This window comes from Somniosus microcephalus, chromosome 9 (genome assembly GCF_052327205.1).
Source record: "Somniosus microcephalus isolate GS21.2 chromosome 9, FLI_Smic_1.0, whole genome shotgun sequence".
NCBI classification, from domain to species: Eukaryota; Metazoa; Chordata; class Chondrichthyes; order Squaliformes; family Somniosidae; genus Somniosus; species Somniosus microcephalus.
In genome coordinates, this window is record NC_140995.1 from 188,531,369 (window position 1) to 188,675,547 (window position 144,179).

General features: G+C 47.2%; 1 protein-coding gene across 1 annotated transcript; it reads left to right on the forward strand.

Annotated features, from left to right (window-relative positions):
- Positions 1–30,182: 30,182 nt before the first annotated feature.
- On the forward strand, positions 30,183–104,594 carry LOC147112920 (uncharacterized). Its single transcript, XM_085996250.1, has 10 exons — positions 30,183–30,434; positions 52,562–52,854; positions 67,030–67,085; positions 68,601–68,733; positions 86,678–86,805; positions 87,872–88,007; positions 95,584–95,761; positions 95,905–95,997; positions 99,072–99,306; positions 103,187–104,594. The coding sequence occupies exons 1-10, from the start codon at positions 30,183–30,185 to the stop codon at positions 103,933–103,935; spliced, it is 2,253 nt and encodes a 750-aa protein (XP_085852376.1). The 3' UTR covers positions 103,936–104,594.
- The last annotated feature ends 39,585 nt before the right edge of the window (positions 104,595–144,179 follow it).

A 144,179-nucleotide genomic window follows, 5' to 3' on the forward strand; every position in this document is an offset into this window, starting at 1 on the left:
CTCGATTTCACACTCCCAGCCACCAGCCCCTCAATGTTGATCAGCAAGGCCATTTGCAGTGTCCCCCACTGAAAGCTAGCAGTCTTCCACCAGCCATGCTGCAGCCACTGGGCTAGCAACGCGTGACATCATAGAATCATAGAATCATTGAAATTTATGTAAAGTCTGTAGGTTGTGCAGTAAATAACTTTAGAGACTTTAGAAGTACAAACAAAACAGGTCTTTACTATTCAGAGGTCTGGGCGATTTCTGCCCTAGTTAACGTATCACAACCCTTATATACTGGTGTGGTCACTATCGGTATTACAGTATACATGAGCCAATAAATAGTGCCACCCTGAAGTAGTGCTCTTAAAGGCGAACGGTCACATTCTATAGTTCCCTTAAAGGTAAACGGTTACATACACAACACTCCTCCCTTCCTAGCTTATTACTTACAGAATCCCGTTAAACATACAATCTTCAATTTTATATAAACAGGTTGCAGATATACTCTCGATGGAGTCAACGTCATATAACAATTTACAGATATACTCTCGATGGAGTCAACGTCATATAACTTCATGTTTAACATAACATAATAACATATATAACTTCATGTCAAAACAGATCACAGATTCAGTCTCTGTGGAAAACAGTTCATAGATTCAGTCTCTGTGGTGTAGTCGGTTCACATTGCTGGAGTGACTCATTCAATAGTCCTTCCATGGGTTTAACAGTTTGAACTTCCGAACTGAATTGGCTCCGTTCGGAGGGACCACGTGTGTGATCTGGTAGAGGTAATCATGGTTCAGATGGGTCATCTTCTGTTTCGACTTTTCCTTTTCTGCTTCTTGGAGACTCTCTGGGCTCCACTGTCAGCTGCCAGCTGCATGCGCAGTTCCTCCTTCTCTTCCTCCTTTTCCCGTAGTAGAGCCACCTTCTCCCGATGTTCCGTAGACTTTCGGTGCTCCTCCATGATTTCTGTATGGTGGGAGTCGAAGTTACAAGTTGGGCAGGACAGGACATAGTAATATTCGGAGTCGTCCTGAGCTAGGCCAGCGAGAGGGTCTTCTATGTCCTCCCTACCCAGCTGGACGTCAGCCAGCTTTTGTTCCAAATCCAGACATCTTTCCTGAAGAGACTTCTTCACGTGTTCCGCTTCCTCTAACTTTTTCTGGGCTTTCAGCAAGTTGTTTACTAATGACCTCATTTGTGATTTTAATACTTCAACTTCCTTTGGAGATTGATTGATCGGACTATTCAATCCCTCTACCGGAGCAGTTGTTTCAGCGTTCTGTTGTTCAACCTTGACATGAGTCAGCGTACTTTTGGTATCTAAGGGTTGCTCTGCTGCCATCTTCTCAGTCTGTGTTGCAACCTCGGCTATTTCAATAACTTTTGAGAGCTCCAAACCCTTCTCCTCTGACGATTTAAGCTCATGTTCATGGCCCATTCTTACGGTCTCTGTGTTTCTTACAGTTCCCTTTTCTTCCACTGAAAAGATTTCCAGTTGCATCTGTTCTTCAAGTCGTTGGACCTCGGCCATTGCCGCTTCATATTTATTTTGTGTTTCCTTTAATAATTTAACGAGTTCTTGGACATCCTGTATTCCCTGTTCTGGTATGTCTTCCACCACTAATTTTTTTCCTATGGATTGAATCCCTAACGATGAGTCAGCCTTGGCCTGAAGCTCATCAAACATTTCCTGCAGACTTTGTAATTCTTGCTTATGGTCAACCTTTAGTCGTTCATGTTCTTTCACTAACACGAGCTTTTCGGAAGTTGCCAAGTTAACCCCTTCCAGGATTGTAGTCCGAGCCTGTTCATACTGTTCTTTCAACTCGTTACACTCTGCTTGCAACAAGTCGTAGAGGTGAACTGGAATACCATCCTGACTTCCTGAAGATTCCTCTTCCTTTGGATCGTTCTGTGTATATTCTAGTTCCTGAACAGCCTCAGGGAGATGTGATTGGTACTTGGCCACGATGGCTCTATGGTCGCTCTCTGCTTGAGCGAGCTGTCTCTGTTGTCTTTCCAGGGACTCCCATTCGGTGTCCCAGAACTTTTTCACCTTTTCCATCTCTTGTAGGAGACGGGCACTCAACTGTTCTAATTGTCGTTGTACTTTGACATAATGTTGAGTTCTAGCCCGGTGTTCCTCCGTAATGCATCTGTCTGTAGCTTGAACAGACTCAGAATTCTCTGTCTTTATGCACGCCATCGATTTCCCAACCTTAGTCCATGAGTTCATGTTAATCTTGTTTTTCATACATAAGCTGGACTTATCGTCTTCCGGCTCGGAGTCTGAGCTGCTTGTCTGCACCGAGTCCTCACTCGTCATTGCTTGTCGGTAGTGCCATTCTATGTCTATTTTCTTGATCCACTCCCGTCCCAGAAGTGGTGGTCCTCCCTCAGGTAGTACGTACAGATACATTCGTGGGTGTTCTTTACCCCTATCTCTCACCTTGACTCGTATTTTTCCCAGGGGGTATACATGATGCCCTGTGTATGTCTGTAATACGAATTTGGTATTTCTTAAGGGTATGTGAGAGAATAGCCGGTGATAGTCCTTTTGGTTGATGACGGATACAGCTGATCCCGTGTCCAGCTCCATTCGTACTTGGACTCCCGCTATTTTTAGTGTGACCCAGATCAACTGTAGATCAGTTACTTTACCCACATGGTGGATTCTCAGACTATCCAGCTCCTGGCTGTTTGGGTCTGAGTCTGAATTTTGTTCGTCTGAACTCTTTTCAGCCACCTGATGCACCTTGTTGTACTTTCCTTGTGGTGGTGGCTTCCTTTGCTTGTTGGTCTTCTTTCCGGACCTGCATACCTTCGCGATGTGACCCAGTTTGCCACATTTCCTGCACTCTTGGTTCTTAAACCAGCACTGATTCTGGTCGTGCGTTGTCTTTCCACAACGGTAGCATTTGGGAGTGCTTGTTGTAATTTGGTCCACCCCGAGTGCCGCCGCCTTTAGCTGCATTTCCGCCGTCCCTTTCGCTGCGGCTTCGTGCGATGAAGCTATGAGGACAGCCCTGTCCAGTGTGAGGTCGTTTTCTTCCAGAAGTCGCTTCTGCGTTCCTTCTTTGGCCAAGCCGCATACGAACTTGTCCCGCAGCGCCTCTGTCAAATTCCCTCCAAACTGGCAGTATTTCGCTAGCTTACGCAGTTCGACTAAGTATTCCGCATTGCTTTCATCTTGCCTCTGGGTTCTGGCGTAAAATTTAAATCGTTCAGCCAGCATCAACGGTGTGGGGTTCAAGTGATCCTTCAGCACTGTTACGATCTCTTCGAAGGTCTGGTCCACTGGTTTAACTGGTGCTATTAGATGTTTCAAAAGCCCGTATGTTTTTGCTCCCATCGAATTTAACAAAGTTATTGCCTTGTTGTCATCCTCAATTTCGTTGGCTACGCAATATATTTCTATGCGTTCCACATACGTGGCCCAGTCTTCTATTTCTGCATTAAAATCATTAATATTTCCTCGCTTAGGCATCTTCTTCTCTTTTTGAGAACAGTACAAGTATTACTTTACTTATTATTAATTTCCTTCTCTCTTCTTGAGAACACACCAGCCTTTCTGAAAAATCTTATTACTTTTCTGAAATTCTTAATAATTTCCAAGATGGCGGTTTCCCGCTTCTTCCTTCTTCTTCAGCGGTTTTCCCCGAAAAATGGCGGCTTTCCCGCGCTTCTCGCTCTCCCCGCCCACTTCAATGGCGGTTTTCCCGCGTTTGGCGGTCTTCACCCGGTCCCCCGACGCCGTCTGTCAGCCCGAGTGCGGTCCTTATCTATAATGCGATCGCTGGATCGCGAAGCGGCTGCCGGCCCTTATCTGTAGATCCGATCGCTCTCGCGGCTCTCGGCCCTTATCTGGAGATGCGATCGCTGGCTTGCAACGCCTCCCGCTCGGCTCTGGCTCCCCCGCTCGCACGGCTCTCGGCTCTGACACTCCCGCGCCTACTCGCAGGCTCAGCGCTTCGTGGCAGCGGTTGCTGCACGGCTTCTCACATTGCCCGCGGTCCGGCTGTCACCCGACGCCGTTGGACCCGAATGCTTTGCCCTTCTCCTCCAAATACTTCTACCCCGTTTTTTTTTTAAATTTATTTGTTTTAACTACTCACAGTCTCTTCGGCCGCCTTGTTTTAGGCTGATTGGCTCGCTCAAGTTGTGGTAGCAGGGTAATCTGTGCCTGTTGCTGCCGCAGCTTTGCTGTTAATCTTCCAGCTTCCAGTAAGTACTATACTTTTAGTAGACGGAGCCTCGTGTTTTCTTTTTGAAGCTCTCTGCTACTGGTTAGTCTTGCCGCAGGGTACGATCGGACTCGTCGCCACTGTAAAGTCTGTAGGTTGTGCAGTAAATAACTTTAGAGACTTTAGAAGTACAAACAAAACAGGTCTTTACTATTCAGAGGTCTGGGCGATTTCTGCCCTAGTTAACGTATCACAACCCTTATATACTGGTGTGGTCACTATCGGTATTACAGTATACATGAGCCAATAAATAGTGCCACCCTGAAGTAGTGCTCTTAAAGGCGAACGGTCACATTCTATAGTTCCCTTAAAGGTAAACGGTTACATACACAACAATTTACAGCACAGAAGGAGGCCATTCCACCCATCTTGTCCGAGCCGGACGACAAAGAGCTATCCAGCCTAATCCCACTTTCCAGCACTGGGTCTGTAGCCTTGCAGGTTATGGCACGTCAAGTGCATAGCCAAGTACTTTTTAAATGTGATGAGGGTCTCTGCCTCTACCACCTTTTCAGGCAGTGAGTTCCAGACCCCCACCACTCTCTGGGTGAAAAATTTCTTCTCAAATCCCCACTAAACCTCCTACCAATTACTTTAAATCTATGCCTCCTGGTTATTGATCCTTCTGCTAAGGGAAATAGGTCCTTCCTATCCACTCTATCTGGGCCCCTCATAATTTTATACATCTCAATTAGGTCTACCCTCAGCCTCCTCTGTTCCAAAGAAAACAACCCCAGCCTATCCAATCTTTCCTCATAACTAAAATTCCCCAACCCAGGCAACGTCCTCGTAAATCTCCTCTGCACCCCCTCTAGTGCAATCAATCCTTCTTGTAATGTGATGACCAGAAGTGCACACAGTATTCTAGCTGTGGCCTAGCTAGTATTTTATACAACAGAAAATGCTGGAAGCACTCAGCAAGCCAGGCAGCATCCGTGGAGAGAGAAACAGAGTTAATGTTTCAGGTCTGGGACCCTTCATCAGAACTGGAAAAGGTTCGAGATGTAACAGATTTTAAGCAGGTGCAGAGACAGGGAAAGGTTGGGGGAGAAGGCGAGGAAGGAATTGAAGGAACAGTCTGTGCTAGGGTAGGAGGCAGGGGTGGTTAAATGTTACAAATGGGGATGGCAGAATCATCAACAGCTGCCTGACAAATGGGGGCAGGGGTTATGGTCTGAAATTGTTGAACTCAATGTTGAGTCCAGAAGGCTGTAAAGTGCCTAATCGAAAGATGAGGTGCTGTTCCTCGAGCTTCATTGGAACAGTGTAAGAGGCCGAGGACAGAGAGGTCAGAGTGGGAGTAGAGCGGAGAATTAAAGTGACAGGCGATCGGAAGCTCGGGGTCACTCTTACAGACTGAATGGAGGTGTTCTGCAAAGTGGTCGCCCAATCTGCGTTTGGTCTGCCCCAATGTAGAGGAGACTGCATCGTGAGCAGCGAATACAGTGTACTAAATTGCAAGAAGTACAAGTAAATCGCTGTTTCACCTGGAAAGGGTTTTTGGGGCCCTGTACAGTGGGAAGGGAAGAGGTAAAAGGGCAGGTGTTGCATCTCCTGCGCTTGCACGGGAAGGTGCCGGGTGAAGGGGAAGGGCTGTCGGGGGTGATTAAGGAGTGGACCAGGATGTTGCGGAGGGAGCGGTCCCTTCGGAATGCTGAAAGGGGAGGTGAGGGGAAGATGTGTTTCGTGGTGGGATCACGTTGGAGGTGGCGGAAATAGCGGAGGATGATCCATTGAATGTGGAGGCTGGTGGGGTGAAAGGTGAGGACAAGGGGAACACTATCATGGTTCTGGGAGGGAGGGGAAGGGGTGAGAGCAGAAGTGCAGGAAATGGAACGGACACGGTCAAGGACCATGTCACCATGGTAGAGGGGAATCCTCGGTTGAGGAAAAAGGAAGACATATTGGAAGCACTGGTATGGAAGATGGCATCGTCAGAACAGATGCGGCAGAGACGGAGAAACTGGGAGAATGGAATAGAGTCCTTACAGGAAGCGTGGTGGGAAGAAGTGTAGTCCAGGTAGCTGTGGGAGTCAGTGGGCTTGTAGTGGATGTTTGTCGATAGCCTATCGCCAGAAATGGAGACAGAGAAGTCAAGCAAGGGAAGGGAAGAGTCGGAGATGGACCATGTGAAGGTGAGGGAAGGGTGGAAATTGGAAGCAAAGTGAATGAAATTTTCTAGTTGAGGGCGAGAGCAGGAAACGGCACTGATACAGTCATCGATGTACTGGAAAAAGAGGTGAGGAAGGGGACCTGAGTAGGACTGGAACAAAGAATGTTACATATATATCCCACGAAAAGGCAGGCATAGCTAGGGCCCATGCGGTTTCCCATAGCAACACCTTTAGTTCAAGCATAACCTCCCTGCTCTTATATTCTATGCCTCAGCTAATAAAGGCAAGTATTCCGTATACCTTCTTAACCACCTTATCTACCTGTCCTGCTACCTTTAGGGATCTGTGGACATGCACTCCAAGGTCCCTCTGATCTTCTGCACTTCTCAGTGTCCTACCATTTAATGCGTATTCCCTTGCCTTGTTAGCCCTCCCCAAATGCATTACCTCACACTTCTCCAGATTGAATTCCATTTGCCCCTGTTCTGCCCACCTGACCAGTCCATTGATATCTTCCTGCAGTCTGCAGCTTTCTTCTTCATTATCCACCACACAGCCAATTTTTGTATCACCTGCAAACTTCTTAATCATACTTCTTACATTCAAGTCCAAATCATTGATATATACCACAAAAAGCAAAGGACCCAGTACTGAGCCCTGTGAAACCCCACTGAAAACAGCCTTCCAGTCACAAAAACACCCTTCAACTATTACCTTTTGTTTCCTGCCTCTGAGCCAATTTTGGATCCAACTTACCACTTTGCCTTGGATCCGATGGGCTTTTACTTTCATGATCAGTCTGCCATGTGGGATCTTATCAAAAGCTTTGCTAAAATCCATATAGACTACATCAAATGCACTACCCTCATCGACCCTACTTGTTATCTTCTCAAAAAATTCAATCAAGTTAGTCAGACATGACCTTCCCTTAACAAATCCATGCTGACTGTCCCTGATTAATCCATGTCTTTCTAAATGAAGATTTATCCTGGCCCTCAGAAATGTTTCCAATAATTTTCCCACCACTGAGGTTAGGCTGACTGGTCTGTAATTACTCAGTCTATCCCTTTCTCCTTTTTTAAACAATGGTACCATGTTAGCAGTTCTCCAGTCCTCTGGCACCACACCTGCAGCCAGAGAGGATTGGAAAATGATGGTCAGAGCCTCTGCTATTTCCTCTCTTATTTCTCTTAACAGTCTGAGATACATTTAACCTGGGCCTGGGGATTTATCCACTTTCAAAGATGCTAAACCCCTTAATACATCAGTAGATAGACAAAGGCACACACAAGACAGTCACTAAGGGAATGCACAAGGTTGATTAGTTGATTTCTTGATGTCATATTGGATGCATATATGGATAAAGTTGGATTGGAAAGTTTGTTTTGTGATGGCTTTTATTTCAGCAGTATGGCCAAGTACCACTGTGATGGTAAGTAACAGAGGGAAGATAAGGTGTGGGACAAATGTTGAAAGGGGAATTGGGGTTGTGGTCACTGGTACTGCAGGCAAATGATTCTATCCCGGATATTCCGGCCAGAAAGGGGCTGTCTGTGTTGCATCCTTCCTTCTGCTTTCTCCTCTTCTGCTTGTTCCTTTTCTGTGTCTTCCTCTTCCCTCTGTGAGTGGATGCTGTAAATCTGAAATAAAAGCATAAAATGCTGGAAATACTCAGCAGGTCAGGCAGCATCTCGACCTGAGATGTGAACTCTGTTTCTCTCTCCACTGATGCTGCCTGACCTGCTGAGTATTGCCAGCATTTTTGCCTTCTCAGAGGCCTTCCTTTACCATCCGAGGCCTTGCAAGCATCCAGCAGCACTCCCTGCACTCCTTGCACACTTAAAAAACGTTTAATATGCATTGCACCAAGCCATTAATTCAATAAAATATAAAAAATCCAGACCAAGAGCTTAAATGCAAACTTGCCTGAAAAATGTGTCCCTTTAAGAAATGCTGACAGCATCCCTGTCAGTCTGCTGCATGCTCGCTTTTCAAAGTGAGCTTAGGACCCAATGCTAAACTCAGCGCAAAAGTCCAATTTTGCAGAGTGTGAAGTTAAGTCAGTGTTGCACGCCGACTGACGTCAAGTTCTCCATATTTGCATCTCCAGGGCCAGTGCTGCTATCGGCAATGCTAAGGTCCTCACCAAAACGATGGCCACTGAGTCCTGTACCAGAGAAGGGCATTAGAGTGGCAGCCGCCATTTCTTTCCAGGATTGCAGTGGTAACTCGTGGCAGTAAGTAGCCCAATTTCTGGGCCCTTGAGTTTAACTTAGGGCAGGAATCAGGCAGGGGGTGGGGTTGGGGGTGGGGTTGGGGGGGGAGCCTTGGCAGGCGACAAACCGCTCTGACCTCAGCAGCTGGAATGATTTTAACTCCTGGGCCTCATCTGGATGGCTAGTTGGCGGGAGGGAGCGCAATCTCTGGTGGCAAGAGGCTGCCGCCAAGGACTGAATGGACGGTCCCCGGTACTCAGGTAAACCAGTCGGGCAGCGGAGGATATTGAGACCACATTATAAAGCTAGAAACTCATTAAAAAAAATTAGGCCATATCCTAGTACATGCCTGGAGCATAGGTCTTCAGTGCGCTTTGTACAATAAATAAACAGGCTTCAGAAAGAAAGAAAGCAAGAAAGAAAGAAAGATTTTCATGACCACTGGACGTTCCAAAGCGCTTTACAGCCAATGAAGTATTTTTTGAAGTGTAGTCACTGTTGTAATGTTGGCCCCATACCTGATAATATTCATCAGCTATGCCTTATTATCGACCCCCAGATGATATAAACAATACTTGATGTCTGCTAGAGGATCTCAGGGCTCTGAGCTGGAGCTTTGCTATCACATTTTATGTTGCTATCTGAATCCCTTGATTGGATTACTGTCTCCTAGTCCACTGCCATGGTCTCGTGGTTTTGACCTCCCGCAGGAGGATCCTCCGATCTCCCACTGTAACTTTGGTGGGAGATCATCAGAACCCACGGAGAAATGACATAAACCGCTGGAAATGACAGTTTACACCTTTTCTCCAGGGCTTCTGCAAATCTCCCGCTGAATTTACGGTGGAAGCTCAGAACAATCTCCATGGAAAATCAGGGCCTGTATCTTCTCCTTGATGTAATCACTCCTAAGCATCCATTGCTTTCTAATTATGATGGATTAATAACAAAAGTGATGTGTATCTTTTATTCACACCTTTGTCACTTCCAGACTGAATTACTCCAACAATCCTTTCTGGTCTCCCATGTTCTGTCCTTCACAAGTGACAACTGGTCTAAAACTCTGCCATTAGTATCCTATCGCACACAAAATCCTGCTCCCCAATCACCCCTGTGCTTCCCATCTTCATTCACTTCTCATCCCCCGAAGCATCGATTACAAAATTTTTGTCTTTATTACATAGAAATTACAACATGAAAACAGGTCATTAGGCCCAACTAGTCCATGCTGGTGTTTATCCTCCACACACACAGTAGTCCTATTCCCCTTTGGTTGCCCTGTTTCCATAACCCTTTATTCCCTTATTTACAAGTCCCTCCATGGTCTCACCCCTTCTTATCTCTGCAGCCTCATTCAGTCCTATGTTCCAGCACACACCCTCTGCTCTCCAATTTTGGTTTCCATTGCATTTCATTCCAACCCCACTCCAACTCTGTTCCGCCTTCAGTGGCAGAGCATTCACTAGTTTCAGCCCCATGCTCTAGAAACCTCACCCTAACCCTTTCTGTCTTGCTGCCTCTCCCTGTCTTTCAAAAACCTCCTTAAAACTTACCTCTTTGATCTTGCCTTCGATCCCCATTGCTAGCCCTTCTCCCACCACTGCTCAGTTCTCATTGGCCCGGATTTTGCTCACAGTGGCAAAGGAATGCCGCTCGCTGTTCACCTCACTGACAGTTGCCTACAAACTTTCTGTGGCCTTGTCAGCGGAGATTTCCACTAATCCGGCATCTGTTTCAGTTGCAGCACCCTCGACAGGAGATCTGTGGTGGCTGTGAGCAGGAAATTAAACAGCGAGGCACTTCAACCAATCAGATTGAAGAATCCTCACTAAGACATGCAGACTGCAAACCAGGAAGTATAAAACAGGAAATATAAATTAGATTTAAATCATGTACAGAAAGCAAAATAAAGATTGGGAAATATAGATGGGATTAAGGGAGAGAGATAAAAGAGACAGACAGAAAAACATTTTTAAATGTATTTTATTTTTTTTAAATCTCCAACATTAATTTTCTTCTGAGGAAATGAGACCCTACACTTGTAAAATTATTTTTTTGGACCAGAGCGGTTGTTCAGCAATAATTATCACTTATTATGTGATTAAAAACTCACTTACTCCCAAATGCACCAGCCCTAACTTTTTCAGCTGTCTTTAGTGCGGAACTAGTGGGCAAGTACAGCAAATTCACGCCGTTGCAGTCACTTCAATGCTGAGGCTATCAGTGAGGACTGCAACAGCGCATCCTGTGGAGGAGCGGGGTATCTCTGACAGCAACTTCTAGATTTCCGTGTTTAATTGTGCATGTGCAGACACCAGAAGTTGCTGTCAGATTTATTCCATAATAACGATGAGCGCTGACACCCTCGCCGTTATTATTACAGCAAAATCTGGGGGAAATGTTTTCACATCTGTGAAGGACTTTGGGATGTTTTTACTTCTTTAAATTTGCCGTTGGCTGTTGCTGCTGTTGTTTTTTTAATAATGGAGAAATGCTACTTTTAAAATGCAGTGTTAGGTAATACTGACACAGTCAGCAGCAAGTGAATTAGGAATGATCACTTGTTCCGCCTTTTGGCTCGAACTTCCAATTTCTCAAGTGGTGTAAGGGCGCTGCTCATATTTCACTGAATGGCATTTACTTCTCTGTGTAAACACTTCCAGCCACAAAAAGCTCCTTTGATGAGTACTGGAACTGACTTACCGATCTCCTGGGTAACAGTAAATGATTCGACCTTTTCATAGTGCAAATATAGGGAAGGAGCTCAAAGCAGTAAATGAGAATTAAAAGAGCACATTGTAAACCCTGTCAGAAATTGACTTATCTTTAGACGTGAAACTCAGATAAAATAGGAAGTACTTTTTGGATTTTATCTTTTTCAAAACATCAATTATTAAGGGCCAAGTTCAATGGCAAAATCAGGTTGCAGTTAAAGTGAGTGCTGTCAGACTGACAGCTCTGCACAATAATGGGTTTAATTACACCTCTCTGCTATTTTAGTGCACCACTTAACGTTCTTGCAGATCCCTATCGGCACTATTTTAACACTGTTGTTAACCTGTTTATTTCTAATGGGTTAATAATGGCTGTGTTATGTCAATGCGGACAGGGATTTACACAGTGTTATCAGTGCCCTTGGAATAATCCATTGAGGTAATTCAATCCACTGCACTCGAGAGCTGTTTCCTGTTGAAATTAACTTTTAATAACCTCTCAGATATTGAGTAAAGCCGGTCTTGAGTACCAGTGGGTTGAAATAATTCTGTGGAATGCCTGTGCATATTACCGCGCAATTCAGTCAAGTGTTAAATCTCTAATTTAATCAGAATAATGTTAACTTGTTCTGATCAAGGTTTGCCCCTGAAAAGCATGAGCCTACATTTCATTTTCAGAAATTGATTTATCTGCTGCACATTTCCAGGATGTTTTCATTTTTATTTCAGATTTACGGAGTTCACATTTTTTTTTTGCCACAGTGAGAAATGGAAAGGACACTAAATGAATTGTAAAACAAAAATATATGCACTAATGGCAAATGCTATATTAGCTATAATCTTTGACTCAATGAACGATGCATTAAACGGAGCTAATGCGGAGAATCTGCAGGCTTAAGACAAGACAGCATTGTACTGTCCGTGTGTAATTGAGACACGGACTGCAGAAGTTGGTTATAACAGGTGTTAACTGAATGGAGACAAAACTGGAACTACTATACAAAGTTACTGCACAGGCTTATATACGGGGGTGGTCACTACTGGTACTGCAGTATACAGGGGCTGCAGAATATAGTTCCTTCTTCAAGGTACATACACTACAATTCCTCCCCTTTTAGCTAAACAGTACATAACATTCGATTAATAATTAAATAACTTATTTACAATCACAGTTGCTATATACATTAGCTGAAGTTAATCAATTATAAATTCAGTCTTTGAGGAGGCTTCCTGATTCTGTCCAGATAATGCCTCTTTGGGGTATCAGGGTCTTCTGGCAAAGTTGATTCGGGATCAACGTCGTTATTTGGTTCGTCTGCTTCCAATATCACCGATTCTGAGGTAGATGCAATTGGTACTTCGGTTTCATCACCAGGTGTATAGGATCGTGGTGTAGATTTGACGTTTTCCAGTGACTCTAGAATCTGGTCAGCATGGCGTCTTACAATGCTCTCTCCAACGTCCACGGTATACATTAGAGGTCCTTGCCATGTGCAGATCGTTCCTGGCTGCCATTTCTCTGTGCGGTAGTCTCGGGCCAAAACTGGTTGACCTATCTTGAAACTCCTGGTTGGCCTTTCATTCATATTCTGAAACTGCCTGTTCTCCGCATCTCTTCTGATGTTTGGCTTAACCAAATCCAAGCGGCATCTTAGTCTTCGATTGAAGAACATCATGGCTGGAGTTTGGTTGGTAACCGCATGTGTCGCATTCCGGTAGGCAAACAAGAAGTTATCCACCTTGTGTTGTAGGGGTATGTCTTCATTACACATTGCCTTGACAGCCTTCTTGAATGTTTGAACGAACCTCTCAGCCAATCCATTGGTGGCTGGATGATATGGGGCGGATGTGTAATGCTTAACACCATTGTTCTTTAAGAAACTCCGGAACTCTTCAGACACAAACTGTGGTCCATTGTCGGAGCAAATCTGTTCAGGCAGCCCATTTCTGGCGAATATGGTCCGTAAGACTGTGATCGTTTTTTCTGTGGTGGTTGAGGACATTTTTATTACCTCTGGCCACTTTGAATGTGCATCCACCGCAATTAAAAACATCGAGTCCATAAATGGACCAGCAAAATCAATGTGTACCCTTTGCCATGGAGATGAGGGCCACTCCCATGGATGTAGAGGGGCTTGTGGTGGGGCGTTTTGGACCTTCTGGCATCCTGTACAGCTCTTGGTCATCTCTTCGATTTCTCTATCAATTCCCGGCCACCACACAAACACTCTGGCTAAGTTCTTCATTTTTACCCCTCCCAGATGACCCTCATGAAGCTCATTGAGCACTCTATCCTTCAATTTGGGTGGAATTACGACTCTGGATCCACACATCAAGGTTCCTCGGCACACTGACAGCTGTTCTCTTCTCGGCGAGAATGCTGGCAACAGTGGTTCGCCATGTGCTGGCCATCCCGTCACCGTTAAATCATAGACCCTGGAGAGTGTCGGGTCATTTCGTGTTTCCTTTTCTATGTTTGCATTCGTCACAGGTAGACATTCGACTATGGTCGAGTGGAATATCTCCACAGGATCCACTGTAGGTGCTTCTTCCACCGTCGGCAACGGTAGGCGCGACAATCCATCAGCATTCCCATGCTGTTTCGTTCCTTTGTACTCGATGTCATATTGTTGTGCCCCTAGGAAAAGGGACCACCTCTGTAGCCGTTGTGCTGTCATTATCGGGACGCCCTTCTTAGGGTTGAAAATGGAGACAAGAGGTTGATGATCAGTTAGTAGAGTAAATTTCTGTCCGTGCAGGTAGTGATTGAACTTCTTCACCTCCCACACCAGGCTGAGGGCCTCTCTGTCAATCTGGGCGTAGTTACGCTCGGCTGCAGTTAACGAGCGTGACGCAAAAGCTATCGGCCTCTCTGAACCATCAAGGGATTTATGTGACAGTACCGCTCCAACGCCGTAGGGAGACGCATCACACGCCAGTCTTATCGGTAGTGATGGGTTGTAGTGAGCCAATACTTCTCTTGAAGTGATCAGGCCTTTACAATCCTGAAAGGCCCGCTTGCATTCATCGCTCCATTTCCATGCTGCTCCAGTTTGTAGCAGGGCGTTCAGTGGGTGCAGAATTGTGGACAAATTCGGCAAAAACTTATGGTAGTAATTCACCAATCCGAGGAATGACCTCAGTTGCGACACATTTTCAGGCGCTGGAGCCTTAGCTACCGCTTCAATTTTGTCAGGGGACTTATGTAACCCCTCTTCATCAATCACGTGGCCACAATACGATATTTGTTTCTTAAAAAACTCGCACTTGGGGCGATTGGCTCGTAGCCTATCTTCTCTTAGTCTAGTGAGCACCTGCTCTAGGTTGGCAAGGTGTTCACTGTCATTTTCACCTGTCACTAGGATGTCGTCCAAGTAACACTGAGTCCCCGGAATCCCTTGCAGGACTTGCTCTTTGCCATATAGCCGGAGCTGATGCTACTCTGAATACCAGTCGATTATACTGGTAAAGACCTTTGTGAGTGTTTATCGTGAGATATTTCCTAGAGGATTCTCCAACCTCCATCTGCAAATATGCTTGCGCTAGGTCAATTTTTGTAAAACGTTTCACTCCAGATAGTGAGGCGAAAATATCTTCTATCCTCCGAAGAGGATACTGTACTGTGTGAAGGACTGGGTTCACAGTCACCTTGAAGTCCCCACAGATGCGAACCTTCCTTGGCTCCTCAGACTTATTGTTTAACGTTTTCTTCATGACAGGAACTTGCTCCAGTCTACCTTAGATAACACGCCTGCATTCTCCAGATTCTCCAGCTCTGCCTCGACGGCTGGGCGAATTGCATACGGTACCGGTCTTGCTTTGAAAAACTTGGGAATTGCATTCTCTTCTATTTTTATCGAGGCAGTTACGCCTTTAAGAGTTCCCAGTCCTTGTTGAAATACCTATTTAGCGTTAGCTAAGATTTTTGTCAATCGTCCAGGTGTGACGTTGTCATCCTTTTTACCAGCCACAGTCAGTGCCTGAATAGAGTGCCTGTCTAAACTTATCTTTCTGATCCATTCACGTCCCAATAACGGTGGTCCACCATCTTGCAGTATGTACAGATACAATTTCTGTATTTCCTTGCCGTTGTATTCGACAGGCACCCTTATTTTCCCTCTGGGGTATACTTTCTGCCCCGTATATGTCTTCAAGACAATGGATGTGTCTTTCAAGGGTATGTGTGAGAATAGCCGCTCGTAGTCTCATCGATTCATGACAGTCAGGGCTGATCCTGTATCCAATTCCATTTTGACTTGGGACCCTGCTATCATGTGGGTGACCCAAATGGTTCGGTGATCCTCTTTTGCGATTACATTGTGTAGTTTGAGACAGCTTAGTCTCTTGTTCCCGGATTCACTATCGCTCTTCTGGTCTTCGGAACTACTGTCCGTCATCTTTTGTACTTTCCTGTACTTTTCCTTAGTAGTCTTTTTGTTGTCGTTAGTCTTCTTCCCGGACCTGCAAACTCGTGCAATGTGTCCCATCTTTCCGCATTGCCTGCATATTTTGTCCTTGGACCAGCAGTCCTTCTGGTCATGGGTTGTTCTGCCGCAGCGATAACATTTTTCAAATCCCCGTGTCATTTCATGGGTGCCGTATTCCTGTGGCTTTTGCTGTATTTCCGCAGCTCCCCTTGCTGCTGCTTCGTACAATACTGCCACGCTGAAAGCCTTATCTAGCATCAGCTCTTTCTCCGAGAGTAACTTCTTCTGAGTTTCTTCACTCAGGAGTCCACAGACAAATTTGTCCCGTAGGGTATCTGCCAGTCCTGCTCCGAACTGGCAGTGCTTTGATAGCTTGCGTAGTTCTGTAAGGTAATCAGCATTGCTCTCATCTTTATGCTGATTTCTCTTGTGGAATTTAAATCTTTCTGCTATCAGCAGCGGTGTAAGATTTAGGTGTTCCTGTAGGATATCAACAATTTCGTTAAAACTCTTCCCCATCGGTTTGACTGGAGTGATCAGGTTCCGCAATAGGCCGTACGTTCTTGCGCCCATTAAGTTTAGTAGTACCGATGCCTTTTTCTCATCGGCTACTTCATTTGCCTTGCAATATACTTCGACACTTTCCACATATGTGGTCCAGTCTTCTATTTCATTATCGAAGGCAGTGATATTGCCAGTCTTCGGCATCTTGGCGATCTAAGATGGCGCCTCCCGCGCTTTGCCTTCTTCCCCAATTGAACAAAATGGCGCCTCCCGCGCTTTGCCTTCTTCCCCACTGGATTAAGATGGCGCCTCCCGCGCTTTCTGTCTTTTCCGCTGCTGTCAGCGCTGTTGCTGGCGTTTTTATGCCTTGATGCCGACGCCCTATGGTCTTCGCGCGCTTCCCCCCGTGCTGCTGCCAACGCCGCTCTCCGCGGTCCCTGTGGCAAACTGCAGCACCTCGCGGATTTCTGCGCTTCTATCTTCTTTTTCCTTTATTTTAATTACTGTTCCCGTCGTCAGAGCAGACCCTATGGGACACGTTCCTCCCTCTTCTCGGGTCTGTACGCTGCCCGGCTTCGTAGCACCGGCCGCACCCTGTGTGCTCCACCCTCTCTCTCTCTCTCCTCTTTCCTGACAACGCTGCTCGGCCCCGTTGAAAAGCCACCCGATCGAGCTCTATCCCGCCGCAGCCCAGGAAGGATCAGTGTACTACCTGCCACCAGCCCGATTAGCTGGAACACCATAGACTGGAGAACCAAGCCCAGCTTTCGACAGCCTCCCCTGCAAATCTTCGAATTCGATGAATCAGAGGGCGGTTGCCCACAGTCGACGCCCGTTTCCTCTGTCTGTTTTTTTTTTCTTTTTTTGGGATTTCTTCCTTCTGGCTTCGACCTCCAATAACTTTGCTTCAGGGATGGATCCCCGTGAGGTGGTGCAGAACTGTAGGTAAGTTCGGATCTGTTCGTCGCCAATGTAATATCCGTGTGTAATTGAGACATGGACTGCAGAAGTTGGTTATAACAGGTGTTTACTGAATGGAGACAAAACTGGAACTACTATACAAAGTTACTACATAGGCTTATATACGGGGGTGGTCACTACTGGTACTGCAGTATACAGGGGCTGCAGAATATAGTTCCTTCTTCAAGGTACATACACTACGAGCATCCCTCAACGCATTATTGTCTGTCCACCACTCTTCGGCGGCACATTGAATGAAAGAAAGACTTGCATTTATATAGCGCCTTTCATGACCACCGGACATCTCAATGTGCTTTACGGCCAATTAAGGTCTTTTTGAAGTGTTGTCACTGTTGTAATGTGGGAAACGTGGCAGCCAATTGCAAGCTCCCAACAAGCTCTCACTAACAGCAATGTGCTAATGACCAGATAATCTGTTTTTGATATGTTGGTTGAGGGCTAAGTATTGGCCAGGACACCGGGGAGAACTCCCCTGCGACAATAAAACACATCACACAGATATGTAGTGTATCTTTCATGTTATCTTCTGATGTAATTTGTGAATAAATCAGCGTGCAGTTATGCTGCCACTTTCAAGCCTCTGCAAAGTGATTTTGTGTGAGTGTCCAAGTGAAAAGTAGCAGTGTCACCAACGCACACTAAAGCCAAGCCATGTAAAATCCCCACCAGAAGGCCATCTCACACCACTTCAACTCCTCATCACTGACAGTATAATTTCGATCCTGAGCGAAGCCGCATTTCGAAAGTATCCAGGCAATCCTTTGGGAACTTTTAAAAGTCTAAATGGAATGGTTTTTATATTAGGAGAAAGCAGCACTCCACTTAACAGACTCAAGCCAGTTTGCAGTATGATGTCAGTATGCTAACTGAACATCACCGTCAGGAGGTCCTGGCTCCATGCTGATGGCTCCTGTTTAACTGCAGTCCTCCCTAAACCCTTTGCTTTTCCACTTCTCTCGCCAGCTTTGAAAACCTTCTCAAAACACAACTTTTTGACCAGATCTTTGGTCACTCCTCCTAACCTCCTCCTCCATGGCTCAGTTCCCTACCTATTTGAATTTGTGATGTGCCTTAGAACAATTTTTAAGTTAAACATATTTTAATGTAAGTTGTTGTTGTTATTTGCTGAGAACTGATTGAATATATTTTAAACATTCACTAAACAGTATTTAGGTATTAGGTTTAACATAACAAAATATTTCAAGGCACTTTGTTGAGGAAAGGACAGACAACAAGCAGGAGGAAATTAAAAGATTATTATTTACACAGATTGTCCTATAAAATGTTGATTATTTTGAAATAAATTGATTTAAGCAATCTCTGATGATTGCAATGCAGTCCTGAGCTTTAACTTGTTTTTATTTCTGACACTATAAGAATATATTTTGTTCTCATCAAGAGAACTTGGTGGAAATGTTTGAAGTTTTCATCTTATTTTAGTGGTTTTAATTGTATTCATATACAGTATGTAGCTAAAGTCTTCATTGTGTCACCATTCGCGGCTGACTCCCTTCAGCTGTATAGGCTTTGCGCCTCTCCGTTAGCAGCGCTAATGGGGCACTAAGCAACTAGCGCCCGGGCGCAGCGATGTTTGCGCCACTTGCGAAATTGACCAGACATTTTGCGGCGGTGCTAAACACTACCGTCGTGATCTCCTGTGCCCACAGATCGTGACGCCCTGGTAATGCCCTGGACCGGATATTGAGTGACGCCCCCTGCCTTTCTGCCTGCCGCTAGCAACGACAGGTTGAGGGGAACGTTTTGCAGTCGGGGAGGGACTGGGGGAGCACTATTTAAAGCCGACCGCTTCCTGCCTTTTTTTGTCGGCGACATTTTTGTGCCACGCATTCTGAGAGAGAAACTTCTGGAGAGATTCAATGCTGTGTGAAGGAGTTTTGGGTACTGAGCAGCACTTTGCAGGTTCATTTTGATTTGACCTTCCTTGCATTGATTTAGAAGAGACTATGGGGGCTGCACTCTGAGCTCTTTCCCTGGGCCTCTCCATTGTTCTTTCCAACAGATTTGATGTACAGGTCTCTCCAGGCCGAGATTCAAGGCTGCAATGAGCAGGGTGTGGATGGAGAGCAAGATCGACCCTCTGCTTTAAGAACTGACCGGCGCCAGTGTGTCTGTGTTCCATTGCTGACTGACATCACATTAGCTTCACCAGCGCTCTGAGGTAGCGCCTCGCTCCTCTGCGTTAGCGCCTTAAGAGAGGTGTGTAGTGCCTGATTTATCGCTCCAATCGCCTCCAAGGGCGATAGAAGCCAAGTTTGCAGTCAGAGGCGATAATTAGCGCTAGGCGCTAAACTTTGTGCCCGGCCGATAATTGCGCCCCAAACGGGGCAATACCGAATTTCTCCCCCCTAGAATTTCCTCCCTAAACACCTCCACCTCTCTACCTCTCTCTCCTTCTTTTAGACACTCCTTAAAACCTACCTCTTTGATCAAGCTTTTGGTCACCTGCCCTAATATCTGTTTTGGTCACCTGCCATAATGTCTGTTTTGGTCACCTGCCATAATGCCTGTTTTGGTCACCTGCCATAATGTCTGTTTTGGTCACCTGCCATAATGTCTGTTTTGGTCACCTGCCATAATGTCTGTTTTGGTCACCTGCCCTAATATCTGTTTTGGTCACCTGTCCTAATGTCTGTTTTGGTCATCTTCCCTAATACCTGTTTTGGTAACCTGTCCTAATATCTGTTTTGGTTACCTGTCCTAATATCTGTTTTGGTCACCTGCCCTAATATCTGTTTTGGTCACCTGCCCTAATATCTGTTTTGGTCACCTGCCCTAATATCTGTTTTGGTCACCTGCCCTAATGTCTGTTTTGGTCACCTGCCCTAATATCTGTTTTGGTCACCTGCCCTAATGTCTGTTTTGGTCACCTGTCCTAATATCTGTTTTGGTAACCTGTCCTAATATCTGTTTTGGTCACCTGCCCTAATGTCTGTTTTGGTAACCTGTCCTAATGTCTGTTTTGGTCACCTGTCCTAATATCTGTTTTGGTAACCTGTCCTAATATCTGTTTTGGTCACCTGCCCTAATATCTGTTTTGGTCACCTGCCCTAATATCTGTTTTGGTCACCTGCCCTAATATCTGTTTTGGTCACCTGCCCTAATGTCTGTTTTGGTAACCTGTCCTAATGTCTGTTTTGGTCACCTGCCCTAATATCTGTTTTGGTCACCTGCCCTAATATCTGTTTTGGTCACCTGCCCTAATATCTGTTTTGGTCACCTGCCCTAATATCTGTTTTGGTCACCTGCCCTAATATCTGTTTTGGTCACCTGTCCTAATATCTGTTTTGGTAACCTGTCCTAATGTCTGTTTTGGTCATCTTCCCTAATATCTGTTTTGGTCACCTGTCCTAATATCTATTTTGGTCACTTGTCCTAGGGAATCAAGGGACATGGGGATTGAGCAGGAAAGTGGCGATGAGGTAGAAGATCAGCCATGATCCTATGGAATGACGGAACAGTCTTGAGGGGCCATATGGCCCACACTGCTCCTATTTTGTGTATTCTTGTATCTTCTTATGCGGGTTAGTGTCAATTTTTGTCTGATTATGCAGTGCCCTGGGATGTTTTATTATGCTAAAGGTAGTATAGAAATGCAAGTTGATGTTGTTATGAGGATACTTTTTCTTAACATCATGAATTCTGCCATCACCTCTGGTTGTACGACTCATTTAACTGGTTAAAGTCTCCAAACTGAAATAATTCAACACTTCACAGACACTTCAACAACTCATTGGACACCTACCCCAGCCTCCATGAGGATCAGTAGGGTGTCACTTAGAGTTTTGACCTATTAAACTCAGGGCTTCTTGAAGAAATGATTCTGCACCACACATTTTACTAAAGGTAGGGGCCTCATTAGCCAAGAAAATGCACCAGCCACGTTTTAGGAAACTGTAGTAACCATGCAGTGTGATGACGTTTAAAAAAAATCATATTTAAAATATCATATTTTTTCTTGCCACAATGACAATGACTCAATATTTCTGAGCTCTTTCCCCTCCTAGGGGTGATCCCACTTTAAAGCTTCTGTTTCTGTTATCAGGGACTTGTTTTTGCACTTGAATCAGGATTCTAAATTTATATTTTCCAGCATTCTGCATTTTATCCTGGCTATACATCAGTAAAATCTTATTCATATTTTAGAAAACCAGTCACATTCACCTATAGCTAAATATGACTATTATGAATTTGAGCTGACGCTGACATAGATTTTTAAAAGGACATTTTAGTTTTGTAAAGTTATATATTCTGATGATTTGATTAGTTTTGACCATAAATTAAAAATGTAACCATAAAATAAAAAGGGGATGCTGGAAATACTCAGCAGGTCAGGCAGCATCTGTAGAAAGAAACGCAGGGTTAACGTTTCAGGTCGATGACCTTTCATCAAAATTGGAGATCGAGCTGAACCGTTAACTCTGGATCTGAGAGAATGGAGTGCTGCAAGTTCAGAGGGAGGTAGGTTGGAGTGAGTGAGGGGAGCAGAGAAATGGAGACAGCTGATGTCATGGCGGCAGTTAGCAATGAAAAGATCTAGAGAGGGTAAGAGGCCAGGGGGAGGGGTCCAGGTAGAACGGGAATTCGGAAAGCGGGAGAAAGGGTCAGCCGTGTGGGGGGAAGACTCCTGGCCAGCGAAGTGGGCAGAGAGACGAAGGCGGTGGAAAAAGTGCTCAACATCGTGCCGAGCTCGAAATTCATTGAGGTGGGGGCGTAAGGGGATGAAGCTCAGGCCTTTGCTGAGGACTGATCGTTCAGGGTCAAAGAGGGGAAGGTCAGAGGGGATAGTGAAACCGCGGCAGGGGGTGAGATTGGGAGAAGGGGGATCAGAGGAAAGTGCCCTTATACCTCCCTCCTTCCCACTGTCCAGGGCCCCAAACACCCCTTCCAGGTGAAACAGCGATTTACTTGTACTTCTTGCAATCTAGTATACTGTATTCGCTGCTCACGATGTGGTCTCCTCTACATTGGGAAGACCAAACGCAGATTGGGTGACCGCTTTGCGGAACACCTCCGTTCAGTCCGTAAGGGTGACCCGGAGCTTCCGGTCGCCTGTCATTTTAATTCACCGCCCCATTCCCACTCAGACCTCACCGTCCGCGGCCTCTTGCCTTGTTCCACGGAAACCCAGCGTAAGCTCGAGGAACAGCACCTCATCTTCCGATTAGACACTTTACAGCCTTCCGGACTCAATATCGAGTTCAACAATTTCAGATCATAACCTCGGCCCCAATTACATTTTTACATATACTTTTTATCCACACCTTTGTTTTGGCCCTTCCCCCTTTTTTTCTCTCCCACATGGCAGCTGTCTCTCATTCTGCCAGCGCATTTCACACCTAATCTAGAGCCGTCTTTTGTCTCTCCACTAGTCCTATCACCATCTCGTCTCGTTCTAAATACCTCTTAATATCTCTTCACTTCTCTTTTGTTTTCTCATCCCCATTTCCCAGCCCCCAAACTGGCCTTTTAATCTGTTTCATTTCCTGTGATTTTTCAGTCCTGACGAAGGGTTTCGACCTGAAACGTTGACTCTATTTCTCTCTCCATGGATGTTGCCTGGCCTGCTGAGTTTTTCCAGCATTTTCTGTTGTTATTTGTGAGGTTATTCACTTTGGTAGGAAGAATAGAAAAACAGAATATTTTTTAAATGGTGAGAAACTTTTAAATGTTGGCGTTCAGAGAGATTTAGGTGTCCTCACGCAAGAAACACAGAAAGCTAACAAGCAAGTACAGCAAGCAATAAGGAAGGCAAATGGCATGTTGGCCTCTATTGCGAGGGGGTTGGAGTATAAGCGTAAGGAAGTCTTGCTACAATTGTACAGGACCTTGGTGAGACCACGCCTGGAGTACTGTGCACAGTTTTGGTCTCCTTATCTAAGGAAGGATATACTTGCCTTGGAGGCGGTGCAACGAAGGTTCACTAGATTGATTCCTGGGATGAGAGGGCTGTCCTATAATGAGAGATTGTGTAGAATGGGCCTATACTCTCTGGAGTTTAGAAGAATGAGAGGTGATCTCATTGAAACATACGAGATTCTGAAGGGGATTGACAGGGTAGATGCTGAGAGGTTGTTTCCCCTGGCTGGAGTGTCTAGAACTAGGGGGCATAGTCTCAGGATAAGGGCTAGGCCATTTAAGACCGAGATGAGGAGGAATTTCTTCACTCAGAGGGTTGTGAATCTTTGGAATTCTCTGCCCCAGAGGGCTGTGGATGCTGAGACATTGAGTATATTCAAGGCTGAGATAGATAGATTGTTGGACTCTAGGGGAATCATGGGATATGGGATCAGGCGGGAAAGTGGAGTTGAGGTCAATGATCAACCATGATCTTATTAAATGGCGGAGCAGGCTCGAGGGGCCGTATGGCCTACTCCTGCTCCTATTTCTTATGTTCTTATGTTCTTAGGTCAGGCAGCATCTGAGGAGAGAGAATCAGAGTTAACGTTTCAGGTCGATGACCTTTCGCCAGAAGCGGAAAAAGTTAGAGGTGTAAAATGTTTTAAGCAAGTGCAGAGGCAGAGAAAGAGGCGGGAAGAACAAAAGAGAGCGATTGTGATAGGGTGGAAGGCAGGAGAGATTAAATGACAAAAGGGATGATGGTGCAAGGCAAAAGGGGGTGACAATGGGACAAGTAACGAAACAAAAGATTGGTCTAGAGGAGCTATAGCTAACAACAATATAATTACCAGCAGCTGCTGTCTGTAAAAATGGGAGCAGTGGTTATGATCTGAAATTGTTGAACTCAGTGTTGAGTCCAGAAGGCTGGAAAGTGCCTAATCAAAAGATGAGGTGCTGTTCCTCGAGCTTCCGTTGAGCTTAATAAGGACAGTGTAAGAGGCCGAGGACAGACAGGTCAGAGTGGGACTCGGGCGGAGAATGATCACTTTTACTGCATTGCAGTCTATAATATTGAGTTACAGCTACCAGTTTATTTTGCTGATGTACTTGATTGATGTGAAAATTAAAACTAAACACACACAGATTCTGCACACTGTATCCACAGTAGTTACAAAAAAATACTGCTGATTTTCTTACATTTCGCTGTATTTTTTTGAAGTGAAAAGATGTACGGGCTAGAAATTCGGTGCCTTAGCGCCTCCCGTTATTGCCTCTGGGGTGGGGGGGATAATGGAGACTAAGGTCTTACCGCCCGGGCGTGGCGATGTTACCGGCACACGCAAAATTCACCTGTCAGTTTGCGGCGGCGGTAACCCCTATCGCCGTGGCCAGAGATCATGACGTCATCCGATTGCACATCACCCTGGTAGTGCCCCAGACCCAAAATTCATTTCCGCCCCCTGAAGCATCGACAGGCGAAAACAACGCCAGTTTCAAAGGATGTGCATCGGGCGACCGGTCGCTTCGGGGGCGATGCTTAAAGGCGAGGTGGCCGAGGTAAGTAAACAAAAATTTACCTTTTTAATCCAGTTTTTTTTGCGCGTTTCTGCCGCAATCGATCAGCTCGGCACTCTGGGTGAGTGCTTGGCTCAGCGCGCGGGTTCACCGCTCCCTTGGTGGTCCAGGTAGGTGCCCTTACTTTTGCAGAGCCTGCAGCGATGGCCCTTCCCTTTAAAGGAGGGAAGGAGCCATCCAACACGGCAGCGCTGCACGGCCCAGTGTGCAGCGCTGCAGAACTCACCGCCCCACCTGCTGCCGATCGCGCTCCAAAAGGGAGGTGGAGTGCTTGATTTAATGCTCCACCTCCCTCTTGGGGCGAGAAATATGAATTTTTTTAAAGTTAGATAAACATAGCATCTGGCGCTAATATTCCAATCTTTTAAAAGTTATCGCCCCAAACCCAATTTCACCCCCGTAAAGTATAACAGACTATTGTAGGAATTGACAAATTCCTATAAATAACTGAGATTGACACCAGGGAACAAGCAAACAGGTCTTTACTGATCAGAGACTCCACGAGGACTGCCTGTGCAACCCCGTGGCTTGCGACGTGACATCATCACGTTTGCCCACGTTTTCTCGCGCTCTTAAAGGGGCCACGCCCCGTACATGCAAACTCTATATACAAAACACAGTACTGCCTAACACAATGGTACAGGTTTAGGCTGGTGTTAGAACATCATTAAAGGGAATTATATACAGTCAGCCAGAGTCATTCAGTGGTTCTGCCACATGCGCCCCCCCAGAATTCGCTTTAACGGACAAAATCAAATGGTGAGGGGGTCTGATGAGCCTGTCAGAATGACTCCTGTACTCTCGTGGCGGAGGCTGCTGGGCGGCTGGCAGTCTGGCGGGCGGGTGCATTTGGTCTGTGGTGACGACGATGGGTGGCCGACCCCATCTCGGTGGCTGTGCTGTCTCGATGGGGCGGTCGAGGTCCAAATGCGCTGGCTTTAAGCATTCGACTGAAATGTGGTCCGGTTTACCGCCGACATCTACTGTGAAGGTTTTGTCCCCTGCCTCCAACACGCGGAAGGGATCGGTATATGGGGCCTTGAGCGGATCCCTATGTGCGTCATGGCGAATAAAAACATATTCAGCCTTGTGCAGCCCCGTGGGAACGTGTGACCTCTGGAGCCCGTGGTGCGAAGTGGGTACCGGTGTGAAACATCTGGCCGCCTCTCGGTGACTAGCAAGCTGAGCAGACGCGGACCATGGCTCTGTCGATGTTGGTAGGAAGTCCCCTGGGACTCGCAGCAGTTGACCAGACACCAGCTCTGCTGATGAAGAGTGAAGGTCTTCTTTGGGGGCCGTGCGAAGGCCCAACAGGACCCACGGTAGCTTGTCTGCCCATCCAGCGTCCTGGAGACTGGCCCTCAGGGCGGCTTTCATTGACTGGTGGAAGCGTTTGCAGAGGCCATTCGCCTGTGGGTGGTAGGCTGTGGTGCGGTGTAATTTGACATCGAGTCCATGGGCCACTGCATTCCAGAGTTCGGAGGAAAACTGCGGTCCCCTGTCTGATGAAATATCTGCAGGTACTCCGAAACGGGCGATCCAGGAGGAAATGAACGCCCTGGCCACGTCCGCCGAAGTAGTAGATGACAGGGGGACCGCCTCCGGCCATCTGGTGGTGTGGTCCACCATGGTCAGGATGTGTGAAAAACCATGGGAGGGTGGAAGTGGTTCTACCAGGTTGACGTTGACATGGTCAAAACGTCGCTCCGGAACTGTGAAGGTGGCCAAAGGAGCTTTGATATGGCGCTGTACCTTGGCCCTTTGGCAGACCACGCAGGTGTTGGCCCAGTCGCGGACATCCTTATGCATACCATGCCATACAAATTTCGCTGACATCAGTTTCTGAGAGGCCTTCATTCCTGGGTGTGACAACCCATGTATGGCTTCGAACACTTTGCGGCACCAGGCGACCGGCACAGCAGGGCGAGGATCCTGTACGGAGACGTCACACAACAGCATGGTACCTGCCACATGGAACATGACGTCGGCCAACTGGAGGCCAGTGATGGTCGTTCTGTAAGCTTGGACTTCCATGTCTGAGGCTTGGTCCGCTGCCATGAGGGCGTAGTCGATGCCCAAATGAACCGTATTGACGATCGCGCGGGAGAGGCAGTCTGCCACCAGGTTGTCCTTACCAGACACGTGCTGTATATCCGTGGTGAATTCAGATATGTTGGTCAGTTGATGCTGCTGTCGGGCTGACCACGGTTCGGCGACCTTGGCCATTGCAAAGGTTAACGGCTTATGGTCCACAAAGGCATTGAAAGGACGTCCTTCTAGCAGGAACCGAAAATGGCGGATGGCCAGAAAAAGGGCGAGCAACTCCCGGTTGAACGTGCTATATGCTCTCTCGTTCTACCGTAGTTGACGGCTGAAGAATGCCAACGGCTGCCACGTCCCGTTCACCCACTGCTGTTGCACGGCACCGACTGCGTAGTCCGACGCGTCGGTGGTGAGGGCGATGGTGGCTCCTGGCAGCGGGTGCGCCAGCATAGTCGCGTTGGCTAAGGCGCGTTTGGTGTCGGCGAACGCTCGGGCCATGTCATCCCTCCAGTCTACCGGGTTCTTGCCAGTCTTGCCCTTGAGGGCCTCGTACAGGGGCTGCATGAGCAGTGTCGCCTTAGGCACGAAGCGGTGGTAAAAGTTTACCATGCCTAGGAATTCTTGCAGGGGCTTTATGTTCTGCGGGCGTGGAAAAGATGTCACCGCCTCCACTTTTGAAGGTAAAGGAACCGCTCCCCCTGAGGTGATGCGATGCCCCAGGAAATCGATTTGGTGCAGGCCAAACTGACACTTGGCCGGGTTGATAATCAGGCTGTGTTGACTGAGGCGTCGAAAAAGGGTGCGTAGGTGACAGGTATGTTGTTCCTTAGTAGGACTGGCAATTAGAATATCGTCCAGGTAGACGAAGAGGAATTTGAGGTCCTGCAGCACGGAGTCCATCAGGCGTTGGAAAGCCTGGGCGGCGTTCTTTAACCCAAACAGCATTCGTAGAAACTCGAAGAGGCCGAATGGGGTGATGACTGCGGTCTTCTGGACGTCTTGTGGATGCACCGGGACCTGGTGGTAGCCCCGGACAAGGTTGACTTTTGAAAACACGGTGTTCCCTGCCAAATGGGCAGAGAAATCCTGAATGTGGGAGATCGGGTACCGATCAGGAGTGGTGGCATCGTTAAGGCGTTGATAGTTGCCGCATGGCCGCCATCCACCGCCAGGCTTCGGGACAATATGGAGGGGTAAAGACCAGGGACTATTTGACCGGCGAATAATCCCTAACCGTTCCATGGTTGCGAACTCCGCCTTTGCGACCGCCAGCTTGCCAGGTTCCAGGCGCCGGGCCCGCGCGTAGACCAGGGGGCCGTTGGTGGTGATGTGGTGTTCCACACCATGTTTCGTGGCCGAGGAGGAGAAAGTGGGTCTTGTCAGGTTGGGGAATTCGCCGAGCAGGCGGGCGAACTCATCAGGAGTCGGGAACGCACAGGAGACAGTGCGTGACGTAGTGTTACTGCGGTAACACGGAAGAGAATTAAAAGTTGCTGCGTTGATCAGCCGACAGTTCCTGACGTCGACCAGGAGGCTGTTGGCGCACAGGAAATCCGCGCCGAGGAGGGGCTGGGAAACTTTGGCCGAAACAAACTCCCAGTGAAAGCGTTGCCCCCTGAAGCACACCTCAACTCGCCGTCTGCCGAAGGTCTGAATTGCTCTGCCATTGGCCGCTTCAAGGGTGGGGCCGTGATTCCCCGTCTGCACATCGAGGGCGGACGCGGGTAAAATGCTGCACTGCGCTCCGGTGTCGCACAGAAAACGGCGACCGGCGAGAGTGTTGGTGATGAAGAGCAACTTTCCCGCGTTGCCGATCGCCATCGCGGCCGCGGGGTGTCCGTTAGACCCGTTCCTCGGTGGACGCAGTTGTTGGTTGTTTTTTTTGGGAAAACTGCAGGGAAGGCGGCAACGCTTCGCCTTCGCGCCGAACTGCGCGTGGCAGAAACACAGCCCAGCCGACTGACGAGCTGGCGCGGCGTCTGCGGGGGATGGGTGCCTCGTGGCAGCGCAGTACTGCCGAGTTACAGCAAAAATTTTGTCAGCCTCCGCAGCGAGTGTTGTATCGTCCACGATTTCAGATCTGGCCAGGGCAGCTTGCACCTGTTCAGGCAGTTGGCTGAGGAAAATTTCTCGGAACAGGAAGCATTCCGGCTCTGAGCCCAGGAGTGTGAGCATTTGGCTCATCAACTCTGAAGGCTTGGAGTCCCCGAGGCCAGGCATCGCGAATAATCGACGGGCGTGCTCTGATTTTGTGAGCCCGAAAACCTGCAGTAACTGCGCTTTGAGGGTTTCATACTTGCGCTCCGTTGGGGGGTTTTCAAGGAGGCTGACGATCCGAGAGGCGGTAGAGCTGTCGAGTGCGGAGACCACATACAGGTATTTGGTCTGATCCGCATCGATGTTCCTCAGGGCGAACTGGGCCTCGACCTGAATAAACCACGAGGTCGCTTGCTGCTCCCAGAACTGTGGCAGCTTCAGTGACACAGCATTTGCTTCCATGCTGTGCTCTTCTTTTGTGAAAACGTTCACAAAAGTGGGGTCACCAATGTAGGAATTGACAAATTCCTATAAATAACTGAGATTGACACCAGGGAACAGGCAAACAGGTCTTTACTGATCAGAGGCTCCACGGGGACTGCCTGTGCAGCCCCGTGGCTTGCGACGTGACGTCATCACATTTGCCCGCGTTTTCCCGCGCTCTTAAAGGGGCCACGCCCCGTACATGCAAACTCTATATACAAAACACAAAAGTAATGCCTAACACAATGGTACAGGTTTAGGCTGGTGTTAGAACATCGTTAAAGGGAATTATATACAGTCAGCCAGAGTCATTCAGTGGCTCTGCCACACTATGTTGATTTAGGCAAAGACTACTGGTGTATTACACGTCTAACTGTACTGCTGAAAAGAGCCTCAGGTTTCACTGAAAACAGATAATGCTGCAGTGCTTGTCAAATCTCAAAAAACATTCAACTGAGCCTTGCTCAATCTCTCTTTCATATGTGTCGTACTCTTTGGAAATAAATACTATTGCAATCATCCCATTCTCTTTCCTTCTCAAGTTCACTCTCGCAGACCTCTCTACCAGATCTACTGGTATTTCTTGAAGAGTGCTCATTATTATAATGAATGGCTGATTCAGTCCCATCCTCTGCAAATCTGCTCCACTACAAACTAGACCATCAGTTTCGACCACACGACACTCAGTGCCTAAGTCTGCCTGTGTCAAAGCTTTTTGTTTAAACTCCACGCTGGGATTGAATATCCTTTGTTGATGACCTGGGAGGATGACTGACAACAGTGGATATCAGTTTGGTTAATTATCTATGCCATCGTTGTGCTTGAGCGGACCAGTATGCCTTGAGGAAAATCATTAACTGGGAGGTAATCCTTCAGCGAGGACTCCCGTCATAATGGGCTCTGTGCTCATTCCCCCACGGTGATGTGCACAAAGCACAGTTGACTCCAGCCTTGTGGGAGCTGCTCTGTTCATCCTCCCTGCCCAGCAATGCCTGCAGAAGTTAGATCAGCTTTGGAAGACATCCTCGTAGAAGCCGGCGACGTGAAGCGTGTGCTGCCAGTATGGGATGAAGCGAACAAGGACTCTGAAGTGCCGGAGTGTTTTATTACATTACCTCAGGATCTGGTGAAAAGTTTCTCTCACACAAAGCGGGTTGGAAATTACCTGGTGGGTAAGATGATCAACAAAGGCTCCTTTGCCAAGGTGATGGAAGGCCTGCACGTTCCAACAGGGGAAAAGGTAAAGGCGGATCCATGAGCTGCGCTGGGCTCCTGATTAATAGATGGCAAACAAAAAGTACACTAAAGAACTGGAGGAATCCAACAAGTATTATATTGATTAATGGTCACAAATTATAATTGATTTAGGCAATTTAAAAAAATAGAAAACAGGATTAAAGCAAACCGAATCCAACATGGACCAAAAAATTAATGAACTTTATGAAAATGTATTATTACCACAAAACTGAATCTGAATTCTTGAGTGAGACTAAAGTAGAACCTGCTTGAGTTTAATATTTTCACTCCTATGTGCTAAAATTCATGTGTACACGTTCGCTTTTCTCGTGTTATTTCCACTTTCTTATATTCTATTTATACTGTAGTCTTTTCCCAGAACCAACTCCAATGAAATTTGCGGACTGCCAATGATTGTGGCTCTGTGAAAGTCCAGTCTGCTTCATTCTGGGCCAGTCTGTGGATCGCCCTGTTTACTGTCTAACATTACCGAGGGAGGGGGCGCTAGACTGTTTACTGTCTAACATTACCCGGGGGGGGGCGTTAGACTGTTTACTGTCTAACATTACCGGGGGCGGGGGGTGGCGTTAGACTGTTTACTGTCCAACATTACCCGGGGGGGCATTAGACTGTTTACTGCCTAACATTACCCGGGGTGGGGGGGCGGTGGGGGTGGCGTTGGACTGTTTACTGTCTAACATTACCCGGAGGGGCATTAGACTGTTTGCTGTCTAACATTACCCGGGGGGGGGGGGGGGCGTTAGACTGTTTACTGTCTAACATTACCCGGGGGGGGGGGCGTTAGACTGTTTACTGTCTAACATTACCCGGGGGGGGGGGGCGTTAGACTGTTTACTGTCTAACATTACCCGGTGGGGGGCGTTAGACTGTTTACTGTCTAACATTACCCGGTGGGGGGCGTTAGACTGTTTACTGTCTAACATTACCCGGGGGGGCGTTAGACTGTTTACTGTCTAACATTACCCGGGGGGGCGTTAGACTGTTTACTGTCTAACATTACCCGGGGGGGGGGGGCATTAGACTGTTTACTGTCTAACATTACCCGGGGGGGGGGGCGCGTTATACTGTTTACTGTCTAACATTACCCGGTGGGGGGCGTTAGACTGTTTACTGTCTAACATTACCCGGGGGGGCGTTAGACTGTTTACTGTCTAACATTACCCGGGGGGGCGTTAGACTGTTTACTGTCTAACATTACCCGGGGGGGCGTTAGACTGTTTACTGTCTAACATTACCCGGGGGGGGGGCGCGTTATACTGTTTACTGTCTAACATTACCCGGTGGGGGGCGTTAGACTGTTTACTGTCTAACATTACCCGGGGGGGGGGGGCATTAGACTGTTTACTGTCTAACATTACCCGGGGGGAGGGGCGCGTTATACTGTTTACTGTCTAACATTACCCGGGGGGAGGGGCGTTAGACTGTTTACTGTCTAACATTACCCGGGGGGGCGTTAGACTGTTTACTGTCTAACATTACCCGGGGGGGCGTTAGACTGTTTACTGTCTAACATTACCCGGGGGGGGGGGGCATTAGACTGTTTACTGTCTAACATTACCGGGGGGGGGGCGCGTTATACTGTTTACTGTCTAACATTACCCGGGGGGGGGGGGGCATTAGACTGTTTACTGTCTAACATTACCCGGGGGGGGGCGCGTTATACTGTTTACTGTCTAACATTACCCGGGGGGGCGTTAGACTGTTTACTGTCTAACATTACCCGGGGGGGGGGGGGGCATTAGACTGTTTACTGTCTAACATTACCCGGGGGGAGGGGCGTTAGACTGTTTACTGTCTAACATTACCCGGGGGGAGGGGCGTTAGACTGTTTACTGTCTAACATTACCGGGGGGCCTTAGACTGTTTACTGTCTAACATTACCCGGGGGGGGGCGCGTTATACTGTTTACTGTCTAACATTACCCGGGGGGGGGCGCGTTATACTGTTTACTGTCTAACATTACCGGGGGCGGGGGGTGGCGTTAGACTGTTTACTGTCTAACATTACCCGGGGGGGCATTAGACTGTTTACTGCCTAACATTACCCGGGGTGGGGGGGCGGTGGGGGTGGCGTTGGACTGTTTACTGTCTAACATTACCCGGAGGGGCATTAGACTGTTTGCTGTCTAACATTACCCGGGGGGGGGGGGGGCGTTAGACTGTTTACTGTCTAACATTACCCGGGGGGGGGGGGGGCGTTAGACTGTTTACTGTCTAACATTACCCGGGGGGTGGGGTTAGACTGTTTACTGTCTAACATTACCCGGTGGGGGGCGTTAGACTGTTTACTGTCTAACATTACCCGGGGGGGCGTTAGACTGTTTACTGTCTAACATTACCCGGGGGGGGGGGGCATTAGACTGTTTACTGTCTAACATTACCCGGGGGGGGGGGCGTTAGACTGTTTACTGTCTAACATTACCCGGGGGGGGGGTTAGACTGTTTACTGTCTAACATTACCCGGTGGGGGGCGTTAGACTGTTTACTGTCTAACATTACCCGGGGGGGCGTTAGACTGTTTACTGTCTAACATTACCCGGGGGGGGGGCGCGTTATACTGTTTACTGTCTAACATTACCCGGGGGGGCGTTAGACTGTTTACTGTCTAACATTACCCGGGGGGGGGGCGCGTTATACTGTTTACTGTCTAACATTACCCGGGGGGGGGGCGCGTTATACTGTTTACTCTCTAACATTACCGGGGGGCCTTAGACTGTTTACTGTCTAACATTACCCGGGGGGGGCGTTAGACTGTTTACTGTCTAACATTACCCGGGGGGGGCCTTAGACTGTTTACTGTCTAACATTACCCGGGGCGGGGGGGGGGGGGGCGTTAGACTGTTTACTGTCTAACATTACCCGGGGCGGGGGGGGGGGGGGGCGTTAGACTGTTTACTGTCTAACATTACCCGGGGCGGGGGGGGGGGGGGGGCGTTAGACTGTTTACTGTCTAACATTACCCGGGGCGGGGGGGGGGGGGGCGTTAGTCTGTTTACTGTCTAACATTACCCGGGGCGGGGGGGGGGGGGGGCGTTAGACTGTTTACTGTCTAACATTACTCGGGGGGGGCGTTAGACTGTTTACTGTCTAACATTACCTGGGGGGGGGGGGCGCGTTAGACTGCTTCCTGTTCAGGTTCGCTCTTATTTTGCATTTTTCCTCCGTGCATTTCTCCCTGGATAACAAGTGACACCACCCCGGCCTCCATATTTAAAATGAACAAAAGGTTCACATTTTCTGTGAGCGTTTCCTTCCTAAATTGGTGATGGTCATTTTTTGAAACGTTTCGCTACTCCTGTTTCTTTCTGTTATTGTTGCTCTTCACTCGATCCCCTCTTTATCTTGTTTCTTTTCCCCTGCTCTCTCCCCTGTTGCATTATTTCTTTTTTAATAGGCTGCGGGGTAGAAATTAGCACCGGGCTTCACCGGTATTTCAGGTGTAAAAATGAGAGCAGCGTGCCTGGGTGTGAGGTCCTGTGCCCAATATGCGGTGTCTGAAAGTAGTGCAGACCCATTTAAAATATGCAAAGTAGAGTCATGCGCCTGATGCCCTAGTCGGCAAAAACCTGGCGGAGCTTACGCTGTGCAAACCCCGACAGTTTTTTTTGTCTCTACAGCGACCTAACGAGCACTTCTTAAATGGGCTGCTGGCCACGGGCTCAGCGATGGCCACTCCAATGAGGGCAACCACCACCTCCTCCATTGGAGTAAGGTCATACAGCCATGCCTGTCCCCCGCCGGGTAACTCCTGCTGCCGTCGGTTATGCACCAACTTGTCCTGCAAGAGAGACGAAAGTGACTCAGTGACTGTGGTGCAATGAGTTTGGGTGATGTGCCTGTCATGGTTGACTAGCTGACAGTGTGTGCAAGCTGTGAGATGGTTGTGTGGTGCATTCAGCAATGTGTGAGGCTAGTGGTGCAATTGGTGGGATATGGAATTTGAAGATGAATTCACTGGCCTTGACCACTCGTGTGAGGTCATTGAACCTTTTGCGGCACGACATCCAGGTCCTCGGTGTTGTGTATTTTGAATGTTGTATTTGAATTGTCCCACATAGCTTACAGTAGTTGTGATGAGCAATGCACTATGGGAAATAGAGTGCTTTGAGTGGAGAAGACTCTCTTGAAAGTGATGGCTGTAACACTGGTTTCCGTAGCAATGGTGGAATAACCACTCTCCTCCCCCACAGCAAACATCCAGACTGCACCGACAGTTCGTTTCTCCTTAAGAGATATGGTTTCAGGTTTGAGTCATCGCTGTCAAGCTTGCCCCTGACGATAATGTCCAGCACTGCAGACAACACTGTGTCATTTCTGGTGTTTCGTCGGACCTGTGTCGAAGTAACAGCCGCGTTCTCCACCTGCCTAAAATAGCAGATGTCCATGCTACGCGTCATAGGCTTGGTGACAGGCAGCGGCAACCTGGAAAGACCGTCAGCATTGCCGTGCAGGTCAGACTTACGATATCTAATGTCAAATGTGTGTGCAGACAACAGCAGCGTCCACCTTTGCATTCTGCTCGCAGCAAGTGACGGAATCCCTGTATGTGGCCCGAAGATGGTCGTGAGAGAGCGATGATCTGTTAGTAGGGTGAACTGTCTCCCGTACAAATATTGGTGAAACTAACTACGCCCAAATAGAACGAGAAGCACTGAGCATTGTTTTTGGCGTTCGCAAGTTTCACCAATATTTGTACGGGAGACAGTTCACCCTACTAACAGATCACCGCCCTCTCACAACCATCTTCGGGCCACATACAGGGATTCCATCACTTGCTGCGAGCAGAATGCAAAGATGGGCGCTGCTGTTGTCTGCACACACATTTGACATTAGATATCGCAAGTCTGACCTGCACGGCAATGCCGACAGTCTTTCCAGGTTGCCGCTGCCTGTCACCAAGCCTATGACATGTAGCATGGACATCTGCTATTTTAGTCAGGTGGAGAACGCGCCTGTTACTTTGACAAAGGTCTGACGAAACACCAGAAACGACCCAGTGTTGTCTGCAGTGCTGGACATTATCATCAGGGGCAAGCTTGACAGCGATGACCCAAACCTGAAACCATAACTCTTAAGGAGAAACGAACTGTCGGTGCAGTCTGGATGTTTGCTGTGGGGGAGGAGAGTGGTTATTCCACCATCGCTACGGAAACCAGTGTTACAGCAACTACACTCCGGACACTGCGGAATGGTTCATATGAAAGAAATAGTGAGGAGCTACTTCTGGTGGCCGGGTATGGATGGACAGATTGAGGACAAAACTAAAACCTGTTCCTCATGTCAGAGAGTTCGTAATGTGCCACAGCTTGTACCTCTTCACCCCTGGGACTTTCCGGAGGAAGCATGACACCGCATTCATGTATCTTATGTTCATTAATAACTAAACATTCTTATTATGAACAGAGCTAGCTTCTAGCTAGTCATTTATTCAGTACACGTTCTCTAGGTACAGTATCTGTAGAGATGCAGCATGTGTGCTCCTGTGTGCAAGCTGCCATCTTGACTGTTGCCTTGTGGGTAGCCTAGTGCCTCATGGGTAATGTAGGCTTAATATATATACAGCTGGGTAGCGTAGTCTTATATACAGCTCTACACAGCTCTACGGCTCCACCTAGTGTCCACTATAGAATGACATGTTATTGATCATTACATCCCCCTTTCTTTGAGGTTTAACAAAATCAATATCAATCAACTTTCAATATAAACATAAACATTTTCAAAACAGTCAACACATTTTCAAAGCTTTACATTGTACTCAAAGATTAAGTCTATCAGGCTTTTTTACTTCACATGTGGATCTTCTCAACACGGGTAAGTCTGATGTGTCTTCATGAGATTGTTCTGGCGGTGAATGACAAGATGCAGTTGCGGTGAATGACAAGATGCAGTTGCGGCATTGTCATCAATCTGGTCTTGAATAGTTCGAGGTCTCCTTGCGATCTTTGCTTGGAGAGGGTTTCAGTGTTTCCTTTACTCTTCATGCCATAACTCTCAATGTAGTCAATGCACTCTCGAAAAACTGCTGGCAGCTGGATCCCATCATACAGCATAGTCCTCTCAGCAGCCTCGGCTAATGGAACACCAAAGATTGGCCTGAGGGAAGAAGGAGTATCCACCGGAACTGCTTCCTGCTCTGGTGCAGGCTTCTTCTTTTTCTTTTTCTCTTTCCACTTCTTAACAACATCTGCTGCGGTTATATCTTTGGACTTTTTCTCCTTGTGTTTTTCCTCTTTGTGCTTTTCTTCCTTTGGCTTCTCTTTGACCTTAAAGTCTTTTTCTTTCTTCTTGGAGAAACTAGGCTTTTTGAAGACATGGATACCCTTTGGCCTTTTCATCCTTGATGGGCTCTCTGCTTCATCACCTGAGTCATCTGGTCTGCTTATGGCACAGTTTATCCGGAAGACTCTCTTGACCAGTTCTAAGTCTTCACAAGCTTTGTCACCTTGTATCGAATGAAGTCTTTCAGCCACAACAGAAAACATGAGATGATGCACTTTGTCTTTGACTGTCACTTTAAGTCTGCATACACCTAAGCTATCTATTTTCTGTCCATTATAGTCCTTCAGTAGTACTGACTTTTTCTGTATTTTGGGCTTTTCTTTCATGTTTTTAATGTCACTCATACTGATTAAGTTTGCTTTTGCCCCAGTGTCCAGTTTCAATGTGACTAATGCTCCATTTATCTGCAGTGGGATCATCCATTTGTCCTCTTTTACTGCATTGACTTTATGTTCAGCATTGTCCATTTCTGAGGGCTGCACATTTTCTGTATCCTTTTTGATATCGTCACATGACACCATTCGTACAAAAAATGTCTCACTTAAATCAGTGTCCTCAATCACATTAACTCGTTGCCCTTTCTTTGTTTTTACTTTTGAAAAGAATTGTTTGGCAAAGTGATTCTTTCCATTACACTTTGTGCATATTTTTCCAAATGCTGGGCATTGTCTTGACTGGTGTTTGTAACCACAGCGTTTACAATTAAAAATTTCATCCTCCGATTGCTTTTCATTTCTGTTCGGCCCATGTTTCTTCCCCTTATAGGAGACAGCACCGGCAGCAGCATTATCACTCATTACAATCGCATCATTATAGATTTCACTGAAAGTCTTCGCGTGCTTTCGAGCTAGCTCGCTGGCTTGGCATATTTTCACCGCATTTTCCAAATTTAGTTCAGTTTCTCTCAACAGACGTTCCCTAACTTTTTTATCATGAATACCAAACACAATCTGGTCACGAATCATGGATGCTTTGAGCTCAGAGAAATTACATGTCTGTGCTTTCAGTTTCAGATCAGTTATAAAGCTATCAAAAGTCTCATTTTGCCGCTGTGTCCGAGAACAGAACATGTATCTTTCATACATCTCATTCTTTTTGGGAGAGCAATGTGCATCAAATTTTTTTAGCACATCTTCTAATCTTTCTCTGTTCTCCTCTGGATTAAACACTTCTATCGCCTGTGGGCCTGCAACCGTAAGCAGCAATGCTATTTTTCTTGCATCTGGCTTCGTACCGAATCCGATGGCAGCAATGTAGAGTTCGAATTGTTGTTTAAAAATCCGTCAATTTTAGTCGACATTTTCCTCGAGATTCAAACGCTCTGGTGGCTTCAAATTCTCCATGTCGCTTTTCACAATTTTTTAGCAGATATTTACAACTCTTGGTATCCTGGTACCATCTTATGTTCATTAATAAATAGACATTCTTATTATGAACACAGCTAGCTTTTGCTAGTTACTTTATTGAGCACATGTGGACTAGGTACAGTATCTGTAGAGGCTTCCATCTTGACTGTTGCCTTGTGGGTAGCCTAGTGCCTCATGGGTAATGTAGTCTTAATATATATACAGCTGGGTAGTGTAGTCTTATATACAGCTCTACACAGCTCTACGGCTCCACCTAGTGTCCACTATAGAATGATCATTACAATGTAGACTTTGCAGGTCCATTCGAGGAGAGAATGTTCCTGGTGGCTGTTGACACGCACAGTAAGTGGCCAGAGGTTGTTATAATGAGGTCCACCACCGCTGAGAAGACCATCGAGAAGTTAGGTGAGGTGTTCAGCCGATTTGGATCTCCGATGCAACTTGTCTCAGACAACGGTCCACAGTGGGTGTCACAAGAAGTGGCTACATTCCTGCAGGTGAATGGCGTACAACATATCAGGGCTGCACCATACCACCCTGCGACCAATGGTCTAGCTGAGAGGTTTGTTCAGACCATGAAACACTCTCTAAAGGCATCGCAAGGCCAGGGAACGCTTCATCAGTGCCTGAATAGTTTCCTGTTGAGTTACAGGAACACACCACATGCGACCACAAAAGCATCACCTGCCACTCTATGGCTCAAAAGAGAGCTACGAACCAACTTCGACCTGCTGAAACCGCCAAAGGTGAAAGACGTGGTACAGTATCAGCAGGACAAGCAGATCAAGCGACGTGAACAACGCTCCAAAGACAGAGTTCAGTTCACAGCCATCACTTTCAAGAGAGTCTTCTCCACTCAATGCATTCTATTTCCCATAGTGCATTGCACATCACAACTACGGTAAGCTATGTGGGACAATTCAAATACAACATTCAAAATACACAACATCTCCTCCCCTCTTACATTAAATGTTCCAATAGAACCACAAAATTTCAACGATCGTCACAGCCATCTGCTCCCACTGCCTTTGCAGAGTTTGTCTGGAGGGCTTCCTGGCCCCCTGCGAATAGAGGACCTCTCTCCTCCTGCCCACCTCCTCCACCAAGGCCTCTAGTGCAGAGTCTGAGTACCTTGGAGCACACTCTCTCCCCTGTTGTGCCTTTAGTCAGTGTTCTTGCAGGTCAGATTCTCTTCCCCAGCTACCGCCAGCACCTGCTCCAGCCAGAATGCACCTCCCCTTTAAAAGGTATAGGTTGGCTTTAAGTGGTGCAGGCTAGCATTAAGTGGTGCTAGCCTTGCACGAACTTGGGCCCCCTGTTGAGCCATTCAGCCATTCAACAGCGTGTTTAGCACTGTCTCAATGCTGCAATCATTTAAAGTCTGCGTGCTGCCTGCGTCAGATGCAACGGGTGTGGGATCATCGCGCATTGCAATCCCCGCGCCTGTTTTCGGGGGCGATTGAATTTAGGCCCTATCGAATTTTAAATCATCATCCACAGCCCAGGGGTGCAAGAGTGTTCCTCCTGGGCCCACAATAAAACTGTGGACGTCTGCCGGCCCACCCTCTGGGATTACCCTCCAGGCCAGCTCCAGCTGTCGGCTGGCTCACAGTGGACGTCAGCTGCTTTCCCACCCTTCCCAGAATTGCCGAGCTGCAGTGGAGCACTCGCTTGGCAACCACAGCTTGCTGGCAGAACAGCAATGAGGCCCAGGCCTGTAACTAGCTTGGGCCTCCAATAGGCAGTACGGGCAGCTTTCATCCGCCGCCTGCGCATTCTCTGCAAGTAGTTAAAATCAGCCCTGTGAATTGGACACTACTCCATTTTCCACAGCAGGGTTTCTGTGATCATAACCGGCTGCTGCCGTTATGTCATGCCTTGGGTGACTGGCCTCTCACCACCTGCCCATCTCCCTTCCTCTCCCACTTTTTTGTCCCAGCTGGTCTCTGGCCTGCCCCTTCAAATCGTCATGTTTATTCCTGGATAGAGTCGACACTTGCGCTGGCAGAGTTTTGGGCCACCCACCAATAGCCCCTGTTTAATCCGGATTTGATTTGATTCCGGAGATGAAGGGGTTGTCTTATGAAGAAAGGTTGAGCAGGTTGAGTCTATACTCATTGGAGTTTAGAAGAATGAGAGGGGTTTATTGAAACATATAAGATTCTGAAGGAACTTGACAGGGTAGGTGCAGAGAGGATGTTTCCCCTCGTGGGGAAATCTAGATCTAGGGGGTATAATTTCAGAATAAGGGGGCACCCTTTTAAATCGGAAATGAGGAGGAATTTCTTTTCTCAGAGGGTCGTGAATCTTTGGAATTCTCTACCCCAGAGAGTTGTGGAGGCTGGATCATTGAATATATTTAAGATGGAGATAGACAGTTTTTTGAACGATAAGGGAGTCAAGGGTTATGGGGAGCGGGTGGAAAATTGGAGTTGAGGCCAAGATCAGATCAGCCATGATCTTATTGAATGGTGGAGCAGGCTCGAAGGGCCAAATGGCCTACTCCTGTTCCTATGTCTTATGTCCTTATGTTCTTAATCGCTGGTCTTCTGGTCTCTCCGATGCTGCCCTTTCAAATCTTCATGCCTGTTCTGAGCAGGGACCAGCACACATGCTGGCACTTTGTTGGACTTGAAACACTAGGCCTCAGGTCATCTAACCACCTCCCCATCTCTTTTAAATCTTCGTATCATCTCCCAGAGGACCGGCACTAGTCACAGGCCTCTGTCATTGGGCCTCAGGACAACAACCTGATTCCGCTCCAGAAGGCATCTTGCTCCTTTTCTGCTTGGCCCTTTTCTGTTTTAAAGGGCTTAAAGTACTTATATTTACAATTTACAGTATAAACATGTTAAGTGATTTTTAAAGTGTGCTCCTCTAATTGTGGCTTCTTGAGCATCCCTGATTGGTGGCCGTGCTTTCAGCTGCCTAGGTCCTAAGCTCTGGAATTCCCTCCCTAAACCTTTCCGCTTCTCTACCTTTCTTTCCTCCTTTAAGACGCTCCTTAAAACCTTCCCCTTTGACCAAGCTTTTGGTCATCTGCCCTAATTTCTCCTTATGTGGCTTGGTGTCAAATGTTTTGTCTTATAATACTTCTGCAAAGCGCCTTGGGACGTTTTACTATGTTAAAGGTGCTATATAAATACAAGTTGTTGTTGTTGTTGTTAAAAAGCAAAACCTGGTTCTCTACACAAGACAAGCTTTTAATTTGTTACGGTTTTGTTGAGTTAACTGAAGAGAGCAATTACAGTGACCCCAGAACTGGTTAAATTGGTGCAACAATTTATATGATGATGCTCAGATAAAAAAACATGTCAAAGCACGTCACAAGCTGGAGAGGTGAACACTCAGCAGGAAAATAAAAAATGTTGAAGACCTCTGGCTTTTTATGAGAATTTTGAAAGCAAAGAGGAAAGTAGCATGACAAGGTAGTTTTATTAATAATAATACTAATACAATGGGCTGGATCTTGCTGGCAAAATAATGGCGTGTGAACGAAGCACGGCATTTTTTAATGCGCAAATCGGCAAGCAAGTTCAAGGACTGAAGGGTGCCGGAAAAAGTCTAACTAATGGCCCACATAGCGAGATGCCCCACTCCAGCAAGATCCGGCCCAATACTGCTGCATCAAAACATCTTCACTTCACGCAATGAATTACTTTTTGCAGTGCAGTGACAATATTATGTTGAGATGGATGACCAATGAATCTGCTTTTAGGCAATATTAAGTGAAGGAGAAATGCTGACCAGGTGAGCTCATTGCTCTTCTTTGGATAGAGCCATGGATTTGTGAATGCCTGCTCAAACAGGCATCTCGGTCCGTTATATCGTCCAAAGGATGGCACCTGGCTTCAACAATGCAACACTTCCTCAGAGCTATATTGCTTTGAAGTGTCAGCTTAGATTATGAGTTCAAACTCTGGGGGAAAATTGCAGAAGGCAGTGTTCTAGAAACAGCCAACCGTTACAAACAAAACCAAGTCCAGGTCCGTAAGCTCAGCAGAAGAGCCCCAGAAACCCCAGGAAAGTGGCGCAAATGTCATTGATGGTGTCTCTCTGAGGTTCCTGCAGCTTTTCCACTGAAGTTACAATGCCTGAGTGGGAGAACCACCCCCCTCCCGTGGAAATTCATCCCCATTGTGTCCAGTTTGGGCACCTTACTTTAGGAAAGACATCGGGGGTGATTTTAACTCACATGCGGGATGTTGTTGTGTTATCCGAATTTCGTGTTTCCCACACGATTCTAAATGGATGTGGGAGATTGATGCAATTTTAACTCAATTGGCCAATTGATTTCCAATGTGTGGGAAGCCTTTGCAAGGGGGTTTTTCATGACTGAAAGTCCCCTCCGATGACATCATCATTGCTGCTGCATTTAAGGTCCACAGCAAGTCTTGCTTCTTCTGCAGGCTTCCAAGCTTCCTCCATTTGGTGTCAGAGGGACCTGCAGGAGAGATGAAAAGCGGGAGGGCAAGAGCAGCTCCTCGCTTTGACGAGGCGGCACTTCAGGCATTGGTGGATGGGGCTAGGGCCAACATGGAGGTGCTGTTCCCTTCATCAGGGAGGAAGAGGCCTCCCACTCAGACCAAGGCAGTGTGGATGCAGGTGGCTGAGGAGGTCAACTCCTTGGGAGTCACCCGCAGAACCTGGACACAGTGCAGGAAAAGATTTCATGACCTTCAGCGCACTGGAAAAGTGAGTATGAATTTCCCATCACCCTCAATCTGATCCCCATTGCCTTTCCTCACCAGCACTCAGCTTCAGCAATCTCTTCCTCCACATCCCACTTGACACTGACATCGATGCACCCATACCCATTCCCTCTCTCGCTATGCTCACATTCACATAACTATTCCACCATGCAGCCCTCACACTCCCTCTCACTTTGATGCTTTGAACACAACTGACAACACACAGGGAGGGCCCTTGGTCTTGCAGCCCCACTCCATCTTTGTCTCCTTCTAAGTATCTATGCTACGCAATCTCTACACTCACTCCTTCATTCTCACTCAACCTCCACTTGTCTCCCCCATTGCAGGAAAAGAGAGCTCACAACAAAAGAGAGCGAGCCAGGACAGGAGGAGGGCCACCCTCAATAGCCCACCTGACCCCCTGGGAGGAGGCCGTCCTGGAAATCATTGGCATTGAGGATGATTCGCGCATGGGGGACGGAGAGATGGGTGCAACACAGCAAGCTGGTGACAGAAAAGTTTCCCATCTCTCTCTTTGACATTGCATGAGTCGCTGATAATGATTGTCAAGCTGTGACAGATGGACTTATGAGCATCTGCAAAAAGCTTTGTGCATGTAGCCTTGGCATCACATCTGTAACTCTTTCCTTTACTCCCCCACAGGACCATCACAAGCATCCGTCCCCCCTAGCCAGGAAGAAGAGGCTGAGCCGCAAGACTCCTCAGAGGAAGCTGCAACATCTGAGGGCGCAGCGTCAGCAGAATTCTGCACACCCAGCACCAGCGCAGACACTCACACCTCGGTGGGACCTTCGGGACATAAAGTAGTGTTGTCACTTGGTGTATCACAGCACACAAGTGAGCATCAGCAGATTGTGGAGACAGGGACAGCAGTGGAGAGTCGTAGTCAGAGGGCGCAGGACTCTGTCAGCTCGGATCAGCAGCATGTCGACCCTCTGCCTCTGGGTCCATCCATGAGATCAGCGGTGATGGAACTCCAGGCACAGATGCAGGAGTATCTGGCAAGTTTTGTCTCTAGGGTCGCTGCAAGTGTGGAGCGAATGGAGGAGTCCATAGCGACCATGAGCAGAGCCTTTGTGGAGTCATTGGCGCATGAACGCATCAACACGGAAAGGATGGCTACCTCCGTGTTAAGGCTGGCTACCGTGCAGGAGAGGATGGCTACGGTAGAGGAGAGGAGGGCTATGGCCATGGAGGAGCTTAGTCACCAGGGTATGGAAAACATGGCCATTGTTCAGACTAGAATGACATCTCTTGAGGAGCGATGGGCATCTATTGAACAGAGAAACCAGACCTTCATGGAGCCCTCACAGGCTCGCAACCCCAGAGGACACCCGGCAAGGGTGTCGAGACAGGAGCAGCAGGAAAGTGAGCAAGGGGCCTCCACATCTGCTGAAGCCACAGGGAAAGCACTACATAGGAGCACACGTAAGAGGAAGATAAAGCACAAGTAGTCACAAGGGTAGTCACTTGGGTGAAATGTTGTGTTTATTGTAAAAATGCCATCAGTTGATACTTGTACATAAAAATTCTGATGGCTACTGCTGTATTTGTGGCGTGTGTCATTTGGCGAATGAGACTTTCACATTGAGGGCTTAGGATTACTTGCAGTTGTCAGTATGCTGATCAAATAGCTAGGAATCCGCAGGGTCTTGGTCATTGTCGATGCTTAGGTAAGAAGCTGCGAAGCAAAAGTGTTTGATTGACTAGGCTAAGCAAATCTGGCCAGGATGAGTGCGTTCCTTGCACCCCGGGCAGCAATGTTCTCACGTAATGCTGCCGCTGGTTGATGGGCCTCTGCAGTGTCTTCATTTTTGCCCTCCTCCTCCTCCTCCACCTCCTCCTCCTCCTCTGAGGAGGATATGTGAGGAGCCACTTGGTCCTCAGGAATCTGCAAGCCATGACGCTGTGCCATGTTGTGAAGTACACAGCAAACCACGACAATTCTGGAGACCCTGGCTGCTGAGCACTGTAGGGCTCCACCTGATCTATCCAGGCATCTGAAGCACATCTTCAGCAAACCGATGGTTTGCTCGATAGTGGATCTGGTGGAAATGTGGCTGGAGTTGTAGCGCTCCTCAGCTTCGTTGGCTATCCTCCTCAACGACGTCATTAGCCACGTCCTCAGGGGATAGCCCTTGTCTCCAAGTAGCCATCCGTTAAGTTGGTCTGGCGGACTGAATAGCAGAGGCACACTAGACTGGCACAGTATGAAGGAGTCATGGCAACTGCCAGGATACATGACACAAACATGCAATAATTTCCTTCTTGTGGTCACACACCAGCTGAACGTTGAGGGAGTGGAAGCCCTTACGGTTGACAAAAACACCTGGATTGCGATGGGGTGCCTTAAGGGCCACATGTGTGCAGTCAACAATGTCCTGCAACCTTGGAAAGCCTGCCAGATGAGCTAATCCAACCACTCGCGCCGTGACACTTGCTCGATCCTTGGTGAAATGGATGTGATTGTGCGCGAGGGCAAAGAGGGCATCGGTTACCTGCGTGATGCAAGTGTGTGCAGCCGCCTGGGAGATGCCGCTGATGTCTGCTGCTGATCCCTGGAATGAGCCTGAGGCAAAAAGTTGAGTGCGGTGGTGACTTTGATGGCCACTGGTAATGGTTGCCCACCTGGTCCTCTGGGCAGCAGGTCTTGCTGTAGCATTGCGCAGATGTCAGTCACTACCTCTCGCGAAAGTCGGAGCCACCTTTGGCACTGCTGCTCAGACATGTTGAGGTAGCTGACACTGCGTCTGTAGACCCTGTTTGGGGGGTATCTCCTGCGCCGACGGGCTTCCAAGCACTGGCCCCTTCTGGCCTGTGCAGCTTCAGGTGGTTGAGCAGCAGCCTGGCGCTCCTGCTGCTGCTGTTGCTGGTGCTGCTGTTGTTCCTGGTCCTGCTGGTGGCGTGGCTGGTGCTCGAGCTCCTCTAATGCACAGATGGGAAGGAAATAAATGGCTCCCATGCTTCTGGTATATGCCTCCGTTGTGGAAGCGCTGAGTGAAGGTGGTGAGAGGGGTTTCCCAGGAGGTCACAATGGAGATGGGTGTGAGGCACCAACCTTCCACAAGTGTAGGTAAGCCTTCTAAAAGTTGCCCCAGACCTGAGACCACGAAGTCATGACACCTGCAAATCATGGCTGATCAAATCTCCTCTTTAATGGTTGACCTTAAGTTGAAAGTCACCAATCCAATAGTGCTCCCGCCTGGTTTCACATTTGTGATTCCCACCAGGCGTGTTTTACGTGGGAAAAGGGTTAAAGTTGCAAGGACCTGTTAAAATAGGATTATAGAGGCCATTTAGTGGTAATTAAGGGCCTTAAAGACCAGTCCCGCCTGTTGGATGCGGGACGGAGTCGGGACCATCAGACACGCCTGAGTTAAAATTGCTCGGAGTCAGGAACCAAGCGGGTGGGGGGGGGGGTCCGCCCGCCAGTTTTTACGATTTTAACCTCCTGCCCGCCTCCAAACCCGACTCCATGGCTCAATGAAAATCGAGGCCATCGAGTCCTCAGAGAGGATCCAGAAGGTTCACGAACATGATACCACAGCTTTAGTCGTGAGGAAAGATTTGAGAAACTGGGCCTTTTTCATTATAGCAAAGAGGTTAGGAGGAGATCTGACAGACCTTTTCCAAAATATGAAGGGTTTTGATGAGGTAAATAGGGAACAATTATTTCCATTGGTCTGTGAGTCAGTAACTAGAGGGCATAAATTTAAGATCATCACCAAAAGGACAGATGGAGAGGGTTTTTTTGATGTAGAAAGTTGTTAATTCATCAAATGTACTACAAGAAACAGTGGTGGAAGCAGAATCTATAATCACTTTTAAAAGAAAAAAAATTGCTCTGTAAAAAGGGCCTTCAAAGCATAGCTCCTGCAGCGAATGAATGGCCTCCCTCTGACTATAATTCAGTTTTATGTTAAGAATAATCCCCATGGTAACTGTAGGTTTAAGAAAAGCTCATGTTGTTTACCTCCTGATAGAATTGTCACATTCTACATTTTAATTATAACCCAGATTTGAAAGAATTCTAACATGAGTTTTTAAAATGTTTTTAATGCACAATATGTATAGTCAACAATATAGCTATCCTGTAAGTGATAAAACATCAAAATTGTACTATATAATTATATATGTATTTTTTAAATTTGTTCCTGGGATGTGGGCATCACTGGCAAGGCCAGCATTTATTGTCCATCCCTAATTGCCCTGGAGAAGGTGGTGGTGAGCCACCTTCTTGAACCGCTGCAGTCCGTGTGGTGAAGGTACTCCCACAGTGCTGTTAGGTAGGGAGTTCCAGGATTTTGACCTAGCGACGATGAAGGAATGGTGATATACTCCTAAGTCAGGATGGTGTGTGACTTGGAGGGGAACTTGGAGGTGGTGGTGTTCCCATGCGCCTGCTAACCTTGTCCTTCTAGGTGGTAGAGGTCGCAGGTTTGAGAGGTGCTGCCGAAGAAGCCTTGGTAAGTTGCTGCAGTGCATCTTGTAGATGATACACACTGTAGCCACGGTGCGCCGAGGGTGGAGGGAGTGAATATTTAAGGTGGTGGATGGGGTGCCATTCAAGCGGGCTGCTTTGTCCTAGATGGTGTTGAGCTTCTTGAGTGATGTTGGAGCTGCATTCATCCAGGCAAGTGGAGAGTATTCCATCACACTCCTGACTTGTGCCTTGTAGATGGTGGAAAGGCTTTGGAGAGTCAGGAGGTGAGACACTCACCGCAGAATACCCAGCCTCTGACCTGCTCTTGTTGCCACAGTATTTATGTGGCTGGTCCAGTTAAGTTTCTGGTCAATGGAGACCCCCAAGATGTTGATGGTGGGGGATTCGGCGATGGTAATGCTGTTGAATGTCAAGACTCTTGCTTGTTGCAGATAGTCATTGCCTGGCACTTGTGTGGTGTGAGTGTTACTTGCCACTTATCAGCCCAAGCCTGAATGTCATCAAGGTCTTGCTGCATGCGGGCATGGACTGCTTCATTATCTGAGGAGTTGCAAGTGGAACTGAACACTGCAATTATCAGCAAACAGCCCCACTTCTGACCTTATGATGGAGGGAAGGTCATTGATGAAGCAGCTAAAGATGGTTGGGCCTAGGACACTCTCCTGAGGAACTCCTGCAGTGATGTCCTGGGGCTGTGATGATTGACCTCCAATTACCACAACTATCTTCCTTTGTGCTAGGTATGACTCCAGCCAGTGGAGAGTTTTCCCCCTGATTCCCATTGACTTCAATTTTACTAGGGCTCCTTGATGCCACACTCGGTCAAATGCTGCCATGATGTCAAGAGCAGTCACTCTCACCTCACCTCTGGAATTCAGCTCTTTTGTCCATGTTTGGACCAAAGCTGTAATGAGGTCTGGAGCTGAGTGGTACTGGTGGAACCCAAACTGAGCATCGGTGAGCAGGTTATTGGTGAGTAAGTGCTGCTTGATAGCACTGTAGATGACACCCTCCTTCACTTTGCTGATGATTGAGAGTAGATTTATGGGGTAATTAGCTGGATTGGATTTATCCATTTTCTTGTGGACAGGACATACCTGGACAGTTTTCCAGATTGTTGGGTAGATGCCAGTGTTGTAGCTGTACTGGAACAGCTTGGCTAGAGGCACAGCTAGTTCTGGAGCACAAGTCTTCAGCACGGCAGCTAGGATGTTTTCGGGGCCCATAGCCTTTGCTGTATCCAGTGCACTCAACCATTTCTTAATATCACGTGGAGTGAATCAAATTGGCTGAAGATTGGCTTCTGTGATGGTGGGGACCTCAGGAGGAGGCCGATATGGATCATCCACTCGGCACTTCTGACTGAAGATGGTTGCGAACGCTTCAGCCTTGCCTTTTGCACTCACGTACAGGGCTCCACCATCATTGAGGATGGGAATATTCATAGAAATAAAGAATGACTTGCATTTATATAGCGCCTTTCATGACCACTGGACATCTCAAAGCGCTTTACAGCCAAAGAAGTACTTTTTGGAGTGTAGTCACTATTGTAATGTGGGAAACATGGCAGCTAATTTGCACACAGCAAGCTCCCACAAACAGCAATGTGATGATGACCAGATAATCTGTTTTTGTTATGTTGATTAAGGGATAAATATTGGCCCAGGACACTGGGGATAACTCCCCTGCTTTTCTTCGAAATAGTGCCATGGGATCTTTTACGTCCACCTGAGAGAGCAGACAGGGCTTCAGTTTAATGTCTCATCCAAAAGATGGCACCTCTGACAGTGCAGCACTCCCTCTGCACTGCACTGGAGTGGAGTGTCAGCCCAGCTTTAATGTGCTCACATCCCTGGAGTGAAACTTGAACCTACAACCTTCTGACTCAGAAGCAAGTGTGCTACCCACTGAGCCACGGCTGACCACAGAGGTAGGATACAGGCAGCAGTGTTAAACTGCAGAATCCAACTGCTGCAGTCATTTGTGAACTCACTGGTGTGCCAGCAGATGAGATGAGCAAGTGAATCCCTTCTCACACACGGAGCAGATGAATGGCCTCTCCCCGGTGTGAGTGCATTGGTGTCTCAGCAGACCATTAGTGCTTTTAAAGCTCTTCTCACAGTCAGAACATTTAAAAGGTCTGTTATCACTGTGAACTCACTGATGTGCCAGCAGGTTTGATGAAGCATTAAATCCCTTCCCACACAGTGTAGGTAAACGGCCTCTCCCCGGTGTGAACACGTTTGTGCTCAATGAAGTTGGATGATTGCCTGAACAGTAGCATAGAGGTAATGTCACTGGACTAGTAATCCAGCGGCCTGGACTAATGATCCAGAGACATGAGTTTAAATCCCACTACAGTAGCTGGGGAATTTAAATTCAGTTAATTCAATAAATTTGCTAGTATCAGTAATGGTGGACCACCTGGTATCGACCTTGGCACTGGCTCCGGACATGGCAATGTCACACCCAGCGCAGTCAACCCTGCAAAGTCCTCCTCACCAACATCTGGGGACTTGTGCCAAAATTGCGAGAGCTGTCTACACAGACTAGCTTAAGCAACAGCCTGACATAGCTTTCAGCCAATGTCCCAAACTTCTCCATCCCTGGGTATGTCCTGTCCCACTGGCAGTACAGACCCACCAGGGCTAGTATACAGTTGGGAAAGAGTGGCCCTGGGAGTCCTTAACATTGACTCTGGACCCCATAAAGTCTCATGGCTTCAGGTCAAGCATGGGCAAGGAAACCTCCTGCTGATTACCACCTACCGCCCTCTCTCAGCTGAAAAATCAGTACTCCTCCATGTTGAGCACCACTTGGAAGATGCACTGAGAGTAGCAAGGGCTCGTAATGTACTCTGGGTGGGGGACTTCAATGTCCATCACCAAGAGTGGCTTGATAGCACCACTGCTTGCTAGCTGAGTCCTGAAGGACATAGCTGCCAGTCTGGGCCTGCAACAGGTGGTGAGAGAACCAACACAAGGGGAAAAACCTACTTGACCTCGTTCTCACCAATCTACCTGTCACCGATGCATCTGTCCATGACAGCATTGGTAGCAGTGACCACCGCACAGTCATTGTGGAGATGAAGTCCCTCCTTCACACTGAGGACACCCTCCATCGTGTTGTGTGGCACTACCAACCTGAATATCCCCATCCTCAATGATGGTGGAGCCCAGCACATGAATGCAAAAGACAAGGCTGAAGCGTTTGCAACCAACTTCAGCCAGAAGTGTCGATTGGATGATTCCATATTGGCCTACTCTTGAGGTCCCCACCATCATAGAAGCCAATCTTCAGCCAATTCAATTCACTCCACGTGCTGTCAAGAAATGGCTGGATGCAGCAAAGGCTATGGGCCCCGACAACATCCCGGCTATCGTGATGAAAACTTGTGCTCCAGAACTAGCCGCGCCTCTAGCTAAGCTATTCCAGTACAGCTACAATACTGGCATCTATCCGACAACGTGGAAAACTGCCCAGGTATGTTCTGTCCACAAAAAGCGAGCACATATCCAATCCGGCCAATTACCGCCCTTTCAATCATCAACAATGTGATGGAAGGTGTCATCGACAGTGCTATCAAGCGGCACTTACTCACCAATAACCTGCTCACTGATGCCCAGTTTGGGTTCCGTCAAGACCACTTGGCTCCCGCCCTCATTACAGCCTTGGTCCAAACACGGACAAAGGAGCTGAATTCCAGACATGAGGTAAGAGTGACTGCCCTTGACATCAAGGCAGCATTTGACCGAGTGTGGCATCAAGGAGCCCTAGTAAAACTGAAGTCAATGGGAATCAGGGGGAAAACACTCCACTGGCTGGAGTCATACCTAGCACAAAGGAAGATGGTTGTGGTGATTGAAGGTCAATCATCACAGCCCCAGGACATCGCTGCAGGAGTTCCTCAGGGCAGTGTCCTAGGCCCAACCATCTTCAGCTGCTTCATCAATGACCTTCCCTCAAACATAAGGTCAGCAATGGGGATGTTCGCTGATGACTGCACAGTGTTCAGTGCCAGTCACAACTCCTCAGATAATGAAGCAGTCCATGCCCGCATGCAACAAAACCTGGACGATGTTCAGGCTTGGGCTGATAAGTGGCAGGTAACATTCGCGCCACAGTAAGTGCCAGGTAATGACTATCTCCAACAAGCAAGAGTCTAACCACCGCCCCTTGACATTCAATGGCATTACCATCGCCGAATCCCCCACCATCAACATCTTGGGGGTCACCATTGACCATGTGCCTTCTTAACTGCCTGCTGCACCTGCATGCTTACCTTCAGCGACTGGTGCGCAAGGACACCCAGGTTTCGTTGCACTTCCCCTTCTCCCAATCTATTGCCATTCAGATAATAATCTGCCTTTCTGTTTTTGCCACCAAAGTGGATAACCTCGCATTTATTCACATTATACTGCATTTGCCATGCATCTGCCCAATCACCCAACCTGTCCAAATCATACTGGAGTTTCTCTACATCCTCCTCACAGCACACACGCCCACCCAGCTTTGTGTCATCTGCAAACTTGGAAATATTACATCTAGTTCCCTCGTCTAGATCATTAATATATATTGTGAATAGCTGGGGTTCTAGGACCAATCCCTGCAGTACCCCACTAGTCACTGCCTGCCACTCGGAAAAAGACCCGTTTATTCCAACTCTTTGCTTCCTGTCTGCCAACCAGTTCTCTATCCAAGTCAGTACCTTACCCCCAATCCCATGTGCCTTAACTTTACACGCTAATCTCTTATGCGGGACCTTCTCGAAAGCCTTCTGAAAGTCCAAATACACCACATCCACTGGTTCTCCCTTATCTACTCTACCAGTTACATCCTCAAAAAATTCCAGTAGATTAGTCAAGCACGATTTACCTTTTGTAAATCCATGTTGACTTTGTCCGATCCTGTCACTGTTTTCCAAGTGCTCTGCTATTACAGCGCTCCGGCAGGGCTCTTGCTGACTGTTAGCACCATGATTTGCCGAGTAAAGTTATGACGTGATGAGTCAAGGCTCTGGGGCAGACCAATTTCACAAAAGGGTCCTACAACAAGCATGTGACCCTTAGTTAAATGTTATAATGAGGCTTTTAAATGCCTCCAGCATGTGCCCTGGACACTTACTGAGCAGCTCGATCCAACATGAGAGGTGGTGGACTTTTGGCGTGGAATGAGTGCGCACACGTCACCCGCCACATTGGACTCTTCCGCATCCATTTTACGCCTGTAAAACAGGCGCAGCATGATAGTATTGCTAGGCCAGCCTCTCTAAGTGTTCACTAATTTGATTTGGTTGATTTATTTACCAGGTAGCCATCAAAGTGATTGACAAGAAAAAAGCGAAGCAGGACACTTACGTACAGAAGAACATGAAGAGAGAGCCCCGCATCCACCAAATGATCAAACACCCAAACATTGTGCAACTGTTTGAAACACTGGAGACGGAGAACTCCTACTACATGGCAATGGAACTGTGCCAGGGAGGAGACCTGATGGACAGAATCTGCGAGAAGAATAAGCTAGAAGAAAGGGAAGTGAGAAAATACACCAGGCAGATCTTGTCAGCAGTGGAGCATCTCCATCGTCACGCGATAGTACACAGGTAGAAACAGAATCGTATCCTGTCCATCCCCAGGGTCAGCTACTGCTCTTCATGTACCAGTCTGTTGTCACAGTTATCCAGTCAGCCTCAGGTCTGGAGCTATTTGTCATGTCCCAAACTTTAAACAACTGTTTGCCGATTCCGGGCTGCCGAAGGGAAATTTGGGTGCGTGCTGTGAACGAGCAATTTAAATGGTCATAAAATCACCCACAACACACTCCGGAATTTCCAATGAGTACTGCCAGTAGTGCAGAATTGGAAAATAATCCTTACCGTGTTCAATTTATGACACTTGTCGTAAGTTTTTGATGGATTTTTTCCTGTGCAAATCAATATGCGACACATTAATGGTGGGAATGAAACATCCACTCATTTCAGGCACCGTGTTGGTATAAATGACTCCAACATCATAGAGCACAGACCAGCTGTAAAGTCAAGCTGCTTTCTACTCTGTCCCAATAAAAAGGGGAAGATCTTTTCTAGTACTTTGCGCACCAATGTTTTAAACCTGTTCTTTATTGAAGGGTTTGCACAAATATACGAACTAGAAAATGAGCAAAAGCTAACTAACAGCTTCGAAAAGCTAACACAGTCCACAAATGCAAACAACTCAGAATGACCCTGATTTTAAGCCTTTGACGTGTGGAAACAATTAATTACGTGGGCTTTGTAACTTAAGTTACAAACCCATCTTTCGGATGAGGCGTTAAACTGAGGCCCCATCTGCCCTCTCAGGTGGACATAAAGATTCCATGGCACGATTGTGATGAAGAGCAGGGGAGTTCTCCCCAGTGTCCTGGCCAACATTTATCCCTCAACCAACATCACAAGAGAAACAGATGATCTGGTTGTTCTCACATTGTTGTTTGTGGGAGCTTGCTGTGCACAAATTAGCTGCCATGTTTCCTATATTATAGCAGTGACTACATTTCAAACGTATACCATTGAGTCTAAAGTGCTTTGGGACATCCTGAGGTCATGAAAAGCTCTATATAAATACAAGTCTTTCTTTTTATGAGCCTTTGACGTGTTATGCTGATAGAGTCAGATGAGGAAATAAGGAACAAGGCTCGAGTGGAGCATAAACGCCGGCATAGACTGGTTGTGCCGAATGGTCTGTTCCTGTGCTGTATATTCTATGTAATCCTATGTGGTAAAAAGTAATTACGTGGGCTTTGCAACTGAAGCTGTAGGTGCTGTAGGGGGGCATCTTTTACCTGGTTTATGGTAATTTACCTGGTCAGCAGCTTTGGCTGCACTCTGACCAATTTAAACAGCGGTTTCGAATCGCTAAACCCCACCTTCCAGTTCTGACTGGAGGAGCTTAAAGATAATGATATAATTAAAATGGACAAATGATCTGGATGTGAGAAAATCAACTTTTATTAAACTAAAGAAACTATACCACATGAACACAGTAATTACAGTAAACTACTTAACAGGGGAGGAAAGACGGCAAAAAATGAGGGATAAATGGCTACAATGTAAGTCTTACAATCTTAGCAATTTCCCCTAAATTACCACCCCCTAACTCCTTACTAGGTTGCCTTGCTGAGGAGTCAGAAACCTGCTCACCTGCGGTCCAAGGAAATAAGAGAGAGAGAGATAGCTTCTCAGAGCTATCTTTATATCCTGCGAGCTCCTGCTGTTTGGCGCTGAAAGGGTCTGTGTGCAAATTCGCACCGAAAAGTTCGAATACACAAGAGAAAGGCCATGATTGGCTGACTCAAACGAGCTTGGAGTGGTTTGAATGTGTCTTTGTTCTGGGGCCGAAATGTTCCCGCCCACATCTGGAGTTTCTGGGCTAACAAAAGGGAGTAATGGGTGATTCAAAAACCCATTCATTCTAAACTGTTCCCTATCAAAGTCCTTTCCGTAGTTTTGGTGTGTCTCATTGTGTGTAAGGGGCTTTGAATGGGTTGGATTACTAGGTAAACAGAAGCCCTTTGTCCTGCGGTCAGTCTCAAGTGGTTTAATCCCTTATGTCAACATCCTGCAGTTTCTTGTAAACAAACATTGCCTCTGTAGGGAAGGGAAACTCCCTGGTTTTGATTGAAAGAATCTGACTGCCACTGCTTGATCCTCCCACTTTCACAGACATCTACGAGCTGCTTTCCAAGCCCCATTGTCTCTGCCATGCTTTTCTGATGCCCATTTTTTAAACCCCTTTGCAATTACCAAACTCCAGGGAACAATTTTATTAATAAAATGTACGGTCTTAAAGTGTGCGAATTTTTCCACGAAGTTCCTCAATTCCGGTGTTGTCCACACGCCGCAACGCAGCCTTTTGCGGTTCTGGGCACATTTTAAAACATTGTCCAGCCCAGAGGCAATTTAAAGTCACGCACAGTCTCCATCCACGATGTAGATTAATACCTCCAGTATCTTCGGGGCTGAGGGGATTTTTTGCAAACCCCTACATTCCCCCCTTTGGATACTTCCAACTTGCTTGTAGTATCCACTTGAAGAAGTGAGCAAAATGTTCTGACCCCTGACAAACAACCATCCCCTGTATTTACCTAATAGCTACCTACCACTGACCCCCGACCCATCTATTCCCCTCAAATTTGAGAAAAAACTGTGGTACGGTAGGTATCAACTGATACTTCAATTTACAATAAGGGGTCTCATACCCCTGCATCACTTGTTACATTATAACATATTACAAAATTTTGCAATCTTGGTTATACAATGTAATCACAATGATCCCAAGCATGGAGAGGGTCCTACACCTCTGCTCAGCTTGGAGTTGTCACAAAATGATCCCAAGCATGGAGAGGGTCCTATGCCTCTGCTCAGCTTGGAGCTGTAACAAAATACAAAAAAAAATCTGGTTTAACAACATGCTTAAATAAACCCCGACCATCACGTGCCAATGATGGGTCACGAAATTCGAGTGGGTAATTGCTCCTCCCACCCGGGCAGTAAATGTTCCTTCCACCCCCCCTTGAATGGTCTTAAACCTTTTAAAAACAGAAGAATGGATTTTACAGAACTGTCTGCTCCACCAGCCCCGAGCCGTTCTGTAGAAAATATAGGGACAGAGTGATCTCCTGCAAGAATTTCGATTGCCTAGATGGGTCGGAGAGGAATTTCCCAGATTTTTTTCTCCCAAATTGGCCATTGGGTCTTTATCTGGTTTTTCGCCTCTCCTGGGAGATCACATGGGTTCAGGTGGATGCAGAGTGATAGAAGATTTGAGGTTAGGATCAGATCAGCCATGATCTTATTGAATGGTGGAGCAGGCTTGAGGGGCCGATTGGCCTACTCCTGCTCCTATTTCTTATGTTCTTATGTTCTTATGTACCCCTCCTGTTTCATGGACCGAGACCAGAGAGTATGGGATCGTGACTCCCAGTCCCTTCCCCTCCCATCTTCCCTCGACTGGCTGGAGAGAATGATGGGTGCCTGTGTGGCGGCTCTCCCTGGCCCCACACTCAAACTTGAATCCCAGATCCGGCCACCCACTCATCCTCCCCAGCCACACTTACACTCTAACTTTTCCCATGGGCCCCGGGTGATTTCCTCCCTTCCCTGAACGCACCCACGTGACTCTTGGGTCTCCCCCTCCCTTTTACAATCTTTCCCGGGCCATCACCACCCACTCCCGGGGAACGCGTCCCTATCTGACAAGGCGCCCGCACTTCCCCACCATGACTCCTCAATAGCGAGGTCTCCCGCAAGTGAAATTTGGCCAGGATAGTGCTGGGTTGGGGGCCATGCCGCACCCAGCTGGGGCCGTCTCTTCCGCGTGGGAGGAGTAGGCAAGTTCCTCTGGACCCTATCCGATTTCTCCCGAAGGTTGCTGCGGGGTCTCCTCTTGGATTTGTCCAGTGGCGAGGTGATCCCCAACCTTCTGTTTCATCATATCTTCATTCGATGCCCAGCTCGGGCTGGGCAACCAGGGCTGCTTCTTCATCCACTCTCCTGCAAAAACTTAAAAGGACATGCAGCCAGGTCTCTCACTGACCTGCTGCCTTAGGTGGAGACATGGTCGGGTCCCTCGACCTTGGACCAAAACACAGGCATTTGGCACACTTGTAAACTTAAACTTTAAACTACAAAATGTTAATTCTAAACTTAAAATTCGCCTTAAAATCACGCTATGTTCAAAATGATAATCAAACCAAAGCTAGAATACAAATACCGCCCATCTCTGGACGGCCAGGCTAATCTCTGGCAATGTCGCAGATTACTGCTACCTGCAGCGAAGCTGGACTGACTCCTGCTTCCGGTCCCTTGCAGCTTATGGCTGCTGATTGGGGACCCCTGTGTTCTGTTTCCTCCCGGGCTCGGGAGATTGCTCTCTGTGGCAGGTACTCTGGTGACCATCTTTTCTTGGGCTTGCAGACCCGCTGAGACCTTCTGAGGGGCATCTCTGTGGGGGAAACTTTGGCTGGCGGACCCTGAGCTTGGGTCACAGCCCTAGCTGGCTGGGAACCTTCTCCCCCTGATGCAAACAGCCCGGACTGTTTAATATACCTGGCAGCCTGCCGGTACTCTGGGTTTGTCTCCTTTTCCCGACCCACTCCTGTACTGGGGGCAGGTATTCCCTCACCACCCGCTGCTGATGACTGAAAATCTTCCTCTCCAGGTCCAAAACCTGGTACCAGCTCCTTCCCTATGTCCCCTGCAAGAGGGATTGCTATCCCTGCCTCCCCAGGGTCCCACATCATGGGGGGGACCACTCTAGAAGCGGGCTGGGAAGCGTGTTCCTTTAAGCAGGCAACTGCGCCTGCGCGAATCTCCTCCCCGGAGTCCCTCGGCAGAGGCTGTGAAGCCTCTGTCTTCAAGCAGGTGACTGCGCCTGCGCAAACCTCCTCCCCGGAGTCCCTCAGCAGAGGCTGTGAAGCCTCTGTCTTCAAGCAGGCGACTGCGCCTGCGCAGGGAAACCGAAGAGGAGCCGCTGTGGTCCCGCAGGCAACTGCGCCTGCGTGAACAATTTCTTCACAGGGCTGGGGAACCGCTACACTATCACAGGCAACCGCGCCTGCACGTTCAATTTGATTGAAAAGGGTAGGAAGAACCACTGGGTCTTCCAAGCAGGCTACTGCAGCTGCGTGTATAGACTTAGAAGCAGGGACCCTTAAACGGCTGACTGCGCCTGCGCGCATGGCCTCACAGTGAGAAGGAGCCGCTGGGGGTTCCAAGTTCACGACTGCGCCTGCACGAACCCGGTGTTGAGAAACCTCTCCCCTCAAGTGCGCGACTGCGCCTGCACGGGAAAACTGAAATGGAGCCGCTGGGGGTACGGGCTGGGGAACCACGTCTGTGCGAGCAGTCTCTGTGAATGGACTTGCAGCAGCCTGCAGATTTCTAATCTCAGGTTGCTGTTACTCTGTTTCTGAGCCACATAACATGTTCAAATTTAAACTTTGGCCAAAACTTAGGTCCCACTGGGGCAGGGAAGTGTCCCAATTTGTGGGCTGGACAGCTTTTCCCTGGAAACAAGCCACAGCACCTGTATTTACAGGCTGTGAACTTGAACTTGTCTTGTCAGATTTATACAATTTTCCTGATTTTCCCTGTGTACCATCCCTGCCTGTAATCGCTGCCACTGGCCCAGACTCATATGGGTCCCAGAAAGTGCCTGCACGTGCACCCTCCTTGGCCAGCCTATCGGCCAGTCATTGTGGGGAGGCAGAGGTGGGCGAGGGGGCTGCAGCACCACTGATGGCTGCTACCTTTCCCTGATTGGCCCTGAGGAAAGATTTTATCAACTCCAGGATGGAGTCGACTGTATCGGGAGGAGTTTCTGTCTCTGCCTTCTGAGTTGGGGCTACAGGGGTCCTAGCTTTATTATCCCTCCCAGGCTTTTTACAATCCTTGCGCCAGTGGCCATCCTCTCCGCACCTGTAACAAGTGATCTTGTTCTGGGAGGGACGGCTCCCCTCCTGGCGCCACTCTTTCTTATATTGAGCCCCAGGTTTAACCTCGTGGACTTTACCCTTTTGCTGGGGGGTCTCACTATTCCTCCCGTTCCTATATGCTACCGTGAGCTGCCGGATTACAGTTTCTTCGGTTACTAGGGGGTCTCGGTGGTCAAACCAAGTATCAGCTTTTACTTTTATCTGGGGTAGGCAATTGGACACCAAGCAACGAAGCCATTGGGTCCGCTGCCTCTCGTTCAGGTGTGCCCTATTTTGTCCCCCTGTACACGCGCTGTTGTAGACTGGCCACAGCCTGTCTGCAAATGCCTGTGGGGTCTCCCCTTCCTTCTGCAGGGTTTTCCCTACGCGATCGAACGGATTGCTGTCGTTCGCACCCATGGCTTCCAGTATTTCCTCCTTCAGGTCCTCAAAACCATTCTGCCCTCTCTTAGCCTCATCTGAAGGTAAGCATGCAGGTGCAGCAGGCGGTTAAGAAGGCAAATGGTATGTTGGCCTTCGTAGCAAGAGGGTTCGAGTACAGGAACAAGGATGTCTTGCTACAGTTGTACAGGGCCTTGGTGAGACCGCACCTTGAGTATTGTGTGCAGTTTTGGTCACCTTACCTGAGGAAGGACGTTCTTGCCATGGAGGGAGTGCAGCGAAGATTCACCAGGCTGATACCTGCGATGGCAGGAATGACGGTCTGATAGAGCTTGCTATCCACAGAGAAAAGCAACATTTTGGCTTTCTCTTCATCATCACAGCCGTTAACACCGGCTGCCTGTTCTACTTGTTGGAAGTGCATTGAGGGGTCTCACTTTTCAGAGAGCATGGGAATATGTTTCACCAGGCCTCTGAGCTGTTGGGTATCATAGGGTACCAGATAGGTATGCTGAACAGCTCCTGGGTTATTATCGCTCACGGGCGGACCGTACCTCCATTGTCGGAGGGGTTACACTGGTCCTGGTCCCCGCCTGCCTAGCGGGACCTGCTGGCGTTCTCCTACCACCCCATTGTCCACCCCTTCTTGCTGCCAGAGCTCCTCAAAACCCGGAGCTGTGAAACATAGAAACATAGAAGATAGGAGCAGGAATAGGCCATTCGGCCCTTCGAGCCTGCTCCGCCATTCAATGAGATCATGGCTGATCATCCAATTTCAGTACCCTGTCCCTGCCTTCTCCCCATATCCCTTGATCCCTTTAGCCTCAAGAAACATATCCAACTCTTTCTTGAATATATTTAACGAACTGGCCTCTACCGCCCTCTGTGGCAGAGAATTCCACAGGTTCACCACTCTCTGGGTGAAGAAATTCCTCCTCATTTCAGTCCTAAATGGCTTACCCCTTATCCTTAGACTATGACCCCTGGTTCTGGACTCCCCGGCCATCAGAAACATCCTTCCTGCATCTAGTCTGTCCAGACCTGACAGAATTTTATAGGTTTCGATGAGATCCCCTCTCAATCTTCTAAACTCCAGTGAGTATAAGCCCAATCGACACAATCTCTCCTCATACGTCATTCCTGCCATCGCAGGTATCAGCCTGGTGAATCTTCGCTGCACTCCCTCCATGGCAAGAACGTCCTTCCTCAGGTAAGGTGACCAAAACTGCACACAATACTCAAGGTGCGGTCTCACCAAGGCCCTGTACAACTGTAGCAAGACATCCTTGTTCCTGTACTCGAACCCTCTTGCTACGAAGGCCAACATACCATTTGCCTTCTTAACCGCCTGCTGCACCTGCATGCTTACCTTCAGCAACTGGTGCACAATAACACCCAGGTCTCTTTGCACTTCCCCTTCTCTCAATCTATTGCCATTCAAATAATAATCTACCTTCCTGTTTTTGCCACCAAAGTGGATAACCTCACATTTATCCACATTATAGTGCATTTGCCATGTTTCTGCCCAATCACCCAACCTGTCCAAATCGTACTGGAGTTTCACAACATCCTCCTCACAGCTTACCCTCCCACCCAGCTTTGTGTCGTCTGCAAATTTGGAGATATTACATCCAATTCCCTCGTCTAGATCATTAATATATATTGTGAACAGCTGGGGTCCTAGGACCGATCCTTGCGGTACCCCACTAGTCACTGCCTCCCACTCGGAAAACGACCCGTTTATTCCAACTCTTTGCTTTCTGTCTGCCAACCAGTTCTCTATCCAAGTCAATACCTTGCCCCCAATCCCATGTGCCTTAATTTTGCATGCTAATCTCTTATGTGGGACCTTATCAAAAGCCTTCTGAAAGTCCAAATATACCACATCCACTGGTTCTCCCTTATCTATTTTACCAGTTACATCCTCAAAAAATCCCAGTAGATTAGTCAAGCATGATTTACCTTTTGTGGGCTGCTGTCTTGGGATCTCTAATTCCCTAGCCAACCTTTCCCTGGGTTTTGCCTGTGGGGCAGTTTGATTTAGGCTGCTGGTAAAATCCGGCTGACCTGCCTTTGGGCCGATCAGGTAAATCATCCCTCTTGCTCCTTTTAAAGCCATGTTAAGGCTTTCTATCTCTGCCCTACAGGGGCCATGATCTGCTTCACTAAACCTTTAGTCGCAGGCCAGCTTATAAGCTGCTGTAACTTCTGAGATGAGGCGGACATTCTCTTCCCGCAGTCTCATCTCACTATCTCTGGCCTCAGTGGCTTCCTGCACAAGGTGCTCTATCTCTGCCTGGTATTTTTCCAACTCTGACTCCCGATTCTTGGTCTCTGTCACCTACTCCTGCTTCCTCATCTCACCCTTCTTAACCCAGCCACCTATGCTATAATAGGTCAGCTTACACGCTGCCGCTAACATCTGCAGGGCTACCCACAGACTGAAAACAAGAGAAACAAGAGCCGATGCTTTCTCCAGATCCAGACCACTCATCATATCAAGAACTGCCTCCAGTCCTGCCGCGGTCGCCAATTTGTAGGGGGCATCTTTTACCTGGTTTACGGTAATTTACCTGGTCAGCAGCTTTGGCTGCACTCTGACCAATTTGAACAGCGGTTTTGAATCGCTAAACCCCACCTTCCAGTTCTGACTGGAGGAACTTATAATTAATGATATAATTAAAACGGACGAATGATCTGGATGTGAGAAAATCAACTTTTATTAAACTAAAGAAACTATACCACATGAACACAGTAATTACAGTAAACTACTTAACAGGGGAGGAAAGACGGCAAAAAACGAGGGATAAATGGCTATAATGTAAGTCTTACAATCTTAGCAATTTCCCCTAAATTACCACCCCCTAACTCCTTACTAGGTTGCCTTGCTGAGGAGTCAGAAACCTGCTCACCTGCGGTCCAAGGAAATAAGAGAGAGAGAGATAGCTTCTCGGAGCTATCTTTATATCCTGCGAGCTCCTGCTGTTTGGCGCTGAAAGGGTCTGTGTGCAAATTCGCGCTGAAAAGTTCGAATACACAAGAGAAAGGCCATGATTGGCTGACTCAAATGGGCTTGGAGTGGTTTGAATGTGTCTTCATTCTGGGACCAAGATGTTCCTGCCCACATCTGGAGTTTCTGGGCTAACAAAAGGGAGTAATGGGTGATTCAAAAACCCATTCATCCTATACTGTTCCCTATCAAAGTCCTTTCCGTAGTTTTGGTGTGTCTCATTGTGTGTAAGGGGCTTTGAATGGGTTGGATTACTAGGTAAACAGAAGCCCTTTGTCCTGCGGTCAGTCTCAAGTGGTTTAATCCCTTATGTCAACATCCTGCAGTTTCTTGTAAACAAACATTGCCTCTGTAGGGAAGGGAAACTCCCTGGTTTTGATTGACAGAATCTGACTGCCACTGCTTGATCCTCCCACTTTCATAAACATCTACGAGATGCTTTCCAAGCCCCATTGTCTCTGCCATGCTTTTCTGATGCCCATTTCTTAAACCCCTTTGCAATTACCAAACTCCAGGGAACAATTTTATTAATAAAATGTACGGTCTTAAAGTGTGCAAATTTTTCCACGAAGTTCCTCGATTTTGGTGTTGTCCACCCGCCGCAACGCAGCCTTTCGCGGTTCTGGGCACGTTTTAAAACATTGTCCAACCCAGAGGCAATTTAAAGTCACGCACTGTCTCCGTCCACGATGTAGATTAATACCTCCAGTATCTTCGGGGCTGAGGGGATTTTTTGCGAACCCCTACAGTGCGCACAACTTTTCTTCGCTTTTACTGGAGCAAAAACATGAGTGCATGAAAACCTGAAAGGGAAAATACAAATGTGGAAGGCAGAAAATGTATTTTCTCGAGAGACTCTAGGGGTGTTGCCCCCTCTGCAATATAATAATGTTGATACAGTGAGCTAGATATTCCATGACAGTCTCCTGATTCCCACTGTCATTTCTGTGGGGAACCAGCAAAACTCCCAGAAAAGATGATGCAAATGTCTGTCTAAACCGTTTCTCTGCCCATGTCCCATCAAAATTACAAGGAGAGATGGGAAGAGCCCCCAGGGAATTTCAGAGCAGTTATTTGATGTGTTTTCCAACATTTTGTGATTTGCAATAAACATGGCCATTACACTTTTCTCATCCATTAAGATATTTGCTCAATGTTATTGAAAACTGCTCTGTATTTGGCATCTGGAGATGAATTACTTTGCTTTGTAGTTTCAAACTTTTTATCAGCAGCAACAAACAATATAACAATGAAAGAAGTGTTTTTAATTCATTTCTTTAAAAAAAGAAAATGCCTAGAGGCAAATAAGGGATCTGAACTCTTTCTCATTGATCATGGCACCAATCCAGGCAGGGTTGTAGGCAACAGTAGAAATTGGTATGCATTACACACATTTTTAGGGTATAAAATGGGTTTAAAGCATACCAATTTAGCAGTGAGACAGCCTGTGCCTAATGTGGGCAGGTGATGGTCCCACTGCTAAATTATTGGGGATCATTGTTCAGGCATCCTGGGTGGATGCCTAAATCAGGCTTTAGGCCCCTTAAGTATGTCTTCATGCCTGTTGAAGAACCGCTCTACATAATTTGTTACTTAGGATTTTTTAATGGCCCCCACAGCTGCCAACTAAAAGTATGTTTTAAAAAATTTTTTAAACTTTTATCATGGAGCCAGGAAGAGCAGGAGTGCTTCCCCTTGATTCCACAGGATCAATCCCCACCCCCCCCCATAGCTCCCTTCAATCCCCCCTCCCGGACCTTACCTCAGGGTCAGTGCCAGTGGCCTGAAATTCATTTTTCTCATGGGGCATGCCACCTGTTGATGCTCACCCCGAAGATGCTCTCGAAAACGGGCCCAGCCTAATGTCAGCCCCGACAAATAAACTCCTTCTAAATGTGCTCCCCTGACACATGCACTAACTTGTTTCGCATTTCTGTGGTGGGAGGGCGGTTGGGGACATGGCACCATGGAAAATGTTAATGTTTTACAATAAATTGATGCATTCTGTTTAATTTTAAGCACTTTTATATTTCATTAATAGATCTCCCACATCCAACTACCCCGCCCCCACCCACTGCTGTCCCCATGATGCCAGTTAAAGGGATGGTTCTTTGTACATTCATGTCTTTGCCCCTTGGTTTAGCCTCCATGATTGGCAGCAGCCTGAGCGACTCAAGTGTAGAGATCAATAATTATCTTATTAACATAACTTTGCGATGTTGCACATGTTACTGTTTGAATAGCTTTGATATTCTAATGCATCATTCACTGCGTTGAGATGCAGTGGCAGAGGGTGGTTTATTTATTAATCAGTCATCAAGATCACGGAGCTTGTTCACGTTGAGAGCAGGTTCTGAAACAAGCCAATAAACCAGTTCAAATTTTTCAACAGATGATAGCCGTTTCTATTGCCGCATTGTTAACCAATCATAGAAGGCAGTGACTAAACCAATCATCATAATTTTATTTATGGTGGAAATCAGTCATTACATTTTCTCATTCCATGTACACACCAGGTGTCAGGAAAGTCCAGAATTACATCTATTGGCAAATGACATGTAAACCCTGGAACCTCAAAAACTAAGCAAAAAAATGTCAATTGCATATAAACAATCTGGAACAGACTGAAGACAAAACTAGTCAACAAAGACGCTGTAAAAATTGACTTCATATGAATAGGATCAGTTCAAGTACCACATACAGACTTATTCGGAAAATAGAAGCACATGGTATTAAAGGGATGGTGGTAACTTGGGTACGGAATTGGCTATGGGATAGGAGGCAGTGACTAGTGGTGAATGGATGTTTTTCTGACTGGAGGGAAGTATGCAGTGGGGTTCCCCAGGGTTCAGTATTAGGACCATTGCTTTTCTTGTTATATATAGATGACCTGGACTTGGGTATTGGGAGTACAATGTCAAAGTTTGCAGATGATACAAGACTTTGCAACATAGTAAATACCTGTAGTAGCAAACTTCAGCAGAACATAGACAGACTGGTGAAATGGGCAGACACATGGCAGATGCCATTTAATGTGGATAAGTGTGAAGTGATGAACTTTTGGAGGAACAACATGGAGAGGCAGTATAATATAAACGGTACTATTTTGATGGGGGTGCAAGAGCAGAGGGACCTGGGGCTGCATATTCACAAATCTTTGAAGGTGGCAGGGCAAGTTAACGATGCAGATAAGAAAGCGTATGGGATACTTCACACAGGGGATTGTTAAGTCCTGGAATGCATTACCTGAAAGGGTGGTGGAATCAGATTCCACAGGAACTTTCAAAAGGCAATTGGACATGTACTTGAAGAGGACTAATCTGCAGGGTTATGGGGAAAAAGCTGTGGTGGGCCTAAATTGGACAGCTCTTGCCAAGAGCCGGCACAGCCACGATGGACCAAATGACCTCCTTCTGTGCTGTAAGATTCTATAATTCTAAGTAGATAATCATCCTGCACCTGACCTCCAGTCCAAAACTTTCAACACCCTCCCAACAAATAGCAGCAGGGAGAAAATTTGTTTTTTATCAGTAGGTTTTCGTTGCTTCTACTTGCAATCACATTGATTAGTATAACTTCAACACCCGATTTCATCTCGACTTTCTGTTGTCTTCAGGAATGTGTGCAATAGTATTGTGGTTATAGTGCTGGACAGAAACCCAGAGGTTGAGAGTTTAAATCCCACCACGGCAAATTGTGAGATTTAATTGAATACATTTTTGGCCAGTACCAGAAAAATGACCTGGAAAACTGTTAGAAGTTGTAAAAAAAGCAACTGGTTCACTAATGTCCTCCAGGGAAGGAAACTTGCCCACCCCTACCCAGTCCAGTCCACATGATGTAGTTGACTCTACATGCATTTTGAAGTGGCCTAGCAAGCCATTCAGTTGAACATACAAACAATCACTTCAAGAAGAAGGCTCACCGTTACCTTCTCAGGGCAGCTACAGGTGGAAATAAATGATGCCTCTATTTTGAGTGAAAGGAGGTATACAGGCCTGTGTGGCTTATATGGAATTCCAGGCTTGGGTCTGATCCTTGGAGACTTGGCTTCAGGCCTGATCAGCCCTTGAACAAGTGAGCTGGTAAGCCATTCAAATTTATAAGCAAGGCTGTGACTGCCATGACCAACCCGTGCCACTTCTCAGGCACTCCTGCTCTGGTGGGCGTCCAAGGTGTGTCTGTAGTGGCACAGGCTCCCTGCAGCCATATGTAAATAAGGGAACCTCTTATTGATCTCAGAGACAATGGCAGGGTCAGCGGTGGAAGTTCCCTGTGTGAAGATCCCAACACAAGGCAGGATTGACTACCCACGAATATTTAAGTCCAAGGTTCCCCGTCAGAAGGAGTGTGGCCGAGAGATGGGTCTCCCAGGCCGAGTGTTCCCTTGGTCCAGGCCTGGGCTTCATCGGTCAGTGAATGAAGCCCACCTGAGCCTGGGACTCAGTCTGGATACTCTTTCCTGGTTCCCTTATGAAAGGGGCCAATTTTACTCTTCTATATCAGGGGCACCAGCACCCTCCAGAGCAGCTTTCCAGTACCGCCTGTTCTGGCTCCTCCACAATGGTGGGTTTCATGAAATGTTCCCATAGTCCCCCAGGCATTTGCCAGGAAAATTCAGATAAGTGAACATAGGAACAGGAGGAGGTCATTTAGCCCCTCAAGCCTGAGCCTGAGCCTTCTCCTGAGCCTGAAAAGTTCAGCAGGGTTCCAAGTGGGCTCATCCTGACACTTACACCAGGATTGTAGACCCACACATGTTTGGGCTCCTTATTTGCAACTCAGAAGAATCAAGAGAGGAACATTCAGAGGAGCATTGAAGAGCAGCTCAATCAAGCTCAGTTTAAATTTAAAATAAATGTCAGATTGAATGATGGCATTTAAATAAATCATGTTTGCTGTTGTTTTCTCAAGGGACCTGAAAATAGAAAACTTCCTCCTTGATGAAAATAATAACATCAAAATTGTCGGTAAGTGTAACACAATATAAATTAATCATTAGAAACTTGTGGTACCGAATGTGCTACTGGAGTTAGAAATCAGTCGCTACCCATTTAAAAGAAACCGGTTACAACCACCATTAAAATAGCAGGGAAAGAAATTCAATTCGAACACAATAAGGTTAATTCTGATTTTGGCCGATAGTGTAAAACGTGCGATTTCAACTCCCGATTGACTTCAATAGAAATGAAAATCGGGAGAGGTGTTTAACGGATGGCTGAGCCAATATTGCCCGTTTTACATTGGGCCGGACTTTCAGACCCCCTTCCGATCTGTCAAGAATCCTCTTGACAAATCATCCACCTGCCCGGGCGGGAGATGGGCCTCCGCAGGCAGAGAGTTCCGCTTTCTGCACAACCTCCGCCCGCTGAAAACTTTAAAAAATCTTACGCCTGGTAAAAGCTGGCATAAGGCCGGCTTTTACCAGCATAAGAGTTTAAAAAATAATAATAATTTTCAATCATTTATAATTTAAACATACTTTTAAAAAAGGTAAGTTTATTTTAGCCCCGTAAAAAACTTTAAATATTTTTTTCAAAAAATAAAATTTTTGTTTAAAATATTTAAGTTAATGTAATTTTAAATAATTTTAAATACGTGATTTTTTTAAAATTCATTTAATGTTTAACTGTTTTTAAGTGATCCCCATTCATTCTTTTGACAGATCTACGTGGAGAGACCTGTTAAAAGTGTGCAGGGGGATTCCCTTCTTTGATAGGTTCCCCATGGCCCACATGATCCCAGGGACGCTTGCGAACCGCATGCGCCCCTGGGATACCTGGGGCTCTGCACATTTCATCGAGCAGAGGCCCAGGAGCAGGTACGTTCGTAGATTTTTTCCGATCAGAGGCATCCGCCTGTAGAAAGCCTCCGATCGAAAAATCCGGCCCAATATTGTCAGAAGACAAAGTGATCCTCATTGAGTATTCAGAGTCTAATTTAAAGGCTTCTCAATTCTTGCAGTAGACTGTTGCCGTATTTGAGTACGCTCAATAAGATAACGCAACCACTTTATACAAATTTATTCAAAAAATGAACCGAAGTTTAACAAAAATGGTGGAAAGGTGAAATTAATTGGAGTTTGTTCAAAAGGGGTGCTAATGGGGAAAATTTCTTCATAGTAATCAAATTAATGAAAGTCATATTACTGTTCATAGGCTAGTCAGGAGTTAACTGGTGGTTGCTAAAAAAAATTTTGCAAGACTACTACTGGTTCACTCTTTTCAATCTCCCACCTAAAATGAGTCCTTGCATGCTGCAAATCAGAAAGTGGAGCACATTTCTTGTAATTTTCCGATGTGGAGGATGCCTGGTAACTATGGAGCCAAACCTCAGCAAGAAATTCAAACCCTCAAGAGAGTAGAGGGAACAAAATTGACAGAAGTTAATGAATAATAAAGGGTGCACACTTGTGCACCTATTTCTTGAACTCTTAGGTCATTTATTTTGTATTCATTATCTGTTGTGTTTTCTCCTTGATGCAGATTTTGGATTGAGTAATACCCTGAAGAATGACAGCCAGGAGTTGTTGAATACACAGTGCGGGAGTCCAGCCTATGCTGCCCCAGAGCTCCTGGCCCATAAGAAATACGGTCCCAAGGTGGATGTCTGGTCAATGTAGGTACTGAGTTAGGAACAACAGATGAGAATTAAATCTATCTCTTTGTGGTATCTTGAGCTGGCCATAGATGGAGACAGACACAGGTTAACTCCGTAACATGGTTTAATCAACACTTGCACATAAAAGCTTCTGCCATGAGGCAGAAACAGCAAAGAGTACAACCAGTACAGATCAGACTTAACTCAGGAGAGCAATTGCCACAGCACCACCTGGTGGATCAGGTTACACATAACCTCCCAGGTTACTACACTCCTCCCCCCTTAAGATTGCCGTATGCAATTCTTAAACAATAACCCTTACTAGGTACTACGTTTTAACTAACCAGTATGCTCTAACCATGGTTAACCCCTGACTAATTTAACAGGTTTGTATAAGTCTTTCTGGTTGCTTGCGAATCCTTTGTGAACATCTTAATTCCACTTGCGGTGGATTCTCAGATTCATTCGCACTTGAGATTGGAGTAGTCTCTGATGTTGGTTTTACTCTGTCCCGCTGTGGCCTGGCAGTACCAGTGTCCACTGGCACCTTATAAGTCGTGCTGGGTCCTGGAACAGCCTCCTCTACTGCCCTTTGTTCCATCTGAGGCAGTTCCCCCTGCTGCCGGCTGAAAAACTGATCCACATGCCGACAAACCCCTCGACCATCCCCTAGTAACACGGAGTACAACACAGATCCTGTAATGTCCTGGATTAGTCCTGGTATCCATTTAGGTCCATAACCGAAGTTCCGGGTGTACACAGAGTCCCCTATGGCGAAATGGCGAGCTTTAGTATGTTTGTCATGGTACGCGTTTTGGTTTGTTTGTTTTGTCTCAACCTTGCTTTTGAGATCTGGGTGTATCAGGTCTAACGTGCACCGCAACTTTCTCCCCATCATCAACTCAGCCGGAGAAAGCCCCGTGGTAGCTTGGGGTGTTATACGATAACTAAACAAGGCTCTATTGAGCTTGGTCTCCAGGGTGTCACCTGAGCTCTTCCTCATGAGCTCCTTAAAAGTCTGCACGGCTCGCTTGGCTAACCCATTTGAGGCTGGGTGATATGGAGCCGAGGTGACATGTGTGATTCCATTCCTTACCATGAATTCCTTGCTCCCTTCACTAACAAAACACTGTGCATTGTCGGATACAATCATTTCTGGAATACCATGCGTGCTGAAGCTGTTCCTGAGACAATTCAGTGTGGCATCAGTCGTTGCAGAGCTCACTGGATAAACGTCGATCCACTTTGAGTGAGCGTCAACCAGCACCAAAAACATTTTGCCCATAAAAGGTCCCGCATAGTCTATGTGAATTCTCCTCCAGGGTTTGCTGGGCCACTCCCAGGGATGGAGTGGTGCCCCGGCAGGTGCTTTCCTCTGTTCCTGACATATAGTGCATGACTTTACCTTTGACTCAATTTCAGCATCCAAGTTAGGCCACCACAGGTAGCTCCTAGCCAGTCCTTTCATTCTAGTCATTCCTGGGTGCGATTGATGCAACTGTTCCATCAAAGTAGAGCGTCCCCGCTCTGGGACTATGATGCGTGCTCCACATAGCACACATCGATCTTGGACACTAAGCTCGTGCTGTCTCTGTCTGTACGGCGCGAACTCCGGTCCCTCACGGTGATCTGGCCAGCCTTTCAACACATACTCACGGACCCTTGACAGAACGGGGTCCTTGGCTGTCCAGCCCTGGATTTGCACTGAAGTCATCAGGGGACTGACCTCCTGATCCAGCATCAGGACGTGCTCCTCAGGGGAAGTACTGCGAGGAGATTTTGAGAGGGGCAGGCGGCTGAGAGCATCCGCGTTCCCGTTTTCCTTGCCGGCTCTGTACGTGATCACATATTCATAGGCTCTTAGTATTACTGCCCATCTCATTATTCTCTGTGATGCCATTTGAGGCACCGCTTTCATCTCATTCAGTAAGCTAATAAGAGGCTTGTGGTCAGTACTGATTACAAACTTCCTCCCATATATGTACTTATGGAACTTCTTTACTCCAAATATAATGGCCAACCCCTCTTTATCAAGCTGTGAATAGTTCTTTTCCGCAGCTGTGAGCATGCGTGAAACAAACCCGATGGGCCTTTCCGCTCCATCTGGCATGCGGTGGGCCAACACTGCCCCCACTCCATAGGGTGATGCGTCGCAGGGCATTATCAGCTCCTTCTTCTCGTCATAATGCACTAACACCCTGCTGGACTGAAGTAGCTCCTTTGACTGCTGAAACGCTTTCGCTTGCTCTGGCCCCCAACGCCATGGCTCCTCCTTTCTCAGCAGTTTGTGCAGGGGTGCCAGCAGCATCGATAAGTTTGGAAGAAACCGGTATGGCAGGAACGGTAGGCTCCGTGGCACCTTTTGACAGCAAGTCGCAGTCTTGGGAGGAGTATATTGCAATACTGAGCCATTTCTTTATGGCAAACGAGGTGGACAGTGCTGAAAAGAAAAGGGCCATTTTACTGAGTTGTGTGGGAGCGCAAACCTATACATGGATGAGGAATCTGCTGAGCCCGGAGCGGCCAGGAGAAAAATCTTTTGACGAGTTGGTGAGTCTACTAAAGAATCATTTCAATCCGAAACCTAGTGAAATAGTACAGAGATGGAAATTCAATTCGAGGATTAGGTGGCCGGAAGAAAGCGTTACTGAGTATGTGGAGGAGCTTCGGAAGCTCGCACAGGACTGTAATTTTGGAAATATGCTCACAGTCATGTTAAGGGACAGACTAGTATGCGGAGTTAACGACGACAGTATACAGCAAAGGTTGCTGTCAGAAGAAGGATTAACATTTGAGACGGCACTTAAAAAAGCACAAGCCATGGAGATGGCTAACAAGGACATTAAGGACTTAAACAGTATGAGCAAGGAGAAAAAGAGTACAACCAGTACAGATCAGACTTAACTCAGGAGCGCAATTGCCACAGCACCACCTGGTGGATCAGGTTACACATAACCTCCCAGGTTACTACACTCTTGGATTAGGATGTCTACATAGATCCCCACTGATGCAAATTGATGGAATTTAAATATCTCGCTGTCCAAAGAAATTTTGTTCTGATTTAGGATCTCTTCTCTTTACAGATGCTGACTAAAATTGTGCACAAAGAGATTTAACGCAAATGGATTAATCCCACGCTATAAATTGGAAACACAAAATTACAGATAAAAACAGAAAATGACAGAAATACCCAGCAATTCAGGCAGTATCTGTGGAGAGAGAAACAGAGTTAACGTTTCAGGTCGATGACCTTTCTCTGATGAAAGGGCGTCGACCTGAAAAGAATTTTAACCTGACTTGACGGGTGGGAAACCCACGGGATCGAGTGGAATGCTGGTTTTACAGCCCACCCAATATTACTCTGCCTTGGCTTCAATGGAGAGTAAAACCAGGTGAGTCGTAAAACCAGAGTTCCGCCCGATCCCATCAGTTTCCCGACGGGCGGAATAGGTTAAAATGACCCCGGTTAACTCTGTTTCTCTCTCCACAGATCCTGCCTGACCTGGCCAAGTGCTTCCATCACTTGGTGGGCACTGGAAACGTTAACTCTGTTTATCTCTCCACAGATGCTGCCTGACCTGCTGAGTATTTCCAGCATTTTCTGTTTTTATTTGCTTCCATCACTTTCTGTTTTTGTTTCAGATTTCCAATATCCGCAGTATTTTGCTTTTGTTTTATCACAAAATTACAAGCCTAGTTTCAAAACGATTACAAATCCAGCTACGGTATTTTTTATTAAAGGGGTATTGTCGCTGCTTTAGAGGATTCAGACGGCGTGAAACAGACGCAAGAAAATGCTGTGAAATTTCTGCTGATCAGTTTGATTTCACAGGTCCTTCACGTTACAGTTGACATTGTACATCTGATCTTCACCAACTCTGTCTGAAAAATACATTGCGTAGGTAAGCAAAGTGGAAAAGTATTTCACCTCCTGGGTGAAAGGAGCAGTGGCCAAACTTATCCAAGAAAGGGTAGAATCCCTGGGATTCAACTTCCTACCAAACCTGTTCCAGCAAACTAATCTGTCGCAGGCTGACATGCCTTGTTTTAAAAACCAAAAATAAATGGCATTCTTCAGTTTATGCAAAATATACTCATAGTATTCATATTTTTTCTCAAATTTCCAGTTATAATTGATGGCAATGAATCATATGGCGGAGATTTAAAAGACGATAAAGGTGATAGTCTGAATGCTATAAAGTAAGATGAGACTTTGAAGTTAATTTGCTTTTCCTGATCACTCGACTGCTTTACCCCCTACAAAGAAACAAAAATGACTCATGGATTTTATTTGTAAAGGCACGTTGACTGCAGACTTGCAGTGGCCTTAAAGGAAAAGTGCCCTCTGCAGTCTCTCAGAAACCTAAACATTATACAGGTAGACTATCCTTTATCCGAAAACCTCGGGACCAGCCGTGTTTCGGTTTTCGGAAAATTTCGGATTTCAGAAGGTATTTTATAAGACTGGGAAATTTGTCGGGGGTGGGGGTCGGCGGGGGGTCGGGGTCGGCGGGGGGGGTCGGCGGGGGGTCAGGGGTGGAGGTCGGCGGGGGTCGGGGGTGGGGGTCGGCGGGGGGGTCGGCGGGGGGTTGGGGGTGGGGGTCGGCGTCGGCGGGGGGTCGGGGGCGGGGGTCGGCGTCAGCGGGGGGGTTGGCGGGGGGTCGGAGGCGGGGGGCGGCGTCGGTGGGGGGGGTCGGCGGGGGTCGGCGTCAGCGGGGGGTCGGCGGGGGGTTGGGGGCGGGGGGCGGCGTCGTGCGCACGACTTACGCTGAACGAAAAAACTTTCGGTTTTTAGAGGTTTTCGGTTTTCGGAAGTTCGGATAAAGGATAGTCTACCTGTACAGTGAAACTTGTTATACTTACCAGTTTCTCCCCATTTGAAAGCGAGTTAGAGGCAGGCTGGGAGTGGACATTTTCCTGCAGAACTCCTCTCGTGATATTTAAGAAGAACATAAGAAATAGGAGCAGGAGTCGGCCATACGGCCCCTCGAGCCTGCTCCGCCATTCAATAAGATCATGGCTGATCTTATACATCAACTCCACCTTCCTGCACAATCCCCATATCCCTTGATTCCCTTCGTGGCCAAAAATCTATTGCTCTCAGTCTTGAATATACTCAACGACTGAGCCTCCACAGCCCTCTGGGGTAGAGAATTCCAAAGATCCACCCACAACCCTCTCAGTGGAGAAATTTCTACTCATCTCTGACCTAAATGGCTAACCCCTTATCCTGAGACTATGGGCTCGATTTTGCCAGGCTCCAAGAGGCGGGATAGGCCCTTAAGGCCCTTAACAACCAGTTAAGTGCCTCTATAATCCCATTTTGTGAGGCCTTTCTGATTTTACCACTTTCCCCACGTCCTGCGCGTCTCCTCTGGAACACGCCAGTGAATCCTGGTGGCCTCACAAGTGGATTGCTTACTAACAGCAGCAGCTCCACCATTAAAAAGGAATTTTCAGCAATCATCATTTGCAGGGAGGACTCGTAAAAATCAACATTTCACTGTGCAGTACACACGTCTGCTGCATATATGACAAATAAAATTGAATTGAATTGAATTGAGGTGGCCGAACTTTGTTGTCTCAGGTCTGGGGGAACTTTTAGCAGGCCTACTCAGTGTTGTGGAAGTTTGGAGCCTGACACCCATCTCCAATGTGACCTCCTGGGAAACCCCTCTCGCCACCTTGACTGAGCGCTTCCTCAACTGAGGCATATACCAGAAGCATGGGAACCATTTATTCCCTTTCCTCCTGGACATCAGATTCGAACGAAGACCAGCTGTGGCAGCAGCAGAACCATGAACAACAGCACCACCAACAGCAGCAGCAACAACAGGAGTGCCAAGCTGCTGCTCACTCACCTGAAGCTGCACAGGCCAGAAGGCGCCAGTGCACAACCACATTGCTGCCCGGAATGCAAGGGACGCACTCATCTTAGCCAGATTTGCTTAGCCTGCACAATCAAACAATTTTGTCTCGCACCTTCTTATCAGACCATCGACAATGGCCAAGAACCTGCAGATTCCTATCACTCTGAACACCATACTGACAATTGCAAGTTGCCCTAAGCCCTCAATGTGGAAGTCCCAGTAGCAAAATGACACACGCCAAAACTGCAGCAGTTTGCAATCAGAATTTATTATGATAATAAGCAACTGATGGCTTTTCAAAATTAAACACAACATTACACCCAAGTTACTACGGTATCCAGCCTTACCATGGAGGTAGCCAGCCTTACCATGGAGGTAGTCATCGTTTCCAAGGAGGTTGCCATGCTTTCCATGCTGATGCGTTCATGCGCCACCGCCTCCACAAAGGCTCTGCTCATGTTCGCGATGGACTCCTCCATTCGCTCCACACTCGCAGCGACCCTGGAGACAAAACCTGCCAGAGACTCCTGCACCTGATCCTGGAGTTCCAGCACCGCTCTCCTTCTGGATGGACCCGGAGGCACAGGGTCGACATGCAGTGGAGCCAAGCTGGGAGCGTCCTCTCCACTGCGACGAGGACTCTCCACTGCTGTTCCTGTCTCCACCATCTGCTGATGCTCACTTGTGAGCTGTGATACACCAGGTAACAACTCTACTCTATGTCCCGAAGGTCCCACCGAGGTGTGAGTGTCTGCGCTGGTGATGTGTGCGCTGAATTCTGCTGACGCAGCACCCTTAGAGGTTGTAGCTTCCTCTGAGGAGTCTGGAAGCTCAGGCTCTTCCTCCTGGACAGTGGGGATGGGGGCTCTCGATGGTCCTGTGGGGGAGTAAAGGAAAGAGTTAGAGATGTGAGGTAAAGGTTGCATGCACATTGAATTGTGCAGATGATCATAAGTCAATCTGTTAGAGCATCAGAATCATCATCAGTCACTCATGCAATGTCAATGAGAGAGATGCCAAACTATTCTGTCACCAGCTTGCTGTGATGCGCCCGCCTGTCCGTCCCCCACTTGGGAATCCTCCTCGATCCCAGCAATTTCCAGGGCCGCCTCCTCCGAGGTGGTGAGCTGGGCTACTGAGGGTGGCCCTCCTCCTGTCCTTGCTCGTTCCCTCTTATTGTGGGCTCTCTTTTCCTGCAATGAGGGACACAAGTGGAGTTTGTGTGAGAATGAAGGAGTGTAGAGAATCCATAGCATAGATGCTTAGAAGGAGACAAAGGGCCCTCGCTGTGTGTTGTAAGTTGTTGTCATTGCGTCACAGTGATAGGGAGTGTGAGGGCTGCATGGTGGAATAGTTAAGTGAATGTGACCATAGAGAGAGAAGGAATGGGTCAGGGTGCAGGGATGTCAGTGTCAAGTGGGATGTGGAGGAAGAGGTTGGCAAAGCAGTGTGCTGGTGAGGAGAGGCGATGGGTATGAGATTGAGGGTGATGAGAAAGTCATACTTACTTTTCCTGTGCAGAGAAGGTCATGAAACATCTTCCTGCACTGCAGCCAGGTTCTGCGGCACATAGAGATGGCATTGACCTCCTGGGCCACTTGCAGCCACACAGCTTTAGTCTGTTGTGGTGGCTTTTTTCTCCCTGAGGAAAAGAGCACCTCCTTATTAGATCTTGCTCCCTGCACCAGAGCTTGGAGGGAGGGCTCATCAAAGCGAGGTGCACACTTTTGCTTGCTGGTGGACATGGTCGGTAAATGAAGTCCTTCATACAATGTCCAAAGCGTTTCCAGTCTCCAGAAGAAGCAAGGCTGCTTGCAGGCCTTAAACCCAGCAGCACTGATGACGTCATCGGAGGTGATTTCAGGATGGAAAGACTAATTGGGCCAGGGGTTCCCACACGCTGGAAATCAAGTGCCTAATTAGGGGAAAATCGCACTTTTTTCCCACTTCACATCGGAGTCGGGGTCCTGACATGAAAACCACCTGACACGCCCCAGCCCAACCCCAATGGCAAAATCGAGCCCTATGACCCCTAGTTCTAGACTCTCCAGCCAGGGGAAATAACCTCTCAGCCTCTACCCTGTCAAGCCCTCTAAGAATTTTATATGTTTCAAGGAGATCACCTCTCATTCTTCCAAACTCCAAAGAATATAGGCGCATTTTAATCATTTCTTAGTTCTGCTTCAGTGGCTAGGCCTGTCATTTGGATCGAGACTCGTTTTAAAATGTAAAATATTTTGATATATGCCATGCTTTTAAAAGTAAGCACAGCTCCCTGGGCTAGATGTGCCTCCCGTTCACAATCAATGGACAGAAAGCCCACAGAGATAATCACTTGACTTTACACTCCCGGCAGGGAGCCTTATCTGACAGTAATATATACCAAACATTCAGGCATGACTTACACATGATTTTCCAACTGTAGTGTCCCCCCAAATTTCCAATGTTCACTGTCACCAGGTGAAACACCCTGCCAGTAGCACAAAGTCAAATAATTACTCCTCATGATCTCACATTAGGGGAAGTCAAACACAAGGGGGGAAATTTTGCCAGCCCTGGGGAGGCGGGTTTGGAGGCGGGACTGCCGGAAAAATGGCAGAATCTGGGAGCGGGTACCCATCCCGCCCCCAGCCCACCTGCGTGCCATCTTCACAGGAGGCGGGTACCCGACCCACGCCGGGTCCCGTCTCCTCGAGGCAGGAAGGAGATTAGTGCCAATTAACTGCCTGTTAACAGGTAGTTAACAGGCAGTTTTTTTGAGAATCCCCATTTTGAGCCCTGAAGTGTGGGTTTCCCGACGGCTCCGAACCTCACCAGGGTCAGCGAGGCGGGCCGTCGGTCTGCGGGGGTCAGAGGAGCCGAGATGTCTGGTGTGCAGGTGAGTGTAAATGTGGAGAGGTAAGTGTGTGAGGTGAGTGTAAAGTGCTTCAATAACTTTTACAGGAAACTCTTTTTTATCCAGCACCGACGGGACCAGCGTGGTGCCGGTTGATCAAAAAGTCCGGATTATAGAGAGGTATACTTACTAAGGTACGAGAGCCCCATACAAGGCCACAGATCCAGGCATCCCTGTTGCGTGGCAACAGGTGCAGGAAACCTGGTTACACAGCCACAGATCCAGGCATCATTGTTGCATGGCAACAGGTGCAGGAACCCCGGTTACACGGCCACAGATCCAGGAACCCCGGTTACACAGCCACTAATATGAAGTAAAACTTACCTGAACCTACTCCTGAATTTTGCCGGTTAAGAGAGATTTCTGGTTATTTAGGTGCCGGTAAAAAGAGAGTTTCCTGTACTTACCTTTACTTCTTCCTGCAGGCTTCCTCCCTTCAGGTCTCAGGAGTCCCTCAGCTCATCGGCACAGAAAGCAGAATGGCCGCTGAACTTATTAAAAGCTGCAGCCTCTGCTTTCTGCTCAGGAGAGCTCTCTAACTGAGTCTGAGTGGAAGGACTCAACTTAGAAGACAGATTGTCAGTGTTTAACAGCTTCACAGAGCCGTCAAACGCTGACATTTCATCTGTCAAAAGCTCTTGACAGATGAAACGTCACTCGCTGACGTCACCTGTAACCGGCTTTCCCTTAATTGGCCTGCTAAGCCCGCTGGGCAGACTTAACAAGGTCATAGGGCTAGATTTTCAGTTGCTTGCGCCAGCAGTTAGCGCCTTAAGAGAAGTGATTTTCGGGCGCTATGCGTGTAGCGCCTGGGCGCAGCGCAGTTTGCGCCCCGCCCTAAATTAAGTTGCCCGTTAGCGCCGGCGCAAAGTTTAGCGGCCGCCCGGATGCGCGCGCAGAAAATGACGTCACATCCTCGTGCAACGCCCTTTGGCCGCCCCGAATCCAAACTTCAGTCGGACCGCCCCATTGTGCGGCTGGCGTCCAGTGCGTTTGTAAAATGGAACGCAACACACCCTGGGGAGCGCAAATTAAAGGGCACTCCTCCTGCACTATAATGGAAGGAACCAGTGTGTTGTGAATGGTGTATTTATGTTTCCGGCCACCACCACCACCACCACCACCTCCTCCTCCTCCTCCTCCTCCTCCTCCTCCTCCTCCTGTTTCTCCCCAGACTTTGCATTTGAAAAAAATACATGCACCCTTCCCCTTTAAGAGCTCACTGGCACCAGAGTGTCTGCCGTGCGCTGCGCCCGAGCTCGGGTGTTGCGCTCTCCACCGCCGGCTTAGCGCCTAAAGATACTCGTGGAACGCCTCTTTTAGCGCTCCACCAACCTCTTAGGGCGAAGCCACTGAATTTCCGGCAACGGGGCGCTACTTTGGGGCGGGCGATAACTTCGGGCGGGCGCTAAGCTTAGCGCCCCAAAACTGTCTATACTGAAAATCTAGCCCATAGAGTTTTACAGCACAGAAAGAGGCCCTTCGGCCCATCAAGGGAAAATAGCGTGGGTTGGTCACAAGTCGATGGAGGCAGGACTGAAACCCGACAAGTGGGAGTCCCGCCTCCAGAAGCTCCGCATTGACAAAATCCAGCCCAAGATGTCTGCCCCCAGGCTGCCTGCAAATAGCAATTATGAAACATAAGGCAAAGTGAGAGACATTGTAGAATAACGTTATACAGTTTTATAAAGTTTCTGGGACAATTCTGTGGAATGCCATTCTGCTTTAAGAAAATCTCTTTATTTTTTCCCCCAGTCATCAACAGCTTTTACAAGCAACCTTGCTTTGTTCCAACTCCAAACACCGGAGGCAAGAAATTACTGTCGAAGATGACAGTGGATGAAAGCTGAATGGGGTAGATTATCATCTTCACCACTTGGCCAGTAACCTGGCCAAGCAGATCCTCCACCTATAATGGAATGAAAATCAGGTGGATTCTATAACGGGTGGGCGATCCACTCCATCAGATTACCACCCCGGCGGTCATGACACCCTAGCGTGTTCCCATGACACTCCTGTTCTAACAGAGACATTAATCCATGCATTAAAATAACAGGCAGAGCAATGTTAAGTTTTCATCCATTATTATCATTGGCATTAATTACTATCCTAATGGGTCTGTCAACAAGACTTCCCTTCTCTCCTTCACCAGCCACTTCATTGGGTTAATTACACTAATCCGGCATTCCCGGCGCTCGTGGGGAGTGATGGTCAGGAAATCACAATACCGAAGCCCCTGATTTTCCATCAGTAATTTAAATGGATGGAGAATTAGGGGCTGTGCTACAACTGACCATCACTCCCTGTAACTGATGCACCTCGCTGGGATACCCAACTGGGGCATCAACCCTCATCTGTCTTCATGTCCCCCAGTGTGAATAAAGCTCTCTTCCTTCTCCCACTGATGCCTTAAATTCCTTCCACCCACTGCCACATTGGGCCGGAATTTGCTGGAGTGGGGCATCTCATGGCATGCCCCGTTAGTTAGAATTTTCCTGCACCCTTCAGCTCAAAATTGTTTTGCACCCTAACTTGCTGGAAGCACGAGCTGATAACGGGCCATCTGGGACCTGGGTGGACGGCGGGATCAACAGCGTATGAGATAGGAGGATTGAGACAGAAACAATGGAATGACTGAGAAGGAGGGTGAATTAGAGTCAAATCAGGTACAGGAAGAGAAATAAAGATTGGATTCAGAGAGAGAGAATAAAGAGACCGAAAGGAAAAGTAAGAAAAAAAAGTAAAATTTTAAATTTGACATTTTTAATATCGCCAACAACAATTTACCACCTGAAGGAATGAGACTCCACAAGTTTAAATTGTTCACTTTCTAGTCCAGAGAGGTTGATTGGCAGTCATTAATAATGATCACATAGTTAAAAGGGTACTTACAGAATTAATTACTAGACTTAACTCTCTGCGACGCGTTTAATGGGCAATTAATGTGCAAATCCAGCAAGTTCTTAAAAATAATGGGGAGGCTGTGGACAAGATACTGTTTGTGTGAAGCAAACGGTAAATTGACCAGCAAATTCTGGAGATTCTTAATCCCCTAAACCTGCTGGCTGATTTGGACATTAATAATGGTGTGCGTCATTCATAAGTTTCGGATTATTAACATGCATTTTAACAAGAATCATTGTACTAACGCTTACTTTAAAAACAAACAAAACAATCGCCACAGGATTAGATAAGATAAAATGTAGGAAAACACACGAGATTTATTTGGTTTAGGATTTTCTGTAGAATATTTAGGTGAGAGGAAGTGAGATAATATTGAAAGGTTAGTGTGAGAATGGTAAAGTGTGTTAATGTGTTTAAACACAAAGGTGCAATTTGCAACACAATAACAGTGCTGCGTTTAGAATTACAAGTATACCCCGTATTATTTTTAATTTCAGTTTGAAGAAAGATTATGTGGTTGAATTTCCACGGTGGTTCTCCTGCTTGTCTGCTGTAACTTTGACAGAAGAGCCACAAAACCCTGGAAAAACGGCAAAAACATTTTTTCATGGTTTCCGTGGCTTTTCCACCGAAGTTACGATGGATGGGAAAGACAACCCGCGCATCAATTCAAATCTTATGACTATCAAATTATTCTCCGAGATACAAGCGTAAGAACACTTAGCACTGTTTAATATTTTACAAAGAGAGCCCCACCTTGAAATAATCTTAGGCCTTACAATTACACACTGGGAGACTGCTGTACAAATGCTTAACACATTTGTATGAAATTCCTCCTTTCTTTATCTTAGCAGGGGCATTTCCCATTTAATATGAAGACTCGTTGTTAAAATATTGGCCCAGAACTTGGTGTCGAGGGCTTGCCGCGCGTGCAAGCCCCCGATGTGCACTTACCCAGCGCGCCGACATCTGAAACCTGGCCCGCAGTGGATTTCCTGTCAGTGGCCCGGTTCTGATGTCGGCGCGCTGTGCTAACCTGACCCAGCGGCGTAGTTAGTGCGATGTGCCGGCTGGGATCAGGTGAGCACTGTTCAGCCAATCAGGGGAGGGGAAACTTCATTCATAAGTTTGAGAGTAAGAACTGTCAAACTCATGAAAAGTACTGCACCCCAAAACACTACTTAAACTTTAAATAAAATTTAAAAAAACATCCCAATCATTAAAAAAATAATTTAAACAATAATTTTTTTTTTTGAAAAAAATAAATTTTTAATAAAAAGGGTCTAAAACTAAACTTACCTTATTGTAGATTCTTTAAAATAATAAATCTGTGGAAAAAAAAATTCTAAATTGCACTAAAACACCACTTACCTGTAAAAATAAATACTTACGTGTGCTTTTTACAAGCGTAAAGACCGGAGGCCTTTACACATGCGCAAATCCCCCAAAACAGAGGAAATCCAAGACGCACGCGCTGCCCCCTACAGCGCACGCGCTAGCCTCTTCACCTCTTGGGTTAGAGGAGAGGAAATGCCGGTTTTCAGCGCATGCGCTGTGCATGCTGAAAACCGGCATTTCCTCCGGCCAGACGTGTGAGTACCCCTTCCATACTCACGCGTTTGGGGAGGAATTACTGCCCCAATATATTTCCTTCCCCTTTCTAGATCACAACTGAGATAGCTGATAGATAACTTACTCCCACACCTCTGACAATTCTGTTCTGAAGGTTATGCCGATAGGGTGGGATGAAGTTGAATGAGAGGAGCATAAACGCTGCCATAGACCAGTTGGGCCAAATGGTCTGTTTCTGTGTTGCACATCCTATGTAAAAAGAAATGGCCACTAGGAAGTGAGGGTGTGCGGATGGCTGACGTGTAAAGTCCCTCCGATTTTCTTTCCTTCCACCTGGTGCTTCCCTTCAGTGGCATATCCGAGATCAGGAGCTCAGTATGTGGAGAAATGTTTTTGCAAACTCACAGCATTGCATGGCATAGAATGTGCTGGCGCACCACTGCTCAACCTGAAACTAAAATAACAGCATTGAAAATGTTTGAAGCAGATGTACAGATAAAAATTGATGGGTTTGCACTCCCAGTGGAGAGCCTAGCTCAACAGAAGGGCAGAGCACAGAACCGGGCTTGGAAATCGCTGTGTCCATTTCACGGCTCTCACATTTTTCATTAAAATTAATAGCCCAAAAAATCACAAGGGCCATAAATCAGGCGCACTGACGTCCAAGCTCAGTTCTGTGATCTGGAACGCTTTTAGCCAAGTTTCACACTGAGGCCTAGAAATTGGGTTTTGGCTTAGCCAGGGCTTTAGCGCCGGAAGTTAGTGCCGGCGCTAGGTCCCCCTGCGCGCGCCAAAAATTCAGTAGCGCCGCGCCCAAACGGCTGCCGGCGCTACTGAAGGGTCTTAGCGCCTGGAAAAGGGCGCTAACTGCCGTTTAGCGCCGCAATTCCGGCGCTGCGGCACCCGATGCGGTGCGGCAGGCTGGGGAAGTGCAGGCCTCCTCCTTCCGTTAAGGAGGAGCTGCCTGCACCCGGCCGCGGCCCGCGCAAATCTGTTTAAAAATGAGCCCGGCACCTCGGACAAGTGCCGGGCTTGCATCTGTTCCGGGGGGGGGGGGGGGGGAGAAGTCCGGGGAGGGAGCTGCGGGCAGGCGGCCGGCGGGAAAGCGGCCGGCCGCCGCGGGGCCTTTAATGCGCCGGCGCAAACACATGTTGGACTCTGTTGCCAGAGTCTTAGGCCTAGAAATTCACTAGCCTTAGCGCCGCTTTTGAGGCGCTAGAGGGACTAGCGCCAGAGTTATGGCCAGTTGAAAAATTCCCTGGGGCCCTAAAGCGGCGTTGCACCGGTAGCGCTGCGCCGGCACCGATGACATCATCGGTGTGCGCAGCGTCCCGGTTGCCATGCCGACGGGCCCCAGCGCCGAAATTCAGTTGCGGCCGCCTCGCCCGTGGCAGCCGCAACTAAGACTCTGGCAACAGAGTCCAACATGTGTTTGCGCCGGCGCATTAAAGGCCCCGCGGCGGCCGGCCGCTTTCCCGCCGGCCGCCTGCCCGCAGCTCCCTCCCCGGACTTCTCCCCCCCCCCCCCCGGAACAGATGCAAGCCCGGCACTTGTCCGAGGTGCCGGGCTCATTTTTAAACAGATTTGCGCGGGCCGCGGCCGGGTGCAGGCAGCTCCTCCTTAACGGAAGGAGGAGGCCTGCACTTCCCCAGCCTGCCGCACCGCATCGGGTGCCGCAGCGCCGGAATTGCGGCGCTAAACGGCAGTTAGCGCCCTTTTCCAGGCGCTAAGACCCTTCAGTAGCGCCGGCAGCCGTTTGGGCGCGGCGCTACTGAATTTTTGGCGCGTGCAGGGGGACTTAGCGCCGGCACTAACTTCCGGCGCTAAAGCCCTGGCTAAGCCAAAACCCAATTTCTAGGCCTTAGTTGCGGCTGCCACGGGCGAGGCGGCCGCAACTGAATTTCGGCGCTGGGGCCCGTCGGCATGGCAACCGGGACGCTGCGCACACCGATGACGTCATCGGTGCCGGCGCAGCGCTACCGGTGCAACGCCGCTTTAGGGCCCCAGGGAATTTTTCAACTGGCCATAACTCTGGCGCTAGTCCCTCTAGCGCCTCAAAAGCGGCGCTAAGGCTAGTGAATTTCTAGGCCTGAGAGTGCAAACTCATAGGGGGAGAAATTCAGTATCGCCCCGTTTGGGGCGCAATTATTGGCTGGGCGCAAAGTTTAGCGCCTGGCGCTAATTATCGCTTCCGACTGCAAACTTGGCTTTTATCGCCCTGGAGGTGATTGGAGCGCTAAATCAGGTGCTACATACCTCTCTTAAGGCACAAAGGCCGAGGAGCGAGGCGCTAAATCAGAGTGCTGGCGAAGCTCATGTGATGTCAGTCAGCAATGGAACACAGACATACTGGCGCCAGTCAGTTCTTAAAGGGGAAGGTCGATCTTGCTCTCCATCCACACCCTGCTCATTGCAGCCCTGAGTCTAGGCCTGGAGAGACCTGTACATCAAATCTGTTGGAAAGAACAATGGAGAGGCCCAGGAAAGAGCTCAGAGTGCAGCCCCCACAGTCTCTTCTAAATCGATGCAAGGAAGATCAAATAAAAAAGAACCTGCAAAGTGCTGCTCAGTACCCAAAACTCCTCAACACTGCTTTGAATATTTCCCGCAGTCTATCTCTCATTCAGAATGCATGGTGAAAAAATTTCGTTGACAAAAAAAGGCAGGAAGCGGTCGCCTTTAAATAGCACTCCCCCAGTCCCTTCCTGACTGCAAAATGCTCCCCTCAACCTGTCGTTGCTAGCGGCAGGCGGCACCACTCAATATCCGGTCCTGGGCGCTACCGGGGCGTTGCACGCTCGACTGACGTCACGATCTGCGGGCGCAGGCGATTGTGGTGGTAGTGTTTAGCGCTGCCACAAAGTGTCTAGTCAATTTCATGAGCGGCGCAAACATTGCCGCGCACGGGCACTAGTTGCTTTGCGCCACATTAGCGCCCTCTTAAGGCGCTAACAGTAGGCGCAAACAGGAGGCGCAAACCAACCAAATTTTCCCCCCATAAACTTTACCCCTTGTTGGCTAACAAACTAGTCACAGCCTTTCTAGACTAGTGAGTTCTAGAGAGTTCTGCATGCGCTGCTCCTAATTGAAGAACTGAGTACATTCGAAAATTTCCCAATATGACAATACCACCCCTTTAATAAAAATGTCGACGCTGCATTTTGTAATTGCTGAGGATCACAGTGATGGATTGGTAGAGGCCACAGTGATCAATATTTCCCTAAATCTAGTAAATCATTAATGTCGCCTAGTATCTGTTAATAGTTTCACAATGTTTCCTAATCTGTGGGAGAAGTTGAATGCGTGTATTAATAAATCAATTTGTACTAGTATATATGTATATACATTATTTAATACCTATCTGTTAGCTGAACTTCAAGTGACAAACCTCATTCTCTGTATTCTCAGAGAGTAACAAAATTCACTATAATAACGCTTCTGCTTTAAGATGCGTTTGCCTTAGCTCCAACAGAAAGTCTATTTTGATTAATGAAGGGCTTAAAATTTGACATGATGAGCTGCTTTGTCAGTCCGTGTGAGTATGTATAAACTTGTATTGTACTACTGTAGTGTAGGGATTGGAAAGATCTTCTGGAGCTCTGAGGGCTTTACCGTACCTTTTTAAAGTCATTGATGCCAGCTGTAAGCCAAAGGCATAAAAGGACATAGCCTTTGTCAAATGACATGAAAAAGAAACAAAGGCCTGGATTTTCTGGTCGGGGGCGTAACTACGGGTTACGCCACCGGTATCCAAACGGAATGCGGGATGGGGATCCTCCTTCAAGAACTTGCTGGTAGATGCTGCGGAATAGAGGGCAGTGCAGTGGCCCACGGATCCCAGGGGCACACCGTGTGCAGATGCGTACCTGGGATCACATGGGGCGGCTGCTCCAATCAGCAAACCGGTCTCTCATTATTTATAACATAGATAGATTCATACTGACGATGCTCATATGAGCTGATGATGGGGGTGGGGGTTGGGATGGGTGGCATTGGGGGAGTGGGTTGGTGCTTGGGTGGGACCATCAGAACACGATACTGGCAGAGAGTATGCATCCTTAGGGTCGACCTGGTCTTTTTCATCCAACAGTCTCCTGGAGCCGGGTCAGTTTTTCAATCTTCCCTTTTCTACCTACCCCTATCCCCACCCCTTTAGCTATTCACACTCAGTTTGTCTTTTATTTCTCTCATTATACCTCCTATCGTCTCATGCTAGCATCACTTGTACCAATTAGCCATCCTGTTTTCCACTTAAGCACATTACAGGCCATTCTATATTTATATATGCGTGTGTGTCTGTATGTGTTTCTCCTTTCCCCTTTTTCTGTTCCTTTTTAAAAGCTGTTCAGTTGTAAAATCTTCCAGTTCTGATGCAGGGGTCACACCTGAAATGTTAACTAGTCTGTTTGCTTCACAGATGCTGCCTGACCTGCTGACATTTTCTGTTTTTGTTTCAGATTTCTGATTTTCATCGTAGAATGAATTTCTTCTGCCTGATCGCCTAGAGTACCATTTGAACTGTAAATATTATCAGTAAAGTCTGCTGCTTTATTCCTTTCTAACCACTGGCAGTTTACATCAGTTATTTTTTTGGTGGTGTTTGATAAAGAATATTTTGTTGACCATTCTTTATGTTGGAAGTAACAAATATGTCGCAGCTAAGTCTGTGTTTTTTGAATGGACAATGCTTCTTATAGTCCGCATGGTCTTGTCTTCACAGTGGGGTCAGTATGTTTGCGATGCTCACTGGCACATTACCGTTTACCGTGGAACCATTTAACATCAAGCAGCTGCATCAGAAGATGATAAACGGAGAAATTAGTTCCATCCCATCAGAAATCTCTTCAGGTAGCGGACATATTCAATACCTAACAGAAATAATGACACATGGTGCTTGGATGTTAAAGCAGAGGGGCAAAAATGGTGGATTATGGTTTCCAGTGTGAGTGTGAGTTCCACTTCTTTGTTGTTTTAATGCCATCTCCCTCCTGTATGGTGCTGGTGCTTATTGAGCATCATCTCTGAAGGCCTTAGGACATTTTGTTAATAAGAAACTTTCACAGTGAAATAATTTGCTGTGATACTTTTCTTTATGTCACTTTTTCTCACTGATTGATCAGTACCACAGGTACTGAGAGCTCTGTGATCTGTTTGCTCCATCTGTTTAAGCTGAGCCTGAGTAGTGCAGAATTCTTGGCCGTCCTGTCAAGGCTCACTATAAAGAAAGAGCATAAAATGTACCATGATTATAGTAAGGAACATCCAAAACGTTTTCTCCACGTGAGCCACCTAGTCTAATCCCACACTCAGTTTGTCTCACATGTCTCCTGCTCACTCCCTGTACCCTTTAATATGAACAGGTAGGCAATTTAACATCATGTCTGAAGGAGGGCACCTCCAACAATATAGCACTAAAGTGCCAGCCTAGATTATGTGCTCAACTCCATAATGAGGCTTGAACCCACAGTCTTCTGAGTCAGAAGCCAGAGTGATACTTAAAGACTATACAAGCTGACACTTAAAACACTATTTTGCCACACATTTAAACAGTTATAGAGAGGAGGCACAGCACAAATGACTGGTTCTAAACAGCTTTTGTTATGCTCTAAGGAGGAGCAGGTGGGCCACAGGGCTTTTGCCTTCTTTTTGAGCTAATGCTTTAGGCAGGGTGATTTTACCAATAAAACTAGAAATAATTTCCACCGGGGTCCTGGAGTATAAATGCAGTCTGATGGCAGATACAAACAAGTGGAATTCTGACCGTATTTTGGTGGAGACGCCTCTATCAGTGACTTAGCTTAGGCCTGGCTAAAGCCCTCACACTTTACCACACACGTGTGATGCGTAGTCTCCACCGACATGGCTTGTCAATCACCCTGTGAATGTAGCTCATACAGCTGTGCTTTTCTCTCAGGAGCTGTGCACTTCATGCTTTCCTTGCTCGAGCCTGACCCAACCAAACGCCCCACTGTGAGAGAAGCAATGGAAGAGAAATGGTTAAACGAAGGGTTTATTCGAAGACCACTGCATTCCGTTGTTTACAAGAACAGGTATTTTACTAAAAGTCAACTGTGGAATTTTTTCAGACTGTCACATGAAACACTGCAATGATTCTTGTGAAAGAAATGTTTCAGTATGTGTTAAAAAAATAAATTTGGAAAAAAAGTCATTTTGCTGTAAAACAGATTTTGTTCCCAAAGGCCACCCATCATTAACACTAAGCATGGAATGTGCATTGAGATACAGTGGGACATCAACTCACTAACTGAGCTTCCCAACCTCCTCACTTTAATGCAAGTTCTATGTATTATTTCATTTTGTACCAGTTTTTGTATTGAAGAAATGCAGCATAATAAATAAGATCAATTGTATAAATGCTTAACTTATCCAAACATGGGGCGTTTCTTGACCTGCTTAAAGACATTGGGGGAAGGGGATTCTTCAACTTCCTCCCAAAATGAGTGCAAAGCGGACAGTGCGTGCGCTGTGCCCGCCCAAAGCTGATGACGTGAGACACATACCATTTTGAGATGCGTGCCTCATTTCCATAGGAAGGTGAGCTGGCAGCACTACTCACACTTATAATTGACAGCTCACCCATTGGGACAGCATGAAATTTGGCAGAGCTCCCGCAATTTAAAGGGGGAGGGGTACAATTGGTTAATGCTGCCTTCAGTACCTGTTGCTGTCTTTAAAATGACTGCTGCCAGTGTCCCCCATTTCTCCAATGGTACCATGGAGGTCATGGTGGAGGAGGTAACCAGGAGGAAGGAGGTCCTCTTCCTCAGTGACAGACACAGTGGCACACTAAATAGCCCGGCAACAGTGACAGACTGATAGATGTGCACCAACAATTGCTCGGAGCTTCCGCACCATGTTGGACAGTGTGGAAGAATCCATTTCCAATTCACGTGGGGGTTTATCATGCATGGCAGAAAGGCAATGCAGTCAACCATGGAGTGTATTATCAGCTCTGTGCACATTGCAATGAGGCTCTCAGTTATAGAAGGTGTGGTGACTGCTTTGGCAGTTCTTCTGAAGCTCAGGCTGCTGCCATTCAGATTCTGGGCGCCACCATTTCCACAAGTTTGGATGAAATCATGGATAGGGTCTTCAGTGCCGTCACAGCCCTCCTGTGGTCTGCTCTGCCACAGATCAGTGCAAACGCTGAGGCGAGTGGAAATGGCACACGCTGTCCTCTCTCGGGGTGACAGCTGTTCCCCTGCCAATGCCTCAACCATCCTAGCAACCTAAAATGACTAATCAGAGACTTACCTTAATGGAGGTGCAGAGATCCCTTTAAATAGCACTTCTGCAGCCTGCTTCCCAGCTGCTCATGATTTGCTGGGTAGGCTTAAAAATGAGCCAATCAGGCATTGGCATAGACCGGTTTTATAGAAGAGCTCTAAAACAGGCGAAGGGCCCTAATATAAATCGTTCAGACAGGCGCCTGGAACAACTATGGGCATCCAAACCAAAATGGTGGTCGATGCACTTCCAGAGCATATCAAACGACGTGATTGCCAAGTGATATTGGTATGTTTCACACCCATTTTATACCCGAAAACCAGTAAAATTAGGTCCAATTTCTCCTCCAGAGTACCTTCACTCTCTCTGCTTTATTCTTGAAGGGTAAACAGCCCACAATCCAAGACAATTAAGTACACCCTCAATACACCAAGGCCTAGAAATTCAGTTGGGCGCGCCAGCCGTTAGCGCCTTAGGAGGAGTAGATCTCGAGCGCTAGGCGCTTAGCGCCCGGGCACAGCGCAATCTGCACCTCGCCCCAACTTCAGTACACATTTAGCGCCGGCGCAAAGTCTTAGCGCGCGCCCTGCTGCGCGCAGATCATGACGTCATTTCCTAGTGCAACGCCCTTTGTGCGCCCCGAACCGGAACTTCACTCGCGCCGGCCCATTGTGCGCCGGGCGGCCCTAACGACTGTGAAGTGGAACGGTACACAGCCGAGGCGGGCCGCGGGGAGCGCTAATTAAAGGGCACTTACCCTGCACTATAAAGACCAGCCATTTTGCAGCATTCACTCTTGTGCAACGGTTTTTTGGAGAGAGACCAAGGAGGAGAGCTTACTGGTTTGGACCAACACTAGGACAGGTATTTTTGGCTCAGGCCAGAGCTTAGCAATTATCTTTGCCTTCATTGAGAGCTCAGTGTTTGCCAGCATATAATGGGGGCTGCATTGGGTGCCAACGCTGACTTTCAGCCTTATGCCAGAAGGGCTTACAGACGCCGTGAGAGAGTGGCAGCCCTGGCTAGACGCAGAGGGGGCAACAGGCGTCGCCAACTGAGGCCTTACCCACCCAGGGTATACCGCCAGCAGTCCTCCTATCTGACCATGTCTGCCGCGAAGTGTGTTAGGAGGCTGCGATTCAGAAGGGAGGTGGTTGCAGACATCTGCCAGCTGCTTCACAGAGATCTGCAGCCACAGCTGATGCGCAGGACGTCTCTGTCGGTGGCAGTGAAGGTGACGGTGGCTCTCAACTTCTATGCCACCGGCTCCTTCCAATCCGCTGCTGGGGACATCGCTAACATCTCCCAGTTCGCCGTGCATTGCTGCATCCGCCAGGTGACCGATGCCCTTTTCAGAAGGAGACATCAATTCATCTCCTTCCCCATGACCCTGGACAAGCAGCAGCAGCGTGCAGTGGGATTTGCAAGAATAGCGGGCTTCCCCAGGGTGCAGGGCGCCATTGACTGCACGCATGTGGCTTTGCGGGCACCTCTGGAGCATGCCGAGGATTACCGCAACCGGAAGGGCTACCATTCCCTCAACGTACAGCTGGTGTGTGACCACAGGCAGCGCATCCTAGCTGTCAATGCCCGTTTCCAGGCAGCAGCCACGATGCCTTTATCCTGCGACAGACAACTGTGGCTGACATGTTCCAGGCACAGCCTCACCCAAGAGGATGGCTTATCGGAGACAAAGGCTATCCTTTGTGTACCTGGCTCATGACCCCGCTCCGCACGCCCACGACCCCTGCTGAAGAGGCATACAACAAGAGCCATCAAGCGACTAGGAACATCATAGAACAAACAATCGGCGTCCTCAAGCAACGGTTCCACTGTCTCAATCGCTCCGGGGGAGCCCTCCAGTATTCGCAGGAGTGAGTCTCCCAATTCGTCGTCGTTTGCTGCATGCTGCACAACCTGGCTATCCACAGGACTCAGGCACTGCCACCTCACGTTGGACCACCACCTCAGGAGGAGGAGCAGGAGGAGCATGAGGACGACGAGGACGAGGAGTACCAGCCCAGGAGGGAGGCAGAAGGTCCAAGGGCCGCCCGTCGGCGGCTTATTGAACGTCACTTCTAGGCCCCCTGTCAGGGAATGGCTTGTGCCAATGAAAGAACATGATTGCAGCCGCTCCGCAAGCCCTCAGACGGTTAAGGCAACAAACACTTCAAAGATCAAACATGGACAATGTTAATAAATAAAATGCTTTATTGTACAAACTCAGGGCCCTTCCCACATGAAAACCAAAAACAGACGAAACCCCCAAAAAACACTCAAACACATTACTCGCCCCCACAACCTGGAGAGGATTAACAAAACAGTGCAACTAAAATGGCCGTCATCCTCGGCCTTCGTAAAAAAACATACATCACATCCTCGGCCTTCAAAAAACAAACATCCAATTCTCGGCCTTCAAAAAACAAACATCCAATTCTCGGCCTCAAAAAACAAACACAACCGGCCACACATTCGACTTTTTGGCCCGCTAGGGCGATGCCTTGGCCATCCTTGTGTGGCCCCTGCCCGCCCTGCTGCTCCTCCTCAAAGTAAGGCCATTGGCTGCTGCAAGGCTGGGGGCAGGCTCCTGAGGGGCACATGTCGTGACGGCAGATGCCCTTGGGGGTCGGCCTAGTCGAGGTCTGGCCGTCGAGCGGGCGGCTGTTGAATGCTGCAGCTGTGGCTGGCCAGCATCAGTCGCTGCAGCAGCTCCTGGCAGCTCCACTGGGGGAGTGGCAGTGGCGGCTGGAGGAATGGGGGCAAGCTGGCGGATGGCAGGCGCTCGCTGGTCGCCTGAGACACTGGCACTCGCCCGGGCCAGCACTGCAGCATGCGCACCAATCTGCCGAGGGACAGACCGCTGTGCTGCTGCAGCACGCCGGGTGCCCTGGCGATGCCTGGCTGACACAGCGAGTGTGGCAGCAGTGAGTGCCCGTGTTGACCTGTTCAGTGACCTCATCAGAGCACCCAGTGACTGCACGGCACCACTGATCAGCTGCCCACTCGCTGCCTGAGCTGCCCCGAATGTCGCCCGACTCGCTGCCTGATCTGCCCCGAATGCCGCCCGACTCGCTGCCTGCTCTGCCCCGAATTCCACCAAACTGATGGCCTGTGAGGCCCCGACGTCGGTCACACTCCGAGAGAGGGACTCGATGGCCTCAGGCAACCGTGCCACTACCCCCATGAGCTCCGTGTGCCGGCGCTCCGAGTCCGCGGACAAGTCCTCGAGGCGTTCCATCTCCTCGGCGAAGACCATCTCCGGACTGGAGGCCGGACTCTCCCTCTGGGGAGAAAGCCGCCGAGCTGGCCGACCCTTCCTGCATTGCTGGACGCCGCTAGGCCCAGCAATTGGACTCCCCTCCGACCCTTCCCCCCTCTGGGGAGAAGGCCGCTGAGCTTCCACCCCCTCCCGCGTTTCTGCAGGCCGCAGGTCCCATGAGCTCCCCTCCCCTCCAACACTTCCGCCACGCCCCCCTCCAGGGAAGACGTGTCCCCTACATTCGCATGGGTTGCCGCGGCTGAGGGTTCCCCTGATGGGCCGCCTTCCTCTTGCTCCTCCTCCTCCTCCTCTTCTGAGGGGCTGTCACTGGCAAGTTCAGGGACCTCCTCCTCACCATCTGAAAGCAGGAAGGCACAAGAGTAGCTTTAGAGTGAGGAGAGGGCGTCAGCGAGGGATGCATGAGTGGTGGCATTCAGCGCATTGGTCGGACAGTGGCAAAGGATGTAGATCTGATGCGCAAGTGGGACGAGAGAGGTCCAAAAGGTGATGTCCTTACCATTGGTGCCCAGAACAGGGTCGGCATCTCCACATGCAACGGGGCCAATCACCCGGCCACCCATGATGCGCTCCACGCGCTGTTGCAGCTCGGTGAGCGGCTGGATCTGGGGTCGGCCTCCCCCGGTCGCAGTCCGGCTCTTCTTATTATTGGCCAGCTTGGCCTGCAAGAGAAAGGACGGCCTCTAAGTACAGTGTGTCACCCTGATCTTGTGTGCACTGCCTCCCATGGTGGAATAGGCTGGCCAGTGTGTAGCCCTGATCTTGTGTGCACTGCCTCCCATGGTGGAATAGCTTGGCCAGTGTGTTAAGTGCAGAATGTGCAATTGATGTTCATGCCTGTCCCATAGCTGCTGCATGAGGGCTGGCCATTAGGGCTTTCAGGTCCCTTTGCCCATAATGTGAGGTGCACATGCAAGGATGAGGAGGACACTGGAAAGGGTACTCACCCTGACAATCCGAGTGAGGTCATTAACCTTTTTGCGGCATTGGACACCGCTCCTGGGGACCTCGCTGTTGGCTGACACCTTGCTGGCGACATGCCTCCAGGCTCTCCGGTAGACGCGGACCGGCGCCTTCCTGCCATTGTCCGGGTACAAAATATGGCGCCTCTTCTCCACAGCACCAACCAGCACACTCAGATCAAGCTCTGAGAAGCGCTGCGCTCGTTCACGGGCCTTCTGCATGGCTTCAGGCACTATTTGGGTCCAGCAGCAGTGTTCAGGCCTAGCTGGAGGGCTCCACTATCCAGGGCGTGGCAGCAGACCAAGTCGACCCTTCCCCCTTAAGAGCTGGCCGGCGCCAGGGTGTCTGCTGTCAATCACGAGATGGCCGCACCTGCGCTGCGCCCGGCCTGGGCGCTCTCGCTCAGCACCTCCGGCTTAGCACCTAAAGAGAGGCGTGCAGCGCCAGTTTTAGCGCTCGAGCAAACTCTTAGGGCGAAGCTAATGAATATCGGAGAAGTGGCCTCGATTTTGCGCCGGGCGCAAACTTTAGCGGCCGCCCGACTTTACCGACCCAAAAGTGGCTACAATGAATTTCTAGGCCCAAGTCTACTGTTGCCAATCAGCCAACCATCTCAGAACCTCCTACCATGGCAGTAGGAGTAAGAAAGAAAGAAATTGCATTTCTATAGTGTCTTTCATGACCTTAGGATGCCCCAAAGTGCTTTACAGCCAATTAAGTACTTTTTGAAATGTAGTCACTGTTGCAATGCAGGAAATGTGGCAGCCAATTTGCGCACAGCAAGGTCCCACAAACAGCAATGTGATAATGACCAGATAATCTGTTTTTTAGTGATGTTGGTTGAGGGATAATTATTGGCCAGGACACCAGGGATAACTTCCCTGCTCTTCTTCAAAATAGTGCCGTGGGATCTTTTACATCCACCTGAGAGGATAGATGGGGCCTCAGTTTAATGTCTTGGCCAAAAGATGGCACCTCTGACAGTGCAACAATCCCTCAGTACTGCATTGGAGTGTCAGTCTAGACTTTGTGCTCAAGTTTCGAGTATGGGACTATGAACCCACAACCTTCTGACTGAGAGGCGAGAGTGCTACCAACTGAGCCATGGTTGAGTGAGATGTTTCAGTCAATAACGGAATATGTGCAGAATGATTTGGGCAAGTTGGGGAAATGTCTGCAGAAAGGAGTGGCCAAATGGTTTACAAATGGGAGCTTTGGAAGCTGTGGCATAGAGACACATGTCCGCACACAAGTGAGTTGAGATTTTTCTCAAGGGGGTACTGTGATGGCAGGATTCTTTTGGCAGTGGAACCGGATCTTCATCAGCTGAAGGTTTCCCTTATGAGCTGTGCCTACAGCTGTCAGGCAGTTGACACAATTCAGTTATTGCTTCATCAGGGAAGTGTAGTTCTCGCGAGCATTTCTGTGGGGTCATGATGAAGTAGCCCCGCCTGGATCTGCAAATAAGGCTGCAAGGTACCAATACATAGAAACTGGAGGCCGCCAATGTTGCCTATTCAGCCTAGCATTTCTGTGGTGGCCCTCCTGACCCACTCGTCTTCTTCTTTCTCAAAGCAAAGGAACAGGAGGAGGGTGAAGGAAGACTCCATTTGTGTCCAAGGCCCAGTTTACAAGAATAAACTTTAAAAAAATTGTAAATAAAACTTTAAGAATAGTTATACTTTAACAAAAAGCTTAAATATCTTAAGCTATTTTAAAAACAAGGAACCTTAAAAAAAAACTCATAAAATTCTTTAAATCCTTGTGGCGTTCAGTATTTGCCCGCCATAAGCAGACCCCAATACTTCTTTCCCTCAGGCATTGTTATTTGGCCTCTGAACTTATATTGACCCAACATAGCATCTGTTATAAGTATCCAATTTCTGTATCTTAGTTTTTCTAAGGAATTATATTTTGAATTGATTTTTTTTCTGATAGTAAATACAGCAGTTTAATGATAGACAAATAGATCAAAACTGTTATAAAGTTAAGAAGTTCAGCATTTAATCTTACTTAGCCTGCAGCAGTGTAAGTATGTATGTGGTTTTCTGTTTCTTTTAATGCGGCCTTTGATATGCAAAAGCCACATTTAATTATATTGTGGTGATAACCTGTGTAATAACTTCTTTATTTTGTAGACTTCGTTCTGATGAACTGAACTCAGTGGTTTTAAACTTTATGACGGAGAAAACAGGCTTTGGGCTTACAGAGATTATTAACACATTGATCAATAACAGGCCATCCCCCAGCATGGCAACTTACTATTTGTTGCTGAAAAAACTGGCACGATACCAAAAAGGAATAAAAAACAAGAAGGTACAAAATATTGGTTCATCTATATTTCAGCGTTCCTTCCAAAATTTTGATCTGTTCTCCTTTATTGAAAAACAGTATTTGCTTATTCCAACCTGGTTGTAATTTATTAACCATGTTGCTTCATTCTTTGCTTTATTGCACAGAAAATTGAGTCAAGTGAGTGGAATTTATCATCTAAGACTCTGTGGATTGATCAAGCAGAAAACAACACCCCTAACAAAAGGCCAACTCAACAGGTACATTGATATTAGCCACCTTTTAATTTTACAGGGTTTTTTGTGTTTATTATAGTAGAGGAATGCCAGCACTGGGGAATGGACACTGTCCCACTACACCCACTCAGTGCCAGCACCAAACACGTAGCCCGATTTTAACTCTGGGCTAGTTTTAGGTTGGGCAAGTAGTGCTGTGAGTTCGAAATTCAACCGCTGCTCCAGAAATGAGTCCATATTAACTCCAGGGCCTCGTTAAAATCCCGCCAGCCGACTACCCACCCGTTCAGGCTGGGATGTCAGTGGGAAGTGGCGGAAAATTGCACGACCCGGAAGCCGCCCACCGAGACCAGGCAGGTGGCAGGATCCCGCGAGGTCTTTGTGATCAGGAAGTGGAGCGGGGATTCCTCCTGGCCCCACAAAGAAAGTTTAAGAAAAATAGGGGAAAAAAAAGAAACTTACTTTTTTGGGCCTGTTTTGGCCCCAATCCCTTTGTCGCTGGGTGGGCCTGGGGGAAACTCATTGCAGCTTCCCACTCAGACCGCCAAATTAAAACTGCAGTCACGTCCCAATTACATCTTTGGGACCCAACATGCCTATGTAAAAAAGTACCTGGCCAGCTTTGGGCAGGTGTCCTCTCCCCCTGCTCAGTTGAGCAGGTTAAAATCGGGAATCATCATGTCCTAGCGTCTCCAGAACGGTTAAGTAACCTCAGCGATTTTAACTGCCCACCTGCCCAGCAGAATTGGGTGGTAAGGGTTAAAATCGGCTCATAAAGTAAAACTCTGAATCTTCCTTAACCTTGACCTCTGAAAAGCGCCCCTCCTGATGCAGCATAGATGTTCCAATTCCCAAGACAGCTCTCCTTGTGTCCTTTCAGAATAAGCCAGCCAACTAATGCTGAATTATGGGCGGTTGTGTGCTGTGGCTGTATGCCCACTAAGAACTATGATGATGTTGCTTGAACTCATTTCAATTTGGATCCTTTACAGTCACAACTTGAGGCAAGAATCTCTAATGTTATTACCTATAAAGTCAATGATATGTCACATGCTGTGAAAGTTGGCACTGCCATTTGTTGACTCATTGAGATAACTATAACCTTTGGGCTGTGATATCCAGTAAGACCTGAGTAAATGGCTAAAAGGTAAATTTATCAATTAAGGTATCCAAATAATATAATAATGAAGACCCTAACAGCCCTTTCTCTGCTTCTTGTCTGAGACTCCTTAGACAGAAACTTTACATCCTTTAGATTTTTCTGTTTTTCTGCGATTTCCACAGCTCTTCCACTGAAGTTAAGACAGATGAGTAGGAGAACCCCCATGGAAATTCTCCCTGCCCCCCCAGGTATAATCAATAACTTCACTATAAATGAGAGCAAAGTCCTAGACAGGTTAAATAGGCCCAAAACAAATAAATCCCCAGGGATAGATGATATATATCTCAGTGTCAAGGGAGGCCAGCGAAGTGATTTATGAGGCTCTGACAATCATTATGAGGGAACTAATGGACACTGAGGAGGTAGCTGTCGATTGGTAACAGGCTAATGTGGTGCCCTTATTTAAAAAGGATGACAACTTCAGACCCATCAGTCTGGCTTCCATTTCATATAAAGTAATGGAATCAATAATTAGCAGTAAACTTGAGGATTATCTGTACAACAATAGCCTAGTTAACAGTAGTCAGCGTGGAATCTTGTCTGACCAACCTCCTCGACTTCTTTGAGGGAGTGACAACACAAGTGGACTGTGGGAAGCTCTATGATGTGGTGTACCTCGACTATCAAAAGGTTTTTGATAAAGTTCCACAAGAAAGGCTATTACTCAAAGCTGTAGTGATTCAGGGTAAATCCAGGAATGAATTAGAAAATGGCTGAAGGGTAAAAAACAGAGTACTTGTTATAGGAATTATGACAGTATGGGGTGAAGTGATTAGTGGGGTACTTCAGAGCTCAGTACTGGGATCATTAATATTTCTAATGACATGAAATTCAGATACTCAATGCAAAGTGGTCAAATTTGCAGATGATCCCAAACTAGATGGGCCGGTGGAATCGGAGGAGGCAGAACAGGAATAAAAGAATAAGTTGGAAAAAATATATAAGTGGGCAGAACAATGGCAGATGCAGACAAGTGTAAAGAGCTGCACATAGGAAAGAAAAATAAATGACTCATACTCCATGAATGGAATTACAAATCAGCCATGATCTAATTGAATAGCAGAACAGGCTCGAGGGGCTGAATGGTCTATTCCTGTTCCTATGTTCCTATGAATGGTATATACAGCTAAGGATGAAGCTGAAAGGGACCTAGCAATCTTAGTAAACTCAATGCTAAATATATCCAACCAACTCAGTGCAGCAATCATCAAAGCTAATAGGATGTTGAACTACATAGCCAAAACATTAGAATATGTCAGCCGAGGTAATGATCAAACTATATTGTGCTCTGGTTGGACTACAGCTTGAATATTGCGTCCAGTTCTGGTTGCTAAGCAACAAGAAAGATGTTCAAGCACTGGAGGCAGTGCAGAGCCACAAGGCTGATCCCAAGTAATAGGGATCAGAGTTATGAGCTAAGGCTGGAGAAACTTTGTCATTTTAGCCTGGCAAGGAGCTGGCTGAAATGTGAGGGTCAATTTTCAAGAGGGCAGTGGGCGGAGCAACTGGGCGGCCCGATGTCATCAGTCGAAGGCTCGCACCATTTTGATGGTCGGGCTTCATTTACATTTCATTGGCAGACTGTCCACGTATTTCCAATGGTGACTGGCAGCCCACTCAATTGGAGGGTGGGATTTCTGGTGGGTCCCTCTGCCTATTTAAGGAATAAAGGCACCTCTTACATCAAGGTGCCATTGAACTCTGTGAAAATCTGTGCTGTACTGGGCGGTTTCTGGAGAACAACATGTCACAGGCAAGAGCACCTCGATTTTCTGACACAGCGGTGGGGTTGCTTGTGAGAGTACCAAATAACATAATCATAGTCTTAGTAGAACTGAGAATGCTTACAAACTTTTAGTTATTTAAACGTTCTTTCCAGTAAGAATCTGCAGATTGTTTCATACAAATGTCATATGATTATTTTTTTAATTCATAGAGAGAAAATGCAATAGCAAAGCAAAGTAAACAGGCAGAAGCAAGAACTCCAGACCAAAATCTCCCATCAGAATCACATGGCAGTAAGCAAACTGCTGAACAGACACATCAGGAGAATCGGAGGAATTCAGAGACAAGGGAACAGCAGTGCGTGTACACCCCTACAATGAAAGAGGTTATTAAAGAAGAAGAGATTGCAATTTCTCTAGAAAATCAGGACAACTGCTTCCCAGAAGGTACACCTGGAATTTTGTTTATAATAAGCATTGTTTTTGTTATCAGAGGTGATAGAAGTTTTAATAACATTTGAGTTAGAGGTGTTCCAAAATCAGCACAGTAGAATACTGCACACTGGCATAGCACAACTAAATATTGCACGCTGACAGGCTGTTTATTGATGCAGTTAAGTGCAGTTTTGTTTTCAACAACCAATATTACTGCAGAATAATGCACACTGAAACTATTTGGAGCAAAGAGTTAAAATTGTTTTAGTTAGGACAATTCACTAGATTGAGAAACAGCTAGATACTGTGGGCTGGATCTTTCCAACCTCGACGGGTCCGGGGCAGGCGATGTCCGTGGTGTGTGGGGACCCCGCATCTGGGTCGATCCCGGCCTCCAACAAGATATTCCGTTGATGGGGTTTGTTAAGCCCGCCCTGCGAGGTTCCCTGCCAATTAATAGGAAGCGACTCTGATGATGTCATTTGATGACGTGACATCAGCGGTTTCCTTAAAGGGATTATGTCCACAATCATTTCGACAGTTGTGCTGTCAGTGCTCTGCTGCATTGAGGTGATGCAAATTCTGACAAGCACTGCACAAAGGTGCACGGCTGCACCCAGGCTCTCCCATGACTCCCTCCATATTCTTAGGGAGTCACAGCACGTAGGGAGATCCTCTTCTCGTCCAATGGGCGGAAGAGACCTCCCCAGGGGATCAACGCAGCCTGGTTGCACATTGCACAGGGATGTGGTCAGGAGGACTTGGCTGCAGTGGTGCAAACCTTTCAATGATCTCAGTAGATCACAAAATGTTACTGCAAAGCCACACTCAGCCTCATCCTGCTGTGCTATTCCTCACAACTCCATCACTCTCTCTTCCCTACCTCACTCCTGCACATCCTTACTCACACCAACTTACCTTGCACCTCCACCCATCCCTCTCTATCTACATGATCACTTTCCCATCTCACTAGCCACCCCTCACACCCACCCTCATCCTAGTGCAATCATACCAACTAACAACACACAAGGGTAGGCACTTGGGTGTTATTGCCAATGTTCATGTAAAGTTTCCGTTAATGTGTTGTCAAACAATGACATTTTATTTTCAACACTTTGCCTTCTTGGACAGATCTGTGTGCACTTTTGGAAGTGGCTTAGTGAGTTGCAGTGAATGGTGAGACATAACGATACCCCCCATAATGGTGATGAGTGTAAAAGGGATGGCTTGGGCATTGTAGGGGTGCTTTAAGGTGTTGGTGTAAGGTAGTGCCAACCTGGTGCATCATGTGTCAGCCAGGGTGTACAGCGTCAAGTGAAGTAAATCTGGCCATGGTGAGGCCATCCCTGGCCTCCCAGGCAGCAATGTAGTCGGGTGCTGATGCCCTCTGTCCGGTGCAGCATCAGGTGATTGCAGAGAAGGTTGGTGCTGTTGGTTTGCCTGGTGATGCTGGTGTGCCTGGTAATGTTGGTGTTGGGGCTGATCGTGGTGGGATTCTGAGGACCAAGGTGAGATTTTTTCAAGGGCACTGATGCTGATGGAATAGCTGGCAGCTGAAGTTGAGATGACAGAAGCGATCTGTCAATGGTGAGAGTGGTTGCTCCAAGGAGGTGACACTGGATAAAGAGTTGGCTTCAAACACTTCAAACCTCCATAAAGTTGAAAAGTGTATTCCAAATCCTGAAGGCTCCTGCCTCTAAGATTGGAAAGTGACTAGCTGTGAAATGGTAGGTTTTATACCACTTCTGCAGCTGTCACCTAATCACAGAAATGGAGAGTTGTTTAAAACCCGACACACTTACCTGGCGTGAGCTCCGCACAATGTGAACCTCATGGAAAACTTGGCAAAATGGTTTGTACCTGGTGAAATGCTGATTTAATTGCTTTAAACACACTGTTAACTATCTGAATTGCATGACTTGCCGCTTAGTGCCAGGTCTGCAAAGCGCAGGCAGAGCCGACACTAGGGAAACTCACAAGGAGGTGGGTTCAGAGCGAGATACCTCGTCGCAGTCAATTCTTTGATTTTGACAGTGGACCCGCCTCCGAACCCGCCCTCTGAGTGCTGGCAAAATTCCAGCCTGTAATTGGAAAATGGTAGGTTGGTACTCTTTGAAGGATGATGACTGTTGGGCTGAGGGTTTTCTTCAGTTAAAACTACCTTGCGATCTTGTTTCTGTCCTTCATCAATCGCTTGTCAGGAAAGGCATTAGATTAACAGGTACACAAGTATTAACTAACAGGATTATTTGAATTAAATGACTGATGATGCAAGTTAGGAGGATGCAATTAGTGGGAGTATATCTTCAGAGTGGATATTTTCTCAATTATGAATGATCTCTCAGTGTATTTAAAATTAGTACAATGAGTTTTGCTAATTGAGACTGATCTAATGAACTGGATAATTACATTTCCACTAGGGTGTCACAATTAATAGCCAGTAACTGTACTGAATGTTATAGTTTGTAGTAACAGTGTTGAACTGTGTGCATTATGTGATACATAGAACCTGTACTGACATGAACTAATAGTGTAGACAGACGTGTTATATATGACATAATAAATATATGGGCTAGACATTGGCCTCATTTCTACAGAACTGGTGAGCTGCGAGGAAGCAATCTTGCATCAGGAAGCAGCTCGCAGGTACCAGCTGCATTAATGTGGGCCTGTTGCAATGGTGGGTGGGGGGGGGCAGAGGCAAATCATGAGAAGGGGTGAGCTTGGGCCAACATCAATTCTTTTGTGGAGCCAGGAAGGACACTCTTGCTCCTTCTGACTCCACAAAACACTAAAATGTTCAAAGTTTTTGAACGTTTTCCCATCAGCCTTCAGCAGCCCCTGTTAAGGACCACTTGTAAGGCCACGTAAGACCCAGTATAAAATGGACGGAGCTTGTGTGGCACAAACTCTGCCCATTTGTACTTCAATTTTACCATCAGGGTCTGACAACCAGCACAACTCCTGTTTCCAGCAGGCGCAAAGCGAAACTGTCATGTCGCACGATCCAATATGGCAGCTGCCGAACTGTGGGTGCAGATCGGGCGTGGGAGATCCCAATCCGATTTTGGTAAGTTTTTCCCTTGTTTTGTGCTTGATTAATGTGCAAAATGAGGTAAAAGTAGAAAACAGGGCTGTCAAGTAAAAGAAATGTAATCGCGGTTAACGTGGACCAATATGCAACAGAAAGCAATCGAAATTAAAAAAAAGGTAACAGTAAACTGAAACATTATGGAGCAAAGCACTAAAAGAGAACGGCTTGTGAATGGGAAGTTTATTTTTTTTAAACTGTCTGACGGTTCATTGAAAAACAGTTACTTGTATCTATTGTCAAACTGAGTTTCAGTATCACAGAAGTACTTTTCACAATATATAGTTCATTTTATGAGGTCTAATAATAATAATAATAACAGTAAAAAAACTAATTTGAATGAGATGAGTGCAGTAATGGTCAATTAAATAACCGATTTTCTCCAAGATGAACTGACTTTTAGTCAAGAGATCAATCATGATTACTTTTTTTAATCATTGACAGCCCTAATTGTATTCAAACATATTTTAGTCATTTGTTTTTAGTACTTTTAAAGGTTACCATTAAGGATCTAAAGGATTTATTTTATTAAAGTAACTCAAGTTATGATTAGTTATTTTGCTTTGGTGAGAAAATATTAACTTCACTTTATATTGCCTGCAATTATCAATCAGTCAGGGCATGGAACAAGGATAATCTATTCCTGATCCATTCCCAGAAACAGTTTAGTCATTATTTCTGATCTTGAATGCTAAATTCTGTATGCATAACAAACCATGTTATTGAGATGAAAGTTAAATTCTCCAAATTGCTTTAGTTAACTACTAACAATGTATAAAAATAATTTTGTATCATTCGCAGTTTCTAAATTTGCAAATAGGGAACTGGTGCACCTGGGACCTCCCAAGTCTTCATCCATATCTGACCAAGCTAGTTCAGAATTTCAAGGTAAATCAGAGGTCACCCGTGGGACTGTTGGTGCTAAAAAACAAGACTATCAAGAACAAAAACAGGATGCTCGTTTGCAACCAATAAGTCAACTGGAGGTTGAAGGGAATCTCAAATCAACAACAAGCAGTCCTGGTAAAGGAACACCCAGATCTTTACTAGAGAGCAAAGGACACTACAAAAACCCCGCAGCCCATCATGAAACTAAGTTTAAAGACCTTCTCCAAGCTATGGAAGACCAATCAGCAACAACAAATTGGAGGTATCAGGAGAAAGATGGGCGCAATTTTGTGGTAATTGACACACCTCAGCTTTCCCCATTGCCAAAACTCAAGCAAAGTATTTTCAAAGACAACCTCAGTAAGAAAATCACCTGGGTTGGAACACCTCGCCATGGAACAAACGGGTCGTCGCCTTTTTTGGTCAATGGTGCGAGACATCCCCTTTTTCCGCCTTCTCGCCAGCAGACGCTGATAGTCAAGAGCTTGCGCCACTCCAAGGAGAAAACACAATCTTCTCTCACCAGCAACATATTCAAAAGGAATTGCATTCAGCTTAAGGCAACTCAGAAACCAACAGATTTAAATCTACCAGTTCTGTCACCAGCATTTCAGTCAAAGTCTGACAAAAAAGGTGAACTACTAAGGCTAGACTTTGTGTAAGTAAAGTGACACATGAGGATCAATGGGTAGATATGTGGGGGAAGATTCCCATTGTTGGCTATTTGTAGTGAAATCATAAATGTGTTCTTTCTATATAAATTTACTATTACACAACAATTATCAAATAGGGCAAATCTTCCCCAGTTTCTTAGAGAAGATCCACAAAAGCAAACAAAAGATCACAAAAGTGAACAGGTGGCCTGACTAATGAATCACTAAACAGCTCCTGATATACATGGAAATACAGAAAAGTTGCAACATGCAAATAGGCAATTTGGCCCAAACCACGTGAGCAAATGGTCCTAATCACATTTATTTGCCTTGTTCCCATATCCCTTTATCCTCTTTTCCTTCATCCACCTATCCAATCTATTTTGGATGTTTTTTTTAGTTTGCTCTTGGGATCTCTGGCAAGGCCAAAATTTATTGGCCATCCCTACTTGCCCTTGAGAAGGTGGTGGTGGACCTTCATGAACCGCTGCAGTTCGTGCAGTGAATATGCTTCCACAGCGCTGTTAGGTAGGGAGTTCCAGGACTTTGACCCAGTGACAATGAAGAAACGACGATATATGTCCAAGTCGGGAAGGTGTGTGACTTGGTGGGGGACTTGGAGGTGATGGTGTTCCCATGTACCTGCTGCCCTTGTCAGCATAGTTTGAATCGTTTCTGCCACTGATGCTGAAAGTGAATTCTACAGCCTCACTGTTATCTATGGAAAGAAGTTTCTCTTGCTCTCTGTTTTAAATCTCTTACATTTAATCTTTTATAGCCCCTGATTCTAGACTCCCAACTACTGGAACTCGGTCCCATCCTTTCATAACTTTAAACACTTCTATCGTATTGCCCCTTAATTTATGTTGTTCTAATGAAAAAAGACTCCGTTTTTGAAGTTTTTATTTATATTTGCATTTCCTCATACCAGGTAACATCCTGTGAATCTGTGTTGTATCTTCTCTGAAGCCTCATTGGCCCAGAAATTAGGTTCGGGGGCTTGCCGCGCGTGCAAGCCCCCGATGTGCACTCACCCGGCGCGCCGACATCTGAAACCTGGGCCTGCTTGGAATTCCTGTCACTGGCCCGGTTCAGATGTCAGCGCACTGTGCTTGCCTGATCCAGCGGCGTAGTTACTGCGATATGCCGGCTGGGATCAGGTGAGCACTGTGCAGCCAATCAGGGGAGGGGAAACTTCATTCATGAGTTTGACAGTAAGAACTGTCAAACTCATGAAAAGTACGGGTGCCCAAAAGACTAGTTTAACTTTAAATAAAATTTTAAAAAACATCCCAATAATTAAATAAAATATAAATAACTTAAAAAACTATTTTAAACAATTAATCAAATTTTTGAAAAAAATATTTTTTTTAAAAATCTGGTCTAAAACTACACTTACCTTACTGTAAAGTCCTTAAAAACAATAAAGCTGTGGAAAAAATGTTATTATTTTAAGTAATAGACCACTTACCTTAAAGAATGAAGTCTTTACGTCTCCTTTTTACATTCGTAAAAAGGAGAGGCCCTTACACACGCGCAAACCTGTGGGAAAAAAGGAATTTCAGCGCGCACGCGCAGACTCCTGCGCGCACGCGTTCGTCCTCTGAACCCCTTGGTTCAGAGGACAGGAAATGCCGGTTTCCCGCACATGCGCTGTGCATGCTGAAAACCGGCACTTCCAACGGGCCCACGCGTGAGTACCCCGTCCGTACTCACGCGTTGGGACCGGAATTACTGGCTGAATATCTTTCCTATAGTGTGGAGCCCTATACTGCACACAGTACACTACTGATGTCTTATTAAGGTTTTATATAGGCTCATCATTACCTCTTGGCTTTTATACCTCTTGAGATAAAACCTAAAATTCTACTAGCTTTTTAAAAAAAGCAACTTGAGGTGCTGCCTTTAATGTTCTTTGAACCTGCCCCCTGGGACTGGGGGAGTGCTATTTAAAGGCGACCGCTTCCTGCCTTTTTTTGTTGGTGACATTTTTGCACCATGCATTCTGAGAGAGAGAGAGAGAGAGAGAGACTTCTGGAGAGATTCAACGCTGTGTGAAGGAGTTTTGGGTACTGAACAGCACTTTGCAGGTTCATTTTGATTTGCCCTTTCTTGTTCTTTCCCTGGGCCTCTCCATTGTTCTTTCCAGCAGATTTGATGTACAGGTCTCTCTAGGCCTAGATTTAAGGCTGCAGTGAGCAGGATGTGGATGGAGAGCAAGATCGACCCTCCCCTTTAAGAACTGGCTGGCGCCAGTGTGTCTGTGTTCCATTGCTGACTGACATCACATGAGCTTCGCCAGCGCTCTGCGGTAGCGCCTCGCTCCTCGGCGTTAGTGCCTTAAAAGAGGTGTGTAGCACCTGATATAGCACTCCAATCAACTCCAGGGGCGATAAAAGCCAAGTTTGCAGTTGGAGGCGATAATTAGCGCCAGGCGCTAAACTTTGCGCACGGCCGATAATCGCGCCCCAAACGGCGCGATACTGAATTTTTCCTCCTATATCTCTTATTTTGATATCATCTACAAATTTCAACACCACACCCTTTAGGCCAATATCCAAATCATTGGCATGCACAATGGACAGAATCTCCTTAGATTAACTGGACAATTGTTAGATGTAGCTACTTACTTTTAATGACTGTTGGTGATAATAGTGAGGAAACGAATAGCGCATTTATATGACAGTCCTGCGGCTGCTGTTTTAATTGTGACATTGATTAATTTATTTTAAAATAACAGACTAAGGAATGTCATCCAAACGTGTTAAGTGTTTGTCCACTAATGTCACCAACAGTAACTTCCAGCCTCTACTGTTTTGCTGTTTTGCTGTTTTACATTGGGCTCAGTTAATTGCCCCCAGAAACGTTATAAATACTTAGCACTCTGAAGAAAAATGTTTTGAGATATTTATAAAAAGACAACTGCAGGGCAAACTTTAGCTTTTTTTTATTCATTCATGGGATGTGGGCATTGCTGGCAAGGCCAGCATTTATTGCCCGTCCCTAGTTGCCCTTGAGAAGGTGGCGGTGAGCCGCCTTCTTGAACCGCTGCAGTCCGTGTGGTGAAGGTACTCCCACAGTGCTGATAGGGGGGGAGTTCCAGGATTTTGACCCAGCGACGATGAAGGAACAGCAATATATTTCTAAGTCAGGATGGTGTGTGACTTGGAGGGGAACTTGGAGGTGGTGTTGTTCCCATGCGCCTGCTACCCTTGTCCTTCTAGGTGGTAGAGGTCGCGGGTTTGGGAGGTGCTGCCGAAGAAGCCTTGGTGAGTTGCTGCAGTGCATCTTGTAGATGGTGCACACTGCAGCCATGGTACACCAGTGGTGGAGGGAGTGAATATTTAAGGTGGTGGATGGGGTGCCAATCAAGCGGGCTGCTTTGTCTTGGATGGTGTCGAGCTTCTTGAGTGTTGTTGGAGCTTCACTCATCCAGGCAAGTGGAGAGTACTCCATCACACTCCTGACTTGTGCCTTGTAGATGGTAGAAAGGCTTTGGGGAGTCAGGAAGTGAGACACTCGCTGCAGAATACCCAGCTTCTGACCTACTCTTGTTGCCACAGTATTTATGTGGCTGGTCCAGTTAAGTTTCTGGTCAATGGTGACCCCCAGGATGTTGATGGTAGGGGATTTGGCGATGGCAATGCCATTGAAAGTCAAGGGGCAGTGGTTATTCGCTCGCTTGTTGGAAATAGTCATTGCCTGGCACTTGTGTGGCATGAATGTTACCTGCTTATTACATACAAAATAATCCACAGATATAAAGCACAATTTCTCTCGTCTTCCCCAACCGTGTTCAAGACATTCACTAGTAACAGTCCTGCAGGCACCAGTGGCCTTCCAGTACCTCACCTAAATGGACATTCTTCATATGCAAGCCTGGTCAGTGACTATTTGAGGGCTATTCATTCATAGGGGCTATCCCAGCTAAGCTCAGTACAGACCAGGGGCCTTCTTGGTCTGTGTGGCCCAATATCACCCATAAAGTGCATTTACCCACTGAACCATGATGTAAACTGTAGTAGCAATCAGGCTGAAAAGTGTTCTGAGAATGCATTTTGAATGTTGAGAATTCAGATAGTTTACAAAATACATTCACAAATGGCAGTGGTACCATTACTAGAACAAGAGCTTGCATTAAGTGACAGAGATTAGCAAAGATTACTAAAATGTTTGCACATGAAAGGCTCACAACAACCACACAAAGAGAAGCACTTTGATGACAAGGTCATTCCGTTGAACTACAGGTATTAGATTACCATTCCACTGTGACATGGCCGTCATAATACTTAAGCACTTTTTATATTCATGAATATTTATTGTAGTCTATATTCTACTTTGATTCCATCACTCAACAAGAGTGCCAAAGCACATTGTGCCTGTTTTGGGCCTTTTACAAGTACAATCAGTATAATTTTTTTAATAAATCGAACTGTATATATTTTAGCTAACAGAACAATTTTTAATCTGTAAACAGTGTTAAAGTATTTTACATCTGCGAGTGGAATTTTCCATGTTCATAATGCAGTTCCTTTCCTGTTTGTTCAGGATTGAGGATATGATTACATATTAGATACAGTCTTTTATTTAATGGCAAACTGAATATTTGGTGCAGATCTGCACATTTCTTATTCCTGTGGCATGATTCAGATTTTGGAATTTAAAATCGTTGATCTCCTGTGGTGATACTCACAGGTAAAAACTATTTAAGAAAGTATACTTACTAATTATTTATATTGTAGTAGATATATATACAGTAGTTGTGTATTTACTGCTATTCTATGCTCACATGTCTCTACTGTATATCTTTATTAATTTTATAATAAATATAGAATGAAAATGCTGAGCCTTCCTGTCCAAATTTATATTCTATTTCTGATCCTGGCAATACATTTAGAAACATAGAAGATAGGAGCAGAAGTAGGCCATTCGGCCCCTTGAGCCTGCTCCGCCATTCAATGCGATCATGGCTGATCATCCAAATTCAATACCCGGTCCCTGCTTTCGCCCCATATCCCTTGATCACTTTAGCCTTAAGAAATATATCCAACTGCTTCTTGAATATATTTAATGAATTGGCCTCTACTGCCTTCTGTGGTAGAGAATTCCACAGGTTCACCACTCTCTGGGTGAAGAAATTCCTCCTCATTTCTGTCCTAAATGGCTTACCCCTTATCCTTAGACTGTGACCCCTGGTTCTGGACTCCCCGACCATCAGGAACATCCTTCCTGCATCTAGTCTGTGCAGTCATAGAGTCATAGAGTCATAGAGTCATAGAGTAATACAGCACGGATAGAGGCCCTTCGGCCCATCGTGTCCGCGCCGGCCATCAAGCCCTGTCTAATCTAATCCCATATTCCAGCATTTGGCCCGTAGCCTTGTATGCTATGGCATTTCAAGTGCACATCCAAATGCTTCTTAAATGTTGTGAGGGTTTCTGCCTCCACAAACCTTTCAGGCAGTGAGTTCCAGACTCCAACCACCCTCTGGGTGAAAAAGTTCTTTCTCAAATCCCCTCTAAACCTCCCGCCCTTTACCTTGAATCTATGCCCCCTAGTTATCGACCCCTCTACTAAGGGAAAAAGCTCCTCAGCATCCATCCTATCTATGCCCCTCATAATTTTGTACACCTCAATCATGTCCCCCCTCAGCCTCCTCAGCTCCAAGGAAAACAAACCCAACCTGCCCAGTCTCTCTTCATAGCTGAAGCACTCCAGCCCTGGTAACATCCTGGTGAACCTCCTCTGCACCCTCTCTAACGCGATCACATCCTTCCTGTAGTGTGGCGACCAGAACTGCACACAATATTCCAGCTGTGGCCTAACCAGTGTTTTATACAGCTCCATCATAACCTCCTTGCTTTTATATTCAATGCCTCGGCTAATGAAGGCAAGTATCCCATATGCCTTTTTTACCACCTTATCCACCTGTTCCGCCGCCTTCAGGGATCTGTGTACTTGCACACCCAGATCCCTCTGACCCTCCGTCTTGCCTAGGGTCTTTCCATTCATTGTGTATTCCTTTGCCTTGTTAGTCCCCCCAAAGTGCATCACCTCGCACTTTTCCGGGTTAAATTCCATTTGCCACTGTTCCGCCCATCTGACCAACCCATCTATATCGTCCTGCAGACTGAGGCTACCCTCCTCGCTATTTACCACCCTACCAATTTTTGTATCATCTGCGAACTTACTGATCATACCCTTTACATTCATATCCAAGTCATTAATGTAGACCACAAACAGCAAGGGACCCAGCACCGATCCCTGTGGTACCCCACTGGCCACAGGCTTCCAGTCACAAAAACAACCTTCGACCATCACCCTCTGCCTTCTGCCACTAAGCCAGTTTTGTATCCAATGTGCCAAGGCACCCTGGATTCCATGGGCTCTTACCTTCTTGACCAGTCTCCTGTGCGGGACTTTATCGAAGGCCTTACTGAAATCCATGTATACCACATCCACTGCGTTACCCTCATCCACACACCTAGTCACCCCCTCAAAAAATTCAATCAAATTAGTCAGACATGATCTTCCCTTGACAAAGCCATGTTGACTATCCCTGATTAATCCTTGCCTCTCCAAGTGGAGACACATTTTGTCCCTCAGGATTTTTTCCAATAATTTTCCTACCACTGATGTTAGGCTCACTGGCCTGTAGTTCCCCGGTTTTTCCCTACTACCCTTCTTGAATAATGGTACTACATTAGCGGTTCTCCAGTCCTCTGGCACATCCCCTGTCAGAATTTTATAAGTTTCAATGAGATCCCCTCTCATTCTTCTAAACTCCAGCAAGTACAAGCCCAATCGACCCAATTTCTCCTCATATGTCATTCCTGCCATCCCAGTTATCAGCCTGGTGAATCTTCGCTGAACTCCTTCCATGGCAAGAACATCCTTCCTCAGATAAGGCGACCAAAACTGCACACAATACTCAAGATGTGGTCTCACCAAGGCCCTGTACAACTGCAGCAAGACATCCTTGTTCCTGTACTCAAATCCTCTCGCTACGAAGGCCAACATACCATTTGCCTTCTTAACCGCCTGCTGTACCTGCATGCTTACCTTCAGCGACTGGCGCACAAGGACGCCCAGGTCTCGTTGCACTTCCCCTTCTCCCAATCTATTGCCATTCAGATAATAATCTGCCTTCCTGTTTCTGAAGGTTTCTTTGTAGCCTAAAGAAAATCAGTTGAACCTGCACCATGTTCTCACTTTGTCATTGTGACAGCTTTCCTTGTTATGGCTCGTGGCTAGAAAGGAGCGTTGAGCTTCGATTAACACAGATCAGTAAAATATGGGATTTTTTCAGTCGCCTTGTTCTCACAGATCAATCACAGCACTCAAAACCAATGAGCAACAGTTACTATGGAAACAATTACTAGGGACCTGTGAACAATTACTGTAGCAACAGAAGCCCATCTAAACCCACCTGGCCTTATCTTTATCAGCACTGGAGCAGAAACCTGTCAATCAAACACAGAATAATCAGGTCAGTCACATGATTAGCTTCAGTCAACAGTCAGGTCATCATTACTGGCCAGTGAGATCGCTTAAGAGGATCGCAAAGACTGGAAAGGTCTTAAGGTGGAAGGAAATAAATATTGAAAATATTGGCAACATTAGACTGGCAGCTAATGAAGAATTATTTTGAATGTTCCTCTTTTGAATCTTTTATTTAGCAATTCTTTGTATAGCTTCTGTGGCATCTTTGAAACAAAGGCATGAGATTTCAAATTCTGGTTCTGACAAGAAAACATGAATGGAAAATGACAATTCCTCCAAAGTCAGAAAACTTTTGCATTTTGGTCAAATGCATGTGAGCAGATCCCGGAAGACCTATAAATGTGCAAATATTTAAAGGTGATCCAGTCAGAAGCTTCCTTCCATGCTGTCTCAGGCTAAACCTGATGATAAATAACCTCAGTGCCCAGTTTGACCCTGAACTGATCTTTATCCCCTCCATCTTATCCATACCAAGACTGTCTATTTGCAACACAAAACCACCCCCTCTGCCTTTACCTCATCCCCACACCACTGAAATCCCTATCCCAACCTTTCTTACCTCCAGGGTTGATTTCTTCAACCATCTCTATAAGCTCCAACGCACCCATAACTCTGCTGCCGGCATCTTGGAACCATGGTGAGGCCTGTCCTTCATGACCTCCATTGGCTCCTGTCCTCCAAAATATTGAAATCAAAATTATCATTCTGATTTACAATCCCATTCCTGGCCTTGCCCCTCCCTACATTTTGCAACCTCCTCCCTATGTGACGACTTGCACTTCTGATCTTCCAACTCTGTCCTTCTTTGTGTCTCTTCTCTTTCCACTTTACCTTCAATGAAGAGCCTTCAGCTGTCTTGGCCTTACGCTTTACAACTTCTGCTTAAGCCCTTGCTATAACCAAGATTGTCTATTTGTCCCACCATCAAATGCTCCCTCAGCACCTACTTCTTCAACCATGACTTTGATAACCTCCCCTATTATTTTTCTTATTATTGCTCAACATTTGTTTTCGCCTCTGTGAAGCACTTGGGATGTTTGCTAGGCTAAAGGTATAGGAACACAATTTTATGTTGTCTCTTGGACTTGTTTATAGGGCTATGCTGGAGGAATGGGGAAGGGATATTTTTTAAGTGATTAGTCAGACAACATTGAGGCAATGCACACATCTTTTTATCTACCCAGTTCCCTTTTAATGGGGCCAATTGATTCCAAATAACAACCTTCTCTGGAAGTCTATGTTATTAGTTTGGGCTTTGTCCCAATGGTTGGAATGAATAGGGTAGTGTGCCCAGATCCAGCAATTAACTCCCAATTGTTGTACATTGCTTAATATTGCTTTCAAAGGCAGAAAATAACACATTGCCAAATCATAATACAATCTAAAACTATTGGCCAATTTTACTTACAGAGAAAAAAGAGATAAATGAATCAAAACACAGAAAGATGTTGAAACAGCGAATACTTTAAAACATTTTCTTGGGGGTTCTCCCGATTGCCCATCGTAACTTCAGTGGAAGCACAAGAGAGACGTGTAAACAGGGTTTCCGCTGATCTTCTTCCAAAGTTACAGAGGCCTATTGGGAAGAAAGTTCCTGGTGAATAGAACTAGGGTCAATCCACAAGGGATTAATATCTCATGTTGCCCAAACACTCAAGGATGAGGAAAGGTTGTCTTATGAGTTTCCAGCAACAAAACAGCTCTGGGCAAAAATATCAAGTCCAAGGCTAGGCTTTTGGGAGAGACTGAGACCTTCAACTAAAAACTGTCATCAAGGCACTAAAAGATACCAAAGATAATTTAATTTGATAAATTTAAGTCACATTGGCCCAGAAATTTGGGTCGGGGGCTTCCCGCGGGTGCAAGCCCCCGACCTGCACTTACCTAGCGCGCCGGCCATTGAGGTCTGGGCCTGCGTGCATATCCGGTCTGTGGCCCGCTCCAGCTCCCGGCGCGCTGTGCTTGCATGATCCAGCGGCGTAGTTAGTGCGATGCGTCGGCTGGGATCACGTGAGCACTGGGCAACCAATCGGAGGAGGGGAAAGTCCATTCATGAGTTTGACATAAGTCCTGTCAAACTCATGAAAACTCCGGGTGCCCAAAACAGTACTTAACCTTAAAATAAATTTGAAAAAAAATCACACTATTTAAATCAACTATAAATAACATTAAATAATTATTTTAAACAATAATTTTAATTTTTGAAAAAATAATTTTATAAAAAATCAGGGCTAAAAATACACTTACCTTACTGTAAAGTATTTAAAAATAATAACCCTGTGGAAAAAATGTTCTAATTTTAATTAATTGACCACTTACCTTTTAAAATGTAGTCCTCACGTCTGGTTTTTAAATGTGCAAAAAGTACAGGCCTTCACGGACGGGCAAACCTGTAAAAAAAGCGGAAGTTCAATGCGCACGCACAGACTCCTGCGCGCGCGCGTTCGACCTCTGAACCCCTTCGTTCAGAGGATCGGAAATGCCGGTTTCCCGCGCATGCATAGTGCATGCAAGAAACCGGCACTTCCATTGGGTCCATGCGTGAGTACTCCGTCTGTACTCACGCGTTGGGACCCGAATTTCTGGGCCACAATAAATTTCAGTTACTGAAGAAAAAATGGTGGATGAAAGAAATTTCTGAGAGTATTTTAAAAGCAATGTGCGAACCCAGTGACCAGGTGTCAGAGTGATGAGCTTACAGAGGCAAAATTCATATTGGTCCAGAAATTCGGGTCCCAATGCGTGAGTACGGACGGAGTGCTCACGCGTGGACCCGATGGAAGTGCCGGTTTCTTGCATGCACTACGCATGCGCGGGAAACCGGCATTTCCGATCCTCTGAACGAAGGGGTTCAGAGGTCGAACGCGTGCGTGCAGGAGTCTGCGCGTGCACGTTGAACTTCCGCTTTTTTTACAGGTTTGCCCGTGCGTGAAGGCCTGTACTTTTTGCACATTTAAAAACCAGACGTAAGGACTTCATTTTAAAAGGTAAGTGGTCAATTAATTAGAATTAGAACATTTTTTCCACAGGTTTATTATTTTTAAATACTTTACAGTAAGGTAAGTATATTTTTAGCCCCGATTTTTTATAAAATTATTTTTTTCAAAAATTTAAATTATTGTTTAAAATAGTTATTTAATGTTATTTATAGTTGATTTAAATAGCGTGATTTTTTTTCAAATTTATTTTAAGGTTAAGTACTGTTTTGGGCGCCCGGAGTTTTCATGAGTTTGACAGTTCTTTCTGTCAAACTCATGAATGGACTTTCCCCTCCTCCGATTGGTTGCCCAGTGCTCACGTGATCCCAGCCGACGCATCGCACTAACTATGCCGCTGGATCACGCAAGTACAGCGCGCCGGGAGCTGGAGCGGGCCACAGACCGGAAATGCACGCAGGCCCAGGCCTCAATGGCCGGCGCGATAGATAAGTGCAGGTCGGGGGCTTGCACCCGCGGGAAGCCCCCGACCCGAATTTCTGGGCCAATAAGCGTGGACATAGAAACTTATAAAGGGGAAAAAAATTATACAAAAAGTGTGATTAAAAACATGACAATGGGAAGTAAAGTTTTGTAGACAGGAAGTGCACTCAGACCATAGAATTTTAATATTCTGTACATCAAAATGTTGAGCAAGTTATAAAAATATTTGCTTATTCTACAGGGCACCACTGCAATAGCAATGACTGAATTAGTTTATAAGTTGTTAAGCTGATGTAGACTCACAAATTGGAAAATAAACAACAGTTAGGGAACAAATGCATAGAAATGTATCTGAGATAGAAGACATTGCACTGATGTCCTTGATTTGTAACAGACATCGTTCTTTTAACAGAAAAAAGGCCATTTGAATGAATATTTTAACAGCAAACTAAGACTTGACGAAGCTTTGAAAGCCCTGTAAATAATTAACAGGAAATTGTGATATTGGATAGCGTTTCCTCTACAGATACCTGAGCCTGGTAAATTGGTGAAAAGAGATTGAACTCAATGAGTGCTGACTGCAGAAGCTTCATGTTACTGTTGTGAACAAAAATATCAACAATCATCAAACAATGCTTGAAAATGAAGAAGTAAATGGAGCCTCTATAGAGTATCAATCAATGAGAAAGATGCGCTCTGGAGCTGTCCAAGATTTAAAATGAAGTAATGGATTGGGAATAATAACCTAAGGTGCATTTACACTAAAACCATAACATTGGTGTGAAGCTGCAATTATAATGTAAATGAAGACTGAATCCAGTGTTAGAGCCTAGCCTGAAGTGGAGTGAGACTCTTTGGAGGAACTGGTCTTACTCTGTTCTGCTTTGGAGTCAGTTTGGGCCCTCACACCCAATTTACACTTCACGTTTAGTGTTGATTCAGTCAGGTGATCCAGTGTCCACTGGACACTCTGCATTAAATACAGATGGCACTCTGTCAGCAGGGATAATTCTCTCTTTTTTTAATTAAAGATATTCAGCATTAATAAATTGCTATTAATGTGGTTGACATTAGCAACATTTGTTAAATGAAACAAAATAAATTTGGAATTAAAACGATAATTCCGCTTGCAAGAAAGAAAGATGTACATTTTGAAAGTGCCTTTCACGTTCCAGAGTGCTTCACAACCAATGAATGACTTTTGAAGTGCAGTCACTCTTGTTATGTCGGCAACCACAGCAGCCAATTTGCACACAGTAAGGTCACACGAACAGCAGTGAGATGAATAACCACTTAACCTGTTTTGGTGTCATTGGCCGAAGGATGAATGTTCACAAAAACTCCTCTGTTCATATTCGAGAATGCCATGGAATCATTTACCTGAACAGGTGGACAGGGTCTCGGTTTAATATCTTATCCAAAAGACAGCTCTCCTATAGTGCAGCACTCCCTCAGTACTACACTTAAGTGTAGATGATGTGCTCAAATCCTGGAGTGGGACTTGAAGCCACAGCCATGTGAGCCAAGTTGACACTTTAGGAGCATGGATTCATAAAATTACCCCCAACATGTGAAGCATTAGACAAACTTTTCCAAAACTCGGGGCTACAGATGATGCTTTACTCGCACCAGACAGCTTGTTGGAAAATCATGGGTGCATTGCTCACAATTTACCAACCACTGTGGATGGATTATCCCGAGCATTGCACCCACAATTGTTGATAGCTGTTCACTGGGTGCAAGGCCCCACAGGTGCCATGGAGTTTGAGATGGGTTTGTTCATTTTGTTCCGGTAAGGGTGCCAACCTAAGAAATAATAACAGGACAGTGTAAAGGATTCAGAGAAGAGCAACAAAAGTTTTAGGTCATTGAGCTATGAAGAGAGACCGCGGAAGATCAATTTATTTTAATTGGAAAAATAGATTTAAAAATTCACGTTACGTTCAACAGCTGAGCAGTATTAACAACAAATGCATTACCATGTTCAAATAAAATTCTTCTGTGCTCTATCTTAATACATTTATTGCCCTGTTTTCTTTAAATGGGTTAACAACTGTAATAAAACAACACAATGAGGTGTTAACATGCTCATTCCAAATACCATTGAGAGTAATTTCAACCTTCAAGGCGGATATGATTCAAGCATTAAAATTAATGAGGAGATTCAATAATATGGAGTAGGGAGGGTTTTGTGCAAAATCAGCATATAACCAGAGGACATGATCATCAACTGAGGGAGCTATTCGATGAAATTAGCATAATTCCTTCATAGTTAGTCATCTTATGGAATAGTTTGCAACCTAGTACAGTAAATATAGCTGACGTGTTTTGGGGCAGGAAAAAGAAAAAAAAAGACAATCTGGAAGATGGAGTAAGCTGGATGGGCTAAATAGTGTCCAATTCTGTTTGATAATGCTCCTGTGAAGCACCTTGGGACATTTTACTGTGACGGAATAAGCCATATTCCAAGAGATACACCATAATATGAACAGATTTCTGACATTATTAATACAGGATATACTGGGTTTAAAAATCTAAAAAACCTCAGAGACACAAGTTGTGTCAAAACAGGCTTCTGAGATGGGATGGTTTGATAACACAAGTTGTAAACACAACAAGCTTTGAAATGACAATTGATTGTTAATGCTAAAACAATGGCTCTATTGAAAAAGCAAAGCCTTGCTTCCAGGAGGTCTGGAGTTTGGGAGAAAGACAATGGAATGACCCAAGTAAAGTGTTATAAACTTAACACATTGAACAGAAACGGAATATTAAAAGAGGCATGTGCCTTTGAAAAGATGACATCAAGTAAAAGAAACACCTGCTGGTCAAATAGTTTGTATGTTAAACTTGGAAGACAGGAAACATAAGATTAAATATGCAACCAATTGAGATAGCTAGAAATGCATGAAACACCCTGGTTAAAGTGGTTTTAATTTACATGTAGTAAATATGATACCTGCAGAACACTTTGAAGATATGACTTCAATAGATGCACCAAGCAATTACATTGTTTTTGTCTTGAACTTGGAACACCATGGAGTCACAACATCTGTGGTTATAACCAGTTAAGCCAATATTAAGAATTGAATGAAAGACCTTCAATAAGAATGGCATCAAATAAAGACTACTGTCATAGGCCTAGAAATTCAGTAGCGTTCGCCAGCCGTTAACGCCTTAAGAGGGGTAGATTTCCAGCGCTAGGCACTTAGCGCCCGGGCGCAGTCCGAACTGCGCCTACGCCCAACTTCAGTTGACATTTAGCGCCGGCGCAAAGTGTTTGCGTCCGCTCAGCTGCGCGCGCAGCTTATGACGTCATTTCGTCGTGCAACGCTGTTTGTGTGCCCCAAACCGGAAATTCAGTGGCGCCCGCCCAATGTGGGCGTGGCGCTGTTAAGAACTGTGAACTGGAACGCAGCAGAGGTCCTGCGGGCCTCGGGGAGCGCTAATTAAAGGGCACTTAGACTGAACTATAAAGGCCAGCCATTTTGCTGCCATGACTTTAGTGCTTTGGATTTCTGGACAGAGACCAAGGAACAGACCTTACTGATTTGGGACAACATAGGAGAGGTATTTTTGGCTTCTGGCCAGAGCTTGGAAATTAGACTCATTGTGATTTCACTGTTTGCAAGTTTATTATGGGGGCTGCATGGGGTTCCAACCCTCAGTTCCAGCATTATGTGCGAAGGGCTCGCAGACGCTGTGTGAGAGGGCCAGCCATGCCTAGACGCAGAGGGGCCATCAGGCGTCGGCAACGTAGGCCTTACCCACTCAGGGAATACCGGCAGCAGGTGTCCTATCTCACCATGACTGCCGCGCATTGTGTTAAGAGGCTGCGCTTCAGAAGGGAGGTGGTTGCAGAGATCTGCCAGCTGCTTCACAGAGATCTGCGTCCACAGCTGATGTGCAGGACGTCTCTGTCGGTGGAAGTGAAGGTCACGGTGGCTCTGAACTTTTATGCAAGCGGCTCCTTCCAAGCCGCTGCTGGGGACATAGCGAACATTTCCCAGTTCGCCGTGCATCGCTGCATCCGGCAGGTCACCGATGCCCTTTTCGCAAGGAGACACCAATTCATCTCCTTCCCCATGACCCTAGAGAGGCAGGAGCAGCGTGCAGTCGGATTTGCCAGGATCGCCGACTTCCCCATGGTGCAGGGCGCCATTGACTGCACGCATGTGGCTATGCGGGCACCTATCGACAATGCCGAGGATTACCGCGACCGGAAGGGCTACCATTCCCTCAATGTACAGCTGGTGTGTGACCACAGGCAGCGCATCCTAGCTGTCAATGCCCGCTTTCCAGGAAGCAGCCACGATGCATTTATCCTGCGCCAGACTACTGTGGCTGACATGTTCCAGGCACAGCCTCCACCAAGGGGATGGCTTATTGGGGACAAGGGCTACCCTTTGTGTACATGGCTCATGACCCCGCTCCGCGCGCCCAGGACCCCTGCGGAGGAGGCATACAACGAAAGCCATCAAGCCACAAGGAACATCATAGAGCAAACGATTGGGGTCCTCAAGCAACGGTTCCGCTGCCTGGATCGTTCCGGCGGATCTCTACAGTATTCGCCGGATAGAGTCTCCCAGTTCGTCGTCGTTTGCTGCATGCTGCACAACCTGGCTATCCGCAGGACTCAGGCACTGCCACCTCGCGTTGGACCACCACCTCAGGAGGACGAGCAGGAGGACCATGAGGAGGAGGAGGAGGAGGAGTACCAGCCCAGGAGGGAGCCACAAGGTCCAAGGGCCGTCCGCCGGCGGCTTATTGAACGACACTTCTAGGACCCTGTCAGGGAATGGCTTGTGGCAATGAACGCACCTGAATGCAGCCGCTCCGCAAGCCCTCAGCCGGTTAACGCAACAACCACTTGAAACATGACACCTGGACAAGCTGAATAAATAAAAAGCTTTATTTAACAAACTCAGGGCCCTTCCCACATGAAACAGAAAAACAGACAAGACCCCCAAAAAACAGTCAAAAACATATCTCACTCCCACAACCTGGGGAGGAATAACAAAAATTGTCCTTCCAATTGGCCTTCATCCTCGGCCTTACCAAAATAAGCCCCCCCCTCCAGAACACAAACACCCCCATATAAAAAAAACAGTTGGCAACACACTCTACTTGGTGTGCCGAGAGGGCGAGTCCTTGTGCAGGCTTCTCCGGCCCCTGCCCGACCTGTTGCTCCGCCTCAACCTGGGCCCTGTGGGTGTTGCAAGGCTGGGGGAAGGCTCCTGAGGGGCACAATGCGTGACGGCAGATGCCCTTGGGGGTCGGCCTAGACGAGGTCCGGCCCTGGAGGGGCCGGCTGCTGACTGCTGCAGCTGTGGCTGGCCAGCATCAGTCTCTCCAGCAGCTCGTCGCACCTTGGCTGGGGGAGTGGCAGTGGCAGCTGCAGCAATGGGGGCAAGCTGGCTGATGCCAGGCGCTCGCTGGTCGCCAGAGACACTGGCACTCGGCCGGCCTGGCACTGCAGCAAGCGCAGCAATCTGGTGAAGGCCAGACCGCTGTGCTGCAGCAGGGCGGCGGGTGCCCTGGCGATGCTTCCGTGACACAGCGAGTGTGGCAGAAGTGAGTGCGCGAACTGCCCTGGTCTGTGCCCGCATCAGATCAGCCAGTGTCTGGACGGCACCACTCATGAACTCGCGACTCGCGTCCTGTGCTGCCGCGAGTTGGTCGACACCCCTGGCCTGTGCTGCCGCGAGTTGCTCGACACCCCTGGCCTGTGCTGCCGCGAGTTGCTCGACACCCCTGGCCTGTGAGTCCCCGAAATTGGCCACACTATGAGCCAGGGACTCAATGGCCTGAGGCAACTGTCCCACAACCCCCATGAACTCGTTGTGGTGCCGCTCTGAGGCTGCGGACATTTCATCAAGGAGGCGCACCTCCTGGGCGAGGATCGTCTCCGGACTGGAGGGCGGACTCTCCCTCTGGGGAGAAGGCCGCCGAGCTGCCTGACCCTTCCCGCGTGCCTGGACACCACTGGGCCCAGCAACTGCCCTCCCCTGCAACACTTCCCCCCTCTGGGGAGAAGGCAGCCATGCTGCCCGACCCTTCCCGCGTGCCTGGACGCCACTGGACCCAGCAACTGCCCTCCCCTGCAACACTTCCCCCCTCTGGGGAGAAGGCAGCCGTGCTGCCCGACCCTTCCCGCGTGCCTGGACGCCACTGGGCCCAGGAGCTACACCCCCCTGCAACACTTCCCCCTGGCTCTCCTCCAGGCAAGACGTGTCCCCTCCATTGCCATCCCCTGGCACGGATGAGGGTTCCCCCGATGTGCCGCCTTCCTCTTGGTCCTCATCGTCCTCCTCTTCCAAGGGACTGGCACTCTCAGCTTCAGGGACCTCCTCCTCACCAGCTGAAAGCAGGAAGGCACAAGAGTAGCTTTAGAGTGAGGACAGGGCGTCAGCGAGGGAGGCATGAGTAGTGCCGTTATGCGCATTGGTGGGACAGTGGCAAAGGATGTAGATCTGAAGCGCAAGGGGAACCAGAGAGGTCCAAGCGGTCATGTCCTTACCATTGGGTCCCAGCACAGGGTCGGCATCTCCAATAGCAACGGGGCCAGTCACCCGGCCACGCACGAGTCAAGCCACGCTCTCCTCCAGCTGACTGAGCTGCTGGAACTGGGGACGGCCTCCCCCGGTGACAGTCTGGCTCTTCAAATTCCGCGCCAGCTTGGCCTGCAAGAGAAAGGACGGCCTCTAAGTACAGTGTGGTGCCCTGTTGTTGTGTGCACTGCCTCCCATGGTCGAATAGCTTGGCCAGTGTGTTAAGTGCAGAGAGTGCTATTGATGATCATGCCAGTGCCATAGCTGTGGGAGGAGGGCTGGCCATTAGGCCTTTGAGGTCCCTTTGCCCATAATGTGAGGTGCACATGCAAGGATGAGGAGGACACTGGAAAGGGTACTCACCCTGACCAACCGACTGAGGTCGTTGAACTTCTTGCGGCATTGGTCAGCAGTCCTGGGGACATCACTGTTGGCTGACACCCTCAGGGCGATTTCCCTCCAGGCTCTCCTGTACTGCCTCCTGGGAGCCTTCTTGCCACTGTCCGGGCACAAGATCTCTCTGTTCTTTTCCAACCCCCTAAGCAGCACCCTCAAAGCATGCTCTGAGAAGCGCTGCGCTCGTTCACGGGCCTTCTGCATGGCTTCAGGCGCTATTTGGGTCCACCAGCAGTGTTCAGGCCTAGCTGCAGGGCTCCACTATCCAGGGTGTGGCTGCAGACAAAGTCGACCCTTCCCCCTTTAAGAGCTGGCCGGCGTCAGGGTGTCTGCTGTCAATCAAAACATGACCGCACCTGCGCTGCGCCCGGCCTCGGCGTTATCAGTCCGCACCGCCGGCTTAGCGCCTAAAGATAGGAGTGCAACGCCAGTTTCAGCGCTCGCCCAAACTCCTTGGCCAAAGCTACTGAATTTCGGCGAAGTGGCCTCCACTTTCCGGCGGGCGCTAACTTTAGCGCCCGCCCAACTTTACCGCCCCAAAAGTGGCTATACTGAATTTCTAGGCCATAGTGTTTTATGATAAGTTTTTGGAACACCTAAAGGTAGAGACATAATTATGCATGCAGCAGCTAAATTGACAGTAAGAATAGAAAGAATTCAACAGAGGGAATGAATAGGATAATTAGCTTACATCAGCAGAAAACTTCAAAGAATAAACCACTAAAAAAGGGTATAAAAGATAGGATTTTCAAATGGGAAAACAGAAGTCGCTGGAGATGGGCAAGCGATTCTCGGCTTCAAAACCACTCTGTAAGCCTACAACTCTGAGTCTCGGGTAATCAAGGTATTTGATTTTGGTGGGTATTCTGGATTAAGAATAAGTAGAAGTGTGGAAATGTAACAAAGTTAAGATTTGAGAATAAGGATCTCTGAGAATAAGATTCTGTAAGCTAATTGTATTTTGAACTGTAAAAATTGCGACTGAATCAACAGCTGTTAACTCAATGTCGGCTCTTAAATAAAACTATATATTTTTAGAATTGTCTCAGAGTATTTCTGTATCAATCTCGCGAACCTAATTTCAGTACACTCTTTTGGAAGGAGTTGCAGAATTCTGGGGGGTATTCTGGACCCTCATAATATCCAGAAGGTTACAGTCCAGTTAAACTTATTAAAAGTGCTATCCGGAGGACGGTAACATCTTCAGTCATTCCTTTCCTTTAGGGAGAGATAGCCTGAACCTTTAGACCCATTTAAGCATCTTATAGAATTCGGCTATCTCTAACTTAAATTGAAGGTGAACGTCTGGGGAATACGCCTGATCTGGGGTAGCCCGAAAAGGGCTAGGACTTGTAATTATCCCTTCATTACTACATTAAAGGCGTTATATAAATGCAAGTTGTTGTTGCAAATGTCCTTTCTGCATTTATAAATTCTCATGTTCACATAAGTCATCAACAAATCACACAAAAGATTTTCTGAATAACTTATAATCTGTAATTTGAACAATTTCACTTAGAAGTCCAATTGATAGCCCACCTTTCATCACCTTAATAGAGACTGTCCTATGTTTTGTGGACATCTATCTGTCCAGACTGAAACCTTCAGCAGCTTGAGGGCTGAAGAAACTATTTCTAGTTGACTGCAAAACCCAGTTAATTAGAAAACTGTCCACTTAACCTGGGTTAAGATCCAGAATGATGGAATGAAAAGTCTTTCTCTGCTGCTTGGTTGTTCCTATGTGAAATAGATTTGAGTGTTCTCATTCCATCTTACAGAGGGTGCAAACTTACAGTACAAATCTACCCATAATTTTGCATAAATTGACACTAAAAATGTTATTTTCACTCAGAAAAGCCAAAAGTATGCTTGGTGTGAAAAATGGGAGAAAAATCATAACAGTACAGCAAAGATATACTACTGACATTGAGTTAAGGCCATTTGTTAGGGTAGAGCGGAGGGAACTGGGTTCTACATTTGATGGTCATATATCTCCCTGACACACGCATCCCTCACCTTAATTAGGACAATCGTTTATAAAAACGAAACAAAGCAAAACAAGCCTTTTCTGTAAAGGTTCTACAATATAGAAAAATATGGCTAGTTCCTGAGTCCTTGGAATCATCCCAAGGAATTAGCAACCTATGTTAATTTACTGTCGCTTTAAAACAGCAGTGTTTTCAATTAGATTATCATGTGCTGTACCCATGGGAGCCTTATGCCACGACCGTTAGGAAACAGTCCCAGCAGTCCCATGATATTCCTGCACAACCAACATGACCACACACATTGTCTAAATACACAAACTTACGCCACACACACTAAAGCAACAAATCAACTTCCTTCTTAATGAATAGACACGTTTCCATAACTCGGTCAGATAACCTGAAACACTTTTTCACAAGGGAAATTAACTTGAATTATATACATTAATTAGTACCAGTAACAATCAAGTGTGATTCAGTCAGGGATACAGCATTTACTCCTCTTCCACTATTTGAAGGGGCTGCTCCTCGATTTTTGGTTGCACCTCATTCCCACGCTCCCGATCTTTGATCACCCGGTGCAGAGAGGAGCGGTCAAGTTGGAGGACCTCCTCATAGGACTGCTCCTGGGCCTGGCAAAGGTGGCCATAAACAGGTCCAGGCAGCGGGCGGTCGAGGGGGTCGGTCGGCCCGACTGCCTGCCTCTCTTCCCGGGCTACATTCGCACCCGGGTGGCCCTGGAGATGGAGCATGCGGTGTCCGCCAGCACGCTCGAGGCCTTCCATGACCAGTGGGCACCGCAGGGACTGGAGTGCATCATCACCCCTGAGAATAACATTTTAATTTAATTTGTTAAGTTTCCTTTAAAGTTAGAGTTTTTATTGGCTGCGCCCCTTTTAAAAGGGGGCACATGGCTGACTTTTAAATGGCAATTGCCACATGAAGAAGTGTCAGCATTTATTCTTTTCACATGGCAGTAAAGTGTTAAATCCTGTCAGTGTTTACACCATTCTAATATAGGGGATTACTTACAACTGCTCTGCATTAGCTGATCAAACAATCAATTTCAACGTTGCAGCTTAACCCTGCAACAAAAACAGAAAATGCTCGAAACATTCAGCAGGTCAGGCAGCATTTGTAGAGAGAGCAGACAAGTTAACATGTCAGGTATAACCCTTCAGCAGAACCCTTGCTGGTTTATAACCATTCCAGTGTTCCTTAGAATAAGAAATTGCTTAAAACCGTGGCTACTGTCAACATAGAAAAATCATTTCTCCAGTGGTTGGCTTTTAGAGATCTCTTCGTATGTGAAGAGCTAAAAATATTCGTGTCGATTTTTGTGAAGCTCTGTTGGTGGTGAGCACAGGTTGGGATATCTGACGTGTCGGCCATGAGCCCAATTACAGGACAATGATCAGGGTAGACAAATGGATGCTGTGCTGTCTGTCAGCTCAAGACTTATTTCCACAATAAAATTCTGCAAATCAAGTCACATGCCGAATTTCAGGTTCATCTGGCAAGCTCTGTACCCAGTGCTTATCTTGTTGATATAAAATAAAAAGGATATGGAGGCACTTGAGAAGTTGCAACAAACATTTACAATAATGATACCACAACTTGAATAAATACTTGAAGGGAAAACACTTACAGGACTATGGGGAAAGAGCAAGGGAGTGAGGCTAATTTGATAGCTCTACCAAAGAGTAGGCACAGGCACAATGGGCCGAATGGCCTCCTTCTGTTCTGTATCATTCTATGATTCTATGGGGGAAAAATTCAGTTGGTTGCGCCTCCCGTTAGCGTCTTAAGAGGGTGCTAATGGGGCGCAAAGCAACTAGCGCCCGGGCACGGCGATTTTTGCGCCGCTCGCAAAATTAACTAGACATTTTGCGGTGGCGCTAAACAATACCACCCGATCTCGTGCACACGCAGACCTTGACGTCATTCGAGAGTGCAACGCCCTTGTGACGCCCCGGAATGGAAATTGAGTAGCGCCCCCTCCTTTCCGCCTGGCGCAGGGGGCCTCTTCCTGGCTTTTGTGTGGTAGGCATTTTTGCACCACTCGTTCTGAGAGAGAGAGAGAGATTTTGAGAGAGACAAAGAGAGAGAGAGAGACTTCTGCATTGAGTCAACGCTGTCTGAGGTAGTTTTGGCTTCTGACCATAACTTTGCAGGTACTTTGGTTTTTGACCTTCATTACTTTGATTGCCTAGACACTATGGGGGCAGCAATGAATGGGAACGTCATCCTTCTCCATCACATTCGGAGGACACAGAGACGCAGAGAGAGAGTGGCAACCATGGCCAGATGGAGGAGGGCCAACAGGCCTCTGTACAGGAGGCCTTACCCTCCCAGGGTATTTCGCCAACAATTCTCCTACATTAATATGTCTGAGGAGCAGTGTTTGCGAAGGCTGCGCTTCAGCAAGGAGGTGGTCACTGAGCTCTGCCACCTGCTTCAGCCAGATCTGCAGCCTCAACTGAGGAGCAGGACGTCTCTGTCGGTGGCAGTGAAGATAACAGTGGCTCTGAACTTTTATGCCACCGGCTCATTTCAATCAACTACTGGGGACATCACCAATATCTCCCAGTTCGCGGTGCATTGCTGCATCCGTCAGGTCACAAATGCCCTCTTTAAAAGGAGACGAGAGTACATCTCTTTCCCCATGACCCCGGACAAGCAGCAAGAATGCGCAATGGGCTTTGCTAAGATAGTGGGCTTCCCCATGGTGCAGGGCGCCATTGACTGCGTGCATGTGACTTTGCGTGCTCCGCACGAGAATGCCGAGGATTTCCGCAACCGAAAGGGCTTCCATTCCTTAAACGTTCAGTTGGTCTGTGACCACAGACAGCTGATACTCGCTGTCAATGCCCAATATCCTGGCAGCAGCCACGATGCCTTCATCCTGCGCCAGACTTCTGTGGCAGACCTTTTCCAGGCACTGCATCACCTAGGTGGTTGGCTTCTCGGGGACAAGGGATATCCTCAGTGCACCTGGCTGATGACACCGCTCCATACGCCCAACACCCCTGCTGAGCTGCGATACAGCGAGAGCCATCAAGCTACCAGGAACATCGTTGAGCACACAATCGGCGTGCTCAAGCAACGGTTCCACTGTCTGGACCATTCTGGAGGAGCCCTGCAGTACTCGCCTGAGCGAGTCTCCCACTTCATTGTTGTGTGCTGCATGCTGCATAACCTTGCAATCCTCAGGACCCAGCCAATTCCACCAGGCATTGGAGCACCATCAGAGGAGGAGGAGGAAGAGGAGGAGGAAGATGAGGAGGATGATCATCAGCAGCACCAAGGCGGGAGGGAGGCCCACAATGTTGAAACTGGAAGGGCCGTCCGTCAAAGGCTCATAGCAAGCCGATTCTAGGCCCCTTCTGAGGAAATGGCTTCTGCCATTGAGAACAACCTGAATGAAACCAACCTGCAACCCCTAAGCTGGTCAAGGCCACAATGATTGCAAAGACCAAACATGTACATTTTGAATACAAAAACTTACCTATTTTACAAATTCTGTGTGTCTCATTTCCGCATGATAAACTAATAGAAAGAAACAGAAAAAAAAAACAGTCATTAACATAACTGGCTCTCACAACCTGGAGACAATGTCCAAAACAGTAAAAAAATGTTGACCAGGAACCTCGGCCTTTATTAAAACAATGAGCAACATTTTGTCACACCTCCTACTTTTTGCCCTTCGAGGGTGATCTCCTTCCCTTGCGCACTTCCCCCCTTCCCACCCTACTGCTCCTCTGTAATGGGACCCCAGTGGCTGCAGCAAGGCTGGTGGAAGGCTGCTGATTGTCACAACCTGAGACTGCAGATGCCCTTGAAGGACGGCCTCGACCAGCTCTGGGCCTGGAGGGCCCGGCTGTAGACTGCACCAACTCTGCATGGGCGGCAGCAGTCTGTCCTACAGGCGGTGGCAAGTGCAGTGGAGAAGTGACAGTGGTGGCAGCAGGAATGCTGTCATCTTGAGAGAGGACAGCAACTCCCTGCTCGACCGACACACTGGCACTTTCACGGGGCAGCACTTCAGCATCCGGAGCAATCTGCTGGAGCACAGATTGCTGGCCTGCTGCGGTGCGGTGAGAGCACCGGGGAAATGTGTCCGAACCAGCGAGGATGGCAGCAGTCAGTGCTCGCGTGGCCTCAATCTGAGTCTGCATGAGAGCAGTCAGAGATGGAGTCATGGCAGCCAGTGACTGAATTGCAGCACTAAGCAGTTGCGTGGCATCCGCCTGTGCTACAGCGAAGTGCTCCACACTCCTTGCCAGTGATTCAATGCATTCGAGCACCCTTCCCACTGCACCCATGAACTCAGTTTGCCTGTGCACTGCCTGGGCGCTCATTTCAGCGAGGACCCACTCCTCCACTGCATCCAGTGCAGTAGGACTCAATGGCATACTCTCCCTCTGGGGAGAAGGCCCCCGAGCTTCCCTACCCCCATCGCATTGCTGCAGCCCGCTGGGTCCTGGAGCTTCACCCTCATCAGACATTCCCCCCTGCTCCCCTCCAGGGAAGGCGTGTGTTGTGTCTCCTTGTGTTCTTATTACTATGTAATACAGACACTTTTAACTCATTCAGTTTACGACTTTCACTCAGTTGTATTCTTGCTTTTATGATGTTGCGGCTGCATAGTGCGGAGTGTTACAAGATGTCCGACCTTGCACTGCGCACTGCGCACTGCCTTTCACAGTGTGCCACATAGCAATATAAATACACTAACCAAAGTAGTTCCATTTAACGATGTAACAAGTAGTTCCATTTAACGATGTAATAATATAACGATGTAACAGCGCGTTCCCAGTGTGGGCATGGGCTTCCTCGGGAGAGGGTGGCGCTGATGCTCTGGCTTCCTCTTCCTCCTCGCCTGCAGCTTCACTCCCACTGGTAGCTTGAGGGCCCGTCTCCTCAACTGGTGAATCACCATCTGAAAGCAGGGAGGTACAAGGGTGGCTTTAGCGTGAGGACAGGGTGGCAGTAAGGGAGGAATGAGTGCAGCGATTTAGTAATTTGAATTGAAAGTGTCAGAGGCTGGTGTTGTGAGGGACAAGTGGAAGAAGAGAGGACAAGAAGGTGATGACCTTACCATTGCTGTCCAGAACGGGGTCGGCATCTCCAGTGGCAACGGGACTGATCACCCGGCTTGCCACAATCCTCTGGAAGCGCACCTCAAGATCGCTGAGGGGTTGCAGCTGAGGCCGCCCTCCACCCGTCCGTTGCTGCTGTCTCCTATTATGAGATAGCTTGGCCTGCAAGAAAAAGGATGGCGTCTGAGTAAATATACAGCCATGGTCTTGCCTGATGTGCCTCCCATAGTTGAATAGCCCTTACTGTATGCAGCCATGGTCTTGCTTGATGCGCTTCCCATAGTTGAATAGCCCTTACTGTATGCAAAGTGTGGAATGTGCGTGTGCGTTTGATGAAAGGGCCATAGGTGTTGGCTGAGTGTTGGGCATTGGGGCTTTTAAGACCCTCTGGCCATAGAGTGAGATTGAGATGGAGGGATGGAGAGGTTTTGAAAAAAGCCACTCACCCTGATGACCCGAGTGAGGTCGTTGAACTTTTTTCTACATTGGATATGGGTCCTGGTCACCATGCTCCTTAAGGAAACGCTCTGAGCCACCTCCCTCCACACTCTTCTGTACTCGCGTGGCAAAGGCCTCCTGCCACTCTCTGGGTACAGTATAGATCTTCTCCGCTCCACCGCACCAACCAGAGCCTCCAAGTCCCACTCGCTGAAGCGCTGTGCTCGCTCCCTGGCCCTCTCCATAGTCCTTGACTGGAAGATTTAGGCACAGGTCTGTCCAGGCCAAGATTCAAGGCTACAATGAGCAGGGTGTGGCTGGAGAGCAAGATCGACCCTCCCCTTTAAGAACAGACCAGCGCCAGTGTGTCTGGGGGAAAAATTCAGTTGTTTGCGCCTCCCATTAGCGCCTCAAGTGGGCACTAATGGGGCACAAAGCAACTAGCGCACGGGCACGGTGATGTTTGCGCCATTCGCGAAATTAACTCGACATTTTGCGGCGGCGCTAAACACTACCGCCACGATCTCCTGCGCCGGCAGATTGTGACATCAGTCGAGTGCGCAACGCCCCGTTAGCGCCCCGGACCAGAAATTGAGTGGCACCCCCTGCCTTACCGCCGGCCGCTAGCAACGACAGGTTGAGGGGAGCGTTATGCTGTCAGAAAGGGACTGGGGGAGCGCTATTTAAAGGTGACCACTTCCTGCCTTTTTTTTGTCAGTGACATTTTTGCACCACGCATTCTGAGAGAGAGAGAGAGACTTCTAGAGAGATTCAATGCTGTGTGAAGGAGTTTTGAATACTGAGCAGCACTTTGCTGGTTGATTTTGATTTGCGCTTCCTTGCTTCGCCAGCACTCTGAGGTAGCGCCTCGCTCCTCGGCCTTTGCGCTCCAATCACCTCCAGGGGCGATAAAAGCCAAGTTTGCTGTCGGAGGCGATAATTAGCACCAGGCGCTAAATTTTGCGCACGGCCAATAATGGCGCCCCAAACGGGGGTGATACTGAATTTTTCCCCCTATGATTCTAGCTGAGAGGTTATTGTAGTGTATGTGCCTTTAAGTCAGAACTACTTTTACAGCTCCTGTATACTGTAGTACCGGCAGTGACCACACCAGTATATAAGCTTTGCGCATGCCTCTGTACCCCCAGTCTAGAGACTACCATCCTCCAGTAAAGACCTGTTATTTGTTAATGTACAGCATCCATGTGATTATTTAATAATAGCATATCCACTGAACCACGGATCCAACAGTGGTGACGAGTGTCGATTCGAATCTACCTGCAACATAAAAAATAAAAAAAATAGTCAAGGCCAGGAACACGGGCGTCGACCACGAGCAACCGCCCAGCAGTCAGGCAGAGATCCAACTTCGCAGGGGAGGCTGTGGAGAGCCGGGCTTGGTTCCCCAGCAACAACGAGCAGTAAGAGACCGACGACAGGTCCAGCGCAGACCCTTCCCGAGCAGCGGCAGCTGGAGCCGACCGACGGCGGAGAGAAAGCCGAGCAGCATCGACGGGGTAAGACAGAGGGTGAAGAACGCAGGGCGCAGCCGGGGGTTGAACACCGAGCGGCGTCGAGGAAAATAAAACAAACTGGAGAGAGAGAGGGTAAGAAACAGCCGGGTTCTAGACTGAGCGGCGTCGAAAAATATAAAAAGAAGAACGCGCAGAGCACAGCCAGTGCTCACGGGCTGAACAGGGTCCGCGGGGCGAAGAAAGGGGAGAGCGCAAGAGACACCATTGAGCCGCGGAGAAGAAGGAAGAGCGCGGGAGGCGCCATTTTTAGAAGCCACAGCGGAGAAGAAGGGCGAGCGCGGGAAGGAAGGAAAGCGCGGGAAACGCCATTTTGTGCCAGCGGAGAAGAAGGGGAAGCGCGGGAGGCGCCATTTGTGATAGTTAACGCATACCCAAGGATGCCGAAGAGTGGCAGTATCTCTACGTTCGACAATGAAGTTGAAGATTGGGTGACATATGGGGAACGTATTGAGGTGTACTGCAGGGCGAATGAAGTGCCAGATGCTAATAAAGCACTGGTTCTGTTAAATTCCATGGGTGCAAAAACTTATGGGTTGCTGCGAAATCTAATAGCCCCAGAGAAGCCGGTAAACAAGAATTTTGAAAGCATAGTAGAAATCCTACAGGACCACTTAAACCCCACACCGCTGCTGATAGCAGAACGATTTAAGTTCCATAAAAGGAACCAACACAAAGACGAAAGCAATGCTGAGTGCCTAACGGAACTGCGCAAGTTATCGAAACACTGCCAGTTTGGAGCGGGACTAGCAGACACGTTAAGGGACAAGTTTGTGTGTGGGCTACAAAGTGAAGGAACCCAGAAACGGCTTCTATCAGAAAAGGACCTTACGCTGGACAAAGCTTTCAGTATGGCAGTATCACATGAAGCAGCCGCAAGGGGCGCTGCAGAGATACAACGGAGACCGCAAGAATATGGCACCAATGAAATGTCCTATGGAACAGGGAAGTGCTATCGCTGCGGCAGAACAACACATGACCAGAAAGATTGTTGGTTCAAGGACCAAGTGTGCAGACAGTGTGGGAAAGCAGGACACATAGCAAGACTCTGCAGGTCTGGGAAGGAAACCAACAGTAAGAAATCTCCACAGGAGAAGTACAAAAAGGTACACCAGGTGATGGACAGTGGTTCAGACGAACAGAAAAGTGACACAGACTCCGGAAGCAAGGAGCTGGGTTGTCTGAAACTACATAAGGTAACCGAAATGGAGGATCACCAGACTATCTGGGTTACACTCAAGATAGACGGAGTCCAAGTGGAAATGGAATTGGACACAGGGTCAGCTCTAACAGTCATAAATCAAAGAGACTACAAGCGGCTATTTTCACACATACCCTTGAAAGCTACAGAGATTGTCTTGAAGACGTATACGGGGCAAAAAGTCTACCCCAAAGGAAAAATAAGGGTGAAAGTGACATATAAAGGCCAGGAAATACTTAAAATGGATATATATGTATTGCCAAATGGAGGACGTGAATGGATCTGGAAGATACAATTAGATTGGCATTCCATACAGGCACTGAAGGTTGAGGCCAAAAAGGATGACGACGTCACACCTGGACGACTGTCAAAAATGCTAACTGACACAAAAGAAGTATTCCAGGAGGGACTAGGAACACTAAAAGGAATAACAGCAACGATTAAAATAGAGGAAAATGCAAGCCCAAAGTTTCTGAAGGCCAGACCAGTGCCTTATGCGATCAGACCAGCTGTTGAAGCAGAGCTGGAAGGGTTGGAACATTCAGGAGTACTGTCCAAAGTGGACTGGAGCGAGTGGGCTACACCCATCGTTCCTGTAATGAAGAGGTCGTTGAGTATTACGCCTGGGGAACCAAAGAAGGTCCGCATCTGTGGGGATTTTAAGGTGACAGTGAACCCAGCCCTTCACACGGTGCAATATCCGCTTCCACGAATTGAGGATATTTTCGCCTCCCTATCTGGAGGTAAACGCTTCACCAAAATTGATCTAGCCCAGGCGTACTTGCAAATGGAGGTAGAAGAAGCTTCGAAACATTACCTTACGATCAACACTCATAAAGGTCTCTATCAATACAACCGGCTGGTGTTTGGAGTAGCCTCGGCTCTGGCTATCTGGCAAAGGGCGATGGATCAGGTCCTGCAAGGGATTCCAGGGAACGACATCTTGGTCACGGGCGAAAATGACGGTGATCACCTCGCCAACTTGGAGAAGGTGCTCACCAGATTAAAGAAGTATGGGCTATGAGCTAATCGCCACAAGTGCAAGTTTTTCCAGAAACAGATCTCGTATTGTGGCCACGTCATCGATGAAGAGGGGTTACATAAGTCCCCTGACAAGATTGAGGCAGTAGTCAAGGCTCCAGCGCCGGAAAATGTGTCACAACTGAGGTCGTTCCTCGGGCTGGTAAACTACTACCACAAGTTCTTACCAAATTTGCCTACGGTATTACACCCGCTGAACACCCAACTGCAAACAGGGGTACCATGGAAGTGGGATGACGAACGTAGACGAGCTTTCCAGAAGTGTAAAGAATTGATCACATCAAAAGAGGTGTTGGCCCATTTCAACCCAGCACTACCAATTCGTTTGGCATGTGATGCATCACCCTATGGTATTGGAGCGGTGCTGTCGCACAAATTCCCAGACGGGTTGGAGAGGCCAGTAGCCTTTGCGTCTCGGTCACTAACCTCAGCCGAGCGCAACTACACCCAGATTGACAGGGAGGCCCTCAGCCTAGTATGGGGAGTAAAAAAATTCAACCACTATCTGCATGGGCAGAAGTTCACCTTGCTGACTGACCACCAACCACTTGTCTCCATCTTTAATCCTAAGAAGGGCGTTCCAGTGATGACTGCACAGCGGTTACAAAGATGGTCCCTGTTTCTAGGGGCGAATCAATATGAAATAGAATATAAAGGCACGAAACAGCATGGGAATGCTGATGGGCTATCGCGCCTGCCACTGCCTACTGTGGAGGAAGCACCAGCAGTGGACCCTATCGAGATATTTTATTCGTCAATAATTGAACGATTGCCAGTAACAAACACGGATATAGAGAAGGAGACCCGCAATGATCCGACGCTGTCACGGGTATATGAATTGACGGTGAGGGGATAGCCAACACATGGCGACTCACTGTTGCCAGCATTCTCATCCAGAAGAGAACAGCTGTCAGTATGCCAGGGGACAGTAATGTGTGGATCCAGAATGGTGATTCAACCCAAGTTAAGGGAGAGAGTGCTAAATGAGCTACATGAAGGTCATCTGAGGGAAGTGAAAATGAAAAGCCTTGCTAGGGCTTATGTGTGGTGGCCGGGAATCGATCAACAACTCGAAGACCTAACTAAGAGCTGCTTAGGATGCCAGAAGGTCCAAAATGCACCACCACATGCCCCTCTACACCCATGGGAGTGGCCCTCCTCTCCATGGCACAGGGGCCCCACAAGGATGTGTGCTGAGCCCCCTCCTCTACTCCCTCTTCACCCACGACTGTGTGGCTGTTCATGGTTCCAACACCATCATCAAGTTTGCGGATGATACCACGGTAGTAGGCCAGATCACCAACAACGATGAGTCAGCCTACAGGGAGGAGGTCCAGCATCTCGTGAAGTGGTGCGCCGATAACAACCTGGCCCTGAACATCAAGAAAACCAAAGAAACCATTGTGGACTTCAGGAAGTCTAAAGGCGGAAGTCACACCCCCATCCACATCAATGGTGCTGTGGTGGAAAGGATGGACAGCTTTAAGTTCCTCGGAGTCCACATCACGGAAGACCTCTCCTGGTCCCTCAATACCTCCTCTCTGGTGAAGAAGGCCCAGCAGCGCCTATATTTCCTAAGGAGGCTGAAGGGATGTAACCTGTCACCCCTGATCCTCTCTAACTTTTACCGCTGCACAATAGAGAGCATCCTGACAAACTGTATCACAGTATGGTATGGCAGCTGTAGCTACTATGACCGGAAAGCCCTGCAGCGGGTAGTCAAAACTGCCCAATGCATTACCGGCACCCGGCTACCGACCATAGAGCACATATACCAGAAACGCTGTTTACGAAGGTCACGGTCCATCATCAAAGACCCTACCCACCCCAGCCACAGTCTGTTCGCCCTCCTGCCATCTGGGAGACGCTACAGATGCATTCGCACCCGTACGACCAGATTTAGGAACAGCTTCTTTCCCAGGGCTGTCATCCTACTGAACTCCACAAATAAACTCTAAAGCCTGCACATCTGCCAATGTACTTTATTATGGTTATGCTTATGTTAATGTATTACAAGCCAAATGTATGTTGAATGTTTAAATGTCTTAATCTAAATGTACACTCTCGGGAGCCGCAAGCCTACATTTCGTTGTACTGCACTTGTGCACTAACAATGACAATAAAAGTTGATTTTGATTTGTTTTTTTTTTATGGCAACGGGTGCATATTGATTTCGCTGGTCCATTCATGGACTCAATGTTCTTAGTAGCAGTGGATGCTCATTCAAAGTGGCCTGAGGTGATAAAAATGTCTTCAACCACTACAGAGAAGATGATTGCAGTCCTACGGACCATATTTGCCAGAAACGGTTTGCCAGAGCAGATTTGCTCTGATAATGGACCACAGTTTGTGTCCGACGAGTTCCAAAAATTCATGAAAAGGAATGGGGTAAGGCATTACACATCCGCCCCGTATCATCCAGCCACAAACGGATTGGCTGAGAAATTCGTACAAACCTTTAAGAAGGCGATAAAGGCCATGTGCGACGATGAAATTCCACTACAGCATAAGATGGACAATTTCTTATTAGCCTACTGAAACGTGACACATGCAGTTACCAAACAGACACTGGCCATGATGTTCTTTAACCGAAGGTTGAGATCTCGTCTGGACTTGTTCAGACCAAATGTGCGAAGAAATGTTGAGGACAAACAATCCCAGCACATCAATGAGAAGCCGACAAGGAGCTTCAATGTAGGGCAACCAGTCTTGGCCCGTGACTATCGAACAGAGAAGTGGCAACCCGGAACGATATGTACAAGACAGGGGCCATTAATGTACACAGTGGATGTCGGGGAGAACATTGTGAGACGCCACATCGATCAGATCTTAGCGTCACAGGAACGCGTCAACCCCATGTCTCGAGTACCTGGGGATGAACCCGACATACCGGTAGCATCTACTTCAGACCCAGTAGCAGTGGAACCCGATGAACTACCCGATGAAAAGGGGTCAGAATCGCCTCTGCACCAAGAACAAGAACCTCTGGAAAGGCGCTATCCCGAAAGGGTCAGGAAGCCGCCCCAAAGACTGAATCTATAAATGGACTTTTGTTGTTTAATGTACATGTTGAAATGTTAATTGTTATTTGAATATTAGGGGTATTACTAATCTAAAAGGGGAGGAATTGTAGTGTATGTGCCTTTAAGTCAGAACTACTTTTACAGCTCCTGTATACTGTAGTACCGGCAGTGACCACACTGGTATATAAGCTTTGCGCATGCCTCTGTACCCCAGTCTAGAGACTACCCTCCTCCAGTAAAGACCTGTTATTTGTTAATGTACAGCATCCGTGTGATTATTTAATAATAGCATATCCACTGAACCACGGATCCAACAGTTATAACTATCAGGAAAGACTGAACAGGCTGGGCTCTTTTCTCCAGAAAAGTGAAGACTGAGAAGTGACCTGATAGAGTCTTTAAAATTATGAAGGGATTTGATAGGGTAGACGTAGAGAAGATGTTTCCAATTGTGGGGGAGTCCAAAATTAGGGGCCATAAATATAAGGTTGTCTCTAATAAGTCCAATAAGGAGTTCAGGAAAGACGTCTTTACTCAGAGAGTGGTTAGAATGTGGAACTTGCTACCACAAGGAGTAGTTAAGGCGAATATCATAGATATGATACATTTAAGAGGATGGTAGATCATACAAGAGGGAGAAAGGAATACAGTAGAAGGTTATGCTGATGGGGTTAGATGAGGTAGGGTGGGAGGAGGCTCGTGTGGAGTTCAGACCAGTTGGGAGGAATAGCCTGTTTCTGTGCTGTAAATGCTATGTAATTCTAGTTAAATGGTCGCATGACCAAACTGCTGGCCTGCCCTGCAGAAGTTAGATTCTTAAAGCTAGAGTTGTCATTTTTTTTGAACAGTATTGATATTTAGTTAAATTTGCTCCCTACATTATTTTCTGTGTTTGGTGCGATTTTATTTTTTGGGATTATGGGAGTAATTTTCTCCTGTGCTTCTCTACAGCATTGTTGCTTGCTGCTGCGTTTACCCTTCTCTACGTCTACCCTGTCAAAATTAAATCCTCATTTAAGTGGCCGGTGAATACAAAGGAAATGTGGTAGCAAGTTCGGGCAGCTCTTCATTTTATTACTGGGCCATGTAAGAAATGTCACTAGTAGTACAGACGATATACATTGTATGAATATTTCAAATAACAGCAACAGCTAGAGAGAACGGCAACAAGAATAAATATCTCATCAATTTGACTCTGATTGCTGGGAATATATCAAACTGTACCGGGCTACCTAAAACCAAGACACAGATGTCCACCAGCTACCAGCATATTCCACCAGAGTACCAGGCAATGATAGTATCTAGGAGAGCACCCATAAAATGCATTTACAGATCTTAATGTTCTCTTTGCTGCCTTTATTTCACAATAGAGGATGTCCCTCAAGGCTGACCTATAGACAGCTTCTGAAGATTACCACAGCAATAAGCTTTTATCCCCCTGGATCATTAAGCCACCACAGAGGACGCATGACAGATCGGCAAGTCTGCAGCCTGTGGATGACTGATGGAAGTGTTTGCTTTGTCATCGCTTTTGCTGTGGAAGGGAAGCATTAACTAGACCGGCATAGAATTTTCAACAGTGACAGGGTTCTCAAGGGTACAGAGTGTACTATATGCCACCCATGCAGTCATTAGGGCTTCGCATATCAACCCCATCACCTATATCAACAGAAAGGACTTCCATTTGATGAATGGCCAGACTGTGCCTGGTCACAGAAAGATCATTATACATGTTATTGCCCAATATCCAGGAAGCACCCATAATTCCTTCATTATGCAGCAGTCCATTTTGCCTGCATCAGATAGACTAGATGGCTGGCTGCTGTAAGACCAGGGCTATCCTCTGCAGCCATGGCTGATGATCACACTGAGAAACCCCAAACAGCAGCAGAGTGTACATATGATGAGCAACCAACTGTGGAACACACTGTTTGGATGCTAAAGCAAACATCCCACTGCTTTGGAAGTTCAGATGGGTGCTCTATATAGCCCAGCAAAGATGATCAAAATAATCATGGACTGCATGCAGCGTAACTGCAATGCATAGAGAAGTAAACATACAACAGAGTGAAGAGGAGGCCCAACGTGCAAAAGTAGTAGACGATGAGGAACAGGAGGAGGACATGGAGAAAACAAAGCTGAAGCCAGGAAGATTAGTGCAGTAGCTGCTCATTGATAATGACTTCCAGTACTTCTCAGATCTAGCCCTTGTACAAATATTGAAGATGAATGAACTACCCAATGTACCCAGAAAAGATATGTACATTCCCATCTACATAGCTTAACTTGCCATCTGTTGATACCTTAACATGGCCCTTATCAACAAAACCTCTCCAGACTAAGGAAAATTAAAGTGCATAACATTTATACAGTGATATTTACATAAAGAGGCACTTCTAGTGCCTGCCCTCCTGCTCATCCTTGATGCCCCTATATGGCGTGCATCTCCTACTGCCTATCATACCAATATCTCTAAGTGCTCTGAGTGAGAGGAACACGTTTGGTGGCATGCTTATTGCAGAACTCAAGGGTTGGAGGTTGCCTTGTACCTCTGTGTGAAGGATCATAATATGACCTGGCTACAGTTGGATCCATACCTGAGAAGACCGTGGATGCCAGCATCTGCTTGCTAGCTAACACTTCAATTTGAGGCGGCTGGCTGTATTGGTTAGATGTGCAATCACCCTCAGAGGAAGTTATCCAACCTGTCCCTTCCCCTGCCATACCCCAGGTGTAGAATGGGCAGTGATCTGTGTAAGAGCAGACCAGTGGACAGCACTGAGGAGTGTGAAATCTTCTGTCATGTCTTTCTCAAGGCAATCCCTCCAGATTATCAAATCTGACAGTGACAGGCTTCAGTAATTTTGAATCGGATTTCTCAATAGTCCCAGCCATGGTGTTCATGAGAAAAACTGCCTGGTAACTGGCTCGGTCCCTCTGTCCTCTAGCACAACCCTGCCCCCTGCATGTTGCCATGAAGTTGCCACATACTTCATGGTGTATTACACTTATCTAAATCCTTATGTATGGTTGGTTCCTCCTCAAACTCGCTGTCTTAATGCCCCAGGGTACTTGGATCTGAGTTGGTGCAGTTACCAAGCACCTTCAGTGCTGTCTGAGCAGCCATTGCTCCTTTACTTCCATAAAGCAAAGTTGCAGAGATATTGCAATAGGATGCCTACTGTGCATGTCCATGTGAACTGGTGGTGACGGAAAACAGCAGGCTCACAACAAATGGCAGATGAGCAGATGGTAGCGTAGTTGGCTACGGAAAAAAACTAAAAAAATATCAAAAACAGATGAGCAATTACACATCTATTGCTATTATGAATGTAGCTGCTCCGATGCATGTAGATGCTCTTCGAATCATAGAATCATAGAATAGTACAGCACAGAAGGAGGTCATTCGGCCCATCGAGTCTGTGCTAGCTCTTTCGAAGAGCAATCCAGTTAGTTCCACTCCCCCGCTCGTTCCCCATATCCCTGCAATTTTTTTCTCCTTCAAGTATTTATCCAATTCCCTTTTGAAAGCTACTATTGAACTTGGATCCATCACTCTATCAGGCAGTGCATTCCAAACCCTAACCACTCGTTCTGTAAACAGGTTTTCCTCATTTCGCCTCTAGTTCTTTTGCCAATCACCTTAAATCTGTGCTCTCTGGTTATCGACCCCTCAGCCATTGGAACCAATTTATCTTTACTTAACCTAAACCCTTCATGATTTTAAACTGCCTTCTCTGGAGCCGTTAAAAACTCCATGGGCTGGCTTTTCATTGAGGAGTCGGGTAGGAGGCGAGACTACAGCTTTTGGGGTTGTAGTCCCGCCTCCATCGAGTTCTAGCCAACCCACGCAATTTAGACTTGATTGACCTTGTTGAGCCCGCCCAGCGGGCTCAGCAGGCCAATTAAGGGCCACCCGGCAACAGGTGACGTCACAGATTGAAATTTCATCTGTCAAGACCTTTTGACAGATGAAATATCAGTGTTTGACAGCTGTTTGAAGCTGTCAAACATTGACAATCTGTACTCCAGGTTAATTCCTTCCTCTCAGGATGATTTAGAGATCTCCCCGGAACAGAAAGCAGAGGCTGCAGATTTTGACAGCTGGCGGCCATTCTGCTTTCTGTGCCGTGAGATGAGGGACTCCCGAGACCTGAAGGAAGGAAGGTTGTAAAGGTAAGTGAAGGTTAGTAGAACTTCTTTAAACACTTTACACAGACCAAACACACTTACCTCTGCACTCATGCATACAGCACTCACCTGAACACCGGACATCTCGACCCCTCCAAGCCCTTCATCCCGACGGCCCGCCTCGCTAACTTGCCGTGGTTTGGAGCCATCAGGAATCCCACATTTCAACAATGAAAATAGGGATTAGGCTAAAAACTGCCTGATAACTACCTGTTAACAGGCAGTTAATTGGCACTAATCCCCTTCACGCCTCGGGGAGGCGGGTCCCAGTGTGGGGCGGGTACCCGCCTCCTTTGAAACTGGCATGGAGGTGGGTTGGGGGCAGGATGGGGTCGGGACCCCCAATTTCGGGATTTTAAACCCCCACACGCCTCCAATCCCAACTCCACGGCCCAATGAAAATCCTGCCCCATGTGTCGGTTTTATCTGGGCAAGAAGAAACTGTGCAGGTGAGGCGGAAATGATGGAAAACAGGATGTCATTCTCACCTCATTTGCATGGAACCACCTACAACTAGGTGGGCGCTGTCAGTGGCTGCTGGAACTGACTGCCAAAAATAGGACCGCCGCAAGAGTGGGCAGAGATCCAGAATAATAGATCAGAACTCCACTTCCTGATTTTGAGACAAAATGGGGCAAACAGGGTCATAAGCTTATGCATGTGTGTATGTTTAGGATAGAGAATGGAGAGCTGAAAAAAGAATAGAGATGCCAAGAAAGATACAGGGGGGGCGATCTTGTCAGCCCTGGAGAGGCGGGTATGGAGGCGGGACTGCCAGGAAAATGGCGGGTGCCCAACCCGCCTCCATGCCATCTTCCCAGGAGGCAGGTAGCCGTCCTGCGTTGGGTCCCATCTCCTTGGAGGCGGGAAAGGATTAAAGCCAATTAACTGCCTGTTAACAGGTAGTTAACAGGCAGAAAATAAGATTATCCCCTTTTTGCCCTCACAAGTGCGGGCTTCACAATGGCTCCGAAACCCGTCAGGTCACCGAGGCGAGTAGGGGGTCTGTGGGGGTCGCAGGGGTCCAAAAGTGTGCTGTGGAGGTGAGTGATGGGTGCAACTGTGGAGAGGTGAGTATCTGAGGTAAGTGCAAAGTGTTAGAAAAAGTGTACCTTTGCTTCTTCCTGCAGGCTTCAGTTGGTGTGTATGCGGAGAGTCTCGCACCTCCGCGGTAGAGATGACAGATGGCCGTTGCATTCTCCAATCCAGCAACCATCTAATTTCTACAAAAGAAAGATGTTTGATGAGGTCTTGAATTCAAGACCTCATCAAACTACAGAGAATGTCACTGTTTGACAGCTTCACAGAGCTGTCAAACGACGACAATTCATCTGTCAAAAACTTTTGACAGATGAAACGTCATACGTTAATGTTCTCTGCAACCAGCTTTCCCTTAATTGGCCTGCTGAGCCTGCTGGGCGGGCTTAACAAGGTAAATCAAGGCAAAATAGCGTGGGTTGGCCAGAAGTTGATGGAGATGGGACTGACCCGACAAGTGGGAGTCCCGCCTCCAAAAGCTCCCCATTGGCAAAATCACCCCCTCCAGTTTCAACCAGAAAGAGTCGGCAATTCTGTTCTGATTAGCTGAAGAGTGACTAAAAAAAAGCCCATTGCATGATTAATGTACTGGAAATCTGTACAAAATAATTTTTAAGACTTAAATTCTCTCTGGTAAAGTAAACTTTTGCAAGGGTTGATTGATAACACTTCCAGGTGTAAAATAAATCTGTCACAAGCTTATATCCCAATAAAAGAGTTAGTTTGTGAATGGAAACCATTCATATGACACACAAAGGTTGACTGAGGCATGGAAGCCGATAACGTGTAACAGTGAGGAAAGACTAATGAGAGCGTCATTCTCCATTTTAAAGTATCAGTGGAGGGTGACAGCCTGCAGTCCATGTTGTATTTATTACTGGCTTGAGTTTCACATCTCGCTACATTTTTAATTTTGTTTTTCCTGTGAACACACTGAAGGGAAGAAATAGAAAATTGTTTTTGTTTTGTTGATTGAATGTCTTTCCCCTTGCTTGTGCCACGTGTGGTAGATCTACTCATAACCAAAGTTTCTAGCACTGCGAATTTCCTGGTTACTACTGTGTTTCTATAAGATGTTAAATCTTTGCAGACCTTCCTCACTCCTCAGTCATTTGTGTTTATTTGTTTGAATTTGCAGTGATAATTTGGATGGTCCAATCAGGTAAAACTTTGTGTAATCTCTTAAATTAATTCTGCCAGGGAGCTGGCCTCTTTCTCAAATCCTGTAAGAATGTCTGTCTCCGGAAAAACAGGAGTTGATGTTTTCTGAGTTTTTTTTTATACATCATATCATTGCCCATATTTAGCAAAATAATTTTTGAGGCGTAAATGTGTCCTGCTTTATGTCGCCATGAAGAGGAAAGTAGGAAAGCAAGTTTCTCATACCAGTTATATATCCTTATATCTCTTAATGTCTCTTCACCCCTCCCAGACCTTCCCTTTTGTTCTTCCATCCCCCCCCCCATTTCCCAGCCCCCAAACTTGCTTCTTAATCTGTTTCATTTCCTGCTTATTTCTCAGCCCTGACGAAGGGTCTTTGACCTGAAATGTTGACTCTGTTTCTCTCTCCACGGATGTTGCCTGGCCTGCTGAGTTTTTCCAGCGTTTTCTGTTGTTATTTTGGATTTCCAGCATCCGCAGTATTTTGCTATCGTCCAGTTATATATCTGGTGTGCATCTACATACCATATCCAACAAACATTGCCAGTAGATTCTTCCTAGTGTTGCTAGACAGTAAGTGATTACTTCATCCATGAGGACATCCAAAATTTTGCTACTTGTGTAGATTAAGTGCATTTTAACAGTTGCATGATTCAAAAACAAAAAGTGAGGGTGAAGAGGTAGATCAGAACATTGAAAGAGGAGGGAGTGATCAAAATAGTGAAGAGACAGCAAAATATTGAAGGAGAGGGCGATCAGAAAATTGAAAATGGAGGGAGTGATCAGAACAGTGAAAGCGGAGGAAGCAAACAAAATAGCGGAGAGAGCAAAATATTGAAGGAGAGAGAGAGATCAAAATATTGCAGGTGAAGAGAGACAGATCAAGTCATGGAGGAGAGCAAAATGAACAGAAATAAAGGAGTAGACACATCTTTTGCAGACTTACCACTACAGGTATCCAAAGATAGGGCCTGAAAGGCTGTGCGATTTTTGATGGGGCCCAGCCTGAACGAGTTTGAGAGCCACTGAATCAGATAGATTTTAAAACTTTATTGCCAAAAATGACAATTCGCTTGAAGGAGCCTTGAGCAACAGCTTGAGCTTGGGGCATTTTGTGGCTGCCTCCAGTGCCCCTAGCAGCATTTGTCCTGACAGTTGCTTCATGGCAAAACTGCCCAGATACAGCTGCCTGAGTTCAAGAGGAGGCCCCTCTAGTTACATACGCATGGCGGACACCCACACTACTAGGGACATAGCTAAGGCACCTGCCCACCAAGGAAGCCGCAAACTGCAGTACTGCTGGCTCGGTGGACGGGGGGTGGAGTGGCCAGGTTCCCTGCCCCCACCATGATTCCGGAAGTATCGTTTAACAGAACCCTCGGTCCTTTTTGAGAAAGAAACCATGAAGAAAAGTATTGGACAAACTGATATAGACTCCAAGATGAGAAAAGTGTCTGCAACACAACATGAGTTTTCACATGTACGCTGATGATACCCAGCTCTGCCTCTCCTCCACTTCTCTCGAACCCGCCACAGTGGCTATTGTAAAGTCTGTGGGTTGTATAGCGAAGTAATACACAGACTACAAGAGTAACTTAAACAGGACTTTACTATTCGAAGGTCAGGGCGAATCTGCCCAATAAATTCTGCCACAGCACTTATATACCGGTGT

Bases quoted from the DNA above. Each gene is read 5' to 3' on its own strand.
- LOC147112920 (XM_085996250.1), top strand. From the start codon at position 30,183: ATGCCTGCAGAAGTTAGATCAGCTTTGGAAGACATCCTCGTAGAAGCC. The intron at 67,086-68,600 runs GTAAGTGTAACA...TCCTTGATGCAG, and splicing joins TAATAACATCAAAATTGTCG to ATTTTGGATTGAGTAATACC. The intron at 99,307-103,186 runs GTACACCTGGAA...TATCATTCGCAG, and splicing joins GGACAACTGCTTCCCAGAAG to TTTCTAAATTTGCAAATAGG.